General features: G+C 44.2%; 1 protein-coding gene across 1 annotated transcript; it reads right to left on the minus strand.

Annotated features, from left to right (window-relative positions):
* Nucleotides 1–59,305: 59,305 nt before the first annotated feature.
* B3GALT5 (beta-1,3-galactosyltransferase 5) lies at nucleotides 59,306–105,302 on the minus strand. The gene is made up of 3 exons (XM_082840559.1): nucleotides 105,215–105,302; nucleotides 60,893–61,036; nucleotides 59,306–60,262 (listed from the first exon to the last, which is right to left on the minus strand). The coding sequence occupies exon 3, from the start codon at nucleotides 60,260–60,262 to the stop codon at nucleotides 59,327–59,329; it is 936 nt and encodes a 311-aa protein (XP_082696685.1). The 5' UTR covers nucleotides 60,893–61,036; nucleotides 105,215–105,302; the 3' UTR covers nucleotides 59,306–59,326.
* Nucleotides 105,303–121,896: the final 16,594 nt, after the last annotated feature.

The following is a 121,896-nucleotide window of genomic DNA, read 5'->3' on the forward strand; positions in this document are numbered from 1 at the left end:
AGACAGTATGGTACTGGCACAAAAACAGAAAGATAGATCAATGGAACAGGATAGAAAGCCCAGAGATAAACCCACGCACATATGGTCACCTTATCTTTGATAAAGGAGGCAGGATTGTACAGAGAAAGGACAGCCTCTTCAATAAGTGGTGCTGGGAAAACTGGACAGGTACATGTAAAAGTATGAGATTAGAACACTCCCTAACACCATACACAAAAATAAGCTCAAAATAGATTAAAGACCTAAATGTAAGGCCAGAAACTATCAAACTCTTAGAGGAAAACATAGGCAGAACGCTCTATGACATAAATCACAGCAAGATCCTTTTTGACCCACCTCCTAGAGAAATGGAAATAAAACCAAAAGTAAACAAATGGGACCTAATAAAACTTCAAAGCTTTTGCACAGCAAAGGAAACCATAAACAAGACCAAAAGACAACCCTCAGAATGGGAGAAAATATTTGCAAATGAAGCAACTGACAAAGCATTAATCTCCAAAATTTACAAGCAGCTCATGCAGCTCAATAACAAAAAAACAAACAACCCAATCCAAAAATGGGCAGAAGACCTAAATAGACATTTCTCCAAAGAAGATATACAGACTGCCAACAAACACATGAAAGAATGCTCAACATAATTAATCATTAGAGAAATGCAAATCAAAACTAGAATGAGAGGGGCTTCCCTGGTGGCGCAGTGGTTGAGAGTCCGCCTGCTGATGCAGGGGACACGGGTTCGTGCCCCGGTCCGGGAAGATCCCACATGCCGCGGAGCGACTGGGCCCATGAGCCATGGCTGCTGAGCCTGCGCGTCCGGAGCCTGTGCTCCACAATGGGAAAGGCCACAACAGTGAGAGGCCCGTGTACCACAAAAAAAAAAAAAAAAAAAACTACAATGAGATATCATCTCACACCAGTCAGATGGCCATCATCAAAAAATCTAGAAACAATAAATGCTGGAGAGGGTGTGGAGAAAAGGGAAAACTCTTGCACTGCTGGTGGGAATGTGAATTGGTACAGCCACTATGGAGAACAGTATGGGGGTTCCTTAAAACACTACAAATAGAACTACCATATGACCCAGCAATCCCACTACTGGGCATATACCCTGAGAAAACCATCATTCAAAAAGAGTCATGTACCAAAATATTCATTGCAGCTCTATTTACAATAGCCAGGACAGGGAAGCAACCTAAGTGTCCATCAAAAGATGAATGGATAAAGGAGATTTGGCACATATATACAATGGAATTTTACTCAGCCATTAAAAGAAACGAAATTGAGCTATTTGTAGTGAGGTGGATGGACCTAGAGTCTGTCATACCGAGTGAAGTAAGTCAGAAAGAGAAAGACAAATACCATATGCTAACACATATATATGGAATTTAAGAAAAAAAAATGTCATGAAGAACCTAGGGGTAAGACAGGAATAAAGACACAGACCTACTAGAGAATGGACTTGGGGATATGGGGAGGGGGAAGGGTAAGCTGTGACAAAGTGAGAGAGTGGCATGGACATATATACACTACCAAACGTAAAATAGATAGCTAGTGGGAGGCAGCCGCATAGCACAGGGAGATCAGCTCGGTGCTTTGTGACCGCCTGGAGGGGTGGAATAGGGAGGGTTGAGGGAGAGAAACACAAGAGGGAAGAGATATGGGAACATATGTATACGCATAACTGATTCACTTTGTTATAAAGCAGAAACTAACACACCATTGTAAAGCAATTATACTCCAATAAAGATGTAAAAATATAAATAAATAAATAAAAATCTTAGAGGAAAAAAAATATAGTATGGTTATAATTTAACTAAAGAATGGGAAATCCTTTAATGGAATTCTATAAAATCGTTGAGAATCAAGTTGCAGAAGAACATCATGTGACAATGTACACTCTATATTATTAAGTGATCAAAGAATGATAGAAAAAAATTTTGCAACATAATTGTAATTTTTTGTAAAATGTGTAAGTACGTGAGTGTTTATGGGTGTTTGTGTGTGTTAGAGAAATAGAGAGGCAGACCATCAAGGACAAGGCAGCTTGTCCAAGTGGCTTAAACAATAGACATTTATTTTTCACAGTTTTGGAGGTAGAAAGTCTGACCTGTTGTGGAGGTGTGGTGGGTGGAGGGGTTGCCTCCCCTGGGCCCAGCGCTGTGTCGGGGGCAGTTTCTACAGTCTCATTTAACCGGCCCTACAGTCCTGAGAGGCGGTATCATACACATTTTAGAGATTAACACGGAGGCTCTAGACATTGCGTTGCCAAGAGCCATGCCATCGGTAAGCCAGGAGCTCTGCTTCTGTCTCTGACACCAAAGTCTGCCCGTTCTTTTCCTGCTCTACTGAGTTGTCTTTTTATTAGGATATTTATGAGAAAGTTTATAAGGGGCTTTGCTCATCTAACCCCTCATTCAGAAAACTGCCCTTATCATGAAAGATGTCATTTCGGATGTCTGTCTCTACAGCGTACATTACTGCCTCTTGCAGTTCAATCCATCAGCCACTTTATACTAAGATTTCTCTCTGTTAGGGCAACTATTGTTGTTTGTTTTGTTTTGAAGTATCTTTTTTTAACAGATATAATTGACATATATTCGTTTCAGATATATAACATAATGACTCAATATACGTATATATTATAAAACTATTACTACAATAAGTCTAGTTAACATCCATCACCTCACAGAGTTAACAAAAATTGTTCTTCTTGTGATGAGAACTTTTAAGATTTACCCTCTTAGCAACTTTCAAATATGCAACATAGTACTATTAACTATAGTCCCCATGCTATAGTCCCCAGGACTTATTTATCTTATAACTGAAATTTTGTACATTTTGACCCCCTTTCCCCATTGCACCCTTCCCCCAACCCCACCTCAGACAACCACCAACCTCTTCTCTTTATCTATAGCTCAAGGGGTTTTTTGTTTTGTTTTTTTGGATTCCACATGGATTTTTTGTTGTTGTTGTTAAATAAACTTTTTATTTTAGAGTAGTTTTAGATCTGCAGAAAAATCCCCAGGATAGTACAGGGAGTTCCCAGGTACCCCCTCCTCCAGCTTCCCTGCTTATTAACACCCTACAGGAATAGGTACCCTTGTCACAATTAACAACTCAAACTTGATTTATTCTAATTAACTGAAGTCCATACTTCATTCAGATCTCCTGTTTTCCCTGAATACTTTTTTTCCTTTCCTGAGCCCCACCCAGGATCCACCATGACACTCAGTCATCATGACTCTTTGGGCCCCTCTTGGCTGTGACAGCTTCTCAGACTTTCTCTGTTTTTGATGACCTTGACAGTGACCTTTGTTTTTGATGACCTTGACAGTGAGACCTACCGGACAGATACTCTGCAGAATGCCCTTCAGCTGCAATTTGTTTGATGTTCCTCATGTACCATACAGATGTAGGGTGTTAATTACAGGGGAAACTGAGTATGGCGTATATAGAAACCCTCTGGACTATATTCAATTTTTCTGTAAATCTAAAACAATTCTAAAATTTAAAGTTCATTTTAAAAAGCCTAAGACAAGAAAATGGTCAGTTGAAAACTATATCATCAAGAGACCATCTTCACAATGTCAAATGGCCGAAGATTGCTCTGTGATTATCAGTACAATGCTCAGCTCTGGGTGTTGGTGTGCTGGTGGGAACAATGCTTCCGTCGGCCTCACCGGCTCTCAAGGTCGGAGCACGTGAGGACTTACTGCGTGGCAGAAAAAAAAACCATTAATACCAAACCAGATGGGTAGTTCAGTGTATTCTATATGCTATATTTGTAGGAAAATATTTTAGGGACTAATGACATTTATTGCGCAGCGCAGTATGCAGTGAGTCTGTGGGTATTATATACACGGGAGATGCATGTATATTTCCTGTCTGTTTCTTCTATCTCCCCGTATCAGTTAAGCTCATCAGTTAGCAGCCTGATCATGACCTGGAAGAGAATTAGGTCAGGCTGGCCCCCAGCCAAGCCAAACTGCAGGCAGGGAGAGGCTGGGGTCTCCTCCTGTGCCTACACTGGCCCAGGTGAAGCCTCGAAAAGGTGAAGTGACCTCAAGAATTTTGTCATTTACAGGTGGTCCCGATACCCATCCACTTACTCAACACATGTAGAGCACCTATGGCCTGTCAGGGCCTGTTTTTCATGCAACAGGGACATAAAGCAAACATGGTTTCCTCCCTCATGGAGCTTACAGTCAGGTGGAGGAGAAAGGCACGCAATAAAAATAGATCTCACCAGTATAAGCCCATGGTCTAACAGCGGTGAGGGGTGGAGAGTTACAGTTTGACCCTCCGCTGAGGTGTTTGTATCAGGGAAGGTCGGGAGGGAGGATGGTCAGGGAAGAGGATGTCCAGACCTGAATGATGCTTCCCCACTGGAAGAATCCCAGGCGCTGTGACAGGTACTAAGGGAAGATGTGTAGGCGGGAGGGGCAGGTGGCCTTCCAATACCCCTCAGGTCACCCCCGCAGGCCTCGGCTCGCCTACCCACCCCACGGCTGGGCGGGGTCCCCATGAGGTTGTCCAGGGCCTCAGGGGGCTGTAGGTGCCTCGGCTCCCTGCGGACACAGCACTGGCTGATCCGACGGCACACACTGGGGGGGCTGCCGATTGGCTTTGAACGTGCATTCATCCAACTTTGGTTCTGCTGTCAGTGTCAGAAATCCAAGGTGCGTCATCTGAGCAAAAATGAGCGATTTATTATAAGGGCCCAGAGTGGCTCACAGATGGCATGGACAGAACCAGGTCTGGGCTTCAGGCCCAGCGGAGCCCGACACCTGTATCCCTTCCCGCTTCCCTTCCCCTCTCCTCCCCTTCCCCGTGTGTGGGTGAAGCTCAGCTCCTGCTGCTGCCCTTTCATCAAAAGCCACGGTCCATCGGCATTGCCCTCCAGCCCTGGAAAAAGACTGACTGTATCCTGCAGGTCTCACGTCCATAACTCCAGGGTGGAATGCTCATTGATCCGTCTTAGTTGGTGTCCAGCTCCAGGCCGGTCCACTGTGGCCCGATGAGCAAGGTCACAAGAGGAAATGGCACTCCACGTGGTCCATTGCAGGGCGGTGGGGCCGTGGGGGACCAAGCCAACGCTGTGTCCACTACCGCCAGCCTCCTATCCGCGGCAGGCTTGTCAGCCCACAGACGGAAGTCTCCTGTTCTCTGACTTACGTGGCTTCTGATTCGGCCCATCTCAGTGGTCCTCCAACTCTCCCCAGGGACCCGCGGATGCTGCTGCTTCCCCCGGCCCAAGAAGACGTCTTCTGCTCTGGGCACGATTTCGCCACTGGCCACACCTGGCCACTAGGTGGAGACAGACCTCCGCGTGCCGCACAGTCCCCTGGTCACCGCATCCTCTGGGACACCAGACCCCCGAGTCCCACAGAGGGAACAGCCAGGAAGCCTGGAAGAGCGGGCCTGCCGCGCAGACGGGAAGGTAACAGACCCCGTGGCTGCAGGGAAGGACTCAGGCAGGAAGCAGCCCCGGAGGCCAGAGCAGGAACCCTCAGCTCGGGCTAGAGGGCGGCCTCCTTTGCGGTACTCTGACGCACCTCGTAGTGGACTCAGTATGGTCCTGAGGCCAAGATTCACTTATGGGGGAGAAGTCCCAGGGAATCGGATCCAAAGAAACCTGCCTCTGGGTAAATGGAGATAACGCAGTGTTTCTCTGTATCTAATATGAGGGGGACCCCATGGGTGAGGGCTGGGATTCTTGGACCACGTGCTGGATGTCATTCGGGATGACGGTGTTGTCAGCATCACACAGACGGGGAGGCTGAGGGGCTGCCGGGGAGCGCACAGAGCTTCCAGAACTGGAATACGATGCTCGTTGGGCAGCAGGGCTCCAGAACTGGGGGCTGGGAGGCCACCAGAAAGCCAGGCCCGGGCTCCCGGCACTGTGGAGGCCTCAGGATCTCCCTCCCTCCCTCCTCTTCCCTTCCCCTTCCCTCCCCCTCCCTCGCTCCTATCAGGGCCCTCCCAGCTCCAGGTTTCATCTCCTCCTCAGGGGACCACCAGAGACTAGTGTCTCGAGTCCATTCTCTAGGTTCCTGTGGGATGGATTCTGACCGTCCACCTTGCTCAGGTGTCCCCACTGCCACCTGCCGTCGTGGGCACACAGGGCTGGGCCACCAAGAACAGGAGTGGCTGCCAGGGCCTCATCTATGGGGTGGAGGGTAGGTTTCCTAAGAAGGGTTCGTGGATGAGAAGTTCCTCCCAACACACATTCTAGAAGCTGGTGACCCAGGCTTGGCCCTCCAGCCATGGCTGGGCTGCTCACCGACCTGGATCAGAGAAGCTGGCCCCTGCTGGAGGCCTTCGTGTGCCCCTCATAATGGTACCCTGCTGGGGAGCGAGCAGGGGCATTTCCTTTAAGAATTCTGCGTTCACAGTGCTGGACTCTGTACGTGACACTCCCACCCTCGCATCTGTTGCTCGGCACCCAAAGTTCCAAGCTGGCATCTCCATTTGTCCACGTGGAAATCTTCTCCTATCCTCTGGCACCTTCTGGGGCCTGGGTCTAGTTCTTGCTATGGCCCAACAGCACTTTCTGCCCCCAAATTCTATGAAGGTCACTAAACTAAAACAAACTGTGGGGTTAATCATTATAGTCCATATCTTCATATACTACCCAGTCTGGACCTACATATATAACTGAAGAGGAAAGACAATTAAATAACTCGGGATTCTGCCTCCCCACCCAGATGCGTCCTGCTTGGCCAGGAGTGGCTCGTGGTCACCAAAAGTAAGCCATGCAGTTAAGAGCCTGAGCTTCATTCTGAGCAACATTTGGTTTCAAATACCCGTTCATCCTCGCTGTCTACACTATCTTGAGTAAGTTACTGCACCTCTCCAAGCTAGGGTTGCCAGATTTAGGGGAAAATCAACAGTAACAATAACAACAACAGACCGTCCAGCTAAATTTGAAATCTCAAATAAACAACAAATAATATTTTAGTATAAATATGCCTCCAATATTGCATGGGATATACTTATACATTTGTTGCTTACCTGAATATCTGGACTTATACTAAAAAATGATTTGTTGATTGTCTGTAATTAAATGGACATCTTATATGTCATCTGGAAAATCTGCAAGCCCCATGCCTTCAACAGCAAAATGAGAATAATTGAACTTACCCTTCATGAGGTTACTATGTGGATTTTATTAAATAATGCATGTAAAGTAATGCCCAATATATTAAAATTATTACTCTTGTATCTAGCATAGGTTTGCCTTTGACAGTCTTAGTTTATGCCTGTTGCCCCTGGGAAATTATTAATAGTTTTCCTTTTTACATTCAAAACTGTCCCAGTTTGTATAAATTATATGTTCATCACAGGTACAGGGGCCAAATGTTTATACCACATTATGTCAGTGTTTGTTGGAATGTTTTCCTTCATTTCAACCACCAGATGGCACTGCAGGGTGATAAGCCGAATGAGAAAGATGTACATAAAATTTTACCTTAATAACATCCCTGGGTCCGTTCCCTGCCCACCCAGCACACGCGCGCGCGCACACACACACACACACACATTTCATTTTATTCGGTGTTGTTGGGTGACTCAGTGATTCTCTGAATGCTCACCCTAAAGCTGGAACACAAAAAAAGAAAACTGTAAATAACACTCGTCATAAAACTCATGAATGATTATCCTCCGGCCATATTTTGTTCTTGAATAGAATAAAGTAGTATTTCTACTTTCATAATTCAGGCTAAACTTAGCCAGAACTTTCTTGGCATTCTACAAGAACATCTATTTTCTTATTTGCTTACAATGCATTGTTAGTATCTAGAACAGTACCAAGCATGATAAGTGCTCAATGGAGAATGAATGAATGAATGCCAGGGCTGATTGTTAAGAAGATAAATATATGGACCGCCATAATTTGGACTGAAACTTTCTGGAAGCTGGAGTGATGTGACCCAGTTGAAAACAGAAGCACATGTTTATTTACATTTAGAGAGAGGGTTATGGTACCAGGGATTATCAGCTCTGTGTCTTAAGGGAGAATCAAATGTTCTTCTTGGAAAACAGAGGTCAACTAGAATAAAAAGCTAAAATTTTCCTCCGCTCGATTCTTTGCTTATTCTACCCTCAATAGGAAAATAAAGGGTTTTCTTTTCCCTTTATTGGAAAGGAAAGAAAGTCACATTCAAGAGAGATTTGAAGACCCAGTCTTCAGGTACCAGCATACACCAAGCAAGGAACTGGTCAAAGATAAAAATATTTTTCCAGGCCAGTGCACCAAGAAAAACATTAAATAATTTCTTTTTTAGTTCTATTAATAAATAACACACACACACCCCAAAAGCACCTCAAAACATGTCTGTCAGCAAAACAGAAGAAAAGAAGCATTTCAAACACTGAGTCGTATTGGTCTTTTGAAATTTAACAAAAAGAAAATTTCACCTGAGAACCAAATATGTATATTGTTGGTACAAAATAAATTCATGATCATAATAAAACACTCCCACATCACAGGGATATCCACAAAAACCTCCCAGCAGCAGCTGAGAGACAAAGCAGACAGAAGACGTACATTTCTTTTTTTATTGAAGTATAGTTGATTTACAATGTTGTATTAATCTCTGCTGTAGAGCAAAGTGACTCATATATATATTCTTTTTCATATTCTTTTGCATTATGGTTTGCCACAGGATATTGAATATAGTTCCCTGTGCTCTACAGTAGGACCTGTTGTTTATCCATTCCATATATACTAGTTTGCATCTGCTAATCCCCAAATCCCAATCCGTCCCACCCCCACCTCTTGGCAACCACAAGTCTGTTCTCTATGTCTGTGAGTCTGTTTCTGTTTTATAGATACGTTCATTTGTGTCGTATCTTAGATTCCACACGTAAGTGATGTCGTATGGTGTTTGTCTTTCTCTTTCTGACTTACTTCACTTAGTATGATCATCTCTAGGTCCATCCGTGTTGCTACAAATGGCATTATTTCATTCTTTTTAATGGCTGAGTAATAGTCCATTGTGTGTGTGTGTGTGTGTGTGTGTGTGTGTGTGTGTGTGTGTGTGTGTATACCACATCTTCTTTATCCATTTATCTGTCAATGGACATTTAAAAACATGGAACACTTCCCAAATTTGCATGTCATCCTTGCACAGGGTCCCCGATAATCTTCTCTGTATCATTACAATTTTAGTATGTGTGCTGCCGAAGTGAGCATGGAAGACACACTTTCAACGGCAGTGTCAGCGTTGATGCTGTCCAGTCCTGACGATGCCTGAAGCACAGCTTTTACGAGAAAATGAATATCTAGGGTTATCATCAAGACAGAAAGTTCTTCATGAGAAAGGACTGTTTAGGGCTAATGACACCTTCCCCCACCTGAATCTGTCCTTTATAAGAAACCTTGCCTCACCCCATCCTCCCAGCTCTCAGCAACAACATTTCAACAAAACGATCTGGGGTCCAAATGAAAATGAACCCCATTGAAAGCCTACGTGGCAAATCCTGGAGGAAACAGGATGGGTTTCTTAGCCAACATGTCCATAGCTAGTGGTTATGAACATGTGTGTGGGGACCAGACTGGGCTGCATCTTATCATATTCAAGGGTTTTGGCTGTAAACAGCATCTAACTCCGGGTCGCAAGCAAAATTCAGGGGAAAGTTGGGCAGCTCAAGGAATAGATGGAGCTGAGAACAGTGTTTGGAAGCAGGACCAGATCCTGGCTGTCTACACAGCAGGACCTCTCAACCTCTTGACCACTGATAGTTCAGGGCCCATCAGTGGGATGAACATGCTCCCACTACCTTTTTCCATCTGGAGATGATTCCCCTCAAAATTCAAGTCCCAGAGAAAGTCTGCATGGCTGAGTTTGGGTCCTGTGCCTGCCCCTTGGCTGGAGCTGGCAGAACACCTTGACTGATGGACACCCCCAGGGCAACACACATCAGGGAGAAGTACTTTTCCAAGAGGAGATTCGATGTTTTTAACAGGTAGGAATGGATGCTGTGTAGGCAAAATGTCCACAAATGCCCATTGTGCAGAATTGGAGGAACCACTTCCTCTCTCTCCCCAGAGGCCTGCCTGACCCTGGAGCAGACATTCCCAGCCTCTTGGAACCTCTGTGGCCAGGCCCACTATTCTGTCTGCGCCTCACACCTTGTTCCTGCAAGAAAAGGAGGGATTTAGGGAGAGAGGAGTGGGGACAGCTAGAGCCCTCCCGGCCCTGCCCCATCAGGACACGCTTGCAGGTGCCCTGATCCAGGCACCCGCGTGCTCTACCTACCCCTGTCCTCCCTGTGGGAAGCTGGCCTGGTCTGGGCTCAGGCACACCTGGGGGCTCCTGAACTCTTTTCTGGGGAGTAGGTTCTGGGCTTTGTGACTTTCAGGACACAGGTGGACAGGCTCCTTTCTGAGACGGGCTGGGGACGTGTTGCCTGGCACACCTGAGCCTTCCCCAAAGCAGGCCTGTAGCAGATGCTGAGGGAGACCCTCAGATGTCCCCCCGGCTTCCAGGAGTGTCACCTGCATGGCTCACACTTTACTGTGTCTCCAGGAATGGTCCCCAGCCAAAGCAAGCTTCCTTGCCCAAGGTTTCACTCCCCTCCCAAGGGCAACCTCTATCCAAAGACCCACGGTGTGGGAAGACAACAGCCAGCCCAGCCCCAGGCCTCAATTCGGAACACTGTGAAGGGCCGTCCCCTCTTCACAGAGCCACGGGGCTGGCCGAGGTCTCTGTTACCATCACATTCCTGCTGCTCCGTTTCCTGCTTCACTCCCTGCCAAGGGCAGGTCCTGACAGCACCTCCCTACCCCCGTGAAGCTCCGCACACACGCCTCCATCTCTGTGTCCTGCTGAGGACAGTCTGGGCAATACTGGACCAAAGAAGCGGACTCTAAAATGGGAGTAGGTAGTTGGACCATCCACCATCTGGATGGCCATGGACTTCAGGCTGATGATGGGCAACGATGGACAATTCCTGGAACAGTTCAATGTACTCAAATGGTTCAGCCCAAGTGCAATCATGACGCCCTCACAGATGATGGATGGGATAAGATCCCCTTGGAAGGGAGCACCAAGAGGTTCGGGATGGGGCAACATGAGGACTGTGGGCTCAGAGGCTGCGGCCGGGCACTGTCAGAGAGCTGGCAGAACACAGCGAAAGCCTGACGTGGCTCAGTCATCAACTTAAGGCAAATGTGGATTGGGAGTTTGGGCCTAGCAGACGCAAGCTATTACATAGAGAATGGATCAACGACAAGGGCCTACTGTAGAGCACAGAGAACTCTATTCAATATCCTGTGATAAACCATAATGGAAAAGAATATATATATGTATAGCTGAATCATTTTGCTGTACACCAGAAACTAACACAATGCTGTAAATCAACTATACTTGAATTTTCTAAAAAAGAGGAAATAAAAGACAAAGGTGAAAGCCATAGGACCTCCTTGGCCGTGTGTAGAGAGACTCATGGAGGGTTGAACCAGCTGAGGCTCCGGCCCAGGAATTAAGTGTAAGGATGACAAACCTGCAGGGGTGTTTGACTCCACCCCCGCAAGCCTGGTATAACAAAGTGAGGGCCCTGATGGGAAAGGACAGAGACTCAAACACTCCAGATGGCGACAGCTGAGTCAATACGCAAATCCTCAACCCTCTGGGTCTATATAAGTAGCCAACTCTTCTCTGATGAATGCATCTCCGCCCCAACCTTGCTTGACAACAGTGCAGAGGCCCCTGCCTTGTCAGAAAACATGCGTCCCCCACCCTTTCCCCAGGACCTACTCCAAACTCACCAACCCGCCAGCAACCTGGGTTTACTTGCAACATAACCCAGCCAGGGAAGGGTTGGGTCGGCCAGGGGAGAGAGGGGCTCTGCCCCACTGGAGCTGCAGGACCCAGCGGACATGCACCAGCCAGAGCTGGGGTAACATGTCGGGGGGCTTGTCCAGAGCAGTGACCATGCCACCTGTGTTCTTGGGAACCATCTGAAGACAATGGTTAGAAATCCTCAGGTGAGAAGCCACAAGCACCGTTGGGAAGCTAGGGGCTGGCTGACCACAGGATGCTGTGGCAGGACCAGGCTCCCTGATAGCAGTGGGAGGAGGGAATCCACAAAGTACAGAGGCCTGGGGGCAGCATTTCCCCACCAGCAGCCACAAGGATGCGATTACTGCGATGGGAAGCATGACTGGAAGGGCAGCTGGAAGAGCTCACCCCTCAGAGAGCCCTGGACATGGAAACTAGGACAGAGTTCCGAGGAACAAGACAGAGGCAACCAGTGGGGTATGGCCCCATCTCTACATTCAACCAAAATCAAGGATGGCTGGTGGGGATGCTGAGGGCAATAAGTCCCAACCCCTGCCCACTTTCTGTACCTGAGCCACTTCTCAGGGCTGAAGCCCATGGACTAAAGAAGACGCTGGATTCTCAGGAGGAAGGGCCCTCAGCACCACAGCAAATGCAACTGGTAATGATTCCCCAGTCGTTCCCCAAAGGGACCCACAGCCACTAACAGAAAGGAGACACACACAGTTTGAGGGCTGCTATACACGGTGGTTGACACTCAGGGATCTGAAGCACCACCAGGATGGCCCTGTTGGAGTGGGGGCACATTGGGGCTGATAATAAGGCCAGACTTGGCCCAGGTCTGGCAGGTGCACAGACTCACCCAGTGGCCGTCTCCCCATCCTCCGTGTATCAATATAACTAGAATGGACAGACTTGGTAGTTGGAAGAGCCCACATATGATGGGTTGAATTGTGTCCCCCAAAACTCACATTTTGAAGTCATAATCCCCAGTACCTCAGAATGTTCCCTGGTTAGGAAATGATGGTTGCCCATGTAATCAGTTAAGGTCATTAGGACAGGCCCTAATCTAATATGACTGGTGTCCTTATAAAAAAGAGAAATTTGGACACAGAGACACACTTAGGGAGAACACCATGGGAATATGGAAGCAGAAATTGGAGTGATGCTTCTGCAAGCCAAGGAAAGCCAAAGATTTCCACAAAACCACCAGAAGCTAAGAGAGAGGGAGGGGATAGATTCTCCCTCACATCCTCGGAAGGAACCAGCCCTGCCCACATCTTCATGATGGACTTCTGGCCTCCAGAGCTGTGAGAAAATTAATATCTGTTGTTTAAACTAACCCACTGGTGGTATTTTGTTGTGGTAGCCCTAGGACTCTGCTCTACCACGTATGGATTCCTTGGCCTAAGTGGTAAGAGCTATCACAGTGGGAAAGCCAAGCAGAAACTCATGTAATTGGCTTCAGGACAAGAGACTAAATAAAAAACAATATTTCCCAGAGAAATGAAAGATCTTTAAAGATCAGTGCAGGGGGTGAAGGATTCTATCACCTCCTCTGTCTGTTTACTAACTGGGCTCCTTCCAAGTCGTGGAGGTTCTGGAAGATAAACGTGAACTACTGCCAACTCAACCACACAGCAGCCTTGACAACAGCCGTTGTGCCAGATGTGGTCTCTTTTCTAGAATCAATTCGCGTGGATGTGATATGCAGCCCTTGATTTGACGTATGCGTTATTTTTCATCTTTATCCGGGAAGAGGATTAGAAGCAGTTTATACATGAGATGGAGAACAGTATTTATTTATAGCTCTGCCCCAGGGTTGCATTAATTCTCCTTCCCCCTGTCATAATTTAATCCGAAAAGGCCTGGGCCATCTGGACTTTTCCCAGAACATCACGTTGGTCCACTCTATAGATGACATGGTAAGTAGACTGAATGAACAAAAGTGGCAAGTATGCTGGAGGTTTCTGAAAGATAGAAGTGCTCCAGAAGGTGGGAGAAATTGCTGTAAAAATTCAGGATATTCAGTAAATTTTTAAGAGCTTAATGGGCCGGGGCTTGCTGGGACATCCCCTCTAAAGTAAAGGATGAATTATTGCATTTTTATCTCCCACCTCTAAGAAGGAAGCACAGCTTGGTTCTCCACTTTCTGGAAGTAACATATTTCAAACTTCAGAATATTACCAAACACATTTACATTTACTGTGTGGTATGGAAGGTGCCAGCTCTCAGGGACACTGAGAAAAGGAAAGGGCACCGCAGTAGGTCCAGGCTGTGGTGTAAGTGTGCCTGCTGCTTGGCCATGCAGCCTGGGAGACCCTGTGTGTCTGTGGTGGCCACTTAAGACAAACCCCAGCAAGAGAATCACAATGTAGACCCCTAAGATTCTAGAGCAAGCCCATGCCAACTGCAGCAGAGAAATATACAGTATTTGAAAGGAAAAGCATTTGTCCTGCTGCTGGATCCTGATCGAGACTGATTACCTGACCATGAACACCAAGTGACCATGTAGCCATCACTGCCCATCTTGACCTACACACTCACAAGCAAATAATTCTTACAATGGAAATGGAGCCTACAGATGAGGCACCAGCAGTGCCAGAAAGTAAGTTGCGCCTGCAGGTGGCCTAGAGATCCATGTCATTTACCACTGTTATACCAGTGGATAGAGACCTCTGGTGGAGACCTAGAAGAAGCAGGGTTGTAGATCAGAGACTGGATGCTATGGACTGAATTGTGTCTCCACCCCCTCCCCCTTCCAAAATTTATATGTTAAAGCCCTAACCTGCAATGTGATGGTATTTGGAGATGGGCCTTTGGGAGATAACTGGGGTTAGATGAGGTCATGACAGTTGGATCTTCATGATGAGATTAGTGTCCTCACAAGAAGAGACCAGGGAGCACTCTCTCTTTCTTTGTTATGTGAGGACACAGCAGAAGGTGACCATGTACAAGCAAGAAAGAGAGCTCAGAGCCCAACCATGCCTGCACCCTGATCTTGAACTTCCAGCCTTCAGAACTGTGAGAAATAGATGCCTGCTGCTTACGCTCCCTCCCTCCCCCAGGCTACAGTATTGCGTCTTATCAGCCCCAGCAGACAAAGACACTGGAGGCCCAGGGAAAAGGGATGTGGATGGGCTTTGGGGAGTGGGCAGGGTGCATGCAGATGCCCATGTCCATGGCACTGTCCACTGAGGGCCTCTGTGCCTCTACAACCAATCGGACAGGGTGACTGGTCTGGTGGTGTCCAATGGCCTCTGTCCTCAGTCACCAGTTGCGCCTGCAATGGCCCATGGGTGGAGTAGCCAAGATGGCAGGGGTGAAGCATGGCCCCTCACCAAGGCTGATCTAGCTCCCACCTCTGCTGAATGCCGGCTGCTGTTCACACCTGTGGCCACAGGATGAGGACTGTACATTACTACCTGCTAAAGAGGAGATAATAGGCTAAGTTTTAGTTCATTGGTGAGTCAGTTTGCTACGTGGTACACCCTGAATACAGACTATTGATTCACTACAGTCGCTGAGCGCTCAGGGAGGGGGCCCTGAAAGTCATGGTGATGGAACTCCTCCCAATGGGAAGAGCTTCAAACCTCTGTCATCCATTTGGAGCAGAAGTGACCTGAGGTTAGAACATACATGGACTCGTGGGCAATGGTGAACTGCTTGGCTCACTGTTCAGTGGCTTGGAGGAAGGAAGTTTTGAAGGGACAAGGAGGTCTGTAGATGGTCCTGTGGGAATGAGCATTAGGTGTAAAGATCATTGTGTTCTATGTTAGCATCCACCAGAGAGTACTCACCATGCAACCAAGTAGATAAAATGGCTCAGCCAACTGAGGTCAGTCCTCTCATTCATTGACCACACCAGTGCTTACACAATGGATGCATGAATAGAATAGCCATGGTGACAGGAAGGAGGCTATGCAAGAGCCCAGCAGCATGGGCTCCAACTCATCAAGGCTCATCTAGCTACTGCTATGGCTGAATGTCCAACCCTCAAACAATAGAGTGCCACCCTGAACTCTCAAAATGGTACCGTCATTCAGAGACCAACCAGCTGTCCTGGAAGGGAATGACTCACCTTGATAGGCATTAACTCATATGCCAATGTGTGTTTGCCTTTCCTGTCCACAGGGCTTCAGGCAGCACCACTAGCTGAAGGTTTACAGAATATTTGATCCACGAATATGGATCCCACGTAACATCTCATGGGCTCAGGGACTCACTTTACAGCAAAAAAGTTTGACAGTGGGCCAATGACCACAAAGTCACTGGTCCTATCACATACTGTACCACACCAAAGCTTCTGACCTGATAGCACAATGGAAGAATTCTTTGAAGACAGAGGTAAAGCATCACCTTGGAGGTGGTACCAATCAAGGGTGGGCACTACCCTCCAGGATGTAGTAAGTCAACAACAAAACATGATCCTGCATCCCCAGTAGGTATTACATATAAGTGTGGAAATCAAGCGTGGAAGTAACATTGGCCCTACTTATCATCACTTCCAACGACTCACTTGGGGGATGATGCTTCCCATCATTGAAATTCTGGACTCTAATTCACCTATCCACTGATGGAGAGGAATTTTGCCCCAGGGTGATCATACCCAGAGTCTCACTGATACCTGCTTTCAGTGATTTAGATAATGAGATTTAGGACTTTTGATCTGATAAGACAGATGATAAGATTTTGGAGTTGAGTTGACGCTGTAATGATTTGAGAATCTGGGGGACTCTGGGACCAGCTGACTGTATTTTGCACGTAGGATGGGTACGAATCTTTGGGAGCCTGAGGCAGACTATGGTAGACTGAACAGTGAATAGTCCCCCAAAGATGTCCATACTCTCAACCCCTGGCCGCCCAAGACAACCATTATTCTACTGTTGGTCATTGTAGGTGACTTTAGTCTTTTCTAAAATTCATATCAATGGAATCACACAGTATTAATGCTTTTGTGTCTGGCTCCCTTTTCTCAGCATCGTATTTTTGAGATTTATCCATGGTGCATGTATCTGTAGTCTGTTCTTTTTTTACTGTTGAGTACTGTTATGTGTGAATATATCAACATTTATTTATCCATTTTCGTATTGGTGGACATTTGGGTTACTTTCTAGTTTGGGCTACTCTAAATTAAAAACTACCATGAATATTCATGTCCAAGTCTTTGTATGGGCAGATAAATGCTATTTTTAAACTTGGGAAACTGAACAACAGAAGTGAATTAATTAGCAAGTGATCCACACTTAAGTTGGAATCACAGGGAAAGACTGTACATCTTGGACTTCCCTGGTGGTGCAGTGGTTAAGAATCTGCCTGCCAATGCAGGGGACACAGGTTCAAGCCCTGGTCTTGGAAGATCCCACATGCAGCGCAGCAACTAAGCCCACGAGCCATAACTACTGAAGCCTGCGTGCCTAGAGCCTGTGCTCCACAACAAAGAGAAGCCACCGCAGTGCGAAGCCTGCACACCGCAACGAAGAGTAGCCCTAGCTCACCGCAACTAGAGAAAGCCCGTGCGCAGCAAAGAAGACTCAAAGCAGCCAAAAATAAATAAATATATATATATATGTATATATATATATATATAAGACTGTACATATTGTTTACGGTTAAAAACTAATATAACCCATACAGGATATAATTAGTGGTTCTGTAACTATCCTTTGAAGTATACTCAAAGTTCTCATTTGCACAATTTGGGTGCAGTCACGTCAATCTGAATATTCTCAATTATAATAGAATAACATTTTAAAAAATCTTGCTTTTATGATTTCTAGGTGTATAAAATAACTAAATTATTTGCCTCCCAAGATGTTTCTAGGGAAAGACCCTGGGGTATTTATTTAAATAGTAATTATATTCTATTGTAATTTACCTTTGACGTTTAATCACTTAAACATTCTCCCTGGGATCTTGATTACACTGTTAATTTGCTTAGCAAACACTTGTTTCCAAGTATAACAGGAAACCTGAACTAAACAAATAGAGGTATAAATAATCCCTGGTTAATGAGACCCAATTAATGAAATTGTAACTTCAGGTGACATAATTGGGATCTCACCAGCTCAGCCCAAGGGGAAGGGCAAGTCGCTATAGTCTGAGTGAGTGGGTGTGGTTGGGGAAGGTGAGGACCCACGTAGGGGAGGCTCCCTCCCCAGCATCACTAACAGCCAAGTCGGTCTTTGTCAGTGCTGCGCGGCCAGCCTCTTTTAGTTCAGATACTTGCTAGTGGCAGAATCCCTTATGTGAACTTCAGCATAAGGAAATAGTATGTGAAATAACCAAAGGTAGAAATAATTCATAGCGATTTTGAACACATCAGATCAGCCTGGAATGGATGATTAAACATAACTGTTGGAAAAAATGGGTCTATTAAATTCCCTCCCCAAAGAAATTAGAGTGAAGATGGTGGGTTTCATAATCAGCATGACACAAAAGAAAGAAAATGGGAAGGTGGTGGAGCTCTTGACAAGACTTTTGGGGGATTCAGGGTAAAGGAAAGCCACTAGTCTAGGACCAAATCCACTCAGCCTCCCAGCCATTCCCCTCGGGTTGGATCTAGTCATCAAAAGCCTTTTATCCGGAGAAATGTGTTTAAGGCTCACTCTTAAGAAAATGAATTTTGCAAGAGCCCTGATGTTATCTTTGGGAGCACCGAGTTCCAGGGGTGTACTGCAGGTGTGGCACTCAGGGCTCCCAGGGACCAGTTATGTGCATCTCTATTGGGAGCTTGAAATCACCTTGATGGTAGTACTTACACCATAGAAATGGAAAATGCACAAATGGAAATGCACAAATGGCATGGGGTCCCCCCACCCCTAAGCATTTACCAGCACACCACAGCCAGCGATGCTACATGGCTGGTTGACCACTCCAGAGCCAGAGCACAGCTGATAGTAAGTTCTCAGAAATCACTTAGTAAGTGGAGGAGGCTTATAAGAGGTTAAAGGAAAAATGAACTGCAGAAAATAAATTACTTATTAATTACCTTATTGCTGTTGAATGTGCACACCCTGCGTTTAAAGCATTAGCTTAAAGCAGGAGAGTTGAAGAACCCTCTCCTTTAATTAACCAGAAGCATGGGAGAGGAGGATTTTATGGAGATAAAGGGGAGCAGAATAAGCCACCCCCAAATATGATTGATTATTTTGAATTAAAGGTATTTGAGAAACAGCTGTTGCAAGAACACGCTGACCCTTCTCTGTGTCCCTGAAAGCAATTGATCAATCTCCAGGGTGAAAGGTGTCCTCCCTGTACCAGGAGAGTAGAAGGCATCCTTATCACCAGAACCTGGGAATTCAGGGCCAAGCAGGCTGTGTAAACAAAACTGGTTATTTTTTCACCCATTTGCTATGCCAAGCCTAAACCCCTTTGTCTTATCAATTCTTCGCAAATTTATTTTCTTTGTCTAAAAGATATAAAAGCTTCCTGCTTTGGTCACTTCTTTGAATCTCGTATTTTTATGGGACTCTCGCATATATGTATGTAATTAAATTTTCTCTTGTTACTTTGTGTTGTGTCAATTTCATTATTAAACCATCCAAAGAACCTAGAAGGGAAGAAAGGAATTTTTCCACCCCTACATTAGAGATATAAGGCGTGTGTGCGTGTGTGAAAAACTTGACAAAGACTAGTTTAAAGAAGTAAAGAGTTTTATTTTTCTCATACAATGTGAAGCTTAGTAGTAAACGGTCCAAGGCCAAGGCCAATACTCAAGGATGTCTGCAGTGAGAGTGCCTGACAACTAGCTTTTCTGAGCATAAGTGCTGACGTTAAGCTTTTGATCGCCAACAAATCCATCTCAAATAAACACATTGCCAACTACATAACGAGGTCAAGGGCCAGGCTGCCCCCCACCCATAAAGTTCTCCTTTTAGAAGGTTCTGGATGATAACTGACCACCGGACTGACCCTGTGTGTCCTTTCCTGTGCTTTAATTTCCACTCTTATGTTGTAAATTTGTCAGTAAAAAAATGAACCTGCAACCCTAGACACCCCAACCCTAGACACCCCACCCTCAATCCCAATGAAGGCAAAAACCCCAGGTACATGCTCAGTCTCTCTCGCTCTGCCTCTCTACCTGCAACCTCACAGTATGGTCTTAAACCTGGCATGTACCCTCCAGAACCCAGAGTAATAAATCTGATTTTTGCAAATTTCCCTAATCGTTGTTGCTGAGGTACATCTTGCAATTATAATATGATCTGTCAGAGCCAGTCCAGCCTCAACATTGGCTCTGGTCAGGGAAATGTCTCTGAGGACTCACCAAAAGGTCCCAGGTGAACACCCCCAGGCATTCCTAGTGAATAGCATCATTATTAATAGGCTGAGACCAATCCAAAACAATGTCATCCTTGTGTCTTCTGGCTTCATCATTATTACCATGTGACTCTAAGTGTGAAAAAATAGCTGCTGCTCCTCCAGCTATTACGCCTGCATTCCAGGTCGACAGAAGAGGGGAAGCACAAGAAAGGCCTCCCCCAGGGACTTCTGCCTGAACCAGAGTTCTGTAAAGAGCCACCCTAGCTACAAAGGAGCCTGCAAAATTGAATATTTTCATTTGATAGCCTCTAGAGTACAGAGCAGAGCAAGAAAAGGGGAAAAGTGTGTGGAGTGATTGTTCCAACACAGATTCAAATCCCACTGCCTCTGGAATTCAGATTCAGAATATATTATCTCATGAATTTTGCATTTACAGAGCATCCACTTTGAAGAATGTCTTTCTCAGCTGGGTTCGGAACCACAGAGCACAGAGAATGATTTGAGTGGCTATTTCTCAATTCTCCCTTGGATGGAATACTACTCACACCATCCTAGATGCAGAGGAGACCAGGTCACTTATTACCTGCAATGGAGGGCCTCCATCTCCTGGGATCTCTCGGTCTCATTGGAATAGAAAATCCTTACCTATATGGTACACAGGGCAGACTCTGTGTCTCCTGGGTATAAACAGTGTGCTGGGGGGAAGTGGAGAAGAAACAGATGTGTTAACTGAAGGAAGGAAGGTTTCCAGAGGTATGGAAATCCAGCTGGGTGTTGAGAGAAGACAACTGTTACTGATCCCCAATGGGTGGGTGACCCCTTAATGGGTCCTTTGCCCAGAGCTGCAAATGCCAATCAAATGTCAGGTAGAGCAGAGCAGAAACTTGATTCATTGATCAAAGAATGGAGGAAGGAGGGTTCATGCTCTAAAAGTACCTTCTCTCCAAAGGGAGGGGAGTAAAGGATTTGAAGGGGTAGGAGGCAGGCTCTAGGAAAGGGGCGGAGATTTCTGAGGGCAGCTGGGGGCAGCCAGGGCATGCGCAGTCTTCCAGGCTTCTTTGCACTCGGCGCAAATTGTGCCTAGAAGAGGGCAAGTCTCTCTAGCCCACCCCACCCCACCTCTTCCACCCCCTGTGGAGATCTTAGCATGGTGATGAAGCAAAGGGAACTTTTGGACACCTCCAGGTCTCATCTGTGTGCATCTGTGGTCAAGTCAGAGCCGGTTCAGGGCATAAACCACTGCATATCTCTTGAAGCACGACTGTAAAACATTCGACAAATACCGGGTGCTTTGAAATAAACACAGAGATAAATCAAGACCTGGATCCTTCAGGTCTCAGGGGCGGGTATGGGTGACACACCCTCAACAGGTACCAGGAAAATGCAGGCACGTAGATGGGTGGAACACATACTCGGAAGTGCAGGGCACCGGTGGGTGGGGTAAGACAAGGTTAAAAAGTAGATAGGAGTTACTTAGGGCAGACTTTGAATGTCAGAGGTAGGATTTTAGGTTAGGATATCAAGAGGACAGCACATATGGATCAGAATAGTGAGGCCAGACATAGGCAAACCCGTTAGGAGGCTGTCTCAATAGGGCAAAGAAAGATAGTGTCAGTGGGAGCAAGGGAAAACAGGACAGCAGTGGAGAGGAAGAGGCCAGATCTGGAGCTGAGGTTCTCCATCTGGGCTGCGTATCAGAGTCAGGAGGACTTCCAAAGTATAGATGCCCACGTTACACCTGCAGACCAGCTGAACCAGAACCTCGGGGTGAGAGCCAGGTATCCGTGCTTTAAAGCTCTCCAGGTGATTGCAGTGTTCGCTAAGGATGAGAACCCCTCGTCCAGAGCTGAGGCAAGGGGCAAGCCACAGAGCTTGGTGACTCATTGGATAGGGGAGGCAGAGGAAGGAGCTGAAAATGCGCCCAGGGGTCCATTCCATGAACGTTGAGGAGGTGATGCCCTCAGACAAGGTCCTGAGGAAGGAGACAAGGCAGTGCAGGTCAGGATGGAGGGCCAGGTGGAGATGGATGCTGGGAAAAAGGCTGAGAAGTCCATCTCCTATCGGTCTGGTCTCCAGAAAGGACTGGCAACAGAGACCCTGCAGGGCAAGGAAGACCAGAAAACACCCCTTCCATCCTCCGTCCTGCAGGACCCGTTGATTTTGCACTTTAAGGAGGAGAAGACCCTCTCTGAAATATTGTCTTGGTGGCTCAGGTCTAAATAGATACCACTGTTTTGCACTGGAATTTTTTTAAATGGCATTTGGTGCCAGAACAGTGGCAAACCCAGTCCTGGATTCCTCCTCTGACCCAAGGCCCAGCTACCAGAGTAGTGCACACATTCCTGGAGGGTTAGACTTGGCTCTGATTTTCCTAGTTTATCTAAGTCATTTGGGAAATATGTACATATTTTGGCCTTTACGATTTCTGTACACCGTGAGGCACACTGGATCTTTGTTCCCTGACTGGGGATTGAACCCAAGTCCCCTGCAGTGGAAGCACAGAGTCCTACCCACTGGACCGCCAGGGAATTCCCTGCACTTTTTTTTTTTATGTTTAGCAATACACTGAGTTACTTGGAAATCCTTCAAAGGACTTCAGTTTTGATTATAAAGCCCAAATTCCAATTACACACCTGTATCAAAGCTCCAAGGAGTCCAGAAAAAGAACTAATTCTATCACTTCCACTCAACTCTGACTCCACCCAACTTTCCTTTGCTTTTCCCTTGGCAAACTTCTGAGCAGTTCATGGGGAGCTTTTCCAAAGTGTCTACTTCCTTTGTTGTATTTTTTCCCTATTAGCATATTGGTATTATTTTAAATTTTTTATCCATGTCAGTCACGTGTAGAAAATTTCACAAGCTGTAAGTATAGAAATTGATGAATTCTTACAAAGTGATCACACCTGTGTAACCACCCAAGTCACACCAAAAACGAACGTTGTCAGCACCCCGGAGACCCCTCTCAGACCCCCCAAGTTACTGCTCCAACCCTTCTTCTCAGAGGTTACCACTGGCCAGACTTCCAACACCACTGATTAGTCTTGCCTGTCTGGGGACTTTTCGTAAATGCATTTTATTCTTTTGTGTTTGTGTAATTTTCATGCAAAATCACGTGTGTGAGATTCACCCACACTGTTGCATGTAGAGTTGGTTCATTCATTTTCTTTACCATGTAGGACCCCACTGTGCAAACACGTCACTATTGTCCATCACAGCGTTTGGATTGTTTGGGGCTAGAATGGATAATGCTGCCATGAACTTATCTGTGCATGTCTTTCATGAACATGTCGATTATCGAATCTTAATTGTATTTCTTGTATTTAGGTTAAAAAGACAGTATTTTATTTGCAGACAGAGGGGCTGAGGGGAGGAACAAGTATTGGGGGAATGAAAATAAGTAAAAGAGGAAAAAGAAAAAGGAAAACCTCAGTTTCCCACGCATTTCACCTTTTTATTAACCTCACACACTTTATTACTCCTCACACTTGGGAGACAAGAGCCACGTTGTGGAGGGACTGAGTGGGAGAGAGTGGGGGACAGCAGGTGAGTAATCCCGGGGCCGTCCTGTTAACTGAAGGGGTTCGATGCCACGAAGTTGGTTGTTCCTCCAGGTCAGCATGGCACTACGTTTGGGATTTCTGAATACAGAGTGGCATTATTTTCTGTTTCCTCCAAGTTCTATTTAAAAATCCACATTGCTGGGCTTCCCTGGTGGCACAGTGGTTGGCAGTCCGCCTGCCGATGCAGGGGACGCGGGTTCATGCCCCGGTTCGGGAGGATCCCACATGCCGCGGAGCGGCTGGGCCCGTGAGCCATGGCCGCTGAGCCTGCGCGTCCGGAGCCTGTGCTCCGCAACCGGAGAGGCCACAACAGTGAGAGGCCCGCGTATCGCAAAAAAAAAAAAAAAAAAAAATCCACATTGCTGATTTTCTTCTCTTCCATTAATAACAGCTCATCTTGGATGATAAGAAAGCACATCTGGTCTTTGAATCTGAGGATGATGCCCATTAAAAACTATGAAACAAACAGAGGAACAAAAGAATTGCACTCAAAGAAAATGGGTAGAAGTATGTTGACTTGCCCTACTTTATTTCAAACTGGTGTGAATTTTCTTTCCTCTGACCACACCCCTTTAAAAAAAATACAATTTAGTATAAAAGTGTCAGTTGGCAGCGGCAGAAATCCAATTCAGGATCATTGATGACAGAAGAGATACACCTTTCCTCCAGGTGGAAAGTTGCTCCGTGTGCACTTTTGTTTCTTTGCTTATTTTTTTATTTCTCTAGATAAATATTTCTATCTGTAGAATAATATAGAAATAACACACATATCTGTTTCTACAGGACTTGTGTGTCGTTGAGGGTGGCCTCAGGATGATAAGCTAACTATGGTTTATCACTTTAAACGTTATACCTTTAGGGTTACAGAGGACCTACTCTTCTTCTCTCATCCACAAAGAGCTGGGAAGTCTATTGCCTTTGGTGCCAAATGGATCAGAAAGAGAAAACACAGAAGAAGAAAAGAAAATGAAAGGAGAGAAAAGAATCCACTGTGGACGGATGCTTCAGAGGCGTATGCTGTGGCCACTCCCTTAGTTCACAACAAACTCATTGCTCAAGGTGCAGACAAAACCTTTGCAAAGCGCTAGCCTTGGGTTGCATTTTAAATATGCCCAAATCAATCCCAGCAGCTGACCAGTCAAAATACATAATAAATAGATGATAGATAGGAAGATACATCAATCAGTAGACAATGATATAGGGATAGATATAGATAGATGATAGCTAGCTAGATAGATAGTAGATGGCAGATAGATAGACAGATAGAAGATGGATGATAGATAGATAGAGAGTAGATGATAGATAGATAGTAGATGATAGATAGATAGATAGATGATATAGATAGATAGATAGATAGATAGATTGATTGATGATAGAAATGATAGAGAGAGAGTGAGAGAGAGGAACAAGCCAAATGCAAACCTAGTCAAACTGACACTGCTTCTCTCTCTCTACCCCTCACCGCTGCCATTTATCCAAGATTCCATTCATGCCTGGCCCCTCAAAAACTATAGAGTTGTTTTACACCCTATCAGTTCCCTATTTAACTACAACTTACGTTAGGTGACAGCCATTTTTGTGGGTAAAAAATGAACAACCTAATACTAGCAATTTTATATGGTTCTAGCTAATATTTATCTACTGGATTACACAATCCTTTCACACACATTATCTCACTTACTCTTCCCAGCATTTACTGAGGAGGGCCCCTATGGTTGCAGACTCCTACTCACACCCTTGGGTCATCCCCTCCCCTTGAGTGTGGGCTGAACCTATGTATTTTGCTTCTAACAAACAGAATACAACAGAAGTGACAAGATGTCACTTCAGAGGTCAGGTTACAAAAGGCTGCAACTTCTGTCTTGCTCGGACATTCTCCCTGGCTCTTCTCACTCCCTTGCTCCGAGGAAGCCAGCTGCTGTGCTGTGAGCTGCCCTATGGAGAGGCCCACAAGGCAAGGAAGTGAGGACACCCGCTGGCTGGCAGCTCTCGAGGAATTTGTGATGGTCAGTTTTATGTGCCAACCTGGCCAGGCTACAGTACCCAGCCATTAAATTAAACACACATCTTGGTGTTGCTGTGAAAGTATTTTGTAGATGTGATTGACATCTAGAATCAGTTGACTTTTTGCAAAAGAGATTTTCCTAGATAATCTGGGTCTGATTCAATTAACTGAAAGCCCTTAAAAACAGAACCAAGGTTTCCCTGAGGATGTGAATTATAGCACCAGCTTCTGCCCAGAAGATTTCACCTGCCTTCCTCACAGCCTGCCGTATGGATTTCAGACTAACCTAGTCAGACCCCACAATTACATAAGCCAGGTCCTTGCAATATATAGACCTAGATAGAGATGTGGGTGCAGGTGTGGATGTAGGTGTGGATGTGAACATGGACTTGGAAAAGGACATAGGCGTAGACACATCCTACTGGTTCTGTTTCCCTCTGGTGAAGCAGTAACATATACAGGCATGAATCCAGGCCTCAACCACTGAGTGAGCTTGGGCGTGGATCCACCCCCAATCAAGCCCTCAGATGAGACACAAGCTACCACCTTGACTGCAGCCTTATGGGAGACACTGAGCCAGAGACACTCAGCTAAGCTGTATCTGGATTCTTAGAGAAACTGTGAGATAATAAATGTTAGTGATATTGTGTTCCCAAGGACACCTAGCTAAGAGGCCAGGAAGAAGGGGCAATTTTCTATTTTATGCAAAGGTAGTCTTATGGGATGGCAATAGCCCTGAGTTGAGGAAAGGGAAAGGGTGTTTATCTTCATCTTACTAATGAAAAATAAATTTCATGGAGACCTAGTCTCAGAGAGATTAAGCATCTTGCCCAAAGTCGAGAGCTAGAACTAAAAACAGGAGTCAAGTTCCAGTCTAGAGTTTTCTAGTAAGCCATTTGCCACCTGGATTGCTAGTCCTACATCCTTACTCTGCCCCATGGCGCCTACAACAGCCTCCTTGCTTTCTGACACAACAGGGTGAAAATCTTGCCCATTTTCTGCTTCAATCCATGAGTCAGTCTTTTTTTATTCCCCCCAAAAAACCCTCTGATTCCTTTCACAGGGAAGTTGTATTAGAAACCACAATCTGGATGTCATTGTTTCTTGGCCCTTTTGATGGACAGAACTAGGAAATACTTTTTAAGAGAAAAAAAATCATAAGACAATTCTGATATATCCCATTCAAATTTAATATTAGAAGGTTTTGATTTAATTTCTTTGATTTTATGCTGTATCTCTTTTATACTAGAAATCTTAATTTCTAATGACAGTCCAATAATTATGTACTTGCTTTACATTAATAACTTATAATAGTCTCATATTAGCAATATTAATATTACTACTGACAAGAGAGTACTGAATGGAGTTTAAGAATTATTTGATCTGCTATTGATTCTTAGAAGAATTTTCCTAGAGATATGGATTCAAAATATTGTGTTGAAAGTCACACCAAGGAAGTATGTTTTCTGTGTGGTTCTTCTTTACCTTGATAGGGGTAGGGTCAATTGTTTTCAGTTTTTAGGAACTGCTTTTTATCTTACTTTTATTTCTTTTGTTAAACTATGTAAAACATGTGCATGGTTCCAAAATAAAACTATATACTAAATATATTCATGGAAATCTTCTACCTCGTGTCCTACACTGTTATCCTTGGATGACTACCACTATTAGTTTTGTGTATTCTTCTAGTCTTTCTTTTTGAAAACACAAGTAAATATGTATATCTACACAAGGAGTAGCATACCATAAACATCATTCTACACCTTGTGTTTCTCACCTGATGCCAAAACCTCGTCCTCTGTGCACTAGTGCTAAATCAAATCTCAGAGACAGAGTTTTGGGTGAAGTAGAAAAGAATAGCTTTATTGTTTTGCCAGGCAAAGGGGGACACAGTGGGCTCATGTCTCGCAAAACTGTGTGTCCCAACCTGGTGGAATTTGGTGAGGAGTTTCATAGCAATGGTTCAAGGGTGGGTTTGCTGATAAGGATGGGGTGTGTGCAGGGCCTGCACTCCTTTAATCTGGCCTCAGGTGGTCTCCTGAGGAGCTCCTCAAGGTTATCAAACTGTGACCTTCTCTGGAATGAAGAATGCTAACATCTTCCATTTGTTGGGGGTTTCAGTTCTGGAGAAGAGCTCAAAGCTATTGTTCTGTGTATCCCTTGTGGTGGAACCAGGACCTGCCCCAAGGCTGCACTATTGTTTCTTGACTGTTCCTCCCCTGTCTCTGCATCCCCTTCCTTCCCTGATTAGCAACTGTTTGAATCTGCCCTTCAGGACTCAGGGAAGGTCATGGAGGCTGGAGTCTATTACCTACAAACAAGAAATGGGGGACACAGAGAAGCTTCCATGCCCAGGAGCCCCACAGGGTCCTGTGTGGTTTCACACCTAACAATATATCCTAGAGAACAACCCATATCTGTATAAGAAAACTTCTCCATTCTTTTTCAAGTCTTCAGAGTGATTTGTAATGTGGATATACCCTGCTTCATGCAAGAGAGCCTTTTGAGGAACATCTTCTGTAATTCATAACTGATTCTCATCAGATAGGTCCAGGACAAATGAAGAGGACCTTCTCTCTCCACCCACCTCTCAGCACAGAGAATGAAACTAAACTTTAGCCAAGATGCCAAGTCTCTTGTTCATAACCAGTGAATCGTTGACCTCCCCTCCACACACACTTTTACCCAAATTGATTAAGAGAGAAAAGAAACGTCACTGCCCCACTGCCTTGCCTTTGGTGCATGCCATTTCTCCCTCCACGCAGGGTTCCTCTCCTCCTACACTGCTGAAAGGCCTCTTGCCAAGTGCCCAAGATGCCCCTGCTGCTTGATCTAGTTGACCAGACTCAGGTCATCTTCTCCATGAACTTCAGCCACATTCGTTCACTAGCCACATTCTCACTCCTTTTGCTCCCTCTCCTTGGGTTTTGGCACAAGACTCTGGTCTCCTCCCACCCCTCTGGACGTTCCTCTTTTCCTTCTTTCTTGCTCTGTCTGTTCCTCCGGGTTCTTAAACACACCTTCTTCTTATCTAACGACTGTTCTTGGTGATTTTCATTCATTCTTACTGCTTCTATTATGTTCTAGATTCCTAGATTTAGGTCTCCAGCCCAGATGTTTCTCCTGGGCTCTCAGACCTATACAACCAACTACCTCTCAGACAGCTCCATTTGGATGACCCCATCCATTACAAACTCTCTCTGTCCAAACTGATGAAATAAAATTTATCTGTTAAAACAGGACAAGAAAAAATTAAACATAAAATTCTCTCTGTGTCCCTTTGGGCCTCCACCCTCCCTAATGTGCAGCGGGCATCGGCATTACACATTATCCAGAGCTGCTCAAAGACAGGAGTGCCTGCTCGACAGCAAAGATCAATCTCTTTTCTTTTTTCTGACGTTAGCAACGTAACGTCTTAAACAATAGCATTCTTTCCCAGCTCTGTAGGGGGTGAGGATGACTTGCTGCTCGCTTTGTACATGCTTACCTGGACTATGAATCCTTGGGGAACTTTATGTGAAATATCAGTACATCATTTTGATGTACGATCCTTTGTCTCAAAAATGTAACTGACTGGGCTTCCCTGGTGGCGCAGTGGTTGGGAGTCCACCTGCCGATGCAGGGCACACGGGTTCGTGCCCCAGTCCGGGAGGATCCCACATGCCGCGGAGCGGCTGGGCCCGTGAGCCATGGCCTCTCAGCCTGCGCGTCCGGAGCCTGTGCTCCGCGACCGGAGAGGCCACAGCAGTGAGAGGCCCGTGTACCGCCAAAAAAAAAAAAAAAATTGTAGCTAACTATGCCTTCGACTTCTACCAGGCAGAACAGTTCTCAGAGCTTCCTGAGAATCTGCTTCCTGGGTTAGCATCCTCAGTTTGGCTCCAATAAAACTCCCTCTTTTTCTTCTTGATACTTACTTGAATTTTCATCAACAAAACCTACATTCAATATCTTCTCTCCCAAATGCCAGTCCTCCTTTTGTGTTTTCGATCCCAGAAAATGGAACCACTATCTACCCAATTACCAGGCCTGAAACTCTTGGTATCATCCTATTCTCTCCTTCTCTTAGTCCCCATATTTAATTAATCACCAAGTCTGTACATCTCACTCCTTAAATATTTCCCTGCAATTATCCCCATGGCCTAGGTCATTTCCTCTTGCACAGATTACTATCATGGAACTCCTGTCTTCCAGTTTTACCTGCCTTTAACCCAACCTATACAGAAAAGCCAGAGCAAAATTTTGTTTATAGAAGTTTTTATAGAAGCTTTTTTAAATTCACAGCCTAGAGTTTACGTATTTGGCCCTTAGTTCTTCCATGTGATTTTTTTTTAATAAATCTATTTATTTATTATTTGCTGCATTGGGTCTTCGTTGCTGTGCACGGGCTTTCTCTAGTTGCGGAGAGTGGGGCTACTCTTCATTGCAGTGTGGGGGCTTCTCACTGTGGTGGCTTCTCTTTGTTGTGCAGCACGGGCTCTAGGCATGCGGGCTTCAGTAGTTGTGGCACGTGGGCTTCAGTAGTTGTGGCACATGGGCTTCAGTAGTTGTGATATGTGGGCTCAGTAGTTGTGGCTTGCAGACTCTAGAGTGCAGGCTCAGTAGTTGTGGCACATGGGCTTAGTTGCTCCACGGCATATGGGATCTTCCCAGACTAGGGCTCGAACTCATGTCCCCTGCACTGGCAGGCAGATTCTTAACCACTGTGCAACCAGGGAAAGTCCCCTATATGATTTTTAAGGTCAGTTTGTTGACTTCTATTAAAAGCCTTGTTGGGATTTTTGCTGGAATTGCATTGAATGTACAGATGAATTTTAAAAGAAGTGACAACCTACAGCATTGGATTTTTCCAAACATGAATATGATATGTCTCTCCATTTATTTAATTCTTATTTTGTTCTTCAATGAAGATATATAATTTTCCTCACAAATTTCTTTCACATTTTGGTTAAATTAATCTTAAATAGCTTATAGTTTTTGTTGCTGTTACTAAAGAAATTTTTGAAATTACCTTTTAAAACCTTTTTATTTTGAAATAATTATATATTCACAAGAAGTTGCAAAAATAACACAGAGAAGTAGTAGTATTACTTTTAAAGTGGTTGTTGTTAGTATGCTATTTGCTTATGTATATTGATCTTACATCCAGCAACCGTGATGAGTTATCTATGGTTTTACTAGTTTCTGAATATTATCTTCAGGTGTTCAGTCATATCATCTGCAAGAAGTAAACATTTTTTTCCATTCCAGTCCTTACATCTCTTTTTCTCTTGCTTTATTTTGCTTTTTACATTCTTCAATATAGCACTGAATAGAAACAGTGAAAGCAAGATTCCTTGTCTTGTTTCTTACTTTAGAGCAGAGTTTCTCAATCTCAGCACTATTGACTTCATAGGAGGTGTAGCAGCATCCCTGGCCTCTACCAGTAGATGCTGGATGCCATAGCACGGAGCCCTCACCCCCATCCACACCATACCCACTGCAGGTTGTGACAACCGAGAAGATCTCCAGACATTGCCAAATGTCCCTTGAGAGGCAATATTTCCTCTGTTCCAGTCGAGAAACACCACTTTAAAAGGTGTTCTCACATTTCACCATTAGGTTTGATTTTTGCTGTAACCTTTCTATATATACCAATTAGGGTTTAGGGTTACATACCTCAGAATCTGATTCAGGCTAAACTTATCACAAAAGGGACAACAAAAAAGAGATGGCAGGTTTCTAACAGAATCAATGAGAAGGCTGAAAAAAGCAGGCTTAGAGAATAGGCATGAAACAAGGAGGCTATGCAGGAACCCAGGGCCCAGGGAAATTTCCAGAAACAGCCTGGTGAGGGTACTGGCAAGGGCTTCTGCCCTTGCCACCAGGGACAGCCCCAAACCAGAGCTGATTCTTTGTGAAACCCATTCCTTATCAAGGTCACTGGTAGAGCATCCAATCGGCTAGGTTTAAGTCACAGAGCAGCTGGGGGCGAGCAGGGACAGGATCAGACTTTGGGGCCTCTAGAACGGTAGATGGGGCTGGGCTGTCACTGACACTCACAGAAAAGTGGATTTCCCAAATGTAGGAAGGAGATTCAGATGCTGAGCAGACTGAAAATATACACGAATATTGAGATGTAAAATATAATAGATATGGGCTACAACTGCATTTATCAGGTTCAGGAAATATTTTCAAAGCCTAATTTCCTTTTTTTTTTTCCTTTGGCTGAGGATTAGTTTGATTTGTCAACTGAGCTAGGCTAGAGTCCCCAGTTATCCAATCAAACACTAATCAAGGTGTTGCAGTGCCAGTACCTTGTAAATGTGGTTAGGAAAGCAGGCTACTCGCCATTGAAGTAATCTCCAGTGGGATGAGGGTGGGCCTCATCCAATCAGTTGAAGGCCTTAAGAGTCTACTGAAGTTTCCTAGGGAAGAAGAAATTCTGCCTCAGGACTGCAACATCAGCTCTTGCATGAACGTCTCCAGCCTGCTGACCTGCCCTACAGATTTCAGATTTGCCAGCCCCTCAGTTACCTAAGCCAATTGTTTGCAATAAATGTGTGTGTGTGTGTGTGTGTGTGTGTGTGTGTGCGCGTATGTATTCTGTTAATATATAGATTTGAGTAAAAATATATACTTTTTCTGTTTCTCTGGAGAACACTGACTAATAACAAACGGTGTTTCATTTTATTAAATGTTTTATCTGCATTTAATAAGAGAATCTTCTTTTTCCTCCTTGGGCAGAGACAGCTAGTTTTCCCCTATTATCTGTTCTCTTTTTCTTCCATAGTAGTAAAATTTCAGGGGACACGTGGCCACTCAATACTTTCCTCAAATCCCTTGAAGCTAGATGTGTCCATGTGACTAAGTTCTGGCTGCTGAGTTGTGATTTGAAGTATGTGCAGTTGCCATGTCTTTGTCTTGCCCTTGAAGTCACCCGGGAAGAGCAGGGGATGGATAGGAAGGCATGCCCGTTTCTCCCATTTCTTCCTTCCTACTGCCTGGGATATATCATGATGGCAGCTGGAGCAGCCATCTGGACCAGAAGATGGAAGCCATGTGTTGAAGGGGGCAAGGCAATGACTGAGTGTAAGTCACTATTGACCATGAGTCACCACACCAGCTTTAGACCATCTGTGCAGAGTTTTGTGTAAGACACAAAATTCTGTCTTGTTAAAATTGCTGTTATTTTAGATTGCTCTGCTCCAGGAGCCAAACTTACACCCTAATACATCCTGTTAATGTAAATTACACCAACAGACTTTCGAATCTTAAACAATATTGTCATTTTGTTTGTTTGTTTGTTTTGCGGTACGCAGGCCTCTCACTGTTGTGGCTTCTCCCGTTGCGGAGCACAGGCTCCGGACGCGCACGTTCAGCGGCCATGGCTCACGGGCCCAGCCGCTCTGCGGCATGTGGGATCCTCCCGGACCGGGGCACGAACCCGTGTCCCCTGCACCTGCAGGTGGACTCTCAACCACTGCACCACCAGCGAAGCCCCTGTCATATTTTTTAATGTACTACAGCATTCCATTTGGTAGTGGATTATTTTTGGTTTTTACATCTATTTTCTTTTTAACTTGGCTTGAGTATGAGCTTTCTATCGCTGTGTAGCAAATTGCCTCACACTATTTATTCTCTCACAGCTCTGCAGGCGGGCAGTCTGGGTGTGCTGCAGAGGGCTCCACTAAGGACCTCACACTGTCACAAAGTGTCAGTCAGGCTGGATCCTTATTTGAAAGTTTGGGGGAAGAATCCACTTCCAAGTTCATCCAGGTTGTTGGCACATTCTGTTCCTCAAATCTGTAGGACTGAAGTCCCACTTCTGTGCTGGTTGTCAGCTGAAGATGTGCACATCCCCTGACAACGGCCACCCCCATCCTTAAGCCAGCAACAGCATGTTGCAGTCTCAATTTTGGCATCACTGTGACTTCTTTCTGCCACTAGCCAGGAGAAATGCTCTGCTTTTAAAGGGCTCATGTGATTAGAATAGACTCACCCAGATAATCTCCCTTTTCATTAACTCAAAGCCAACTGATTGGTAACCTTACTTACATCTGCAAAATCCCTTTTTCCATGAAATGTAATGTAATCATGGCTGTGATGTCTCATCATATTCACAGTCCTTGAGATCAGGGTGGGAGATCTCAGGGGACCGTTTTAGAATTATGTCCCACCACATGCTGTGAAGCCATTCATTATCTGGTTCCAAATTATCTAGTCTTGTCTTGTCAGCTCAGGCTGCCGTAACAAATACCATAGACTGGGTGGCTTCAAGAACAGAAATTTATTTCTCACAGTTCTGGAGGCTTAAAGTCTAAGACCAAGGCACCAGAAGACTCGGTTCCTGGTGAGACATCTCTTCCTGGTTTTCAGACAAATGTCTTCTTGGCCTTCTTGCTGTATCCTCACACAGAGGAGAGAGAAATTCTCTCTCTCATGTCTCTTCTTATAAGGGCACTAATCCCATCATGAGGACTCCATCCTCACAGTCTGATCACTTCCCAAGGATCCCACCTCCGAATACCATCACACTGGGGATTAGGCCTTCCACATATGAATTTGAGGGGGACACAGACATTGAGTCCATAGCATGTCTTATCCCTTGGTCCTGCCCCTATGGACTTGGCTTCTGCTTACTGAGCAGTATTTCCTTCCCCAACTAACCATTTTGTCCCTGAAGCCCTCCTGCACCTCCCATGAGGCTGAGTCTTACACAGGTCTCAGGTTAGAGTTCACTTTTTCTGGAGCGCTTTCCTGGTCCCTCAAGAATACGTTAGATCCTTCTCTGTGTGCACCCATCGCACCCAGCATGAAACTTACCAACACAGCCCTTATCACACTGCACTGTGAATGCCTGTCAACAAACCATTTCCTTTAATAGAAAATGAATTCCATGAGGGCAGGAAACCCGGCCCACAGTAAGTGTTCAACAAAAATTTGATGAATGAATGCATAGCAATTGGCTGTCAGCAAACTGTTGGAAAGCTAAGCACATAATTGCTTTACGATGTATACCTCTGGCTCTAAATTTGAATTCTAGGCTTTACTGCCATGCAGTTGGAGTTAGAACTCCAGGGCCAATTTCTAGATGTGCACCTTTGCGATGAACTAAATGTTTTTGTCCCCCTCCCTCCTCATGATGGGATTAAGAGACACCAGAGATATGAGCTCACTTGCTCTCCTCCAAGTAAGGAAAACGAGGAAACACACCTCACCAGAAACCAGACTGTTGGCACCTTGATCTCGGACTTCTAGCCCCCAGATTTGTGAGAAATAAATTTCTGTTCTTTAAGCCACCCTGTCTGTGGTATTTTTGTTACAGAAGGCTGAGCTGACTCAGACAGACTTGGGCAAATTCTTTAAACTTTCCGAGTCGCTGAGTCGGATGGTTTTAACTTTGAGATCTTTGCTTACACTTTGCAAGATCAAATGCAGAATGGTGTATGTGTGTATATATATATATATATATATATATATATATATATATATGTGCATATATATATATACACATAAATATGTATATATATACATATATATGTATATACATATTTATGTGTATATATATATAAAATATCTTAAGTGCTATGATTTAATGTAGCATTCAAAATCCAAAAGGAGCTAAAATTACAGAGAAATGAATAAATGACCTTGTTTCTGGTGTTTTCTCCTGTAGATAAGTCCGATCTAACTTAGTTTCATCGTCTCTGCAATAAGGAGGTTGGACCCGTGGGTCTCCAAGGCCCCTCTCCTGTCTGATACTCTGGGCTTCTTACCTGAGATGAGCAGGCATCACTAAAAGCATTACCGCTAAAAGCACTAATTAAAAGACTGCCTTAATATAGACGCAGTCAGGTTCTCACGACTGAACAGGAATCTAATTGTTGAGTTCCAATCTTCATCTCTACTGATGAAGGACAGTGTCCCCCAGAAACCTTCAGGGCCACAGTGCTGTTCAAATAACAAGAGGATAAACAGAAGCATTGGTCAGCCCAGAGTCAGGATTGGCTGCAGGTGCGTGATGGGAAGAATATTTTGTCATGGTTCATAGACATTGGCCATATGGCACGAACATGCAGAGCAGAACCACCTAGAACTCTAAAGACAATACCGGTGGGCTTCCCTGGTGGCGCAGTGGTTGAGAGTCCGCCTGCTGATGCAGGGGACATGGGTTCGTGCCCCGGTCTGGGAAGATCCTACATGCCGCGGAGCGGCTGGGCCCGTGAGCCATGGCCGCTGAGCGTGCGCGTCCAGAGCCTGTGCTCCGCAACGGGAGAGGCCACCACAGTGAGAGGCCCACGTACCACAAAAAAAAAAAAAAAAAAAGACAGTACCGGATCTGTTATCTTTGTGGTTTCCTACCTAAGTGACTCTTTTCTAGACCTACCTTATAGCTCTGCGTCATGAGATAGTACACCTGAATAAGGATTTCATCAGTCATAGGACACTCCTGAGTTCAGTCACCATTCCATGTGGGCAGAGGAACTCACCAGGCCAACGTGAAGGGAATAGTTGATGTCACAGTTTATTTCTCCTTTGGCTTCTTAATCATCTAACACAGGTCACTTTGTCTGTTGTAAGGTGGGGATAATTCTAGTGGCTATTCAAATAGGAATTAAATGAAATAATGTACATAAATCAATTGCTAATACCTAGTAAATGCTTATTGTTAGCTGACCATTTAAGCTATTTAGGACTAGTGGACTCATGGGCAGAAAAGGTAGACAGCTACTTAAGAAGTATGTTTCAAGAAGCATGAGAAAGGGACTTCCCTGGTTGTCCAGTGGGTAAGGCTCCACGCTCCCAATACAGGTGGCCCAGGTTTGATCCCTGGCTGGGGAACTAGATTCTGCAAGGATACGCCACAACTAAAGAAGCCCACATGCCACAACTAAAGATCCTGCAGGAGTGATTGATGGGAGACCAGGAAGATGGCGGAAGAGTAAGACGCGTAGATCACCTTCCTTCCCACAGATACACCAGAAATACACCTACACGTGGAAAAACTCCTACAGAACACCTACTGAACGCTGACAGAAGACCTCAGACCTCCAATAAGGTGAGAAACTCCCCACATACCTGGGTAGGGCAAAAGAAAAAAGAAAAAACAGAGACAAAAGAATAGGGATGGGACCTGCACCAGTAGGAGGGAGCTGTGAAGGAGGAAAGGTTTCCACACACTAGGAGCCCCTTCGCAGGCAGAGACTGCGGGTGGCAGATGGGGGAAGCTTTGGAGCTGCGGAGGAGAGCACAGCAACAGAGGTGCAGAGGGCAAAGCGGAGAGATTCCCGCACAGAGGATCGGTGCCGACTGGCACTCACCAGCCCGAGACGTTTGTCTGCTCAGGTGGGCGGGGCTGGGAGCTGAGGCTCGGGCTTCGGTTGGAGCGCAGGGAGAGGACTGGGGCTGGCGGCGGAAACACAGCCTGCAGGGGGCTAGTGCACGACGGCTAGCCAGGAGGGAGTCCAGGGAAAAGTCTGGACCTGCCGAAGAGCCAAGAGACTTTTTCTTCCCTCTTTGTTTCCTGGTGCGGGAGGGGAGGGGATTCAGATCCCTGCTTAAAGAAGCTCCAGAGACGGGCGCGAGCTGCGGCTAACAGTGCGGACACCAGAGACGGGCATGAGACACTAAGGCTGCTGCTGCCACCACCAAGAAGCCTGTGTGTGAGCACAGGTCACTATCCACAGCCCCCTTCCAGGGAGTCTGTGCAGCCTGCCACTGCCAGGGTCCCGGGATCCAGGGACAACTTCCCCGGGAGAACGCATGGAGCGCCTCAGGCTGGTGCAACATCCCGCCGGCCTCTGCCCCACAGGTTCGCCCCGCATCTGCACCCCTCCCTCCCCACGGCCTGAGTGAGCCAGAGCCCCCGAATCAGCTGCTCCTTTAACCCCGTCCTCTCTGAGGGAAGAACAGACGCCCTCAGGCGACCTACACACAGAGACGGGGCCAAATCCAAGCTGAGCCCCGGGAGCTGTGCGAACAAAGAAGAGAAAGGGAAATCTCTCCCAGCAGCCTCAGGAGCAGTGGATTAAAGCTCCACAATCAACTTGATGTACCCTGCATCTGTGGAATACATGAATAGACAACAAATCAGCCCAAATTGAGGAGGTGGACTTTGAGAGCAAGATTTAAGATTTTTTCCTCTTTTTGAGTGTGTATGTGTATGCTTCTGTGTGAGATTTTGTCTGTATAGCTTTGCTGTCACCATTTGTCCTAGGGTTCTATCCGTCCATTTTTTTGTTTTGTTTTTGTTTTTTTCTTTTTAAAAAGCTTTTTCTTAATAATTGTTTTTTATTTTAATAACTTTATTTTATTTTATCCTCTTTCCTCTTTCTTTCTTTCTTTTCTTTCTTCCTTCCCTCCCTCCTTCCTTCCATCCTTCCTTCCTTCCTTCCTTTCCTTCTTTCTTTCTTTCTTTCTTTCTTTCTTTCTTTCTTTCTTTCTTTCTTTCTTTCTTTCTTTCTTTTTTTCTACTTTTTCTCCCTTTTATTCTGAACCGTGTGGATGAAAGGCTCTTGGTGCTGCAGCCAGGAGTCAGTGCTATGCATCAGAGGTGGGAGAGCCAACTTCAGGACACTGGTCCACAAGAGACCTTCCAGCTCCACATAATATCAAATGGCAAAAATCTCCCAGAGATCTACAACTCAACACCAGCACCCAGCTTCACTCAACAACCAGCAAGCTACAGTGTTGGACACCCTCTCCCGAACAACTAGCAAAACAGGAACACAACCCCACCCATTAGCAGAGAGGCTGCCTAAAATCATAATAAGGCCACAGACACCTCAAAACACACCACCAGATGTAGACCTGCCCACCAGAAAGACAAGATCCAGCCTCATCCACCACAACACAGGCACTAGTCCCCTCCATCAGGAAGACTACACAACCTACTGAACCAACTTTAGACACTGGGGACAGACACCAAAAACAATGGGAACTACGAAACTGCAGCCTGCAAAAAGGAGACCCCAAACACAGTAAGATAAGCAAAATGAGAAGACAGAAAAACACACAGCAGATGAAGGAGCAAGAAAAAACCCCACCAGACCTAACAAATGAAGAGGAAATAGGCAGTCTACCAGAAAAAGAATTCAGAATAATGATAGTAAAGATGATCCAAAATCTTGGAAATGGAATAGAGAAAATGCAAGAAACATTTAACAAGGACCTAGAAGAACTAAAGATAAAACAAGCATGATGAACAACACAATAAATGAAATTAAAAATACTCTAGATGGGATCAATAGCAGAAGAATGGATAAGTGACCTAGAAGATAAAATAGTGGAAATAACTACTGCAGAGCAGATTAAAGAAAAAAGAATGAAAAGAATTGAGGACAGTCTCAGAGACCTCTGGGACAACATTAAACGCACAAACATTCGAATTATAGGGGTCCCAGAAGAAGAAGAGAAAAAGAAATGGACTGAGAAAATATTTGAAGAGATTAGAGTTGAAAACTTCCCTAATATGGGAAAGGAAATAGTTAATCAAGTCCACGAAGCACAGAGAGTCCCATACAGGATAAATCCTAGGAGAAACACACCAAGACACATATTAATCAAACTTTCAAAAATTAAATACAAAGAAAACATATTGAAAGCAGCAAGGGAAAAACAACAAATAACACACAAGGGAATCCCCATAAGGTTAACAGCTGATCTTTCAGCAGAAACTCTGCAAGCCAGAAGGGACTGGCAGGACATATTTAAAGTGATGAAGGAGAAAAACCTACAACCAAGATTACTCTACCCAGCAAGGATCTCATTCAAATTTGATGGAGAAATTAAAAACTTTACAGACAAGCAAAGGCGGAGAGAGTTCAGCACCACAAAACCAACTTTACAACAAATGCTAAAGGACATTCTCTAGCCAAGAAACACAAGAGAAGGAAAAGACCTACAATAACAAACACAAAACAATTAAGAAAATGGGAATAGGAACATACATATCAATAATTACCTTAAATGTAAATGGATTAAATGCTCCCACCAAAAGACACAGACTAGCTGAATGGATATAAAAACAAGGCCCATATATATGCTGTATACAAGAGCCCCACTTCAGACATAGAGACACATACAGACTGAAAGTGAGGGGATGGAAAAAGATATTCCATGCAAATGGAAACCAAAAGAAAGCTGGAGTAGCAATTCTTATATCAGACAAAATAGACATTAAAATAAAGACTATTAGAGGAGACAAAGAAGGACACTACATAATCATCAAGGGATCGATGCAGGAAGAAGATGTAACAATTGTAAATATTTATGCTCCCAACATAGAAGCTCTTCAATACATAAGTCAAATACTAACAGCCATAAAAGGGGACATCGACAGTAACACATTCATAGTAGGGGACTTTAACACCCCGCTTTCACCAATGGGCAGATCATCCAAAATGAAAATAAATAAGGAAACACAAGCCTTAAATGATACATTAAACAAGATGGACTTAACTGATATTTATAGGAAATTCCATCCAAAACCAACAGAATATACACATTTTTCTCAAGTGCTCATGGAACATTCTCCAGGATAGATCATATCTTGGGTCACAAATCAAGCCTTGGTAAATTTAAGAAAATTGAAATTTTATCAAGTATCTTTTCCTACCACAATGCTATGAGACTAGATATCAATTACAGGAAAAGATCTGTAAAAAATACAAACACATGGAGGCTAAACAATACACTACTTGATAACGAAGTGATCACTGAAGAAATCAAAGAGGAAGTCAAAAAATACCTAGAAACAAATGACAATGAAGACACGATGACCCAAAACCTATGGGATGCAGCAAAACCAGTTCTAAGTGGGAAGTTTATAGCAATACAATCCTACCTTAAGAAACAGGAAACATCTCCAATAAACAACCTAACCTTGCAACTAAAGCAATTAGAGAAAGAAGAACAAAAAACCCCAAAATTAGCAGAAGGAAAGAAAACGTGAAGATCAGATAAAAAATAAATGAAAAAGAAATGAAGGAAACAATAGCAAAGATCAATAAAACTAAAAGCTGGTTCTTTGAGAAGATAAACAAAATTGATAAACCATTAGCCAGATTCATCAAGAAAAAAAGGGAGAAGACTCAAATCCATAGAATTAGAAATGAAAAAGAGAAGTAACAACTGACACTGCAGAAATACAAAAGATCATGAGAGATTACTACAAGCAACTCTATGCCAATAAAATGGACAACCTGGAAGAAATGGACAAATTCTTAGAAAAGCACAACCTACCAATACTGAATCAGGAAGAAATAGAAAATATGAACAAACCAATCACAAGCACTGAAATTGAAAGTGTGATTAAAAATCTTCCAACAAACAAAAGCCCAGGACCAGATGGCTTCACAGCCAAATGCTATCAAACATTTAGAGAAGAGCTAACAAGTATCCTTCTCAAACTCTTCCAAAATGTAGCAGAGGGAGAAAAACTCCCAAACTCATTCTACGATGCCACCATCACCCTGATACCAAAACCAGACAAGGAAGTCACAAAGAAAGAAAACTACAGGCCAATATCACTGATGAACATAGATACAAAAATCCTCAACAAAATACTAGTAAACAGAATCCAAGAGCACATTAAAAGGATCATACACCATGATCAAGTGGTATTTATTCCAGCAATGCAAGGATTCTTCAATATATGCAAATCAATCAACGTGATACACCATATTAACAAATTGAATAAAAAAACATATGATCATCTCAATAGACGCAGAGAAAGCTTTTGAAAAAATTCAACACCCATATATGATAAAAACCCTGCAGAATGTAGGCATAGAGGGAACTTTCCTCAACATAATAAAGGCCATATATGACAAACCCACAGCCAACATCGTCCTCAATGGTGAAAAACTGAAAGCATTTCCACTAAGATCAGGAACAAAAGAAGGTTGCCCACTCTCACCACTCTTATTCAACATAGTTTTGGAAGTTTTAGCCACAGCAATCAGAGAAGAAAAGGAAATAAAAGGAATCCAAATCGGAAAAGAAGAAGTAAGGCTGTCACTGTTTGCAGATGACATGATATTATACATAGAGAATCCTAAGGAAACTACCAGGAAACTACTAGAGCTAATCAGTGAATTTGGTAAAGTAGCAGGATACAAAATTGATGCACAGAAATCTCTGGCATTCCTATACACTAATGATGAAAAATCTGAAAGTGAAATCAAGAAAACACTCCCATTTACCACTTCAACAAAAAGAATAAAATATCTAGGAATAAACCTACCTAAGGAGACAAAAGACCTGAATGCAGAAAATTATAAGACACTGATGAAAGAAGTTAAAGATGATACAAATAGATGGAGAGATATACCACGTTTTTGAACTGGAAGAATCAACATTGTGAAAATGACTCTACTACCCAAAGCAATCTACAGATTCAATGCAATCCCTATCAAACTACCACTGGCATTTTTCACAGAACTAGAACAAAAAATTTCAAAATGTGTATGGAAACACAAAAGACCCCGAATAGCCAAAGCACTCTTGAGAACAAAAAACGGAGCTGGAAGAATCAGGCTCCCTGACTTCACACTAAACTACAAAGCTAGAGTAATCAAGACAGTATGGTACTGGCACAACAACAGAAATATAGATCAATGGAACAGGATAGAAAGCCCAGAGATAAACCCACGCACATATGGTCACCTTATCTTTGATAAAGGAGGCAGGAATGTACAGTGGAGAAAGGACAGCCTCTTCAATAAGTGGTGCTGGGAAAACTGGACAGGTACATGTAAAAGTATGAGATTAGATCACTCCCTAACACCATACACAAAAAATAAGCTCAGAATGGATTAAAGACCTAAATATAAGGCCAGAAACTATCCAACTGTTAGAGGAAAACATAGTCAGAATGCTCTATGACATAAATCACAGCAAGATCCTTTTTGACCCACCTGTTAGAGAAATGCAAATAAAAACAAAAATAAACAAATGAGACCTAATGAAACTTCAAAGCTTTTGCACAGCAAAGGAAACCATAAACAAGACCAAAAGACAACCCTAAGAATGGGAGAAAATATTTGCAAATGAAGCAACTGACAAAGGATTAATCTCCAAAATTTACAAGCAGCTCATGCAGCTCAATAACAAAAAAACAAACAACCTAATTCAAAAATGGGCAGAAAAGCTAAATAGACATTTCTCCAAGGAAGATATACAGACTGCGAACAAGCACATGAAAGAATACTCAACATCATTAATCATTAGAGAAATGCAAATCAAAACTACAATGAGATATCATCTCACACCAGTCCGAGTGGCCATCATCAAAAAATCTAGAAACAATAAATACTGGAGAGGATATGGAGAAAATAGAACACTCTTGCTCTGCTGGTGGGAATGTGAATTGGTACAGCCACTATGGAGAACAGTAAAAAACTACAAATAGAACTACCATATGACCCAGCAATCCCACTCCTGGGCATATACCCTGAGAAAACCATAATTCAAAAAAGAGTCATGTACCAAAATGTTCATTGCAGCTCTATTTACAATAGCCAGGAGATGGAAACAACCTAAGTGCCCATCTCGGGTGAATGGATAAAGAAGATGTGGCACATATATACAATGGAATATTACTCAGCCATAAAAAGAAATGAAATTGAGCTATTTGTAATGAGGTGGATAGACCTAGAGTCTGTCATACAGAATGAAGTAAGTCAGAAAGAGAAAGACAAGTACTGTATGCTAACACATATATATGGAATTTAAGAAAAAAAAATATCATGAAGAACCTAGGGGTAAGACAGGAATAAAGACACAGACCTACTAGAGAACGGACTTGAGGATATGGAGAGGGGGAAGGGTGAGCTGTGACAAAGCGAGAGAATGGCATGGACATATATATACTACCAAACGTAAGGTAGATAGCTAGTGTGATGCAGCTGCATAGCACAGGGAGATCATCTCGGTGCTTTGTGACCGCCTGGAGGGGTGGGATAGGGAGGGTGGGAGGGAGGGAGATGCAAGAGGGAAGAGATATGGGAACATATGTATATGTATAACTGATTCACTTTGTTATAAAGCAGAAACTAACACACCATTTTAAAGCAATTATACCCCAATAAAGATGTTAAAAAAAAATAGATCCTGCATGCTGCAACTAAGACCTGGCACAGACTAAATAAATAAATAAATAAATAAACTTTTTTTTGAAAAAAGGGTATGAGAAAGAGAGAATCTCCTCCCAGAGACAGACACACACTCACCACTCTGTCATGTCTCCATTACATCTTTATTCCTCTTGTTTCGGCACATTGCCTAACAATCTTCAGGGTAAACAACCTCTATTATTTGGTCTAGGTAGCATTCTTGCCTTAGGACAAAGTATCCCTGGCTCTAATCCATGTGGTTCTGCTGAGACTGTATCAGTCACTACCTATGACCCCTCAAGGCTGCAGGGTCCCGAGAATGAGCCACAACTCAGGTGTGGCCCATCAGATCTCCTCCCCCGCCCCCAACTCCACCATTGGCAACATGGATTGACCCAAGGTATGGGCCTGTGACACAAGCAGACCAGTCAGAGAGCTTTGAAGGCATGGAACCACAAAAGCTGGGAAAGATGCTCTCTCCCTGTGCAGACTGCAGCCCCCATGGTCCATGGCCTCTGTCACTGGCAGAGAACTTGATTCAATAGGAGAAGATAAGGTTATCTGCTCTTTGGAGATAGGGTCTTTAAGGTAAAATGAGGTCATCAGGGTGGGTCCTAATCCAATAGGATACAAAGGAGAGAACACGTAAGGACACAGGGAGAAGACAGTTGTCTACAAGCCAAGAGGCCTCAGAAGAACCAACCCTGCCAACATCTTGATCTAGGTCTTTCAGCTTCCAGAACTGAACGCAAATGCATTTCTGTAGTTTAAGCCTCCTGGTCTGTGGTATTTTGTTACGGCAGCTGGAGCAGACTAATACACATGGAAAGAGGTCATTTGACTCCAAGCGAGAGTCAATGGCGAGGAAGAGAAGAGGTCTGAAGTTTCAGCCCTGGAGTGCTCCAAATGCTGGCTGGCAAGGCTGGGGAGTGAATGTGGAATCAGCAAAGGAGACCAGGAAGTAGAGGCCAAGAGGTGAGGTGAGAGGAAATACAGCAGAGCATGTGGTCTTGGAAGACAGGGGAGGGGAGCCCAAGGGAGCAGGGAGGGAGCCCAAGGGAGCAGGGAGGGAGCCCAAGGGAGCAGGGTGGGCTCAGCTGTGTCAGATGGGGTCAAGGGCTCCAGCAAGACATTGGTGTTGGTCAGGGCACTGGTGCGTCCAACAGAACTGTTAGTGCAGTGGCCAGGTGAGGAGAAAACGGGAGCTGAGGATGGGTGGCAGATGGCTGTTCTTTGGAGATGTTATAATCTTAAAAAATAGAGGAAGGGAACAGTACTGGAAAAAGGAGGGAAGTCTAGAGGGCTGTCTTTGAGTGGAAAGTGAGAGCAGGTTTGTGTGTCATGGGAATGTTCTAGAAGGGAGGGGTGACTGGAGCTGCAGATGGGGGAAAGAGACAATAGTGGGAGTGGAGTCTGTGAGGGGAACGGCAGGTGAGGCAGGTCAGGCCATTTAGGGGACCAGGGACAAGACCACTTCATCACTGGAGGGAGGGAAAGGCCCCACACTTTTGAACCCAAGCAGGACCCTGTGGGGCTCCTGGGCATGGGAGTCTTTCTGTCCAGCCTCCATGACCTTCCCTGAGTTCCAAAGGGCAGGTTCAAACAGTTGCTCATCAGGGAAGGGAGGGGATGCAGAGACAAGGGAGGAGCAGGCAAGAAACAGTAGTGCAGCCTTGGGGCAGGTCCTGGTTCCACCACAAGGGATACACGTAACAATAGCTTTGAGCTCTTTACAGAACTAAAACCCCCAACAAATGTAAGATGTAGCATTCTTCATTCCAGATTAAAAGAACCAGAGAAGCTCTTCATGAAGACCACCTGAGGCCAGATTAAAGGAGCGCAGGCCCTGCACACACCCTGATTCTTATCAGCACCCCTGTCCTTGAACCATTGCTATTAAACTCCTCACCAAATACTCCCAGGTTGGGATACACAGTTTTTCAGGGCACAAGCCCACTGTGTCCCCCTTTGCCTGGCAAAGCAATAAAGGTATTCTTTTCTACTTCACCCAAAACTCCCCAAGATTCAATTCAGCACCAGTGCACAGAGGCCAAGTTTTCAGCATCACTTTGAAGATGTCCCCTTCTCTGCCCATCTCCAGGCATCCACACCCCCGACACACAGCCCTGCACCCCCTGCCTGATCCCTCCAACTTCTTTTTATAATTTATTTATTTATTTATTTATGACTGTGTTGGGTCTTCGTTTCTGTGTGAGGGCTTTCTCTAGTTGCGGCGAGCGGGGGCCACTCTTCATCGCGGTGTGCGGGCCTCTCACTATCACGGCCTCTCTAGTTGCGGAGCACAAGCTCCAGATGCGCAGGCTCAGTAGTGTGGCTCACGGGCCTAGTTGCTCTGCGGCATGTGGGATCTTCCCGGGCCAGGGCCCAAACCCATGTCCCCTTCATTGGCAGGCAGATTCTCAACCACTGCGCCACCAGGGAAGCCCCCTCCAACTTCTGTTTGTGTTTATGATGGGCTGGGAATGCCACCTGCAGGAAGCATGGATGGACAGTGACCTGCAGTTCTGCGGTACCACAGGAATCATGGCAAATACATGCTCAAGGCAAAGAAAAACACATGTTTCAATCATTTTATTTCCATTTAAATGAACTTTGAAAGATCAAGGATCCAAGCTATACCTCAGAGATGAGTTACCAGGAAGATTCTAAAGGTACAATCATATCAATTCACAAGGCTTGATTTCTTAAACTTAAATGGTAGCTTTTAAAGACTATAAATATACCTGAGAGAAAGAAAATTCCAAAGGATGGCTGCCTCATAACACCCTGGGCTCATGATTCCCAACAGGATACCTCACCTCCTGTCACTCGCCCAGGCACTGCACCCGAAAGACTCTGCAAGAGTTACAGCTCCATTTCTTTGCTTCCAAACTCCAAATGAAACAAGAAATCTCCATCTCTTACAAAGATAAGCGTGTCGAGGTTGTTCAGCATATTTTTCTAAACATATAAAATCAAAGTCGAATTTTTAAAATATTTTCCCCAAACAAAATAAATATAAAAAACATCAATATCGGGGGGAAAAAGGAAGATTGTCCAGTTTAAATATTACATTGCTGACTTTTCAGGAAGAACACAAGTTTATTGCATCATCGACAACTGAGAACGAACCAAGTTAAGTGCACTCTGCTATCATAATAATTTAACTTTTATTAAAGATAAATACCATTCTTAATACATCATAAATACATATGCCTACTCCCAAAATATGGTGACCTAAGAGTCTAGTAAATTCCCCTAAAATACAGGGAGACAACATTTTCAGGTATCATTCAGTAGTATAGAGTTTTATTTTTATTTCTTGTCTTTTAGGACAAGCAAAATTTGATCACAAAGGGTCCTCGGTTGGCATTAAGTAATTTCCAGTCACGCTGGATTTTTCTTGATGTCTTATTTGACCAGCTGGAACATAAATCAATCCCCACCCGCCCCCGGCATCTGATATATTCCAAAGCAGAATTTAACTAAGAGTATCACTACTTCTTTGGTTTGTCTCTATTTGAGGACTTGAAGACCTTGCATTAACTCCCCCTGAATGTGTGTGGCAGGAGCTCTGGGCCAGGCTGGGTAAACGCCACCCTGGTGACCTTAACTCTGCCTGCACTGGGCACGGGTTTCTTCACCCAGAGTACAGATGTAGTGGGACAAAGAGACAAGGTGAAACATTATGACACCAGAAGCTACATTTGGCTATGGAATTCATTTTTCTACTTATATTTAAGGTTGATTATGTCTGATAAGAGAAGAATTGGGTTTTTTTATTTAATTAAAAGCTAGTTTTTTGGTCTGTCCCTATTCCATCCGGCAGGCACTAGGACATACCCCGCTTCTTTGTCCCCTGGGCTCACCCAGGCTTCATGGCTCTTTGTCCCATATGGGGGGCGGGGAGCTTCACCACTCAGTGTCCAATCTGAGAGCAAAGGGCTTTTCCTCAGAGTCATATTTGAAAAGCAGGAAAATAGAGGAACTCATGCTTCTAAGTTCCCACAAGCTACAAATCCTTCCATCAAATTCAAAACAGAGAATGGAAGCATATTTCACCTCCCAGACACCTCCTTGAGAGCTTATCTCTAATACACCTCAGCCCAAGTTCACATACAGATTTCTGGATCATGTAGAACCAAACAGACATAAAAGTGAGTGGCAACAACAATCTAGAAAAGAGGCTTCAGGGATGGGTGCTTGAAGGGGCCTGCGGTTCCCTTTATCTTCTACTCCACCCCACCATTCTGCTTGAACACCTAACCCAACAACTAGTTTATTAAGCATCTCCTCCCCACCAGGCAGGGGACTGGACAGAGGGAAGGGAAGCCTGGGAAAATCTGACAATCACTTGGGAAATTGCTAAAATGTCAGTCCTGATATGACAAATGCCAAAAATGAATTCTTAAAAAACTGAGAAAACAAATACTTCCAAACGGGAGATGTGGAGAAGAGGTAAACATCCCGTCTATTTTTAAAATAAGGAGGCACAGCAGCTGTTGTGTACAAGCAGGCTTGTTAATTATTTAATCTCCTGTAGAGCCATAGACGCTCAGCCTGGAGAGCCCAGGAGAAGCACCCAGACCAGGCCTTTTCCCTTTAGTTGGTGTATCAGGGCTCAGTGGGTGGAGCAGACCACTCTAAATAGTAGTGTGGGCACAGTCCTTGCTTCTAAGAAATGCATCCAAATTCGAGAGGCTGTTTGATCTCTTTCACTTTCTTTCACTTTTTCTAAGTATCCTGCCTGAAAGGTGGAGCTCAGGAAAATCTCTGACCCAGGCGACTGCAGACCATTCCTGCAGCCCGGGTTTCCACCACACCAAGCGCGGCATGTGGCACATACTTGCTGTGTAATAGGTGACAAGGGACACCTCTCAGACTCCACACCGTCACGGCCAGGGCTGAGAACACTGGGGGCACCTGGTCCTCACATCCCACGTGGGCAAACATCACCTCGCTCTACTTATTGCCCTTCACAGACTTGGCGAGGGCAGATAACATACAAAAACCGGCTGCCACTGAGCATGGAGCCTCTATGTAGAGCCTCAGATCACACCTTTACACACACGTACACACACACACGCAGACATGCATGCACGCTGATAGAAACCAATGCCTGGAGTGTTGAACCCACACTCTTTGGAGAGACAGCTTGTTTTGCAAGGGCTTCAGGTAAAGAGAGGTGAAAAGTGGGCTGGACTGGCCTGGAGGGGTTCGTGTTCTGAAGCCAGACACTTGTTCAAGCCGTCAGATGCAGACTTGAGTGAACTCAAGATGGGGCTGGCCAGGACAGGACAGGTTGGATGACCCAGCTACACAGGAGATTCCTGGGACACCATAGATGACAAAGGGCCAAGTCCCAAAAGGTCACATAGGACAGGGAAGGAGCAGACAGAGATGCTGTCAACACTTGGAAAAGAAGTGGTGGCACGTGGAACAAAGACAAGATGGCAGACCCCTTGGGCAGCTGGGCGGGGCCAGTCCTGAGCTTCCCATGAGACTCAGGCGGCTTTGCCGGTCCTTAAGCACCGTGGGAGGGCTCACCAACCATGCCCTGGTGAAGGGGGAGGTATTGAAGGCCAAGGGGGCGGGTGGTCTCTGCCACATCTGAGCCTCCCTGGCAGGTCAGTAAGCCACTCTGAACCTCAGCTCAAAACCAGGGTGTTGTTTATAATAAGAATAGCTACTGTGAGGAACCGAGGACACAGCAGGTATGGAAGAGGTTTATGATGTCTGTCAACTGAGAAGGCACTAAACAAATGCTTCTTCTTTCAGTTGTCCAGAGACCCCTTCATCTTCTTGACACTGTGTGTTTACCCAGCTAACGCTCTGTTTGCAGAACAGATGGCTGGCCGTGAACCTGAGCTTGACTCTCATTCCTGGCGTCTTGTAAAAAGCACTGAGCATATTTTCCCAAGGGGTGAATAAATAGAAGAATGAATGGCTGACATGAGCTTTCTGATGCTGGTTACTGATCTTGGAGATGCCGCTAATTGAAGGACTTAGCAAAGTCACTCCATTTTCCTGAGTCTCGGTTCTCTCATCTGGAAAATGAAGGCTGTTTTTTAAACTGCATATAATCTCTATGGCACCTCCGGCTCCATCTGTTTTTTACCTGTTCAGGTTGTCGTACCTTCTGAATTAACTGAGTCTAGAAACACTGTACTCTGCGATGTTGAAGAATGCAATGGATAGAGGAACTTCTTCAAGAGTGCCAGGGAAGATTAAAAGGAGAGAAAGAAACAAGAGCTGAAACAAAGTCTTAAAGACTCACCCTGAAGATCTCTTGACTTGTCCACGGATCACTATAAAATGTACCAAAATTCACAGCCCGAACACTGACCATCATCAAACGCACCCAGATTACTGAGCAATTTACACACAATGTCTCGACTAACACAATAACCCTGTGAGTTGGGAACTACTATTGTCCCATTTTTCAGTTGAAAATAAATGAGGTAATGGTAAATGGGAGTGTTTTCTTGATTCCACTTTCAGATTTTTCATCATTAGTGTATAGGAATGCCAGAGATTTCTGTGTATTAATTTTGTATCCTGCTACTTTACCAAATTTGTTGATTAGCTCTAGTAGTTTTCTGGTAGCATCTTTAGGATTCTCTATGTATAGTATCATGTCATCTGCAAACAGTGACAGCTTTACTTCTTCTTTTCCGATTTGGATTCCTTTTATTTCCTTTTCTTATCTGATTGCTGTGGCTAAAACTTCCAAAACTATGTTGAATAAGAGTGGTGAGAGTGGGCAACCTTGCCTTGTTCCTGATCTTAGTGGAAATGCTTTCAGTTTTTCACCATTGAGAACGATGTTGGCTGTGGGTTTGCCATATATGGCCTTTATTATGTTGAGGAAAGTTCCCTCTATGCCTACATTCTGCAGGGCTTTTATCATAAATGGGTGTTGAATTTTTTTTTTTTTTTTTGGGTGTTGAATTTTATTGAAAACTTTCTCTGCATCTCTTGAGATGATCATATGGTTTTTCAACTTCAATTTGTTAATATGGTGTACCACATTGATTGATTTGCATATATTGAAGAATCCTTGCATTCCTGGAATAAGCCCCACTTGATCATGGTGTATGATCCTTTTAATGTGCTGTTGGATTCTGTTTGCTAGTATTTTGTTGAGGATTTTTGTATCTATGTTCATCAGGGATATTGGCCTGTAGTTATGCAGAAAATTATAAGACACTGATGAAAGAAATTAAAGATGATACAAATAGATGGAGAGATATACCATGTTCTTGGATTGGAAAAATCAACATTGAGAAAATGACTCTACTACCCAAAGCAATCTACAGATTCAATGCAATCCCTATCAAACTACCACTGGCATTTTTCACAGAACTAGAACAAAAAATTTCAAAATGTGTATGGAAACACAAAAGACCCTGAATAGCCAAAGCAATCTTGAGAACAAAAAACTGGAGCTGGAGGAATCAGGCTCCCTGACTTCAGACTATACTACAAAGCTAGAGTAATCAAGACAGTATGGTACTGGCACAAAAACAGAAAGATCAATGGAAGAGGATAGAAAGCCCAGAGAAAAACCCACACACATATGGTCACCTTATCTTTGATAAAGGAGGCAGGAATGTACAGTGGAGAAAGGACAGCCTCTTCAATAAGTGGTGCTGGGAAAACTGGACAGGTACGTGTAAAAGTATGAGATTAGATAACTCCCTAACACCATACACAAAAATAAGCTCAAAATGGATTAACGACCTAAATGTAAGGCCAGAAACTATCAAACTCTTAGAGGAAAATAGAGGCAGTACACTCTATGACATAAATCACAGCAAGATCCTTTTGACCCACCTCCTAGAGAAATGGAAATAAAACCAAAAATAAACAAATGGGACCTAATGAAACTTCAAAGCTTTTGCACAGCAAAGGAAACCATAAACAAGATGAAAAGACAACCCTCAGAATGGAAGAAAATATTTGCAAATGAAGCAACTGACAAAGGATTAATCTCCAAGATTTACAAGCAGCTCATGCAGCTCAATAACAAAAAAACAAACAACTCAATCAAAAAATTTAGGCAGAAGACCTAAATAGACATTTCTCCAAAGAAGATATACAGATTGCCAACAAACACATGAAAGAGTGCTCAACATCATTAATCATTAGAGAAATGCAATCAAAACTGCAGTGAGATATCATCTCACACCAGTCAGAATGGCCATCATCAAAAAATCTAGAAACAATAAATGCTGGAGAGGGTGTGGAGAAAAGGGAACTCTCTTGCACTGCTGGTGGGGATGTAAATTGGTACAGCCACTATGGAGAACAGTATGGAGGTTCCTTAAAAAACCACAAATAGAACTACCATATGACCCAGCAATCCCACTCCTGGGCATATACCCTGAGAAAACCATAATTCAAAAAGAGTCATGTACCATAATGTTCATTGCAGCTCTATTTACAATAGCCAGGAGATGGAAACAACCTAAGTGTCCATCATCGGATGAATGGATAAAGAAGATGTGGCACATATATACAATGGAATATTACTCAGCCATAAAAAGAAACGAAATTGAGCTATTTGTAATGAGGTAGATGGACCTAGAGTCTGTCATACAGAGTGAAGTAAATCAGATAGAGAAAGACAAATACCATATGCTAACACATATATATGGAATTTAAGGGGAAAAAAATGTCATGAAGAACCTAGGGGTAAGACAGGAATAAAGACACAGACCTACTGGAGAATGGACTTGAGGATATGGGGAGGGGGAAGGGTAAGCTGTGACAAAGCGAGAGAGTGGCATGGACATATATACACTACCAAACGTAAGGTAGATAGCTAGTGGGAAGGAGCCGCATAGCACAGGGAGATCAGCTCAGTGCTTTGTGACCACCTAGAGGGGTGGGACAGGGAGGGTGGGAGGGAGGGAGAAGCAAGAGGGAAGAGATATGGGAACATATGTATATATATAACTGATTCAATTTGTTGTAAAGCAGAAACTAACACACCATTGTAAAGCAATTATACTCCAATAAAGGTGTAAAATAAATAAATAAAGGAGGTAAAGATAAGTAACTTGCTTATGGAGTGAGGGAGGGAAGTAAAATTCAAACCCAGGCAGCCCAACCCCAGAGCAACCACTTTCAAGAGAATCAAAAAACTCACATGAAAATTAATTCAGTTTGTCTTAAAAGTACATTTTAGCACTTCATGCCAGCATGTGGAGATCACTGGAGCAGTGCTGGGGTGCCCAGAAGTAGCTGGCATCACCTGTCTGACTTCTGAAACAGCTCCTGGCTCATGGACAGGAGGACAGAATTCCCCCAGGGCAATCACTCAGCTTCCCTGGGTCTCTGAGTTTCCTAATCAGATCCACGTTTTTTAAAAAAATTACTCTGTTTGCAGCAATATGGATGGACCTAGAGATTATTATACTAAGTGAAGTAAGTCAGACAGAAAAAAATCAAATAGCATACGATATCGCTTATATGTGGAATCTTAAAAAAATGATACAAATGAACTTATTTATAAAACAGAAATAGACTCACAGATATAGAAGATAAACTTATGGTTGCCAAAGGGGAAAAGTGGGAGAGGAGGGATAAATTAGGAGTTTGGGATTAGCAGATATACACCATTATAAATAAAACAGTTGAACAACAAGGACCTACTGTATAGCACTGGGAACTATATTCAATATCTTATAATAACCTATAATGGAAAAGAACCTGAAAAGGAATAGATTTATATACATGTATGTATAACTGAATCACTTTGCTGTACACCTGAAACTAACACAACATTGTAAATCAACTATACTTCAATAATTTTTTTTAATTATTCTGGGTGTAAAGTGGAGGAGAGGTTGGAAGGCAACATGATCAGATCTGAGACCAGTTAAAAACATGTTGCCTGAGACCAGCTGATCCAAGATGGTGCCCTGGACTGAGGCTGCAACGATGGATGTGGAGAGAAGAGGCCCAATCCATGGGAATCGGCAACCATCAGGTATGGCAGGGCCGCAGCAAGGCAGAGGAAAGTCGAAGAACTGAATAGGCAAATGGACAGTGACAACATTTCCTACAACCCGAAACACTGGGGGAAGACAGGGCTGGGGTTGGAAGGGTGAAGATGTGGTTTCGATGTGCCTTTTAGATGCACCTGGGAGGGGTGTCCAAGAGCAGGTGCTAGTCGGGAACTCAAGGAAAGGAGGTCTAACAGGTTTTGTTTGTTTGGATTTTTCCTCCCTCCCTTTTTACACAGAGTGCGATGTGGCTACAATGGTGTGTTTTAAGACAAATAGGAATTAGGTACATAAGATAGAAAGAGGCAGTACAGCACCATGGGTGTAGGATCAGGCTGAGGGTCAGTGTCCCTCTGAGTGCTGACCTGAAGCTCAAATTCTGCAAAGCTTGGTTTTCACACATAAACTAAAGGGATGGGACCAGAGCTCTAAAACCTCTTGAAGTTTGGAAGCACAGCAATTGTACCTTCACCTGAAACTATCTTTTTACCTTTATTGCAGTCATCATCATCTTTAGAAATGAGGTCTATTTCGTAACAATGTCTTTTATTGTTGTCCTTCTCCTGAGACTAAAAGTTGCATACGGTTGAGGAAAAGATCCAAAATTTTATAATCATGAAAACAGAAGGAGGTTGTAGATGAGATAAGATTGGCCATGGCAGGGGCCGGGGGTGGGTAGGACTGGGGGACAGGCACCCTGAGTACATTATAGGATTCTGTCTACTTCTCAAGGTGGGAGGTTTTCCATTCTAGAAAAAGGGGGGTGTGAGGTCAAGAAGCACTGTCATACAGCATTTCTAGGTTTTCAGGTCCCAGTTTTCAGTAAAAACAGGATTTCAGCATCCCATTTACTGATTGATACTGGAACCATACGTTGGACCCATAGTGTTGGCTACATGTCAGAAATCCTTCACATTTTAGTCGAGGTTCATCACTTCCCCTCTAAAACCACCTCCCATAGAGGTCATCTCACATCCAATCGACAAATATTTCTTGAGCATCTACTATGTACCAGGAACTGTGCTAAGAATTTGAGGTTCATCAGTGGAGAAAACAAAGACCCATTCCTGCACGAAGCTTTTGCTCAAGTGGGCTGAACTACAAACATTAACAAAATAGCCACACGATAATAAATAGATATTGTATGCTCTGTTAGAAATTGATAAGTGCAATGGAAACGATATAACAAGGCAAGGGGACAGGGGGTGGGTTGAGTTGCAATTCCAAGAAAGTAATCAGGATGAGCCTCATTAAGAAGGGGATATATGGCCAAAGACGTGAAGGAAGCAAAGGAATGGGCCATGAGACTGTCTAAGGAAAGGGCGAGCCTGGCAGAGGGATCAGCCCGTACAAAGGCCCTGAGGAAGATGGAGGGTGCCTGGATGTTCCAGGAAGAGCAAGGAGGCTTGTGCTGCTGGAATAGTACCTCCTTTCAGGGAGGCCAGAGTGAGTGAGGGGAGGGTAGGAAGGGATGAGGTTAGAGAATAACAGAGGCAGACAATGATATTAAAGATGTGGCTTTTCTTAGAGATGGGACATCACTGGAGGGTGTGGAGCAGAGACGTAAGATGCTCTGGTCCATATTTTTAAAGGAGTAGTCTGGATGCTGCCTAGGAAACAGACCATGCAGCGATGGAGGTGGAGAGACGAGGTAGAAGCTACTGCCGGAACACAGGTGCGAGGTGACGGGGGCTTGGACAGGGTGGCAATAGCACAGTGAGGGGCAGTGATTGGCTTCTGGATATAAAATGATGGTCTCTCTCCTGACATACCGGCTGAGAGAGAGAGGAGTCACAGATGGCTCCGAAGTGTTTGACTTGAGCCACTAAAGGATGGAAGGGCCATTACCTGAGGTAGTGAAGGCTGCAGGTGGTGTGGGTTAGGAGTGGAGGGAGGGGTTCATCCTGACTTCAGTCTCGGATTTGCTCACTATGGGATGTTAAGCAGACAGTGGGACATGTGAGACTGAAAAGTGAGAGAGGATTCCGGGCTGGAGATAAACGGGCGTCCTCAACATGAGAGAGGATATTTTAAACCGTGGGGCTGGATGAGACCACCAGAGTACAACCAGGGAAGAAAGGAGGCCAAGGCAGAGCGAGGAGATGGAACAAGCAAAGAAGCGACCCACGAGGAGGAGAACCCAAAGCATCCAGCGTCCTGGAAGAGGGCAAGACCCGCAGTGCAGGCGGCACGATGAGGACAGAGACCAGACCTTGGATCCTGCATCTCGGGCCATCAATGACGTTGGAAAGAACCATCTGGTGGAGTCAGGCACCAGAGTCTGATGGGAGGGGATTTCAGATAGAAAAGGAGACAAATATGGAAAACGCTCTTGTGGGGCTGAACAGCAAAGGGAGAGGTGGGGCAGTGAAGGGAAAGGGTTTTATGATGGTTTGGAAGATGGGGAATGACAGCACATCTGGGCACGTGTGGGCTGAGCCGGCAGAGGGGAGATGGATGGTGAGAGTGAGAGAGAGGCCTAGGTAGGGGTCTTGCTCTTGCTGAGGTAAGAAGAGCTGGGAATCAAGCCCAAAAGTGGAGAGGCTGGCTCTGTGAGAGCCCAGCAGAGAGGAGGATTCGGGGTTCAGATCCTGGAGGGTGGGTGTGCGTGATGCGGAGAGACTGATGACGGGCCAGATGTGCAACCTGAGCAGCCAAGGCAGTGGGCGCCTGCATCCCTCTGCACACTGACCGCATCCCTGGGGCCCACTGACCGCCTAGGGGCCGCAGCGCTGAGTGTACCCAGCATGCATCGTGCCCCCAAGAGCTCGGGTTCACATTCTATTTTTGCTGCTTTTCAGCTATATAAGCTTGAACTAGCTGTTCATGCTCTGTCTCTGCCTCGGTTTCCTCATCTGTAAAGCAAGGAAGTGGGTAGTCACCTCCCCACTGGAGTGGTTGTGTGCATCTAAGGAATAAGCTTGAACTAGCTGTTCATGCTCTGTCTCTGCCTCGGTTTCCTCATCTGTAAAGCAAGGAAATGGGTAGTCACCTCCCCACTGGAGTGGTTGTGCGCATCTAAGGAATAAGCTTGAACTAGCTTCATGCTGTCTCTGCCTCGGTTTCCTCATCTGTAAAGCAAGGAAATGGGTAGTCACCTCCCCACTGGAGTGGTTGTGTGCATCTAAGGAATAAGCTTGAACTAGCTGTTCATGCTCTGTCTCTGCCTCGGTTTCCTCATCTGTAAAGCAAGGAAGTGGGTAGTCACCTCCCCACTGGAGTGGTTGTGCGCATCTAAGGAGGTAATACTTTTAAAGCCCTTATCTCAGTGCCTAGCAAAGAGCCTTTGCCATCAGCATCATTCGTCCCTGGATGCCTGTGAGTGAAGCCACTGCATCGCCAGCCAGGCTCCTCTCCGATCCCATTAAGAAACTCGCTTTGGGTGTTATTGGAAAAGCATTGCTTCTCCTCCTAATTCACAGTTTCTTACTCTCACCCAGGCAAGACGGCATCACGGAATACAGCTCTGGCTGGAACCCGCACTCCACAACAAACAAGCTGTGAAGTCTCGGGCAAAGTCTTGGGCAAGCCTCTGGGTCTCTTCGAGCTTTATTTTCATCCTACGTAAAGGCAGGACCGAATGAGCTCCATGGTCCCTTCAAGGTCTACAGTCACGAAACATTTTTTTCCCCTCGAGAAGAAAAGGTCTTGACTACATAAAGAAATAGAGTCGGCGAGGGGTGCAGGGGGCCGAATGTGTTTTGCAGAAAGTCCTTTAAGAACACAGAGAGGCTCTCGGTGGAGCTGAGCCTGTGCTCATGGACTCCTACGGCCGAGGGCTCCGGGTGGATGCTGAGAAGACCAGATCCTGAGTCAGCCACACTCACCCCCCCAGGCCGGTGGCCACATGGACACGCACACCAGACAAGGGCTGGTCCTGTGATCCTAAGCACAGAACCAGCCCTACTGCCAGACAAACTCCTTCACCCTCAAAGCCCACCGTTGAGAGGCAGCCCATCCTACAGGACCGAGGGACCCACCCTGGCAAAATCTGGGCTTCAGGAAAACAAGTTCAGTCCCTGATTTCCCACCTGAGGAGGTGGCTTCTCTGAACATGACCCAGCACGTTCAGAGCAGCCAGGATAAGAAAACACATCTGCAAGAAGCAGCCCCATCCAGATACGAGAAACACTGTGCAAAATAAGATGCCAGTTTGCAATTTAACACGGCCATGACCATTTTGCAGCGAACATCTCTTTCTGAGGTCAGGTAAGAGGTTCGCCCAGCTTTTGTAAGTTTCACAGCCACGTGAGGTCTCGGCTTTGCAGGCTGCTAACATCCAGTTCCGTAAAGTAGAAAGTAAGAACCGTTCATTTCGAGGATCGCGAGCAAAATAGCTTTGCGTGTCATGTGACAGTGACTGAACGGGCAAAGACCCCGGCAAAAAAAAAAAGTGCTTCATTGCCACCCAACCCTGCAGAACAGGCTCTTCCAAACCACCAGAAGAATATTGAAGGTTTAACTCCACACCACAAAACTCAGCTGTTCCTTGGCCATCTGAGAAGTTCAAAGAAGCTGAGCTAGGATCAGATTTAGGAAACGGACCCAGGAAGACGCTCCCTTGACCAGGACTCAGTTCAGTGCTCAGAGTCCCAGGGGCTTCTTAAGAGTGTCTTGAGTTAAATCCACCCAAATTCCCAGAAAAGCTCCCAGCATCCTTCACAGACGAAGCCTTGCATCCCACTGCCTTCCGGTTTGCACTTGGAGACCTGACGTGCAGACCAAGGGCACGTGGAGCTGACAGGCGGGGTTGCCGCAGATGGCTGGGAGGAAATGCCATGCTCTCGGGGTCGCGCGCTCAGCAGAGTGGCCAGCGAGTCTCTACAGTGGGCCAAGCTTCACAGCGATTTCTGAGCCAAATCTTGAAAGGCTGATTGCTGTCTCGAGCTGGATGTCTCTGGGGGGCTGAGCTGCAGCCACTGTGGAGGTGTCTTCTGGCACGTGCTTTGCAGTGAGTTGAGGGCCAAGCTGCTAACACGGTCTCAGGCCAGCCAGACCCACTGCAGTGAACAAAGGGAGCTGGGGGCACATTGGTTCACCCCAGTCTCTGCACTAAAAGGCACAGGAATGGGATTTGAGGAGGAGGGGACTCGAGCAAGGGACTGACAGATGCCAGCAGCAAGGCTTCCCTCGGAGCCTCCCGCACCACCGTCCTCTCCCAAGAGGCAGCACGCAGGGGTGTACCGAGAGGTGGGCTCTCATCCCTGCTCCAGTGTCTGCTGGCTGTAATCCTTGGGACAGGCCCACATGCTTCTCTAAGCTGCTGTTTCCTTGTGTGTGAGATGGGGTGCTAACACCCACCACTCCGTATGGAGGCTGACCCCTGACATGAGAAAATGCAGGCATACGTCACTTAGTGCAACAGGGTAGGTACTCAAGAGAGAGTATTTGTGATGGCTCGGGGCACCAAATGGGGATTCGTCCGCGGTGGCGTTCAGGTTTAGACTGGGAAGCCTTCAGGATATCACCCTCACTCTTCTGCCTCTTCCTTCCTTACTCCCTCCCTACCCCAGGAGTCTCAGCCGTGCCATCCAAGATCTTTCAAACACCATCACCGCGGGCTGTCTGCTGTGTGTCCAGATGTTCCGCTGGGCTCCCTTCAGATATCTGGACACTCTTCCTCCAGGGAATTTTCCAGAGCCTGCCAATACAGCAGGATATTGTGAGGCTTGATGTGATGGCAGGCCACGATATTCTTGTAACGGCATATGGTGAAGGGTAACCCATTGGGGAAGAAAGTCTGCTTGGAGTGAAGCTCCTCCAGTGTGATTTGCAGTTTTTCCAGGCAGAGCCCCACAAAGACATCTTCCAGTTTAATGAATGGGACACTTTCAGCCACGTTGTACACCTGGCCCGCCACATCGCTGGAGAAAACATAGCCAACACCGGAGCAAAAGGGCGGGTACTTGTCCCACGGATATTCGAATTTACTAACAAACCACTTATTATACCTTTTCCTGATCGGGTATTCGTTTAGTTTTAAGTAGCCGGTGAAAAATCGAGTTGTTCTGTTTTTCTTCAGGAGCAGTTCAGTCAGATAGTAGATGTTGACAAACATGTCAGAGTCTGTTTTCATCACGAAAGATGCCTGCGGACAAAAGCGGTAGATCCACTCCATACCCATCATGGTCTTTAGAGTCAGATTGGAATAAACATCCACGAAGTCCTTCTGGATAATATCGTGATATTGCTGGCTCTCCTGGGACACTGCCCTCGACATGCCTTTACTGGGGGTGGTTCCCAGGAGGAAGAATGTTTTTATTCGTTTTCCCCTCACGATCTTTTCTCTCCCCCACGTGCTCCGGATGACCGAGCGGGCAAACATCTGCTCGTGGGATGAAGTAACCAGCAGGACGAGGAAGGGGGGGTCCTGCCTGCAGTCTATATCTGGGAGCTGAAGGAAGCTCCCACCTTCGTTCTTGAAAACCAACGGTTCGCCTTTAAAAGGACTCACACCATCCAGGCTAAAATACAGACAAAGGGCTCCCAGGACCACCAGGGAAATATAAATCCATCTCATCTTCACATAAGCCATCTGAAAGGAACAAAGTCAAATGGTTAGACCTCAAAAGCAGGAGTGCCTGTTTAGCTTTACCCTGGGAGGCTGAGATGGGGGACAAGACCCACGTTTCATGGCTCAGGTTTTAGAAACTCTGGAATCTTGTTGCAGACAGAAGTGGAGAACCATGGTTCCACACAGAGGCAGAGACGGCTGCCAGCATCTCTCACCCCCTAGCGGAAGATCAGGCTCAGGCAGCCCTTCACCGATGGGAGCCTCACATTCCTTACCCAGAAGGATATGGAAACACAGGGCTCACTGGGTCCGTCCTTCCGGTTCTGCCCTTCTCTGAGTCCATAACGACATCTGGCTAGAGAACCTGCAAGGCTAGACCTACATGTACAGGCCACTGGCATTCTTCTCTGATTGATTTAAGTACCACGTCATCACTCCCAGAAAGAAGCAAGACCAGTCTTCAGATGTGCACAACTACCTCGGAATTCCGTCTCTGCTAGCAGTGGCCGTTTTTTGTTTTGTTTTGTTCTGTTTTTAGCTTACTGTTGAAATCTCCTGGTTCTTTTATCTTTTGCTCACCTCTCTTTTATTCTCCACAAATTCAGGATTATCCATGTCAGTGTTATAACATTAAGAAAGCAAATAACTCACTCTTTTCCTGGGTAAGATGAACCTCTGGGTTGAAAGCTAAGCCAAAGGGTAGATTCCAAGAGCTGTCAGCATATGACATTCAGCACGATCAGGTTCTGGGCTTGGTTTGTTTGCCAAAAAAATGATTCTCTTCCTTGGGACGCCCTATAAGGGCAAACCAAAAAGAATAGTGTCATTAAAAGCACTCATGCCTCACCGGCAGCTCTTCACCTTTTGCTGTACTGAAGCATTTGCTGTAGTGCCAATGCACCACCCACCTGCAAGACATTAATCCCCAGCCTCACTTTTCTCATCTGTAAAATGGGTCCAGTCAAGACAAATCCCAACACATGGTTCCCCTGTTGACAATAATAACAGCAAGCAAATATCCAGGAATCTTTTTAGCCTAATGGGTTAGGACAGCAGCCAGAAATTTTCAAGGAGACACGACGGACATGTAAGCCAGTGACAGTCACGTAACAGAGTCCATGGAGGATGCTTAAAGAACCTAACACAGGGAGGAAACCAACCCATCAATTCTCAACTCAGTGTCCACGTTTTCAGAATGTTATGCTGGATAAGAGGACATAGGGGTGGGCTTCCCTGGTGGCGCAGTGGTTGAGAGTCCGCCTGCCGATGCAGGGGACACGGGTTCGTGCCCCGGTCCGGGAGGATCTCACGTGCCACGGAGCGGCTGCGCCCGTGAGCCATGGCCGCTGAGCCTGTGCGTCGGGAGCCTGTGCTCCACAGCGGCAGAGGCCACAACAGTGAGAGGCCCGCATACCGCAAAAAATGTAGAAAGGGTTGGTTGTTTTGATAGCCAAAGAGGACTTGAAATTTCATTAAGTAAAAATCTGTTCCAAGTACATTCTTCATAAAAGAAATGGAACAATGATGGAGCTCTCCAGAACTAGACCACTCTCTGGAGGCTAACTCAGTCCAGCTGCTGTTCTTCTGGGTCCCCCATGGAGCTCCTGACCAGCTGCAGCCCTCACGGACTTCACAGAAATCACCACAGGACACAAAAGGACTTTGAGAACGTGGCTGAGCCTGCAGGAGGCTGAGAAGTCTACAACCCTTTCTTTGTGAGGTTATTTACTTGCAGGGCTAGGATGTGTAGTCGATTTGGGGGGGAGGGGAAGGTGTAAGGGAAACGAAATTGCATTTTCTCCCGCAGTGTACTCTAGAAAGAAACATGAAAACCAGTGCAGGGGAAAAGACGCTATTTCTCGATTTTGCTTCCTTTCGCAGATAAGTTTGCTCTTCCTCTGTGGTTGCCTCAACAGCAAACCTTGGTTCTCATTCCACCTCCTGTGCCCTTTCCCGGGACCCTTCGCCTGCATCTCAGTCCCCAGGAAGGGACGCTCAGCTCACTCACAGCACTGGCGTTCAGACGGCAGAGCGAGCACCACGCTCCATGGCCCGACTGGCCAGCACTCCCTGGGGTCGTTCGTTTTCACGTGCAATTGGAAGAAAATTCCTGCCTACAGTGCAGTGACCAAGAAACACACTCTGGGGACGTCCCTGGTGGCGCAGTGGTTAAGAATCCGCTTGCCAATGCAAGGCACACGGGTTCGAGCCCTGGTCTGGGAAGATGCCGCAGAGCAACTAAGCCGGTGCACCACAACTACTGAGCCTGCGCTCTAGAGCCCGTGCTCCACAACAAGAGAAGCCACCGCAATAAGAAGCCTGCCCACCGCAACAAAGAGTAGCCCCCACTTGCCACAACTAGAGAAAGCCCACACGCAGTAACGAGGACCTAACGCAGCCAAAAATAAATAAATAAAATAAGTAAATTTATTTAAAAAAAAAAAAGGAAACACACTCTCCAGAAGTTATACCTCACACTCCCATTTACATCTGCATCTCTGATCGAGCATATGGTGTGTCACCAGGACCAGGAATCCAACCTTCCATCGAAGGACCAGAGGCTACAGGGCCTGGAGACAAAGGCATTGGAAGTCCACACCCCAAGGCCTGGAAAGCCAAAGGGACAGTCTGGAAAGTTAAGTTCAAGTGGGCTGGTGGGGAAGACCTCCTGGATCTGAAGGGAAAGACCTGGAATGAACAGCAATGGTCCACTCTGAGGCCAGAGAGAGTGTCCAGGGCCAAAGCACACAGCCAAGAGGCCCATGGCCTCAAGGGAGAGAGAACTGGTGAGGTGCCCAGACCATTGGATGGGCCAGGTGAAGGATGTGGTACTCGAGCTTGTCCTTGAAGGGCAGGTGCGCTGTGACAGGTGGCAGCAGAGGTGGGAATTCCAGAGCCAGGGACCCACAGAGGGTGGTGGGCAGTTCAGAGGGCTGGGATCCACCTTCAGGACATCTGCTCCAGAGCTATCCTCACACATCTGAGAAGACTGCTGCCAACCCACGGGCCATTGGAGAGCAGAATGGCATCGCAGGGAATGCACAATGAATGGATGACATGCAGCCTGAGAAACCCAGAGGCTCTCAAACTCAGTAGGTGGAAGAATCTCCCAGGAGGCTGCTTAAGAATGCAAGTTCAAAGGTTCCATCCCTTAAAAGGAATGAAATAATGCCATTTGCAGCAACATGGATGGACCTAGAGATTATCATACTAAGTGAAATAAGTCAGAAAGAGAAAGGCAAATACCATATGATATCACTTATATGTGGACTGTAAAATATGACACAAATGAACTTATCTACAAAACAGAAACAGACTCACAGACGTAGAGAACAGACTTGTGGTTGCCAAAGGGAAGGGGGTATAGAGGAAGGATGGATTGGGAGTTTGGGATTAGTAGATGCAAACTGTTATAATATAACGACTGGAAAAAACAACAAGGTCCTACTGTAGAGCACAGGGAACTAGATTCAATATCCTGTGATAAACCATAATGGAAAAGAATATGAAAAAGAACGTATATATGTGTCAACTGAATCACGTTGCTGTACAGTAGAAATTAACACAACACTGTAAATCAACTAGTTTTCAATACAATAAATTATTTTACAAAAGGGTGTCATCCCACACAGACTCAGATAAGGCAGGTCTGGAGCCCAGGAATCCGTGTTTTCATGTGTCCCAGGTGCTTCTACTCTAGGCTGGTTCCTTTGAAAACACCAGTGGGCAGCACTCGGGTAAAGCAGTCTGGAATAAGCTTCCCTACAACTGCCCCAGACCTACGCTGGGCCGCAGCTCTCAGCTCCCACCTGGTGCCCAGCCCCTGCCCACTGGAGGAGACCTGGGTGTCAGCCTCCAAGGCAGTGGGAACAACGCAGCTCTTGCAGTGCAATGGCTGTGCGTCAACTTGCCTAGGCCATGAGGTGCCTAGACATTTGGTCCAACACTATGCTGGGTGTGTCTGTGAGGGTGTTTTTTGGATGAGATGAAAATTTGAATACGGAGGCTGAATAAATCAGATTGCCCTCCCTAGTGCGGGTGGGCTGCACCCAATCAGCTGAAGGCCTGAAGAGAAGAAAAAGGCTGACCTTCCCCCAAGTGAGGGGAACTCCTCCTGCCTGACTGCTTGGACTGGTACTTCACGGCTTTCCCTGCTTTCAGACTCCAGCTAAACATCAGTTCTTCCTGAGGCTCGAGCTGTTAGACTAGAACCACACTCTTGGCCCTCCTGGGTGTCCAGCAGGCTGACTGCAGATCTTGGACCTTCTCATCCTCCATCACCATGTGACCCAGCTCCTTACAATAAACCTCAACTTATCAAGCATCTCCTGTTGGTTCCGTTATGTGGTGAGTGCACCCCACCCCACCCCTGCGTCTTGGGAACAGCCTGTCAGTGATGCTTCCAGGGCAGCGTTCATGGTGGAGGGGGCAAAGAGATTTTTCTGGAAGCATAAGGGAGAGGAGTAAAAGAGGAGGAAGGCATCAGGAGTACACACCCCATCACAGGTTTCTCACAGGACAATGAGTAAATGGAGGGGAGTGAGGCACAGAACAATCATGTCCTGCAATTCTGTTTGCACCCAGATGACTCCCCCAGGCTGTCTGGTAGCCTGGGCAACTAGATATCTTATACAAAAGCTGAGGGTGTCTATCTAATCTTTTAACAAAGTTTCCTTTACTATACATATAAGCTGATGTGCAGTTAACTATGTAAGAAAACTGGCATTACAATAGAAAAATAGGTTAATGGAGCAGAAGAGAGAGCCCAGAAAGAAACCCACACATATGATAAATGCAACACAATTTAGTGGGGAAAGAGTGATCTTTCAATCAAGAGTCCTGAGTCCAGGCTTCCCTGGTGGCGCAGTGGTTGAGAGTCTGCCTGCCGATGCAGGGGATATGGGTTTGTGCCCCGGTCCAAGAACATCCCACATGCCATGGAGCGGCTGGGCCCATGAGCCATGGCCGCTGAGCCTGCGCGTCCAGAGCCTGTGCTCCACAACGGGAGAGAAAAAGAGTCCTGGGTCTAAATGCTGGAGAGGGTGAGGAGAAAAGGGAATCTTCATGCCCTGTTGGCAGGAATGTAAATGGATACAGCCACTATGGAGAACAGTATGGAGGTTCCTTAAAAAACTAAAAATAGAACTACCATACGACCCAGCAATCCCACTACTGGGCATACACCATGAGAAAACCATCAAAAAGAGTCATGTACCACAATGTTCATTGCAGCTCTATTTACAATATCCGGGACATGGAAGCAATCTGAGTGTCCATCGACAGACGAATGGATAAAGAAGATGTGGCACATGAATACAATGGAATATTACTCAGCCATAAAAAGAAACGAAATTGAGTTATTTGTAGTGAGGTGGATGGACCTAGAGTCTGTCATACAGAGAGAAGTAAGTCAGAAAGAGAAAAACAAATACCGTATGCTAACACGTATACATGGAATCCAAAAAAAGAAAAAGAAAAAATGGTTCTCATGAACCTAGGGGCAGGACAGGAATAAAGAGGCAGACGTAGAGGACGGACTTGAGGACATGGGGAGGGGGAAGGGTAAGCTGGAACGATGTGAGAGAGTGGCATGGACATATATACACTACCAAACGTAAAACAGATAGCTAGTGGGAAGCAGCTGCATTGCACGGGAAGATCAGCTCGGTGTTTTGTGACCACCTAGATGGGTGGGATAGGGAGGGTGGGAGGGAGACGCAAGAGGAAGGGGATATGGGGACATATGTATACATATAGCTGATTCACTCTGTTATACAGCAGAAACTAACACAACACTGTAAAGCAATTACACTCCAATAAAGATGTTAAAAAAAAAAAAAGAGTCCTGGGTCTATTTGATATCCACATGGGTAAGAAGTACCTGACCCCTACCTTACACCATACACAAGTCAAATCCAGGTGGATTGCAATATCTAAAGGTGAAAGGTACAACAATAAAGCTTCTGGAAGAAAAGTTTTCTGATCTTGGACTGGGTGATTTTTTTTTAAAACAGGATACAAAACACACCATAAAAGAAAAGGATGATAAATGGAACTTCAAAGTTTCTATAGTGAAGGAGTTTTTGAGGGTACAAATGGAAGTGTCTGTTGATTTTAATTGGGAAGTAAAATTTGTAAATGAGAAATATGTGATGCCACCAGAACCCGATAATGACTAAACGATGTTAGACTTGTGTGTCCTTAATGAGGGTGTCAAATGAGTGTCCTTGGAGGAGGATATCATTAATGTAATGTCATACTGTGTCCTAGAGAAAGGTGGATGCAGTGAAGGTCTTGTCTGAAAAGATCAGGATGGCAAAGCTGCTGGGGTGCCCCATGGGAAACATGGAAAACATGTCCCTTGGGAAGTGGAGCAACTCAGCTGAGAGGCTGTTGAAATTGACACTGAACAGACACGTCCACCATATCCATAAGAGCAAAATGCTAGCCAGTTGTGGACTGAATAATATCAATAATTTTAATAATATTGGGTATTGGATATTGGGCCCTAATCGACGGAAGCACAGCATTAAGATTGTAGGAATTCCCCATATGGGAAAAGAATCTGAAAAAGAATATATATATATATATATATATATATACACACACACATACATATACATATAAGTTATACATATACGTGTATAACTGAATCACTTTGCTGTACACCAGAAATCACAACATTGTAAATCAACTACACTCCAATATAAAATTTTGTAATTTTAATTTTAAAAATAAATAAAAATTGGGCTTCCCTGGTGGTGCAGTGGTTGACAGTCCACCTGCCAATGCAAGGAACACGGGTTCGTGCCCCGGTCCGGGAAGATCCCACATGCCGCGGAGCGGCTGGGCCCGTGAGCCATGGCCACTGAGCCTGTGCGTCTGGAGCCTGTGCTCCACAATGGGAGAGGCCGCAACAGTGAGAGGCCCGCCTACCGCAAAAACACAAACAAACAAATAAATAAATAAATAAAAATTAAAAAATAAACAGTTAAGAGCGCTCTCCTTAGTGCTTTATTTCACTTTTATATTATGAATGCAAAAATACTGGTAAGAAAACCGTTACGAGTTTTTTAAATGCAACTGGATCTATACAAAACTTGTGTTTTAACACGGAATGTATTTTGGTTAACTTGAAAGAAATACTGGTTTGTTTCATGGAAAAAAAAAAAAAAAAGATTGTAGGAATCCACCATGAGGCGCCCTTTATTTTTTCCAGATTCCAGAACAAGGAAAATTGAGCTGTCAAATGGAGAAACAGTGGAGATAATCACACTTTATTCGTTAGATTTCATATAGTTAATAAGGCCCTGTATTAACGTACATGGAGCCATGTTAACTATTTTAACTGGGTGTTTATGGGATTCCATTTTACCGAGCCAGTTTGTAAGTGTCAAAAAAAAAAGTCCTTTTATTTTAATTCATTAATTATTGTGTCAGACCATCTATGTCCAATTTGGAATATTTCAAAGCAATGGGTGCTGTGATGACGGGTAATTTAGGCAAGACCACAGAGTATACCCATTTCTCCTCCATTTGATATTTAGTTACTTTTTTAAGATTATGGGGGTACAATGTTTCAATTCAGTGGGATCCTCAGATATAACTATAATTTGAGGCCCAGTACTGACTAAGTCCATGAAGTTTTGTTAATTAGTGCATTTTAGCAAATGTTAAAGTTAATTTGAGAAACTCTATGGTACAAGCACAAAAGCCAATAGGCGCCTTTTCTATTTTTGTCACAGTTTTTTTTAGTATGCAAATTTTGGGTTTTTAACTGGATCAAATGATGGAACTTGGTTTTAATTTAGTTACATAATCATATATTCTTTAGTACCTATGTATATGAAATCTTTGTCTTAATTTAGTTATATAATCATATATAATCATTTTCATGAACTATATTAATAATTAAATAGTTAATAGTAAAAATAATAAAATGCTTATATCAATATTTATTAGTATTAAATATTTTAATCAAATATTTGTTTTAGCAGTTACACAACGTGTTATATATTTATATTAAAATATTCTATGTATCCATCATTTATTTAATGCCCTCTCCAGTTTCTCCCTCTGTATCTAGGAGTGTGTTTTGAAATCATTAGGTAATCTAGGGCTCTAGTAATGTTGGTTAGACCTGCCATGTGCTAGGGAAAAAAAATTCAGTTTCCCTTTTTTTTTCTCTTGGTCTTGTAGCCTCCTAAAGCTGTACTGGGGTGGGAGTTGTTTGTTTTTTGCTTGAGACTTTAGCCACCCAAAGTCACATCATCAGTTTCTCTCTCAGGTCAATAAGAAGAAGGGGGCTTCCCTGGTAGCGCAGTGGTTGAGAATCCGCCTGCTGATGCAGGGGACGCGGGTTCGTGCTCCAGTCCGGGAGGATCCCATATGCCGCGGAGCGGCTGGGTCCCTGGGCCATGGCCGCTGGGCCTGCGCATCCGGAGCCTGTGCTCCGCGACGGGAGAGGCCACGGCGGTGAGGGGCCCACATACCGCAAAAAAAAAAAATAATAAGAGGAAGGAAGGGAAACCCCAGTGTCTGCAGGGACCTCTCCTGGAGAAAACCCTTTCCTCTTTTATTTTTTCCTTAAGCAAAATTTTTGAGACTGGTTGGTCGGCTGGTATCTCTAAGCAGCTTAATTTTTCTTTTTTTTTTCTTTTGTATCTCCTGTCCATCCCCAACTGCTGTTTGTTTGCTTTTATCCTTTTGGATGTTTTCCTGATAAGCCCTTGATGGCCTCTGCTGTGCACAGGGCCTCCCTTGGCCAGGTGTCCCAGTCAAGCTCAGAGCGGCTGTGGTCTACACTCAGGAGAGCCGCGGGCAGCATCCTGATTTTGTGATTATTTGGTTTCAGGAAGAGACTGAGCAGGTCAGTAGGCAGCCACACCTAAAAGTGCCTGAGGACGTGGAGTGGGACATTTGTGATCCAAGCTGAGCTAAGCAACCTCCCCAGGGGTTTTAGGGGAGTGGGATCAAGTGCTCCTTGCTTGGTTTTTTTTTTTTTTAACATCTTTATTAGAGTATAATGGCTTTACAATGGTGCGTTAGTTTCTGCTTTATAACAAAGTGAATCAGTTATACATATGTTCCCATATCTCTTCCCTCCTCATTACAAATAACTCAATTTCATTTCTTTTTATGGCTGAGTAATATTCCATTGTATATATGTGCCACATCTTCTTTATCCATTCATCCGATGATGGGCACTTAGGTTGTTTCCATCTCCGGGCTATTGTAAATAGAGCTGCAATGAACATTGTGGTACATGACTCTTTTTCAATTATGGTTTTCTCAGGGTACATGCCCAGTAGTGGGATTGCTGGGTCATATGGTAGTTCTATTTGTAGTTTTTTAAGGAACCTCCATACTGTTCTCCATAGTGGCTGTACCAATTCACATTCCCAACAGCAGTGCAAGAGTGTTCCCTTTTCTCCACACCCTCTGCAGAATTTATTGTTTCTAGATCTTTTGATGATGGCCATTCTGACTGGTGTGAGATGATATCTCATTGCAGTTTTGATTTGCATTTCTCTAATGATTAATGATGTTGAGCATTCTTTCATGTGTTTGTTGGCAGTCTGTATATCTTCTTTGGAGAAATGTCTATTTAGGTCTTCTGCCCATTTTTGGATTGGGTTGTTTGTTTTTTTGTTATTGAGCTGCATGAGCTGCTTGTAAATTTTGGAGATTAATCCTTTGTCAGTTGCTTCATTTGCAAATATTTTCTCCCACTCTGAAGGTTGTCTTTTATTAGTTTTGACTAAGCATTGAGCCACAGGTATCTAAGGATGGGACGGGGACAGCAGCTGAGTAAGCGACCACAAACAGACCTGCCTTTGAAACATGACACTTTTAGGTCCCTTGTTTTCCATGAGGATGGTGACCTGCCCTGTGATGGCCAGAAGACCCCTACAGATGATGGGGACTAAGGCCAGGACCCTTCGAGACAGGACAGGGTGAACACTTTAGGATTGGCTAGTTTGAATAATTTTGGTGGGCCTTGGGCTACAGGGGTGCCCTTAGCTGCCTGGTGCCTGGCCCTGGGATGACTGAAGCACAGGAATATTCTCCTGGGGCCCCAGGGCCACGGAGAGGAAGTGGGGCTCCAGATGGGTTCATTTACATGTTAAAGACAAGCTCCTGGCTGGGCACTTTGTGATCTCTAGGAACTGACAGCTCTTCTCCCCAGCCAGAAAGGTTTTTTTTAAATGTCAAAACATCATAATATACAGAAAATTAAAAATAGGATTAATACAACCCCAGGAAATAAAGTCTGGGATTTGCTTTTTCTATAAACTCTAAAGCACTGACAGTTGCTTTAACAGATATGGCCAGATATGAAAGGCAGGCTCCTTAATCAAGTATGAGGTTGCTATGATGATGCTTCAGTATTTGGCCAGATATGAAAGGCAGATATGAAAGGCAGGCTCCTTAATCAAGTATGAGGTTGGCCAGATACGAAAGGCAGGCTCCTTAATCAAGTATGAGGTTGCTATGATGATGCTTCAGTATTTCATTAATTGCCAAATCAGTACCCACTCCGTTTTCCATTTTAAATCAGCTTAAGGTGCTGCAAAGCAGATAAAAAAAAAAAAGTCCTCTTTTGTTAACTTCAGGCAGCCTGCTGGGATGGAAAGATCCGGGAATTTGGAAACAAAAGATCTTGTTCACATCTGGCTGGATCACAACAGTTTGCAATTTGACACAGGGTATTTAAATACTCCACACCTGTGTCTATGTCTCCAACTGGGGAGAATCATGCCTGCCTGGTGATAATTACTCCTGTCATGACTTTTTGGGGGCTCAGGGCAGGTCGCTCCAAAATATGCCTCAATGGCGTATGGGTTATCTTGAATTACGGTTACTTAAGAAACAGCCAATGCACGAGGGACACTCTGACCCTCCTTTCCGTCTCTCTGAAATCAAAAAAATAAATCTCCCATGTGAAAGATGCACCCCCTGCATCTAGAGGTAGAAGAACACTTTTATCTCCAGAGATGGGGAATCCAGGGCTGAGAAACCTATATAAACAGATCTTGTCACTTCTTTATTACCCCAGCCCAAACTCCGTTTATATTCTTCCCTAACAGAGCACCCCAAACCTAAGTTTCTTTATCTTGTCAATTCCCCACAAATTTATAGGCTCAAAGGTTTAAAAGTTGCCTGCTTTTTAGCCACTTCTCAAGTCCCATTTCTATGAGATCTCCTTCCGTACACAAAAGGTAAAATTTGTTTCTTTTTCTCCTGTTCATCTGTCTTGTGTCAGTTTTATTATGAGTCCAGCCACAAGAACTCAAGAGGGGTAGAGGGGGAATTTTCACCCTCCTGACAACTTCGAATCAAAGTGTGCCCTTTGGCAGGTTGGGGGGCACCCCATAATGTCACCTCAGTTCTCCCCTTCAAGTCCACCTTGCCAGAGGGATTCTGTCACACACAAGCAGAGGGCGCCCTGCCCCCGGGATGACCACAGCCTGGAGAAGCGTGGGAAGAGTGGTCCAGATTTGCCCTGAGAACCTCCCTCCTGGCTGGCTGCTTGCAACACAGGCCACATCCACAGAGGGTTCAAGGGCACCGGAGAGAAAACGCAGCCGGGTGGGTTCAGAGGACAGTGTCCTCAGTGTTCAGAGGACAGTGGGCTCTTGGACAGCCAGCGAGAGGAACAGAACTGGGTCTCCTACAGTTCTCTGTGTAAGTAAGTTCTTCCCGAAGGCAGCAGGAGCCACAAACCCTCCACAAAGATTTTTATATCATGGAACCTTTCACCACAGTTCATAAAATAAATGATACAGGATTACAAAGGAAATCAACGATGTTGAAATAAATGTATCAAAATACTTTTAAAAGTGTACCAAAGTAATATTCTACGCTGCTGAACAAAACCCAAGCCTTTTAAACTTAGTCACTGAAAGAAAATACAGCATGAATCCAAACTACAGATTATCTTATAGAAATGGAGACATAAGAAGACACACAGCTTCGAACCCTGGAGCAATGAATGTGTTTCTACCCGGTTTGTGAGGGAAAGAAGTTCCGCAGCTTGGAGGGGACTTGGACTCCCTTGGAGTCCCACAGCTGTCTGTAGGGTGGAATCTCCTCATACACACAACACTATCAATTGGCAAAAACTAGAACTCCCTGCTCTGTATAAATGCTGGTGAGGGTAACCTGCACTGCTGTTGTGGGTCAGAGCAACAGTATGCTGGATTTCAGGCATCAGGTGGACGCTCTCTTTGGGCTATCATGTTAACAACATCGAAATACATCAATTTCTTTAAAAATAGTTTTATAAGAAAAAAACTCTTCTATGCTGGAATGCCCTTTATTATTGCATCTGATAATGATTTGTAGCTGCATGTCTGATAACTGTCTTCATTTTGAAGGCAGCATGAGCTCCGCCCATATTTGGAAGGGTCCACAGCCACTACTCTGCTGTGCAAATGCCGATGAGCTCTTTCGGAGGCAAAGTCGCGGGCTCCGCTGCTGAGTGGGTCGGTGCCTGTTAGGGGCTGACCTGGGGCCCCCACCCCGCAAAACGCCTATGTTGGAGCCCTAATCCCCAGAGCCTCAGAATGTGACCTGATTTGGACAGTCTTCACCAAGTTACAACGAGGTCTATTAGAGCGGGCCCTCGTCCACTTATGACTGGGGTCCTTATTAAAGGGGGAAATTTGCACACAGATAAGCACACAGGAAGAACACCATGTGAAGATGAAGACAGAGGTTAGGGTGATGCTTGTAGAAGCCAAGGAACGTCAAGGATTGCCAGCCAACCAGCAGAAGCTGGGGGAAAGGCCTGGGACAGACTCTTCCTCACAGCCCTCAGAAGGAACCAATTCTGCCCATACCTTGACCTCCAACTTCCAGCCTCCAGAGCTGTGAGAAGATAAGTACCTGTTGTCTCTCTGCGGTCACACCACCCCATCTCCTCTGGTCCTAAGCCCTGGGTTTGAGGTTCTTTGCTACCACCGCCCTAGGAAACTAATACCATGCCATGTTCATGATGGAAGGAAGTGCTAAATTTCAGTGAAAGGTTCATGAAAATAAGCATGTAATTTTTGTCCCATCCAAGGTGTCAGATCCACTTTATTAGTCCTATTCTGGTGCTCAGGGTCTTCTGTCACCACTGGTGGACAGAGGCTCTCACACCTGAGCTGAGGGATGGTCACACTTCAAAACTAATGATGGCAGTGATTCCAGGAGGCAAAAGACGGCACCGTGGGTATCTGAGGCGCCGGGTGAGGTCATCTCCACATTTCTGGTCCCTCTAAGAAGGTTACGGTAGTTGTTTTTATCTGACCTTCCCTCGAGGGCCTGAGAGTCAGGGCTGGGGTGAAGTGGAGTGGAAACTTCGCACATTTTTACCACTTTTCTCAGTAAAACATATTTTTCCATTTTATGAAAAAGAATGGTGACGGTGGCTGACCATTTTTAAAAATTCTTCTGCTTAACCAAAGAAACCATCAACTCTACTTCAGCCCCTCTCCCATTTAAAAACTGTTTGAGACCATCTGTTCTGGCTCCCTGCGGCAGCTCAGGGGAGGCTGCCCCTCCCCCGGAGGCACCCTCGGGCTGTGGCCACGCACACCAGCTGCCTTTGACACTGTGGGTCATCGCCGAGCCAGTGGCTGGAGTCTGCACACAGAGGTGTTTAGAGGGCGCCGGGGGCCTCCTCTTTGGCGAGAAGGGAATTTGAACGTCCCAACCCCACCACGAATGGTTTCTTTCTGTGCCTTTCACATCACCTCATGAGCTCAACCAAGAACCGTGAACAAAAATTCCATTTACCATTCAGCTCTCATGCTGCCGGCGGCTGTAGGAAATTATATTGGTGAAGCGTCCCCACCGACGTGGCCTCGGGGGCATCCTGTGCCCATCCTTTGAGGCTGACCGGCTGGGCCAGGAATGCTTCCCATTGGAAGAGCTTTCAGTGTAGCCCCTTGCTGTTGGGAGGGAGCGAGCCCTGCGCCCTCATCCCAGACACTTTCACTACCTCAGAAAACCTCTTCCGAGCACCTCCTCTGTACCCGGCAGGGGTCCGGGGGCCCCGGGTTCCAGGATGAAGAAGGCAAACTTCTGAGGGGCTCACAGCCCACAGGATGAGCAGAGCAGTTAAGTACGACACGACACAGCAAGGAGGTCTGCGGGCCTGACAGACCCTCTCCCTGACCAAATTCGTCAGGCTCTTCTGAATCCACTTCTCAACGAGGCCTCAACCTTGGACTCCCACGTAATCTCTGTGTCACCCAGTTTCAGCAAGAATCCTGCTAAGTGGGTTTAGCCAGAATCTCCCATCCTCAATAGCTGGTCAAATTCCTCATCCCCCCAGGCTTGGGGCCTACCGGCAGCAAGAACCCTGTCAAGTTCAGTTTAGCCAGAATCCCCCCGACCCCTGATGCTTCCTCTCAGTAATTTCCTACCCACGGATCCCACACCCTGCTCCTCGGCTATAAATCCCCACTTGTCCGGGCCGTACTCCGAGCTGAGCCCAGCTCTGTACTGAGGTCTCATTTCCCCTATCGCGATAGTTCTGCAATAAAATGTGTTCTTCCTGCTTTATCTGCTGTCCGGCTCTGGCTTTGCTTTGACAGCACAGAGGAGAGAACAGAAGTCCTACCTGAGGGTGTTCAGGATTGCTGCTCTGGGGAGGCCCATGGGTCCCAGAAACAGGGCAACATGCAAAGGGAAAGCTTGGAAGTGAGGCTGGGGGCAGCACGGCCTTGAGAAGCACGTGAGGAGTTTGGCTTTTCTGAGGACATCAGGGGGTCGGCTTCTCTAGGCTTTACGGACTGCTGAGTCTGGGGTCCGGTGGGGCCTCTCTCCCCATCCGCTTACTTTGAACATGACAGCTCCAACCACATCAAGTGACTGAGAAAACAGAGCCCAGAGATTCATACCAACGATGCCTGCTCTCAGAATCAATAAATGTTTAGCTTTAGGAAGGCATTTTAGGGGTTGGCATTTTAGGCAGGTCAGGCTGCCATAACAAAACACCATAGTCAAAGGAGGCTTAAACCACGGACATTTATTTTCTCACAGTTCTGGTGGCTGGAAGTCTGAGATCAGGCTGCCAGCAGGGCTGGGTTCCAGTGAGAGCTCTCTTCCTGGCTTGATGACCGATGTCTCCATGTGTCCTCACGTGGCACAGTGAGGAAAGAGGGAGGGATGAGAGAGAGAGAGGAGAGAGAGAGGCAAAGAGAATGCACTAAAACTAAACCTAGTTACCTTCCAAAGGCCCCAGCTCCAAACACTATCACACACATGTGAACTTGGCAGGGACACAATTCAGTCCATAGCAGGGACCATCTCGCAGCATTTACTATCTGAAAGGTACTGCTGGTCCCAGGGGGTCTCCTTAGATTTCCCTCAATTATATGAACTATTATCCAGAGGAAAGCATCGCTCTTTTCCAGGCTATCAGTTGTGCTTTCCACTGGGAAGCTCCATTTCTGGACCTTCTGTCTCTTTTTCTCTCTCAGCTGTGGAAAAGATCACCCCACCGGGCCTTGTGACTGGAATCTGACAGTGAGACAGAGACGTGTGTTTGCAGGGGTCCATACTCCATTCGGGCTCTGTCCCCTCACTCTGCAATCTACCCACTGCTGAAGACTTCTTTATTTCAGAAATAATAATAATAATGCCTTTACTTGCGGCTCCCAATCCTTAAGAAACCAAGGGCCCAACTCAAGGTATTTTGAACCTCTTTCTTTTATTTTGAACCTCTTTCTTTTAAGCCTCTGAAGCATTCTTTTCTGAACAGCCCAAATAACAATGAACAATTTTCATTTTATTGAACAGTTTTATCCACAGTGTTAAAAAGAACCAAAAAATGGTGTCCATAGATTTAAGAAAGCCAATCTACGATGGGTTTTTAAAGACGATAAGCTTCTGATGACTTCAGTAAGCTAAGAATAAGGACCCTTCTTCTGACCAAAAATGAAACAAAACAAATTAATAACATACCAAAAAAGGATACAGCAGAACATATCCTTGCTCATTCTTCTGTGCAATAACCAGGTTAGAAAAATCTGAAATTTTTGGAAAAACTCTTTGACTGCCTGAGTCTGGTGAAATAAAGTATTCTTTAGCCCCATATAAAACACTCTGGAAACAAATACAAGAGATTTTTCTCAAAGAACATCTTCTCCCCAATTATTCTGGACTCCTGCGGCCTGAATGGGAGAGTCACAGAATCTAGAATGCTGGAAGAGGGTCTCAATAAGAAATTCGAGAGTGATAGGGATTCAGCGTGCAAACCACAGGCATGGGCATCCACTGCATGGTATTTTATCAGTTTCATGAATGGGATTTCATCATTTCTTTGTGCAGACTTTGGACTACTGCCCACCTTTCTCACTGGCTGATCAGTCCAGAAGGACAGAGCAGGGACCATCTTCCATATTTTCCATCATTGTAGCATCTGCTGACTCACGGTATTTGACTCAAAGAAACCCAAAGGAAAGATCTGAATGAATAGAGAAGCCACCCAAGTCTCCAAAGGCCAAATTATCCTTCTTTGCAACTTGGATAACAGTTTCTTACATGAAAACAAACACTTGGTTTATATGGCGTCTCCTGAGGATTAAACTGTTTACCAAATTTTTCAGTGCATTAAGTATTTTTGCTTTATGAACATTGCATAGGACTTCAATAATATCTCAGAAGAAATAGAACCTGGCGTATTTCAATGTAAGAGGAAGAAGCAATATCAAGAGTTTCATCCCCTGCTGTTCACACTGAGGAGGCTGGTGGGTTACTAGAGGCAAAGTTTGGACTGTTTTTAGGAGCATTCAGAAACCTAAGTCAGGCTGCTTTAGCAGGAAGGGGAATAAAAAGCTGTGCAAGAAGAAAGACAGGGAACGAAGGGCACACACAGAGCACAGATCTGCCTATTGGTGCCAGGAGGTAGACAGGATGATTAAGAGGATGGAAGACATCCTTCTTTCAAAACCCTGAAGACTCCACACAAAAGCTGCTAGAACTGATAAACAAATTCAGCAAGGTAGCAGGATACAAGATTAATGTACAGAAATCCGTTGCATTTCTTTACACCAACAATGAAATATCAGAAACGGAATGTAAAAAAAAATACCTTTTAAAATCGCAACCCCCAAAATAAAATACTTAGGAATAAACCTCACCAAGAAGGTGAAAGATTTATACTCTGAGAACTATAAAACTTTAATAAAGGAAGTTGAAGATGATTCAAAGAAATGGAAAGATATCCCATGCTCTTGGATTGGAAGAATTAATACTGTTAAAATGCCCATTCTACCCAAAGCAATCTACGGATTTAATGCGATCTCTATCAAATTACCATGACCTTTTTCACAGAACTAAAACAAATAATCCTAAAATTCATATGGAACCATAAAAGACCCAGAATTGCCAAAGCAATCCTGAAGAAAAAGAACAAAGCAGGAGGCATAACCATCCCAGGCTTCAGACAATACTACAAAGCTACAGTAATCAAATCAGCATGGTACTGGCACAAAAACAGACATGTAGATCAATGGAACAGAACAGACAGCCCAGAAATAAACCCACACACCTACAGTCAATTAATCTTCCACAAAGGAGGCAAGAACATACAATGGGAAAAAGACAGTCCCTTCAGCAAGTGTTAGGAAAGCTAAACAGCAGCATGTAAATCAATTGAGTTAGAACACACCCTCTCACCATACACAAAAATAAACTCAAAATGGCTTAAGGACTTAAACATAAGACATGACACTGTAAAACTCCTAAAAGAGCATATATACAAAACATTCTAGGACATAAATCATGCCAATGTTTTCTTAGGTCAGTCTCCCAAGGCAATAGAAATAAAAATGAAAATAAACAAATGAGACCTAATCAAACTTACAAGCTTTTGCACAGCAAATGAAACCAAAAAGAAAACAAAAAGACAACCTACAGAATGCCGGAAAATATTTGCAAACGATGCAACCGACGAGGGCTTGATTTCAAATATACAAAGAGCTCACATAACTCTACAACAAAAAAAACAAACAACCCGATAGAAAAATGGGCAGAAGACCTAAAGAGACATTTCTCCAAAGAAGAAATACAGATGGCCAATAGGCACATAAAAGATGCTCAACATAGCTAATTATTGGAGAAATGTGAATCAAAACTGCAATGAGGTATCACCTCATGCTGGTCAGAATTACCATCATTAAAAAGTCTACAAACAACAAGTGCTGGAGAGGGTGTGGAGAAAGGGGAACCCTCCTACACTGTTGGTGGGAATGTAAGTTGGTGCAGCCACTGTGGAAAACAGTACAGAGGTTCCTTAGAAAACTAAAACTAGAATTACCATATGATCCAGCAATCCCACTCCTAGGCATATATCCAGACAAAACTACAATTCAAAACAATACACGCACCCCTATGTTCATTGCATCACTATTTACAATAGCCAAGACAATAACCAAACATCCTAAATGTCCATGATAGATGAATGGACAAAGAAGATGTGGTACATATATACCATGGAATATTACTCAGCCATAAAAAAGAATGAAATAAAGTCATCTGCAGCAACATGGATGCAACTAGAGATATCATACTAAGTGCAGTCAGAAAGAGAAAGACAAATACCATATGCTATCACTTATATGTGGAATCTAAAATATGACACAAATGAACCTATGAAACAGAAACAATATCAGGGACATAGAGAATAGACTGGTGTTTGCCAAGGGGGAGGGGGCTGGGAGAGGGAAGGATTGGGAGTTTGGGATTAGCAGATGCAAACTGGTACACATAGAATGGATAAACAACAAGGTCCTACTGTACAGCACAGGGAACTATATTCAATATCTTGTGATAAATCGTAATGGAAAAGAATATGAAAAATAATATATATATGTATAACTGAATCACTTGGCTATATGGCAGAAATTACCACAACATTGTAAATCAACTATACTTCAGTTTAAAAACAGAGAGAGAGAAAGATAGTCTTTGTTCAGAAAATCATGCACACACAGTAATAAACCATGGCTGTCCAGACACAAAATGCAAAAACCTACGTGACCTGTCACACAGCAGAGTGACTCTTTCAGAAGCAGATACACCTCTGGCAGAATTGCCTCTTGACTCACACCTGCGCCCTCCACGACACATGCAGATCGCCCTCAACCCACAACTTCTTCTCATTGTGGGATGACTTCTCACCATGGATTTCATCACTCACAGCTCCCTCTCAATCCTGACAGCAGACAGTCACAGAAATCTACAAGCAGACAGGTGAAAAGCTGAAGCCAAACATCAACAGTTTCATCCACATAGGCAGGTCCCTTCTTGAGCTGCCCACGGTAACTGCGATTATTATCATCTGTCTTCTGCTGGAATGTCCTTTGAACTGTGGGCTATTTCAGGCTCTTGACTTCATTGCAGGAGGTGTGATAGAACAATCTGATTTCACAGTGGATGTTCTTGTAACAAGTGGGTGATTTCTACCTCAATGTGATGAATACTTACTTATGCCTGTCATTTTTTCCTATATAGTAATCACAGAGCTTCCTCCAGCCTGTCATTACTTGCTGATTGTCTATAAGAAAGTGGGCGGATTCTACTGAGGACATATGACTAGGAAAGGAGCTTTGTTTTTCTAGTAGAAGTAGAGAAAACCTCGTGACCTCTGCCTGTTGGGTTCAAGATCACTTGGCCTGGCCTGAAGCAGATCCCTGTGCCCAGGGTCTGGACAAAATGGTGAGGCCATGACACTCGGCCAAAAGACTCACTGATGGGGGAGGGTTTAGACCCCTTTTTTGATTCAAACACTGACCTACACAGTTGCCAAGAGACTTCCCTCAAACTCCCAAGACTGTTCAACCCAAACTTTCATTTACAAAGACCAGCCATGAAGAGTAAAACATAGACGTTTGAGGAGAATTAGCAACTGGGAGGAAGGATTGGGCAAACATTTTTTTAGTCTTCTTAAGAAAGCAGATTTCCACATGACACCCTAATAACAAGTTTCACAACTGCCACATGTGTATAAATATTGTGCCGGTTACAAACATTCCTACCCAGATCCTAGTGCAGGCAATATTCCATGGCAATATTCTGTTAACCTTCTTGTATTTCTAGTTTTATGAAGTGCAGAAGCAAAGAAAGTGAATGCCATTGCACATAACCATTCACTAATTTAAACTTGACCTTTCCCTACATTTCTGAACTTGGGATCACCTCACCACAGTGGCAACAGGTGCTGCTGAGTCACAGGTACTTTTTAGGATTCCCTGATTACCAAAGGGCCAAGGTGTAAGACAGCTAGTCACGGCAAACCCTCATGGTCCTCCTGTGATGGACGGAGCCACCTGTCTACATCCACCTCCCCATTTAGATAAATAATGACATCCACTCCCCTGTTCCCAGACCTAAATCCTCAGCCTCTTAATAGAAGAATTCAATAGCCACTTCCCTCTGGGAATCTTTGGGTTAAGAAAAAAATTAGCAAAGGAATGATGGGATATTATATCTGCCCTGCTACAGCCCCAGGAGCCCTAGGAACCCCGAGGCCTAGAACAATGGGAATGAAATGGTAGGTGAGGCACAAATATTTATTGAATAAGTAATCTGGGTAAAGTCTATGAGCATAAAACAAAAGGCACTTTTCCCTGCATCAATAAGCCCCATCGCTCGGCTCATTCCTTCCCCTCAAGGTGGACCCACATTCATACCTCACCCTGTCCTCATAAAGTTTAAGCCTCTCTAGTAGTAAATGTCCATGTTCTGGGATCCAGGCTTCTGGCCTGGGGGTACTGTGAATTTCTTCTTCATCAGTTCCAATGACAATACATATTAATAATGAGCAATGTGGGACTTCCCTGATGGGCCAGTGGTTAAGACTTTGCCTTCCAATGCAGGGGGTGTGGGTTTGATCCCTGATTAGGGAGCTAAGATCCCACATGCCTCATGGCCAAAACACCAAAACGTAAAACAGAAGCAAAATTGTAACAAAAAAGACTTAAAAGTCTTTAAAAATGGTCCACATCACATAAAAAAAAACCTTTAACAATAATAATAATAATGAGCAATGCAAACGGTATTGTTTTTTCCTCTAAAGATGACAGCCACGGCCTACATGAATCTCTGCTGTAAGTATGATTGCAAAACAAAAATTCACTCCAAAAACATGTTTAAAGGACCTTATCTCAATAACCTAACATCTTCTGGTCAGCCTTTTATTTTCTTTCCCTTCCAAATCAAGCTTCTGGAATAAATAGTCTGTACTCACCACTTTGTACAGCCTTATCCCTCGATTAATTAACTTTCAACACACTGCTATCTGCCTCTACCCCCATTGCTTACCTGAAAGCACTCTACCAAAGGTCACCAACAGCCTGCTTTGGGTCAGGAAAGGATTAACGGAGGAATACCGATAGTCTGTTCCTCCTCCACACTTCTGCCAAGAATGCTGTCTTTACCAGCTTGTTCCTTGCAAAGAATTAGGGTCACGGATGACTGAAGAATTGAGAAATACTGGAAAAGGCGGAGAGTTACTAGTAGAACAGAACAGAATCAACATGGAAGATAAGAGGTGCTGGGGTGAAAGAAAGAGCTAGTGAGGGCTGGATTGGAGAGATGTTGGAGAATTTACAGGACGGGGACCAGGTAACTTGGAAGGTGGCAGATTACAGGGAAAGAGCAGGGAGAATTTAAGATGTTGTTGGGCATTATGAATGGAATCGCCTTTGGCATCCTTTGAAAGATTTCAGCAGAGATTCTACTTGCCTTTTGGATATCAAACGGCTGATATTTTCATATATATCAGGTGAGACTGTAAAAGATAAAACGTCAAGACTGAGCCACAAGGCACATGAGCTCTACGCAGGCTTCATCTTCCATGACCTGCTGGAGATGTTGGGTGTTTCTTCTCATGACGGCCACAGTCCTTGGCTTCTATGCTGTGCTCATCTGCTTCTCCTCTGATCACTCTGATTTTTCACTCTGACTCTCCTTTGTTGGCTCTGCTACTCCTCTTGCCCCTAAAATTCAGGTGTGCTGCCGACCCTCTCTTGTTACTTGACATGGTCTCCCTTATCCACCCCACCTCCCCCGGTTATACACAAAATCATCCCCTAATCCATACTGTCTTTCCGCACTTTTTGCCTATCTCCAAATCCAAATGCCAAATGGACCTCCCATAGACATCTCAAATTCCACTCCTCTTTTCAGGCTGAAGGGCCTTAGAATCCACTCACAAGCGCCAAACTCAAGCCCATTTTGACTCTTTCATCTCACAAACTCTGGACTTAACCACCTCCACTGCAGCCTCTATGCTGTCAATCAGAACTTTCCAAAACCACAAGTCCAGTAGTGTCATTCCAGTGCTTAAAACTTTCCAGTGACCATGGACTATTACTCAGCCTTTAAAAAAGAATGAAATAATGCCATTTGCAGCAACATGGATGGACCTGCAGATGATCATACTAAGTGAAATAAGTCCGACAGAGAAAGACAAATATCATAGGATATCACTTATATGTAGAATCTAAAAAAAATAACACAGATGAACTTATTTACAAAACAGAAACAGACTCACAAGCACAGAAAACAAACTTTCAGTTACCAAAGTGGAAATGGAGGTGGGGGAGGGATAAATTAAGAGTGTGGGATTAACAGACACAAACTGCTATATATAAAGTAGACAAACAACAAGGATTTACTGTAGAGCACAGGGAACTATATTCAATATCTTGTAATAACCTATAATGGAAAAGAATGAAAAAGAATATATATACATATATAATATATAAGTGAATATATATATACATATATATAAGTGAATCACGTTTGCTGTACACCTGAAACAAACAGAATACTGTAAATCAACTGTACTGCAATTAAAACAAAACCTTTCCAGTGGCAACCATCACCTCCACAGTGCAGCCTACACTCCTGCCACAAGATGGCTTAAAGTCCCATGAGTGCACTGTTTTGTTTCAGACCTCCATTCTGCTCTCTCTGGCCAGAATGCCCATGGTCTACCAAGTGATCTCCTTTTAATCCTTTCAGATCCGGCTCAAACTTTGCCCTTTGAGTGAAGTTTTCCTGTCATCTCCACCACAATTCCTTGTACACACCTTTACCATAGCACCACTGAATTATAGTTATTTGTTGCTACATTATTTGTTTATACTATACTGTAAATGGCTTGTGACAGGAAATATTTTATTGGTATTTATTTAAACCTCAATACCTCATAACGTACTTTTCACATAGCAGATGCTCAGTAAACATTCACTGGCTGCGTAAATAAATATTTACTGTTATGGGTTGAATTTTGTTCCCCCCAAGTCCGTATACTGAAGTCCTAACCCTCAGGACCTCAGAATGTGACCTTATTTGGAAATAGGGACATTGCAGATGTAATTAGTTAAGATGAGGTCATACCGGAATAGGGTGGTCCCTCATCCAATATGACTGGGGTCCTTAGAAAACAGAGAGATTTGGACACAGATGCACACACACACACAGAGCACCATGTGAAGATGAAGACAGAGATCAGGGTAATGCTTCTACGAGCTGAGGAACATCAAAAATTGTTATCAAACCACCAGAAGCTGAGGAAAAACCTGGAGCAGATTCTCCTTCACAGGACTCAGAACCAGCCCTGCTGACACCTTGATCTCAGACTTCCAGCCTCCAAGGCTGTGAGACAGTAAATTTCTGTTGTTTAAGCCACTTGCTCTGTGGTCCCTTGTTATGTCAGCCCTAGAACACTTATACATTTACTAAGTGAATAAATGAATAAAATTACTCATAGCAGTTATTGCTGGAATATCTGCAACGCATCTTGTGCGAGCTGTGCTAGGCAGCAAACACAATACGGTACTAGGTGGAATTCCTCCCACAAGCCACATTGCATTTAGATCTGTCAGGACATGCTTCCTCCTCTCTCTATGAATATTCTGAAAGGAAAAATGTTTTTTCCATAATTTTCCGTAATTCTTCCCCACTTGATTTTTATTTCTGTTTAAAGAAAACTCTAAAGGCAGGAACTCTTACAAAAGACTAGACAGATGGTTACAACATTCAAGAATCAAAAAGAGCTGGGGGCTATTTCCATTCAGCTGTGTCCCATCCTTCTTTAGTTTTTTCTGCCTCATCTTACTTCTCCAGAACTACCCTCTCTCCTCTGGCCACCTCTAGGTCATCATAGCTTTTCAATGAATCTATGGAAACCATCTTTCCTGAAATGGAAAAAGAAAATACTAACATGCAAACATCATCTCCTGGTCAAATGCCAGTCACCTCCTTGTGTATTTCACTGTATCTCACTTGAAAACCCAGCACAGACACCATGAATCAGTGGAAGAAGCAGAACTATGTGAGAAAGACATTTCACTGACCTAAGTCACCAATTCCCAAGTAGTCCTGAATGAGTCACTGCCCTGGGACTGGGGGGAATGTGGCTAAAATTGCCAGAGGGAATTAACAGAACCAAGACCCACATGCTCAGGAAATTTCCCCTCGGACACGGGTTTCTTATGGATTCTGCTTCCAGCTCACTCACATTCACTTCGCTCCAAATCTGGCTGGAAGCACACAGCTTTCATTAAAGATAACGTTGGCAAGAAAACTAGAGATTTTAATGTGAAACGATTCACAGTGAAAATATGACACTTTTGAAAAGCTCATTAAAATTGTTAAACATTGACGGATTTGTTAGCTACTCCTACGGTTCCACTTAACAACAGCTCTTCGTTTTTACAGAGTGCTGGCTGTTACAGAACAGGCTGGGACCATTTTCCTATAAAAAACAAAGCTAGAAATGTGCCCTAAGGATTTTATTGAGAATATATAGTTTATTTTAATAATAAAAGAAACACAGCATATCAGTTGGAGAAATGAGAACTCAAATTTAGACTAAAATAAGTGAGTTATAAGCACTGTTTTCAAATGCTGGTAATTTTCATTTTAAGCCAGCATTCCCATTATTATAACTACATGTACTTCTGAATAGCAGTATAACTGTATACCGACTTAAGAGGGAAACAACAGGCCATCATCCCAGCAATAAACCAATAAAACCAGGAATTAACATTAAGTTTAACAAGATCATCAAATCCTAACCACTTAGAAATAAAGAAAATTAACTATGAGGTGAAAAGGAGATATTAAAGGTGTAATAACAGTTTAATTATAAAACAAAACAAAGGAGAACACTAGTTGATTCCTTAGTATGTGTTCAAAGTTGCTTTCAGAGGCAAATGCATAGCCTTAAGTATTTCCATTATTAAAGAAAAGGACTAAGCTCTCATAGAATTTAGAAAACAAATGAAAATTATAGAAAAGAGTTGGAATAATAAAAACTAAAAGCAGGATTGAATTAATTCACACATTAAAACAAGATATTATTGATAAATACACACACAGCCTCTCTTTGAAATGGACTAAGCTGTAGCATATCCAATAAATATAGGAAGAGGGGTCAGGAAAAAATAAAATGAGAAATGGAAAATGGGAAATGACACATACTGAAGACAGTCAAGATGTTAAGAGTTCTGTGTTTGGAATCCAAGGAAATGGGTTAAATCTTAAGTCAGTCACTTGCTAGTTATGAGACTCTGGGCATATTTACCGTCTTAAGTCTAACTGATTCACTTTGTTATAAAGCAGAAACTAACACACCATTGTAAAACAATTATACTCCAATAAAGATGTTAAAAAAAAACATGCTGGAAAACACTAAAAAAACAAGAAAGAAAGAAAATCAATTGGCCACAGAGGGTTGAATATATTTCTGGAATCTCAAAAAAAAAAAAAAAGGCTATTGTCTCTATAAGTGAGAAATGGAAAAAGTCTAAAATGGTAAGATAATACTAACTACCTTCTAAAGTTTTTGTGAAAGTCAATTAAGTACCTCACATTATCCAGTAACTAGTAAGCACCAGCTACATTCTAAATCACTCCTAAGACTTCCGTGATGTTAGTTTGTTTGATTCATAAAGCCCCACCATCCCTTCTTACATCTACTCAGGATATAATCACTTAATGTGGTCCTATTAGGTCCACTGTGCAGGGTGACACTTGTGATTTCATCTTCAAAATAACGCAATTCATAGAAATAGGTGAAAGGTCAAATTCTTCCAGGTTTGTGGTGGAACTAACATGGCTGTGTATGAGCTGGTGAGGGGGCGGCTGACATGGAGTGATCTGACAAGGGTCAAAATGTCCTCCCCAAAATATGTCCATACAGCACAGTTTCATGCTACAAGAAGCCTCCTACTAAAAGGTAGAGAGGTAACCTAGTGAGAATCTGTCTGCACAAAGGCGGACAATGAAATGACGACAGCAAGACAATGTCTAGGAAGAGAATGATGAGGAGCAAAGAACAGAATTTAGGAAACAAGAGTCAGGAGGGGAACAAATGGAGGTGAAAAGGGACCAACTGGACACATAAGAGAAAAACCAGATTACAGGCATCCCTCGGTATCCACGGGGATTAGCTCCAGGACCCCTGCGGATACCAAAATCCAAGAATGCTCAAGTCTCTTATAAAATGACATAGTATTTGCACATAACCTAGGCACATCCTCCTGTATACTTTAACTCATCTCTTGATTACCTTTTTTTAAATTTATTTACTTTATTTATTTATTTTTGGCTGCGTTGGGTCTTCACTACTGCGCGCGGGCTTTCTCTAGCTGTGGCGAGCGGGGGCTACTCTTCCTTGCGGTGCGCAGGCTTCTCATTGCAGTGGCTTCTCATGTTGCAGAACATGAGCTCTAGGCATGCAGGCTTCAGTAGTTCTGACATGCGGGCTCCGGTAGTTGTGAAACGCGGGCTCAGTAGTTGTGGCTTGAGGGCTCCAGAGCACAGGCTCAGTAGTTGTGGTGCATGGGCTTAGTTGTTCCATGGCATGTGGGATCTTCCCAGACCAGGGATCGAACCCGTGTCCCCTGCATTGGCAGGCAGATTCTTAACCACTGCACCACCAGGGAAGTCCCTAGATGACTTTTAATACCTAATACAATGTAAGTACTATGTCAATGCTCGTAAATACAGTGTAAATGCTATGTAAACAGTTGCAGGTGCGAGGTTTCTATAATTTCTTTTCCTGAATATTTTCTATCTGTGGTTGCTTAAATTCGAGGATGCAGAACCCACGGATATAGAAGGCCAAATGTAGCATTCCAATAGTGTCTAAAAACTAACACTTCCTATGTGCCAACTACTGTGTCTAAGCAGGTTTTATGTGATGACTCATTCAGTGCTCACCACACATCTCCGAGGTGGGTGCTAATGTTCTCCTTCACTGAGAGGAATCCCACAGAATGACGTCACTAGAGTGAGTTCACAGTCAAAGCTAGCATCTACAGCCAGGCAAAGGTCCACAGTCCTAAACCCCACCGCTCACTCCCCTCCCCTCACAGAGAAGTGTCCCAGGGACCAAAGGAGCTTCAAGGAGGAAGAGGTCATCATCAGTGTCAATCCGACAAAAAAACTGTGGATCCAGAAGCTCCTGGGCTCCCAAAATGCAGCTTCAGTGGAGGAACTGTGGCTAAAATCAGAGAGCAGATGACAATCCTTAGGAAGAAAAAGAAGGCAATGGGGGCCGTTGGCTTAAATAAAACTCTCTGTCCAAGGAACCAACAGCTAAAGAGACAAGAGTCCACAACATGGGAAGGGGAGGGAAGGAGTGGATCTGTTGGGTCAAGTCTGAGAACAGGACAAACTACGACAGCAATAAATAATAACCAATGGGGAACTATGATGGAGAGAGAAAAGCAAAACAGAAATAAACACAAGTCAATATCTTTCCCATAAGTTCATGACAGTGAGAGTATCTTATCTGTTAACAAGTAAGGGTTCATCAATAACAAAAAACAAACACCCATATTTAAAAATGGGCAAAAGACCTGAATAGACCTTTCTCCACAGAAGACATTCAGATGGCAAATACACTCATGAAAAGATGCTCAACATCACTAATCATTAGAGAAATGTAAATCAAAACCACAATGAGGGGACTTCCCTGATGGTCCAGTGGTTAAGACTCCACGCTTCCACTGCAGGGGGCATGGGTTGGATCCCTGGTCAGGGAACTAAGATCCCACATGCAAAAAACAAAACGAGATACTAGTTCACACCCACTGGGAAGGCTATTACAAAAACACAACTTTTTAAAAATTAACCAGTGCTGGCAAGTATGTGAAGACATTGGAACCCAACCTGTGCACTGCTGGTGGAACTATAAAGTGGCACGGCACTGTAAAAAACAGTATGGCAATTCCCAAAATAAGAAACCCTAGACATACCATATGATCCAGTAATTCTCCTTCTGAGTATAAACCCACGAGAAATGAAAGCAGGGACTTGAACAAATATTTGTACACCCACGTTCACAGCAGCATTATTCACAGTAGCCAAAATGTGGAAACAATAGCCCATTGATGGATGAATGGATAAACAAAATGTGGCATATTCATACAATGGAATAGTATTCAGCCTTGAAAAGGAAAGAAATTCTGACACACTACAACGTGGATGAACCTCGAAGACATGATGCTAAGTGAAACAAGACAGTCACACGAGGACAAATACAAATGGTCAAACCCATAGAGACAGAAGGTAGAATGGTAGTTGTTAAGGGCTGGGGGCTCTGGGGAGAAATGACTGATAACGGGTACAGGGTTTCCTTTTGGGATGATGAAAATGTTCGGCAACTAGATAGTAGGGATGGTTGCAAACCACTGTGGATGTACTAAATATTGTGGAATTGTGGCTAACGTGGTCAATTTAATTTACGTATATTTTACATAAATTTATAAAAAAGAGTTTGAGGGTCAATGAATTGTAAACTGTGCAAAAAAATATATGATGTGGATATTATACTCCAATAAAACTATTAAATAAAAAAAGAAAAAGGAAAGAATCAAGGGTTGAAGGAAAGAATCAAGGTTGAAGAATCAAAGGTTGAAGATGAGAGTGAGTGGGAACATGGAGTCCTTTCCGTCAGTGTGGGGGAGGTTTGCCCACACTGCCCCACCGTGCCCACGTAGGTGCCCACACATATGTCAAGCAGACTGTGTGTGTGTTGGGGGCAGAGGGGTGAGGGTGGGAGAGAGGCGGAACTGCAAGTTGGGGAACCACTGTATTAAACAAAATTAAACAGGCTTCTTTAATGCACGACTTTTGGGAAACTTTACAAAGACCACGTGCAGAGTGAACCTCAAGAGAAGATTCACAGGCAGAGTTGCCCCAATTTCTCTGATCTTCGAACAGTAGGAAACATATCCCACAGACTAATAAAGACGTTGAACAAACAAAGAACAGACTGACTGCGTGGGGTAGCAGCCCAGATGGGGTGGGGCAGCAAGACAGCAAAAGCCATCAGCCCCACGAATCTGAATAACCAACCACAAGCAAAATGCCTTTCTAACCTCAGAAGTCCTTTTCTCTAACCATTCAAATCTCCCACATGGTGGTTGGCATCATAGGTTTTCATTAGCCTGAAAAAGCTCCTCCGTTTTACCTGATGGAAAAACAAGTACAAACTACAGGTGATCCAAGAAGGAGTTTCAATTAGACAGGTGTGAGGAGCACGTTAGAAGTCAGCAAGACAAGAACCAGGAAACGTGGGCACGCAATACTGGGTGTAAGTGCTATGCCCTAAGTCTAAAATGGGACGTGTAGATCCGTCAAAGCGTAACGCAGGGGAAATTGCATATTTGCATGCAGTTTAGTTATCTTTCTTATAAACGATGTTCTCGCATGGGAAGCAACTGGTAAATTGACTCTCAGAGCAGAAGCAAAAACGAGATATACAAGAGAATGTGCACAGGGAGAAAAACTTCAATTTTGGGATAATGAATCTTACTTGCAATTTTTTGAGGGGTAAACTGATTAGTTAATAACTAGCAAGGAGGGAAACTGGGCATTTTGTCCTTGAGAAAGCCAAATAAGGGTATCCAAAAAATCCAGTTTCAGGATTCTCCAGAAAACTTTGAGAGTTAACTGTGGAGCATTCATGACAGGTTGTATCTATGGAATGTTGACCACCATTCTTCCATCTACACCTACACCTTAATAAGGCCATCTCTCCACCATTTATTTGCCTCATTCAAATTTCTCAGTTCCGGAGAGCAGGAAGATGGCGGAAGAGTAAGACGCGGAGATCACCTTCCTCCCCACAGATACACCAGAAATACATCTACACGTGGAACAACTCCTACAGAACACCTACTGAAGGCTGGCAGAAGACCTCAGACCTCCCAAAAGGCAAGAAACTCCCCACGTACCTGGGTAGGGCAAAAGAAAAAAAGAATAAACAGAGACAAAAGGATAGGGACGGCACCTGCACCAGTGGGAGGGAGGTGTGAAGGAGGAAAAGATTCCACACACTAGGAAGCCCCTTCGCGGGCGGAGACTGCGGGAGGCGGAGCGGGGAGCTTCGGGGCCGCGGAGGAGTGCACAGCAACAGGTGCGGAGGGCAAAGCGGGGAGATTCCCGCACAGAGGATCGGTGCCGACCGGCACTCACCAGCCCGAGAGGCTTGTCTGCTCACCCGCCGGGGCGGGCGGGGCTGCGAGCTGAGGCTCTGAGGCTCGGGTTTCGGTTTCGGACGGAGCGCAGGGAGAGGACTGGGGTTGGCGGCTTGAACATAGCCTGAAGGGGTTAGTGCACCACAGCTAGCCGGGAGGGAGTCCGGGGGAAAGTCTGCACCTGCCGAAGAGGCAAGAGACTTTTTCTTCCCTCTTTGTTTCCTGGTGCGTGAGGAGAGGGGTTTAAGAACGCTGCTTAAAGGAACTCCAGAGACGGGCGCGAGCCGCGGCTGAAAGCGCGGAATCCAGAGACGGGCGCGAGCCGCGGCTGAGGGCGCGGACTCCAGAGACGGGCGCAAGCCGCGGCTGGAGGCGCGGACCCCAGAGGCGGGCGGGAGACGTTGGGGCTGCTGCTGCCGCCACTGAGGGGCCTGTGTGAGAGCGCAGGTCGCTCTCCACGCCCCTCTTCCGCGGAGCCTGTGCAGCCCGCCACTGCCAGGTTCCCGGGATCCGGGGACGACTTCCCCGGGAGAGCGCACGGCGGGCCTCGGGCTGGTGCAGGGTCACGCCGGATTTTGCCGCCGCAGGCCCGCCCCGCATTCCGTGCCCCTCCCTCCCCGCCGGCCTCAGTACACCAGAACCCCCGAATCAGCGGCTCCTTTAACCCCGTCCTGTCTGAGCAAAAAACAGACGCCCTCCAGCGACCTACACGCAGAGGCGGGGCCAAATCCAAAGCTGAGCCCCTGTGAGCTGTGAGAACAAAGAAGAGAAAGGGAAATCTCTCCCAGCAGCCTCAGAAGCAACGGATTAAAGCTCCACAATCAACTTGATATACCCTGCATCTGTGGAATACCTGAATAGACAGCCAATCGTCCCAAATTAAGGAAGTGGACTTTAGGAGCAAGATCTATGATTTTTTCCCCTTTCCTCTTTGTGTGAATGTGTATGTGTGTGCTTCTGTGTGAGATCTTGTCTGTATAGTCTTGCTTCCACCATTTGTCCTAGGGTTCTATCCGTCCATGGTTTTTTCTTAAAATTTTTTTCTTAATAATCAATTTTAAGAACGTTATTATACTTTACCTTCGTCCTTTCTTTCTTTCTTTCTTTCCTTCCTTCCTTCCTTCCCTCCTTTAGACAACGAATTATCCCAAATTGAGGAGGTGGTCTCTGACAGCAAGATTTATGATTTTTCCCCTTTACCTCTTTTAGTGAGGGTGTATGTGTACGCTTCTGTGTAAGATTTTGTCTGTATAGCTTTGCTTCCAACATTTGTCCTAAGGTTCTATCCGTCACTTTTTTTTTTCTAAATAAGAATTTTTTAATTCAATAACTTTATTATACTTTATTTTATTTTTACTGTATCTTCTTTCTTTCTGTTTTTCCTTCTTTCCCTCCTTCCTTCCTTCCTCCCTCTCTCCCTCCCTCCTTTCGTTCCTTCTTGCCTTCTTTCCTTCTTTGCTTCTTTCTTTCTTTCTTCCTTCCTTCCTTCCCTCCTTTCCTTCTTTCTTTCCTCATACTTCTACTAATTCCCTCTACTTTTTCTCCCTTTTATTCTGAGCCGTGTGGATGAAGGCTTTTGGTGCTCCAGCCAGGAGTCAGGGCTCTGCCTCTGAGGTAGGAGAGCCAACTTCAGGACACTGGTCCACAAGAGACCTCCCAGCTCCACATAATATCAAACGGCGAAAATCTCCCAGAGACCTCCATCTTAACACCAGCACCCAGCTTCACTCAACAACCAGCAAGCCACAGTGCTGGACAACCTGTGCCAAACAACTAGCAAAACAGGAACACAGCCCCACCCATTAGCAGAGAGGCTGCCTAAAATCATAATAAGGCCACAGACACCCCAAAACACACCACCAGACATGAACCTGCCCACTAGAGAGACAAGATCCAGCCTCATCCACCACAACACAGGCACTAGTCGCCTCCACCAGGAAGCCTACACAACCCACTGAACCAACCTTAGCCACTGGAGACAGACATCAAAAACAGGAGGAACTACGAACCTGCAGCCTGCAAAAAGGAGACCCCAAACACAGTAAGATAAGCAAAATGAGAAGACAGAAAAACACACAGCAGATAAAGGAGCAAGATAAAAATGCACCAGACCTAACAAATGAAGAGGAAATAGGCAGTCTACCTGAAAGAGAATTCAGAATAATGATAGTAAGGTTGATCCGAAATCTTGGAGATAGAATGGACAATAGATTGGACAAAATGCAAGAATCAGTTAACAAGGACCTAGAAGAACTAAAGATGAAACAAGCAACGATGAACAACACAATAAATGAAATTAAAAGTACTCTAGATGGGATCAATAGCAGAATAACTGAGGCAGAAGAACGGATAAGTGACCTGGAAGATAAAATAGTGGAAATAACTACTGCAGAGCAGAATAAAGAAAAAAGAATGAAAAGAACTGAGGACAGTCTCAGAGACCTCTGGGACAACATTAAACGCACCAACATTCGAATTATAGGGGTTCCAGAAGAAGAAGAGAAAAAGAAAGGGACTGAGAAAATATTTGAAGAGATTATAGTTGAAAACTTCCCTAATATGGGAAAGGAAATAGTTAATCAAGTCCAGGAAGCACAGAGAGTCCCATACAGGATAAATACAAGGAGAAATACGCCAAGACACCTATTAATCAAACTGTCAAAAATTAAATACAAAGGAAGCATATTAAAAGCAGCAAGGGAAAAACAACAAATAACACATAAGGGAATCCCCATAAGGCTAACAGCTGATCTCTCAGCAGAAACCCTACAAGACAGAAGGGAGTGGCAGGACATACTGAAAGTGATGAAGGAGAAAAACCTGCAGCCAAGACTACTCTACCCAGCAAGGATCTCATTCAGATTTGATGGAGAAATTAAAACCTTTACAGACAAGCAAAAGCTGAGAGAGTTCAGCACCACCAAACCAGCTTTACAACAAATGCTAAAGGATCTTCTCTAGGCAAGAAACACAAGAGAAGGAAAAGACCTATAATAACGAACCCAAAACAATTTAGAAAATGGGAATAGGAACATACATATCGATAATTACCTTAAATGTAAATGGACTAAATGCTCCCACCAAAAGACACAGATTAGCTGAATGGATACAAAAACAAGACCCTTATATATGCAGTCTACAAGAGACCCACTTCAGACCTAGAGACACATACAGACTGAAAGTAAGGGGATGGAAAAAGATATTCCATGCAAATGGAAACCAAAAGAAAGCTGGAGTAGCAATTCTCATATCAGACAAAATAGACTTTAAAATAAGGACTATTAAAAGAGACAAAGAAGGACACTACATAATCATCAAGGGATCGATCCAAGAAGAAGATATAACAATTGTAAATATTTATGCACCCAACATAGGAGCACCTCAATACATAAGGCAAATACTAACAGCCATAAAAGGGGAAATCGACAGTAACACATTCATAGTAGGGGACTTAAACACCCCACTTTCACCCATGGACAGATCATCCAAAATGAAAATAAATAAGGAAACACAAGCTTTAAATGATACATTAAACAAGATGGACTTAATTGATATTTATAGGACACTCCATCCAAAAACAACAGAATACACATTTTTCTCAAGTGCTCATGGAACATTCTCCAGGATAGATCATATCTTGGGTCACAAATCAAGCCTTGGCAAATTTAAGAAAATTGATATCGTATCAAGTATCTTTTCTGACCACAACACCATGAGACTAGATATCAATTACAGGAAAAGATCTGTAAAAAATACAAACACATGGAGGCTAAACAATACACTACTTAATAATGAAGTGATCACTGAAGAAATCAAAGAGGAAATCAAAAAATACCTAGAAACAAATGACAATGGGGACACAACGACCCAAAACCTGTGGGATGCAGCAAAAGCAGTTCTAAGGGGGAAGTTTATAGCAATACAAGCCCAACTTAAGAAGCAGGAAACATCTAGAATAAACAACCTAACCTTGCACCTCAAGCAATTAGAGAAAGAAGAACAAAAAAACCCCAAAGCTAGCAGAAGGAAAGAAATCATAAAAATCAGATCAGAAATAAATGAAAAAGAAATGAAGGAAACAATAGCAAAGATCAATAAAACTAAAAGATGGTTCTTTGAGAAGATAAACAAAATAGATAAACCACTAGCCAGACTCATCAAGAAAAAAAGGGAGAAGACGCAAATCAATAGAATTAGAAATGAAAAAGGAGAGGTAACAACTGACACTGCAGAAATTAAAGAGATCATGAGAGATTACTACAAGCAACTCTATGCCAATAAAATGGACAATCTGGAAGAAACGGACAAATTCTTAGAAATGCACAACCTGCCAAGACTGAATCAGGAAGAAATAGAAAATATGAACAGACCAATCACAAGCACTGAAATTGAAACTGTGATTAAAAATCTTCCAACAAAGAAAAGCCCAGGACCAGATGGCTTCACAGGCGAATTCTATCAAACATTTAGAGAAGAGCTAACACCTATCCTTCTCAAACTCTTCCAAAATATAGCAGAGGGAGGACCACTCCCAAACTCCTTCTACGAGGCCACCATCACCTTGATACCAAAACCAGGCAAGGATGTCACAAAGAAAGAAAACTACAGACCAATATCACTGATGAACATAGATGCAAAAATCCTCAACAAAATACTAGCAAACAGAATCCAACAGCACATTAAAAGGATCATACACCATGATCAAGTGGGGTTTATTCCAGGAATGCAAGGATTCTTCAATATACGCAAATCTATCAATGTGATAAACCATATTAACAAATTGAAGGAGAAAAACCATATGATCATCTCAATAGATGCAGAGAAAGCTTTTGACAAAATTCAACACCCATTTATGATAAAAACCCTGCAGAAAGTAGGCATAGAGGGAACTTTCCTCAACATAATAAAGGCCATATACGACAAGCCCACAGCAAACATCATCCTCAATGGTGAAAAACTGAAAGCATTTCCACTAAGATCAGGAACAAGACAAGGGTGCCCACTCTCACCACTCTTATTCAACATAGTTTTGGAAGTTTTAGCCACAGCAATCAGAGAAGAGAAGGAAATAAAAGGAATACAAATCGGAAAAGAAGAAGTAAAGCTGTCACTGTTTGCAGATGACATGATCCTATACATAGAGAATCCTAAAGATGCTACCAGAAAACTACTAGAGCTAATCAATGAATTTGGTAAAGTGGCAGGATACAAAATTAATGCACAGAAATCTCTGGCATTCCTATATACTAATGATGAAAAATCTGAAAGTGAAATCAAGAAAACACTCCCATTTACCACTGCAACAAAAAGAATAAAATATCTAGGAATAAACCTACCTAAGGAGACAAAAGACCTGTATGCAGAAAATTATAAGACACTGATGAAAGAAATTAAAGATGATACAAATAGATGGAGACATATACCATGTTCTTGGATTGGAAGAATCAACATGTGAAAATGACTCTACTACCCAAAGCAATCTATAGATTCAATGCAATCCCTATCAAACTACCACTGGCATTTTTCACAGAACTAGAACAAAAAAATTCGCAATTTGTATGGAAACACAAAAGACCCCGAATAGCCAAAGCAATCTTGAGAACAAAAAAAGGAACTGGAGGAATCAGGCTCCCTGACTTCAGACTATACTACAAAGCTAGAGTAATCAAGACAGTATGGTACTGGCACAAAAACAGAAAGATAGATCAATGGAACAGGATAGAAAGCCCAGAGATAAACCCATGCACTTATGGACACCTTATCTTTGATAAAGGTGGCAGGAATGTACAGTGGAGAAAGGACAGCCTCTTCAATAAGTGGTGCTGGGAAAACTGGACAGGTACATGTAAAAGAATGAAATTAGAACACTCCCTAACACCATACACAAAAATAAGCTCAAAATGGATTAAAGACCTAAATATAAGGCCAGAAACTATCAAACTCTTAGAGGAAAAGATAGGCAGAACACTCTATGACATAAATCACAGCAAGATTCTTTCTGACCCACCTCCTAGAGTAATGGAAATAAAAACAAAAATAAACAAATGGGACCTAATGAAACTTCAAAGCTTTTGCACAGCAAAGGAAACCATAAACAAGACCAAAAAACAACCCTCAGAATGGGAGAAAATATTTGCAAATGAAGCAACCGACAAAGGATTAATCTCCAAAATTTACAAGCAGCTCATGCAGCTCAATAACAAGAAAACAAACAACCCAATCCAAAAATGGGCAGAAGACCTAAATAGACATTTCTCCAAAGAAGATATACAGACTGCCAACAAACACATGAAAGAATGCTCAACATCATTAATCATTAGAGAAATGCAAATCAAAACTACAATGAGATATCATCTCACACCAGTCAGAATGGCCATCATCAAAAAATCTAGAAACAATAAATGCTGGAGAGGGTGTGGAGAAAAGGGAACCCTCTTGCACTGCTGGTGGGAATGTGAATTGGTACAGCCACTATGGAGAACAGTATGGAGGTTCCTTAAAAACTACAAATAGAACTACCATATGACCCAGCAATCCCACTACTGGGCATATACCCTGAGAAAACCGAAATTTAAAAAGAATCATGTACCAAAATGTTCATTGCAGCTCTATTTACAATAGCCCGGAGATGGAAACAACCTAAGTGCCCATCATCGGATGAATGGATAAAGAAGATGTGGCACATATATACAATGGAATATTACTCAGCCATAAAAAGAAACGAAATTGAGCTATTTGTAATGAGGTGGATAGACCTAGAGTCTGTCATACACAGTGAAGTAAGTCAGAAAGAAAAAGACAAATACCGTATGCTAACACATATATATGGAATTTAAGAAAAAAAAATGTCATGAAGAACCTAGGGGTAAGGCAGGAATAAAGACGCAGACCTCCTAGAGAACGGACTTGAGGTTATGGGGAGGGGGAAGGGTGAGCTGTGACGGGGCGAGAGAGAGTCATGGACATATACACACTAACAAACGTAGTAAGGTAGATAGCTATTGGGAAGCAGCCGCATGGCACAGGGATATTGGCTCGGTGCTTTGTGACAGCCTGGAGGGGTGGGATAGGGAGGGTGGGAGGGAGGGAGACGCAAGAGGGAAGAGATATGGGAACATATGTATATGTATAACTGATTCACTTTGTTATAAAGCAGAAACTAACACACCATTGTAAAGCAATTATACCCCAATAAAGATGTTAAAAAAAAATGTCTAATAAACGGGGATTGATTTTAAAAAAAAAAAAAAATTTCTCAGTTCCTTAATTCATGTCCAATTATAGTGGGTACCTCTTTCTTTCTAAAGATTCCAATCACCTGGGCATGGTGCCAGACCTCATACAAAATAGGAATATTGAACACCCACTCTGACTGAAACCTAGTGGGGCCCTGTGGGGCTCCCAGGCATGGAGGCCTTTTTTGTCCCGTGTTTCTTGTAGGCAAGACTCCAGCCTCCATGGCCTGCCCTGAGTTCCAAAGGGCAGATTCGAACAGTTGCTAATCAAGGAAGGAACAGCCGGGAAACCACCCGAAGCAAGATTAAAGGGACCAGAGAAGCTCATCCAGATTAGCAGACCGACCACCTGAGACCCTGCTCACATCCTCATCTTGTCAGCAACCCCACCCTTGAACCGTTGCCATAAAACTCCTCGCCAAACTCCCCTGGGTTGGGACACATAGTTTTCGTGGGCAGGAGCCCACTGTGTCCCCCTTTGCCTCGCAAAGCAAGAAAGCTATTTTTTTCTACGTCACCCAAAACGCTGTCTCCGAGATTCGATTCGGCACCAGTGTACAGAGAGGCTGAGCTTTCAGCATCATGACCCACTGCTGATGGGTTGAATAATATTAGCAATTATTGATATTATTGCTTAAATGTGTAATAGGGTACCGAGACATTTCTTTCTCTACTTTGTCCACACTGAAATGAAACAATAAGTTCAAATAGGCCAAAATTATACAAGCAACACTCAAATGAAGGGACACAACTCTTGGCATACTCCTTGAAAGTGCTGGTCCAGGAAAAGCACTGGAAACACCAGAACTTTACATGCACAGGTGAATGGGCAGATGAAAGTGGGAAAAGGTGAGGAACTGAAATTCATAAAAGTCTTACTTGTTGCACTTCCCAAGCTGGAGAAAAGTGAACAGAGGTGGTAGGTAGGAAACCTGAGGGAAGTGATCCTCTAGAGCAGCGGTCCCCAACCTTTTTGGCACCAGGGACCATTTTGATGGAAGACAGTTTTTCCAAGGACCGGGGTTGGGGGGGGTGGTTTTGGGATGATTCAAGCGCATTACATTTATTGTGCACTTTATTTCTATTATTATTACATCAGCTCCACCTCAGATCATCAGGCATTAGATCCTGGGGGATGGGGACCCCTGCTCTAGAGTAAAATGAGGGTTAAACCTCCAGGCTTGCCTTCCCAGTTTCCATAGAGAAAGGTAGACCCTTACTGAAAGGAGAATCATTATCTCCCCTCAGAGATAACTCTCCAACAACAACCAGAACTTATCAGAAAGACAAAGGAGATGTTGCAAACAGATTAAAAGGATCAGCTTAATCTGAAAAGAGTTCCTGAAGAAAAGAATTGAGGGAATAGCAGAGAAGAAATATCAGAAGAAATACCAGCTGAAACTTTTCCAGAATGAAGATATGAGTTCTCAAATCAAAACGGGCACCGGCACCCTAAGTACCCAGCATGATAAATAAAGATAAATCCACACCTCAACACATCATGGGGGCACTGTGGAACATGGAGGATAAGGAGAAAGTCTCAAAAGCTATCAGAGAGAAAGGCTAACTGTCCACAAAAGCCACACAACTAGACTGACAGAAATTTCTCATGACGGAAGATAATGGAGTGTTATCTTCAAAATGCTGGAAGGAAATTATTGCCAATCTAAAATGTTATACCCAGTTAAATTAACATGCAAATGTAAAGCCATAATTAAGACATTTTCAAGCACACAAATAGTATGAAAGTTTACCACCCATGTAGTATCACTAAAACAATTATTAATGGATGCACTTCAGCAAGATGTCCAAACCCAGACCTACATCACGGGATATGGGACACAACAATGGCAGAGAAATTGACCAAATTTGTGATTAATAAATTAAGTTGTGTGAATAAATTAATTAATTTTAATTAATTTATGTCCATATAAAGAACTACTATTTCATGTTTAAAAAGTTAAAACCAAACTCTAGAAACAGTTACAAAATAAGGGAGAGAGGGCTTCCCTGGTGGCGCAGTGGTTGAGAGTCCGCCTGCCGATGCAGGGGACACAGGTTTGTGCCCCGGTCCGGGAAGATCCCACATGCCGAGGAGCAGCTGGGCCCGTGAGCCATGGCCGCTGAACCTGCGCGTCCGGAGCCTGTGCTCCGCAACGGGAGAGGCCACAACAGTGAGAGGCCCGCGTACCGCAAAAAATAAAAATAAATTTAAAAATAAGGGAAAGAGGTTGTTTGATAATTAAAGTGTGTTAAGGTCCTTGTCATGGTAGGGAAAATGATAGAAATACTGAAAAACTTTAAGTTATATATGGTTAAAATGCATGACTCAAAATTAAGGATAATCACTAAAATAATGTAAATACAGTCTGTAGTTTGCAAATCAGCAAAGGGCTAATATAGAAACATAGAAAACTTTATCAATTCAACAGGAGACAAAAAATGAAGAAAAGAGAACTAAAGAAAAATGGGGACTTCCCTGGTGGCGCAGTGGCTGGGAGTCCACCTGCCAATGCAGGGGACATGGGTTAGATCCCTGGTCTGGGAAGATCCCACATGCTGCGGAGCAGCTAGGCCTGTGCGCCACAAGTACTGAACCTGCGCTCTAGAGCTCGCAAGCCACAGCTACTACTGAGCCCACACGCCACAACTACTGAAGCCCGCGGGCCCTAGATCCCATGTGCTGCAACTACTGAGCCCACGCACTGCAACTACTAAAGCCCACATGCCTAGAGCCCATGGTCCGCAACAAGAGAAGCCACCTCAATGAGAAGCCTGTGCACCGCAACAAAGAGTAGCGCCTACTCGCCACAACTAGAGAAAGCCCGTGTGCAGCAACAAAGACCCAACGCAGCCAAAAATAAAATAAGATTTTATTTTAATCTATAAAAAAAAAGAAAACACTTTGGTAAAGAGAACACTCATGAGAAAATAGAATTCAATCCAAGTACCTCAGAAATCATACTTATTATAAGTGGATTAAACTCATTTATAAACAGAATTTATCAGATTGGGAGAAAAAGTCCATCTATATGCAGGTTCAAATAACACACCCGAAGTAAAGGTACGAAAATAGGTGGGACGGATACCTGCAGTACTAAGCAGTGAGGTGGGCTGGGGGAGATCCCTAGTGCAGCTATTTGAGACAAAGGAGAATTCAAGCCAAAAGTAGCAACTCAACACAGCAGTTCACCATTTAATCTTATAATACAGATCCTTGATATACCTGGAAGCCTTTCACAACACAGCCTCAAAACATACAACACAAAAAAAGACAGTATTACAAGTATAAGTTGTGTACTTGGATACAGTATATCCAAGTATTACAAGGATAAATTGTATGTGTACACATTCCTCTCAGAAAGTATAAGACAAGCAAACCAAACAACAGTAATAATAGTGACTTAATAAAGAAAACTAATGAACTTCATTTAATATATATGTAGAGAAATAAAGAATAAACACTTTTTTTAATTGCACGTGTACCATTTTTAGAATCTAAAAATCAACATAGGGGCTTCCCTGGTGGCACAGTGGTTGAGAGTCCACCTGCCGATGCAGAGGACACGGGTTCGTGCCCCGGTCCGGGAAGATCCCACATGCCGTGGAGCGGCTGGGCCTGTGAGCCATGGCTGCTGAGCCTGTGCATCCGGAGCCTGTGCTCCACAACAGGAGAGGCCACAACAGTGAGAGGCCCGCGTACCACAAAAAAACAAAACAAAACAAAACATAATGGAGAAAAACGTATGTTTTGAAACTTTTAAATTTATATATGAAATAATTTATGGCTGGGACTTCCCTGGTGGTCCAGTGGTAAAGAATTCGCCTTCCAATGCAGGGGATGTGGGTTCGATCCCTGGTCAGGGAACTAAGATCCCACATGCCACGGGGCAACTAAGTCCACATGCCACAACTACTGAGATTGCATGCCTCAACCAGAGAGCCTGTGTGCCACAAACTACAGAGCCCACGTGCCCTGGAGCCTGTGCACCACAACTAGAGAGAGAAAACCTGTACGCCACAACTAGAGAGAAGCCCGTGTGCTAAAACAAAGAGCCCGTGTGCCACAACTAAGACCCAACATGGCCAAAAATAAATAAATAATCAAATAAATCAAAAAAATAATAATAATAATTTATGGCTTAAAGAGGAATTCACAATGGATATTTTAAACCAAATAACAATGAAAGAACAACATATTGAAACCTCTGGAATGCAACTAAAAAATCACTTAAGAATAAATTTACAGATAGAAAAAGAAGGATTTAAAATAAGTTACACATATAATTCAAGAAGCTAGTGAAAAGACAATAAACATTAAAAAGGCAAAAACGATGGGGAAATGATATGAGTAGCAATGAATGAAATAGAGAATAAAACAGAGGAGATACCTACATATTCAAAAACTGTTTATTAGAAACACCAATAAAATAAAGTTCTAGCAAGATTTAACCAGAAAAGAGGCAAAAATGAATCATATTAAAAATTAAAAAGGTCCATAACCATAAAGAAATAAACATTTTAAATCATAATGGAATATTATGAACAACCTTTATGCAATAAATTTCAACTTAGATGAAATCATATTGTAAAAAAATCACAAATAACAAGGTTCACTGAAGAAGAAATAGAACCTGAATAAACAAACAGTAATTAAAGATATTGTACCTTACCCCACCCTAAAAGACAACAATTCAAAAAGATTTAGATTTAAACGTACAAAATTTAAAGGAACAAAATACTGATAAAAAATCTTTCTTTTATACAAGCTGTTTTAGAGAAACAGAAATAAAAATTTCAACTTCAGAGAGCAAAAGTAAAAGAAAAGAAAATTATGAACAATATCTCCTTCAGACATAAATGGTAAAGTTCCTAAATAATATATCAGGTTTCTATTAATATACTATATCAGTAAATTAAATGAAGGAAAAAAATACATGATTATCTCTAGGGATACAACCAAAAGAACGGAATCAATAAAATTCAGCACTAATTCATGATAGAGAAGGGTATTCATCAAACCCCAATCATAAACATCATACTTAATAGTGAAAATTAAGAGAATTCTCTTCAATGTCAAGATCAAGACAAGAATGTCAATTATCACTGCTTTTATCAAACATTGTACTCAAGGCCCCAGCCAATGCAATAAGACCAGAAAAAGAAATGAGATATAAGAATTGGAAGAAATGAAACTATGCTATTCTTATTTACAGAAAATACTGTATCAAACCAAATAGTCTAGATTATGCCACATTAACAAACAGCCCCAAAATCTCAGATCTAAATACTGTAAACATTTATTTTCACATAAGCAAAGTCCATTGCTGATCCAGGCTACTTTTGAAGGCAGCTATCCTTCATATGTTGATTTATCATTTTATGCTATTTTTGTTATGACATGTTCATATCAATATGTGCTTACACAAGCAGAGAATAGAGAGCTGGAAAATCAAGCAGCTGCAATTAAATCTCTTAGCATTCACCACTTCAGCTCCCATTTCACTGACCAAAAAAAGTCATGTGACTGTGCCAAACTTCAAAAGTTTAGAGAAGTAAAACCCTCTCACATGCTAGGAAAACACAAACAACCAAAATATCTAATACAATTTTCTATATAAAATATTCTAGAGAATCTACATATAAACTACTATAACCAATAAGAAAACATATCCAATTTATCAAACATCGGTGTTACTATTGTTAAAAATGCATAACTTCAATCTAGTCCTAAGAAAATGTCAGGCAAATCCAAACGGAGGAACATTCTACAAGATAACTGCCCTGGACTCTTCCAAAATATCAAGTTTGTGAAAGACAAAGAAAGACTGAGGAACTACTACAGATTGAAGGTGATAAGGCGACATAACAACCAAATGCAAAATGGGGTTTTGGTGGGATCCTGGACCAGAAAAATGACATCAGCAAGAAAAAGGGCAAAATTCAAATAAGGTCTGAAGATGAATTAAGAGTACTGTGTCAGTGTTAATTTTCTGATCTCAATAACTGAACTATTAGTGTTAACATCTTACATAACCATGTAAAGGGGAAGCTGAGTGAAAGGTTTACAGGCACTCTCTGTACAACCTTTGCAACATTTCTGTAAGTCTAGAACTGTTTCAAAATGAATACTTTTTAAAGCAGCACAAAAATGAACAAAAATCTAGTTCACAAGGGCATCAAAAACTAGAAGAAAGGTATCAAGGACTAAATCTAACTACAGAGGTGCAAGACTGCTATATTTTAAAATGTTATTAAGGAACATTCAATGAACAATGCAACAGATAGCAATATAATAAATAACAAATATAACAAAAGGACATAAACTATGTATAGACATACGATGTTCATAGGTAGAAAGATGCAATATCATAAATATGATTCCATTTCTCCCCAGAGCTATAAGATCTAGAAAAGTGGCTTAAAAGAACAAGGTGGGGAAACTTTACAACTAATCTTTAAAACTAATCAATAAATTAGAAATGGTAAGAAACGGCATAGACAAAGCTGAAAACTTACATAGTAATGCCCAGGAATGGCTTCAAATAATTACAGAGTCAGAAGTTAAATATAAGGCGTAGGAACCAAAACTGAGACATCAAATTAAATACTGTGGCCCTAACATTAGTCATTTTATTCCAACAATTCTGCTGTTGCTCAAAATAGTCTGGGCACATTTTGGGTGCAATTGCTTTTAAAACCAAGGTGCTTTTTTTTTAATTCAATAAAAGAAAAACAGTTTTGTTACTTCATTTTCATTCTTGATCCAAAGCAATTTTTTTTTTTTTTTTTTTTTTTTGCGGTACGCTGGCTTCTCACTGTTGTGGCCTCTCCCGTTGCAGAGCACAGGCTCCGGACGCGCAGGCTCAGCGGCCATGGCTCACGGGCCCAGCCGCTCCGTGGCATGTGGGATCTTCCCGGACTGGGGCACGAACCCATGTCCCCTGCATTGGCAGGTGGACTCTCAACCACTGCGCCACCAGGGAAGCCCACAAAACAATTTTATACAACATGGTTTTAAATGCCTGGCACATAAAAGGCAAATAATAGTAATATCTATAAGTTCTATGGTACATATTACATAATGGCACTGTTGTAAAACTCTATAGATATGGAACCATCTAATCTCATAACCACCCCCAATGAAATAAATATCACTATGACCTCTGATTTCAATTGAGGAAACTGATGCAGAGAGAAATTAAGTAACTTGCCAAAGGTCACAGAACAAGTACCTGACAGAGCTGGCATGTGAACCCAGGCACTTGGGTCCAGCGTCCAAACTCTTCATCCCTCCATGAATGCGTGAATAGATGGCCAGCTACTTCCTTTACCCAACTTGGTCTCACACAACTTCTGGCTCTTTTTCTTCTATTGAGGCTATGGGAAAACATTCAAAGTTAGATATAAAAATTCTGGTTGATGTGTTCTTTCAAATGAGTCTCATTCCACCATATCCATATCCCATAATTCTGGTTTGCAAGGAAGGCCACGTTTATTGTCAAAATCTCTACAAATCATCCACCCCCCCCCCCCACACACTTCACCTTGTCACTTCAGACACAGGTTCACTCCCTTCGTAAACAAAGAAAAGTCTTGCCAAAACCCACAGGAGACCAGCCACAAAAACTCAAAGGAGCCTGGTCCTCAGGCCAAGGGCAAAGGAGAAAAGTCTGGAATTAGGAGGGCTGGAAGTAGTCCCTACCCATTCGAGGGGCTTTCCTGGGGGTGGTGAGGTGCAGCAGAGGAGGTCAACAGCATCAGGGCCAAGCCCAGTTTCTCGGCCATTGAACCAGGACCCAGGACGAGGATCTAGTTCTGGCAGAGAATCAAGTAAAAATGTGATCAGAGGCTGGGTCAAACAGACAAGCATCCTGAGAAGGCAAAGGACTCCCCTGGGACACCAGTGCCTGGCTCGGAGCCCAAGTCCAAGTCCATGTCCAGGCAGGAGGCAATGGAGACCCTGACACCCTTCCAGAATTGGTCTGAACTGACCTGAGGCTGCGCTTGTCTTCTGCCTGAAGCTGGGCAGGCAGGACGGAGGAAGGAGGGCTGCGCGCAGGTGCCCTGATGAAAGGATGAACTTTGTCACCCACACGAGGAAGTCTGTCCAGGCAGGTAGCCTCTCATAAAAACAGACATTAATCGTGGTCCTGGTTTATTCAAAGCACCTACTTAGAAATCATACAGAAGAAAGGGTGCCAGTGTCTGGAAGAATCTTCACAAAGACAGCACTGTCCTTGTCAATTTTTTGAGGTGACAACTTAGTGAAATATCTTTACACTCCGAGTTGCATATGCAGGAGTTAAATGTCAGTGGACCTCATATTGAAATCCTCTCTGCACATATCAGAGCTTAATTATTTTTTAAGTTTACCGAACAAAGGAACTATATAAGATGAACTGACTTGAAAAGAGAAAGAAAACATGAAATGACAGAGGAAACAGGTCTTAATAGATGTGCAACCATTCCTTAAAAGGAAGATATACGTAGACAGACAGATAGATAGATAGGGTGTTTTTTTTTACTATGTTAAAAAAAAACTTGTTTCTCTTGTAATAAGAACTTATTTCTCTTCTAACTGGAATCTGTACATTTTAAGCCCCTTGACCCACTTTGCCTATCACCCACCCCGCCTCCACCCCTCAATTCCCCACCCCCGGCCTCCGGCAACCACCAATCTGATCTCTATGAGCTCAGTTTTTTGTTTGATTTTGTTTTAGATTCCACATATGAGTGAGATCATACGGTATTTGTCTTTGTCTGACTTACTTCACCAAAAGGAAGATATTAAATGCTCTCTCTTTGAAACAATTTGCCTATTACTTGTAGCTGTTTCAGAGGAAACACCATAAAAGATGGCCATCTGCCAGACTAGACAACTTAACTGAAATATTTTAGTACATGTAAGGATGGGCAGAATCAGCGTGCACTTAGCCACAAATGTGGTTCTAGGGATTTCCTGTCTATAAGACACTCCACACAGCTGCCATGTCCCACCCCCCAGCGCTCCCTGGAATATGACACTCCCCAGATCTCTATCTTCCTTAAATTCTACTCCTCCATTTCAAGAAGCGGGGGCAGAAATAGTAAATGAGGGAGACAAGGGGATGGGAGGTGATATTAATATTTACAAAGGGTAAAAACATAACAAAGATTTTTTTTTAAGTTTGTCATGCTAATACAAAGGAAGAGTGAAAAATAACTTCACAATATCTGATTACTGCTGATTTGGAAAGGGTTTTGGAAGCTGTATTTATCCCCAACAGGTCAGAAACCTAAACAAGCCAACGAAAAAGTGAAACAGAAACAGGATTTTTTTATTTTTTAAGTTAGATGCAATATTTACCACACATACACACACACACACACACACACACACACACACACACACACGACTGGCACAGATATTGCAAAAATGTTGATTATAAAATTGTAAGGCATCTCACCGCACTTAGAGAGACTTAGAGAGACTCCCTTTCTCATCTCTTCCACAAAGTCAAAACCCTACTAGCACTTGGTGAAAAGATGTCTTTTCATCATATTGTCTGTCAGCCCCTGCACGACGCCCACGCTCGGCAGGAGCTGTCTGTGCAGACTGCTAAGGAGCTGACATTTTTTTTTTTTTTAGATCAGTTATTCATTTTAACTGTGAGACATTTCTATCCAATGTTAATTCCCTAATCTTCTGTTTGCACTGTGTCCACCCAATAACCCAACTTCCTGGGTGTGTGATGTGAGTAGGGATAACCCTTCAGAAATATATTGTTATCAACAGCAAGAAATAAACAAATCAGGGCTTCCCTGGTGGCGCAGTGGTTGGGAGTCCATCTGCCGATACAGGGGACACGGGTTCGTGCCCCGGTCTGGGAAGATCCAACATGCCGCGGAGCGGCTGGGCCCGTGAGCCATGGCCGCTGAGCCTGCGCGTCCAGAGCCTGTGCTCCGCAACGGGAGAGGCCACAGCAGTGAGAGGCCCGCGAACCGCAAAAAAAAAAAAAAAAAGAAATAAACAAATCATCCAATGGGCAAAAGATGTGAACATTTTTTCCAAAGAAGACATATGGCCAACAGGTATGTGAAAACATGCTCAACGTCAGTAATCATCAGGGACTCATCAGGGAAATGCGAATCAAAACCACAGTGAGATATCACCTCACACCTGTTAGGTTGTCTATTATCAACAGAACAAGAGATAACAAATGCTGGCAAGGATGTGGAGGAAAATGAGCCCCTGTGCCCTGTTCATGGGAATATATATAGGTGCAGCCACTATGGAAAAGAGTATGTAGGTTCCTCAAGAAATCAGAACTACCACAGGAGCCAGCAATCCCATCTCTGAGTATAAAACCTAAAGGAAATAAAAACATCATCTCAGAGAGCTGTCTAGTCCCATGCTCCCTGCGGCATTATTCACAATAGCCAAGGTACAAACACAACCTAAGTGTGGACAGATGAACAGATAAAGAAAACGTGGGGGGACTTCCCTGGCGGTCCAGTGGTTAAGACTTTGCCTTCCAGTGCAGGGTGTGCAGGTTCCATCCATAGTGTGGGAGCTAATATCTCACATGCCTCGTGGCCAAAAAACCAAAACATAAAACAGAAGCAGTATTATAACAAATTCAATAAAGACTTTAAAAATGGTCCACATCAAAAAAAAAATCTTCAAAAACGAAAAGAAAATGTGATATACACATAGGAATGATGGAATGGAATGTTTTCAGCCTTAAAAAAGAAAAAATCCTGCCCTTTGTAACAACATGGATAACCCTGAAGGGCATTATGCTAAGTGAAGTAACCCATAGGGAGAAAGACAAATGCTGCAAATACTGCATGGTATCGCTTACACGGGAAGCTTAAATTTTTTTTTTTCAGTGGAAATCATAGAGAGTAAAAGAGTGGTTGCCAGGCGCTAGAGCGTGAGGGAAATAGAGCTCCTGAGGATCTACTGCACAGCAAGGTGTCTATAGCTGGTGACACTGTATCGGATAACTGAAATTTGCTAAGCGGTTAGAACATAAACGCTCTCAACAACAAAGGTAAATTTTTTAAATGAATACACTGTTGGACCAACTTGGATCACATCTAGTCTGTAACCACTGCCTTAATGTGCAAAGAAGAAAGAAAGAGGTCAAACCCAAGCCCGCCGTAGGCGCTCCTCGGAAGTGCGCTGGAGGGGAAATCCGCCCGGCCCCGGCCGCCGCCCCCAGCTGCCCCGGCCCCGCCCGCGCTCCCCGCGCGCCCGCTCGGCCCTGCCGGCCCTCACCGTGCGCCCAGCACTCCCCGCGCGAAGCCGGTGCAGCCGCGGGAGCTCAGAGCCGCATTGCGGCCGTCCGCGGAGCAGCGGGTCGAGGCCCAGCGCGGCTGTCCCCTCCGCTAGGCATTTAGGAGGTGGGAGGAGCGGCGCGCCGTGCGCACGGGAAATCTGATAGGTGAGGAGGCGGGGGGGGGGGGGGGGGGGCGGGGACGCAGGGCGCTGCTGCTGCGGCTGCTGCTGGGGGGGGGGGGCCGCCCTCCCCCTCCCCCTCCTCCTCCCCCTCCCCCTCCTCCTCCCCCCCGAGTCCCCTCCAGCGCCCCGCGCGGGGCTCCGGTAAGTGGCGGTACCCCCGCGCCGAGCGCCAGGGGAGGCGGCAGGCACGCTCTGACTCGTTCCTCTTTGGTCTCCCCCAGGGGAAGAACATCTTTCACGGAGCACCAGACGTTCACGACGGTGGAGTTTGCTCCGATGCCCCTCAGGCCGGGGCTTTGCGTTTACCGTCCTGCCCTCCCTGGGGACGATCCCAAAGTTAACTTCGAAAACGCTCTCCGTGCGGGGAGAAGCCCCGCGGTCCAGCACTTCCTAAACCCCAGAGGCCTCCAGAAAGAAGTCCCTCCCCCCGCCTTTCAGAAAAGAGATGCTATTTTCATAGCAAACAACTTGGTTATGAGCAGAGTCAAGGTCAGACGACGGAATGGGGAGTTAGGGGGGCTCTTAAAACCTTAGGACGGCCGAGCGAAGCAGGCTGTATCCCCATTCCCACTTCACAGATGAGGAAACAGGCGCGGGAAAGTTAAGGGGCGTGCAGCGGCTGAGGGGATGAGCAGCGAGATGGATGAGAAGATGCCGGTGGGCACCCAGCTCCCTCTGGCAGGGAAAAAATCGCTGGCTAGAGATTCATGTGCGAAAATATACATGTACGCTTGTTAAGAGCTGGGGACACGTCATGGATCATCTCATTCATCTCAACCCTGGCCGCACATTAAAATTGCCTGGGAAAGTTTTAAAATTCCAAACGTTCAGGCCCTACCCCAGGCCAAAGGAACTGACTTCTTTTCCTTAATCTCATATCTGCAGTAACGTCAGAACAATGCCAGGCCTTCTTTTGCCACGGTTAGCATGTGATCCTTCTTGCGCAAAGATGAAGTGAGCTCTTCTCGGGGGGAGGACGAAGACCCCCCGATACTTGGTGAGCTACAGCGCCAGAGCCTGAAAGGTGCAGAACCCTTGCTGAGCTGGAGAGAAAGGAAGTCACAGACACCCGCCCCCGCCCCGAGATGCAGTGGGCGGAGCTGAGCTGAGGGTGGCTGGCGAATGCCCCGTGAAGAGGCTGATGAGACAGGAGTCAGCGCTGAGAGCAGGGTGGCGTGGCGCGAACACCAGCCTCACTCGGTTGATGCAGCTCGTTTCCTGCGGTAACCAAATGAGCCTCGCAGCTGAGCGCTGATGGTCTGGCGCAGCCAGGCGGATGCAGCTTCCACAGCCTTTAGGTGAGGCGGCCAGAGCCCAGGGGTGAGTGAGGAAATGCCTGGCCTCCCCAGGCATCCCCGTCCTCTCCCTCCCCCAAGCCCCTCTCAGTCTCGCGCTCCGTGTCTTGTGCCTCCTCTGTCCAGCGTTGGTACCAAGCCACGCCTGTCACACACACACACCTCAGCTCACCTCAGCTCAGAGGGCTCTAGGCCTCGCTTCTGGTATCCCGAGGGGCTGTGACACAGGGCAGATGTTTTTTAATCGAGGAGAGCAAGGTGGGTCCAAGACCTAGAGAAAAGGGTCTGGGGAGGATGGGACTGAGTGGTGGAAGGCCAGTGTCCCCTGAGATTGCAATGATGAAAAGCCATCCAGGCAGAGGGAAGGCTGTGACACGAATTTGCCTGCCCGTGGCTCAGTACTACCGTGTGGTGACACGGGTCAGTGTGCGCGAATCACGTAGCTCTGGTTACACATGTCGGGAAAATGAAAGCACCATCCCTGGAGCAGAGCTCACTGAGGTTGGCGGGTGTTTGCTAAGCTCCGGGAGGACCCGGGTAGTGGCTGCTCTGTCCCCTTCACCGCGGGGTGGGTCTCACCTGTGAGTCACGCACAGCACTCCCCTTGAGGAAAGGATTTTGAAGAAGCAGAGGCAGCTCTGCCCCATGTCCCCCACCTCCACCCCACACCCTCTCCGCAGCAGGGGACCCGTGACTGCCAGTCGTAGGCTGCTGAGACCCAAAACAAGGGTTCCCAACCTCAGCACCATGGACGTTTGGGATCAGAGTTGTGAGGACTGTCCCGTGTGTTGCAGGATGTCTAGCAGGAACCCTGGCCTCTCCCAACTAGATGCCAGGCGTGCGCATGCGCACACACATGGTTGTCGCCAGACGTTGCCATGTGTCCCAAAGGGACCGAAGTTGGCCCTGATGAAGAAGCACTGCTCTAATAAGAAGGAAGGGGACCCAGTGCCCCACAAATACTGCAGAACACGTATTTATCAGTGATGGCCCCATGGAAAGGGGCTGTTTCTCAGATTGGAAGCCTTCACTACAGAACGGGGCCCCTGGCCAAAGTCCACTTCGTCCGGTCACAGCATCCTTCCTGTGCTCCTTGAACAGGCCGAGCTCATCCCATGGCAGGGTCTGGGCACCTCCTCTTCCCTCTGTCTGGAAGGTTCCGAATATCCATGGGAAGGCCACCTCATCCCCAGCAGAGGCTCGGCCTGGCACGCAGTGGACGCTTGAACCGTACTTATTGGATAGACAAGTGGGAGGATGGACAGGGGGCAGAGATGTACACAGGGGCTGGAGGGCGTGGAGAAAGCTCCATTTACGCTGTTGGCTTGGGTCTGGGCGTTATGGGAAGCAGGGGGCAATCCTTTCCCTCCTTGGTGATCACAGCGGGTGGAGGTAGTGCCTACTTCTCACTCATCTCAGACAGGGGACAGCTGCCCCAAGCGGGAAGTCCTGCACTTCCGATAAAGAACCCGGTGGAACCAGCACCGTGACTCACACAGTCCCGGGGACCCGCATGGAAATTTACAGAACAGACCAGAGTTTCTTTGAGCCTGGAAAACGGTGCTCCTGGGGCATCCACTACACTAATTAGAGTGATTGTGCCGGGGGAGGTGTTTCAGGCCAGCAGCAGTTTTCTGAAGCGTTAAGCAAAGCTCTCAGGGAGCAAGGTGAAGGGTTGTGGGAGGTGATATCCCGAGCTCCAAGGAAGTGGCTGAAATTGGCTCGGGATCTGGTGTATGTGCTGGCTGTGTGAGGCCTCAGTGAGGAGATCCTGGCTACAGCCAGGTTGGCCCATGTGGTCCTACAAGGCTGTGGCCAGTCACACCCTCCATACTGGGATATTAGGGCCGCCCCTCATTCTTATAAGTAGATGGGACCCCACCTTCCCAGACAACGAAGGGATTCACGCTCCGAGTGAGTCCAGAAATGGCAGTCTACCCCGGTCTAAAGAGGGTCGGGTTAGGCAGAAGGGCTGAGTTCCGATGACCCCGGCCACCTCCGAACAGATAGAGCCCTTCAGCCCTTAGGCCACAGCCGGAGTGTAGTAAACAGTGTATAAACGCGCATCAGTAAGTTTTGTATTTTGTACTTTCATGTAAGTATTTTGCTTTATTTTGGGATTTTTTCATCATAATGCAATTTTATGGCATATGAAAAACCCAAAGGCTCAGAAAAAGACCCCTGACTTTCAGCTGCTGGCGTGGTCATTTGTACTTACTCCTCAGCACAATGAACACAATCCACGCAGGGACACGCTCCCCTTGACGTCTCCAGTGAGCGCTGGAGCATCTAAACCTAACCCAGAGAACTCCCTGGTGGTCCAGCGGCTAACCAAGCAGAGCAAGTCCTAAGCTTTCACTGCCAAGAGCTCAGGTTCGACCCCTGGTCGGGGAACTAAGACCCCACAAGCCACACAGCATGGCCAAAAACATAATAAATATATAAATAAATAAATAAACCTAACTGGATTCTAAAGTCTAAAAATAAGTGTTCGCCTTGCCTCTTTTTTCTTTAAAGCATTTTAATTTTTTTTTTTAATTTTTGTCTGCATTGGGTCTTCGTTGTTGCGTCTTCGTTGCTGCGCGCGGGCTTTCTCTAGTTGTGGCGAGTGGGGGCTACTCTTAGTTGCGGTGCGCGGGCTTCTCATTGCGGTGGCTTCTCTTGTTGCGGAGCACGGGCTCTAGGCGTATGGGCTTCAGTAGTTGTGGCACGTGGGCTCAGTAGTTGTGACTCGCAGGCTCTAGAGCACAGGCTCAGTAGTTGTGGTGCACGTGCTTAGTTGCTCCACGGCATGTGGGATCTTCCCGGACCAGGGCTCGAACCCGTGTCCCCTGCATTGGCAGGCGGATTCTTAACCACTGCCACCAGAGCAGTCCCGCCTTGCATCTTAAGGATAGAAGTTCCAAGCCAGGGAGGTGACAGGGAGGTGGGGCCAGTCATCCTGGTTCTGCAAGCTTCTGGCTCTGGGCGTTGGGTCCTCCAGCTCCCTCATTTGAACAGTGGACATCAGGACGGAGGTTTATGTGGAAGACAGCCACCAACCCTTGTCTCAGCATTGCCTGCAGGAGCATTGGCGACCCTCTCAAGAAACCCATTCTTCAGAGGTATGCACCATCCTTGTCAGAGAAGCTATCTACCTTCTCTTTTTTGAGGTGTTGAAATCAACTCCACCCTCAGAGATTCTTTTACGATTGAGGAGACTTTCACGTGCCCTGAGCTCTGTTCACAGCTCCTAGAGAGGCATTGAAGAGAGTCACGGGGACCATTTGCAAGAGAGGACATTCATTTCAAGCATATAAACTCCGGAGCATTGGCTTCATATATTAATCATCTTTTGAAGAGGGCACAAAAAAAGATAAAAGTCATCATCTTTCTCCTTCAGGGAGCCCCCCTGGCAGAAGAGGGACCAGCTTGTCAGTAACTGTCCATTTCAGGAGTTGGATCTGGACGTGAATGAAGTTTAACAGAACGTGGTGGGAGAACAAGGAAGGGCCGCTCAGTTCTAAGTGGGGGACGAAGGAGGACTTGTATCCAGAATATATAAAGAACATTCAGAACTCAATAGGAAGAAAACAAATGCCTAAACTTAAATATGTACAAAAGACTTGAACAGTCTCCTCACTGAAGAAGATATACAGGTAGCAAGTAAGCTCATAACCGTTACCCAGCATCAGTCACCATTTAGAATCGAGACTTCATCATTGTTTTCCATCCTTTTTTAGCACTAGAAACTCTCTTTGCAAATGCAATGTGTGTGGGCCTCCAATACCGCAAAACGAGCTAGGTCAGAGTTGTTCTGTAGGAGGTTAGCGGGACCCCCCAGCCCACTCAACAGCTCTCTTCCATCATCCCAGGGATACCATCTTACACCCCTAGGACTTTGCCCAAGCGCTTCAGCACCTCTAGACCTGAGCACAGGGACGTTTCCTTCCGGTTCTAACCATCATGTCGGTTAAGGGGGAGAAGTACAGAGCAGGGAGGAGGCTAAGGAAGTCAGGGCACTGGCCACTTGTTTCCGAAGCTGTATGCTGGGGCCCTTGCCCTCGACTCTGGCCTCTCAGACATTTCTTTCCCTTTAGCCCACAGCTGGGTGTGCCAGGGCAGGGCGAGGAAATCAAATATTAATCAGCCGGGACTTCTTGCCTGCTCCCTTCCCCGAGGTGGAATCAAGATAAAAGCAAAAGCTACAGTGCAGTTTGGAGGGCCTCTTACTTTGTCCGAACTCTCCTACTTTCAAAGCACCGTGTCTGTAAACCGTTTCATTCAAGCTTCCCATATTCCACCCCTCTACCCCTTCCACCCCTGGTGGACTGCGTGGGAGGCTTTAAAATTTTTCAGATGAAACTGACCCAGTGGTGACTGAGATCACGGGCTCCAAAGCCACTTACCAGCCCTGTGCCCTTTGTCACCGCCATGACCTGTGCCCATAAGGGAGGTGCAGGAAAAGTGGTGGGGAGGGGTTAGTTTTTTGCGGTTTTTTACTTCATACATCTTTGTTCCTTAAAGCATTCGTGGGTTTTTTTAACATCTTTATTGGAGTATAATTGCTTTACAATGGTGTGTTAGTTTCTGCTTTATAACAAAGTGAAACAGCTATACGTATACATATATCCCCATATCTCCTCCCTCTTGTGTCTCCCTCCCACCCTCCCTATCCCACCCCTCTAGATGGTCACAAAGCACCGAGCTGATCTCCCTGTGCTATGCAGATGCTTCCCACTACCTGTCTATTGTACATTTGGTAGTGTATATATGTCCATGCCACTCTCTCACTTCACCCCAGCTTACCCTTCCCCCTCCCCGTGTCCTCAAGTCCATTCCCTACATCTGCATCTTTATTCCTGCCCTGCCCCTAGTTTCTTCAGAACCATTTTCTTTTTTTTTTAGATCCTATATATATATTAGCATACGGTATTTGTTTTTCTCTTTCTTATTTCACTCTGTATGACAGACTCTAGGTCCATCCACCTTGCTACAAATAACTCAATTTCATTTCTTTTTATGGCTGAGTAATATTCCATTGTATATATGTGCCACATCTTTATCCATTCATCTGTCGTAGGACACTTAGGTTGCTTCCATGTCCTGGCTATTGTAAACAGAGCTGCAATGAACATTGTGGTACATGACTCTTTTTCAATTATGGTTTTCTCAGAGTATATGCCCAGTAGTGGGCTTGCTGGGTCGTATGGTAGTTCTATTTTTAGTTTTTTAAGGAACCTCCATATTCTTCTCCATAGTGGCTGTATGAATTTACATTCCCAACAACAGTGCAAGAGGGTTCCCTTTTCTCCACACCCTCTCCAGCATTTACTGTTTGTAGATTTTTTGATGGTGGCCATTGGACTGGTGTGAGGTGATACCTCATTGTAGTTTTGATTTGCATTTCTCTGATGATTAGTGATGTTGAGCATCCTTTCATGTGTTTGTTGGCAATCTGTATATCTTCTTTGGACAAATATCTATCTAGGTCTTCCGCCCATTTTTGGATTGCGTTGTTTGCTTTTTTAATATTGAGTTGCATGAGCTGCTTGTAAATTTTGGAGATTAATGCTTTGTCAGTTGCTTCATTTGCAAATACTTTCTCCCATTCTGAGGGTTGTCTTTTCATCTTGTTTATGGTTTCCTTTCCTGTGCAAAAGCTTTTAACTTTCATTAGGTCCCATTTGTTTATTTTTGTTTTTATTTCCACTTCTCTAGGAGGTGAGTCAAAAAGGATCTTGCTGTGATTTAGGTCATAGAGGTTCTGCCTATGTCTTCCTCTAAGAGTTTTATAGTGTCTGGCCTTACATTTAGGTCTTTAATCCATTTTGAGTTTATTTTTCTATATGGTGTTAGGGAGTGTTCTAATTTCATTCTTTCACATGTACCTGTCCAGTTTTCCCAGCACCACTTATTGAAGAGGTTGTCTTTCCTCCATTGTATATTCTTGCCTCCTTTATCAAAGATAAGGTGACCATCTGCATGGGTTTATTTCTGGGCTTTCTATCCTGTTCCATTGACCTATCTTTCTGTTTTTGTGCTAGTACCATACTGTCTTGATTACTGTAGCTTTGTAGTATAGTCTGAAGTCTGGGAGCCTGATTCCTCCAGCTATGTTTTTCTTTCTCAAGATAGCTTTGGCTATTTGGGGTCTCGTGTGTTTCCATGCAAATTGTGAAATATTTTGTTATAGTTCTGTGAAAAATGCCATTAGTAGTTTGATGGGGATTGCATTGAATCTGTAGATTGCTTTGAGTAGTATAGTCATTTTCGCAATGTTGATTCTTCCAATCCAAGAACATGGTATATCTCTCCAACTGTTTGTATCATTTTTAATTTCTTTCATCAGTGTCTTATAGTTTTCTGCATACATGTCTTTTGTCTCCTTAGGTAGGTTTATTCCTAGATATTTTATTCTTTTTGTTGCAATGGTAAATGGGAGTGTTTCTTTAATTTCCCTTTCAGATTTTTCATCATTATTGTATAGGAATGCAAGAGATTTCTGTGCATTAATTTTGTATCCTGCTGCTTACCAAATTCATTGATTAGCTCCAGTAGTTTTCTGGTAGCATCTTTAGGATTCTCTATGAATAGTATCATGTCATCTGCAAACAGTGACAGTCTTACTTCTTCTTATTCAATTTGGATTCCTTTTATATATTTTTATTCTCTGATTGCTGTGGCTAAAACTTCCAAAACTATATTGAATAATAGTGGTGAAAGTGGACAACCTTATCTTGTTTCTGATCTTAGAGGAAATGGTTTCAGTTTTTCACCATTGAGAACGATGTTGGCTGTGGGTTTGTCATATATGGCCTTTATTGTGTTGAGGTAAGTTCCTCTATGCCTACTTTCTTGAGGATTTTTTATCATAAATAGGTGTTGAATTTTGTCAAAAGCTTTTTCTGCATCTACTGAGATGATCATGTGGTTTTTCTCCTTCAATATGTTAACATGGTTTATCACATTGATTGATTTGCGTATATTGAAGAATCCTTTCATTCCTGGGATAAACCACACTTGATCATGGTGTATGATCCTTTTAATGTGCTGTTGGATTCTGTTTGCTAGTATTTTGTTGAGGATTTTTGCATCTATGTTCATCAGTGATATTGGCCTGTAGTTTTCTTTCTTTGTGACTTCCTTGTCTGGTTTTGGTATCAGGGTGATGGTGGCCTCATAGAATGAGTTTGGGAGCGTTCCTCCCTCTGTTATATTTTGGAAGAGTTTGAGAAGGATAGGTGTTAGCTCTTCTCTAAATGTTTGATAGAATTCACCTGTGAAGCCATCTGGTCCTGGGCTTCTGTTTGTTGGAAGATTTTTAATCACAGTCTCAAATTCAGTGCTTGTGATTGGTCTGTTTATATTTTCTACTTCTTCCTGGTTCAGTCTCGGAAGGTTGTGCTTTTCTAAGCATTTGCCCATTTCTTCCAGGTTGTCCATTTTATTGGCATGTAGTTGCTTGTAGTAATCTCTCATGATCCTTTGTATTTCTGCAGTGTCAGTTGTTACTTCTTCTTTTTCATTTCTTATTCTGTTGGTTTGAGTCTTCTCCCTTTTTTTCTTGATGAGTCTGGCTAATGGTTTATCAATTTTGTTTATCTTCTCAAATAACCAACTTTTAGTTTTATTGATCTTTGCTATTGTTTCCTTCATTTCTTTTTCATTTATTTCTGATCTGATCTTTATGATTTCTTTCCTTCTGCTAACTTTGGGGTGTTTTTGTTCTTCTTTCTCTAATTACTTTTGGTGTAAGGTTAGGTTGTTTATTTGAGATGTTTCTTGTTTCTTGAGGTAGGATTGTATTGCTATAAACTTCCCTCTTAGAACTGTTTTTGCTGTGTCCCATAGGTTTTGGGTCATCGTGTTTTCATTGTCATTTGTCTCTAGGTATTTTTTGATTTCCTCTTTGATTTCTTCAGTGATCTCTTGGTTATTTAGTAGTGTATTCTTTAGCCTCCATGTATTTGTATTTTTTACAGAGTTTTTCCTGTAACTGATATCTAGTCTCATAGCGTTGTGGTTGGAAAAGGTACTTACACGATTTCAATTTTCTTAAATTTACCAAGGCTTGATTTGTGACCCAAGATATGATCTATCCTGGAGAATGTTCCATGAGCACTTGAGAAGAAAGTGTATTCTGTTGGTTTTGGATGGAATGTCCTATAAATATCAATTAAACCTGTCTTGTCTAATGTATCATTTAAAGCTTGTGTTTCCTTATTTAATTTCATTTGGGATGATCTGCCCATTGGTGAAAGTGGGGTGTTAAAGTCCCCTACTATGATTGTGTTACTGTTGATTTCCCCTTTTATGCCTGTTAGCATTTGCCTTATGTATTGGGGTGCTGCTATACTGTATGCTTAAATATTTACAATTGTTATATTTTCTTCTTGGATCAATCCCTTGGTCATTATGTAGTGTCCTTCTTTGTCTCTTGTAATAGTCTTTATTTGAAAGTTGATTTTGTCTGATATGAGAATTGCTACTCCAGCTTTCTTTTGATTTCCATTTGCATGGAATATCTTTTTCCATCCCCTAACTTTCAGTTTGTATGTGTCCCTAGGTCTGAAGTGGGTCTCTTGTAGACAGCATATATACGGTTCCTGTTTTTGTAGACATTCAGCCAGTCTATGTCTTTTGGTGGGAGCACTTAATCCATTTACATTTGAGGTAGTTATCGATATGTATGTTCCTATTCCCATTTTCTTAATTGTTTTGGGTTTGTTATTGTAGGTCTTTTCCTTCTCTTGTGTTTCCTGCCTAGAGAAGTTCCTTTAGCATTTGTTGTAAAGCTGGTTTGGTGGTGCTGAATTCTCTTAGCTTTTGCTTGTCTGTAAACGTTTTAATTTCTCTGTCAAATCTGAATGAGATCCTTGCTGGGTTGAGTAATCTTGGTGGTAGGTTGTTCCCTTTCATCACTTTAAATATGTCCTGCCACTCCCTTCTGGCTTGCAGAGTTTCTGCTGAAAGTTCAGCTGTTAACCTTATGGGGATTCCTTTGTATGTTATTTGTTGTTTTTCCCTTGCTGCTTTTAATATTTTTCCTTTGTATTTAATTTTTGACAGTTTGATTAATATGTGTCTTGGTGTGTTCCTCCTTGGATTTATCCTGTATGGGACTCTCTGTGCTTCCTGGACTTGAGTGACTATTTCTTTTCCCACATTAGGGAAGTTTTCAACTATAATCTCTTCAGATATTTTCTCAGTCCCTTTCTTTTTCTCTTCTTCTTCTGGGACCCCTATAATTCGAATGTTGGTGCGTTTAATTTGTCCCAGAGGTCTCTGAGACTGTCCTCAATTCTTTTCATTCTTTTTCCTTTAATCTGCTCTGCAGTAGTTATTTCCACTATTTTATCTTCCAGGTCACTTATCCGTTCTTCTGCCTCAGGCTCTTGATCAAGAGGCTCTTGATTCCTTCCAGAGAATTTTTAATTTCATTTATTGTGTTGTTCATCATTGTTTGTTTGTTCTTTAGTTCTTCTAGGTCCTTGTTAAACATTTCTTGTATTTTCTCCATTCTATTTCCAAGATTTTGGATCGTCTTTACTATCACTACTCTGAATTCTTTGTCAGGTAGACTGCCTATTTTCTCTTCACTTGTTTGGTCTGGTGGGTTTTTACCTTGCTCCTTTATCTGCTACGTGTTTCTCCGTCTTCTCTTGTTGCTTACCTTACTGTGTTTGGGGTCTCCTTTTCTCAGGCTGCAGGTTCATAGTTCCCGTTGTTTTTGGTGTCTGCCCCCAGTGGCTAAGGTTGGTTCAGTGGGTTGTGTAGGCTTCCTGGTGGAGGGGACTGGTGCCTGTGTTCTGGTGGATGAAGCTGGATCTTGTCTTTGTGGTGGGCAGGACCATGTCCGGTGGGTTGTTTTGGGGGTGTCTGTGACCTTAATATGATTTTAGGCAGCCTCTCTGCTAATGGGTGGGCTTGTGTTCCTGTCTTGCTAGTTGTTTGGCATGCGGCGTCCAACACTGGAGCTTGCTGGTCATTGAGTGCAGCTGGGTCTTAGCGTTGAGATGGAGATGGCTGGGAGAGCTTTCTCTGTTTGATATTACATGGAGCCAGGAGGTCTCCGGTGGACCAATGTCCTGAACTCAGCTCTCCCACCTCAGAGGCACAGGCCTGACACCGGCCAGAGCACCAAGACCCTGTCAGCCACTTGGCTCAGAAGAAAAGGGAGAGAAAAAGAAAGGAGGGAAGGAAGGAAGGGTTACTAAAATAAAAAATAAAAAATTTATTAAAAATAAAAAAAAATTAATGTAATAAAAAAAGAAAACAATGGAAAGAAAGAACCCTAAGACAAATGGTAAAAGCAAAGCTATTCAGACAAAATTAGACAAAGAAGCATACACATACACACAAAAAGAGGAAAGGATATATATATATATATTTAAAAGAAAAGGAAGAGAGCAACCAAATCAATAAACACATCTACCAATGATAATAAACGCTAAATACTAACTAAGATAAACATAAAACCAGAAACAAATTAGATGCAGAAAGCAAACCCCAAGTCTGCAGTTGCTCCCAAAGTCCACCTCCTCAATTTGGGATGATTCGTTGTCTATTCAGGTATTCCACAGATGCAGGTACATCAAGTTGATCGTGGAGCTTTAATCCGCTGCTCCTGAGGCTGCTGGGAGAGATTTCCCTTTCTCTTCTTTGTTCGCACAGCTCCCGGGGCTCAGCTTTGGATGTGGCCCCGCCTCTGCGTGTAGATCGCCTGAGGGCATCTGTTCTTCGCTCAGACGGGACGGGGTTAAAGGAGCCGCTGATTCGGGGGCTCTGGCTCACTCAGGCCGGGGGGGAGGGAGGGGCACGGAGTGCGGGGCGAGTCTGCGGCGGCAGAGGCCGGCGTGACGTTGCACCAGCCTGAGGCGAGCTGTGCGTTCTGCTGGGGAAGTTGTCCCTGGATCCCGGGACTCTGGCGGTGGCGGGCTGCACAGGCTCCCGGGAGGAGAGGTGTGGAGAGTGACCTGTGCTCGCACACAGGCTTCTTGGTGGCGGCAGCAGCGGCCTTAGCGTCTCATGCCCGTCTCTGGGGTCCGCGCTGTTAGCCACGGCTCGTGCCCGTCTCTGGAGCTCCTTTAAGTGGTGCTCTGAATCCCCTCTCCTCACGCACCAGGAAACAAAGAGGGAAGAAAAAGTCTCTTGCCTCTTCGGCAGGTCCAGACTTTTCCCCAGACTCCCT

This window comes from Leucopleurus acutus (genome assembly GCF_964270905.1).
Source record: "Leucopleurus acutus genome assembly, chromosome: 5".
Classification (NCBI taxonomy): domain Eukaryota; kingdom Metazoa; phylum Chordata; class Mammalia; order Artiodactyla; family Delphinidae; genus Leucopleurus; species Leucopleurus acutus.

Excerpts from the sequence above, each read along its gene's own strand:
- B3GALT5 (XM_082840559.1), bottom strand. The coding sequence starts at position 60,262 with ATGGCTTATGTGAAGATGAGATGGATTTATATTTCCCTGGTGGTCCTG.